The 144,179-nt window shown below is 35.4% G+C and overlaps 1 protein-coding gene across 4 annotated transcripts; it reads left to right on the top strand.

Moving 5' to 3' along the window:
* Positions 1-66,668: 66,668 nt before the first annotated feature.
* Positions 66,669-134,507, top strand: LOC131072267 (uncharacterized). 4 transcript variants are annotated; one of them, XM_058008402.2, is made up of 11 exons: positions 66,669-67,081; positions 67,225-67,314; positions 114,785-114,985; positions 115,241-115,363; positions 115,688-115,725; positions 115,879-115,990; positions 117,563-123,442; positions 123,749-123,907; positions 124,755-124,865; positions 125,006-125,148; positions 133,721-134,507. In XM_058008402.2, exons 2-11 carry the CDS (start codon positions 67,237-67,239, stop codon positions 133,953-133,955), a joined length of 7,080 nt encoding a protein of 2,359 aa, XP_057864385.2. In that variant the 5' UTR covers positions 66,669-67,081; positions 67,225-67,236; the 3' UTR covers positions 133,956-134,507. The 4 variants fall into 4 exon arrangements, with proteins under 4 accessions (XP_057864385.2, XP_057864383.2, XP_057864384.2 ...); XM_058008400.2 differs by having other exon boundaries at positions 66,669-67,314; XM_058008401.2 differs by lacking the exons at positions 66,669-67,081; positions 67,225-67,314 and adding an exon at positions 88,933-89,432.
* Positions 134,508-144,179: the final 9,672 nt, after the last annotated feature.

The following is a 144,179-nucleotide window of genomic DNA, read 5'->3' as shown; positions in this document are numbered from 1 at the left end:
AACAATAGCTAAATGCTTCAAATGCTCTTCCTTAGTTTTACTAAAAGTAAGAATATCATCTAAATACACAACAACAAACTTGCCAATGAAATCATGTAAAACTTCATTCATGAGTCTCATGAATGTGTTGGGAGCATTAGAGAGTCCAAATGGCATGACAAGCCACTCATAGAGACCCTCATTCATTTTGAAAGTTATCTTCCATTCATCACCCTCTTTGATTCTTATCTGATGGTAACCACTCTTCAAGTCAATCTTACTAAAATACTATGCACCCCCCAAGCAATCCATCAAATCCTCTATCCTAGGTATGGGAAACCTATATCTGATGGTGATCTTGTTTATGGCTCTAGAATCTGTGCAAAGTCTTCATGTTCCACCCTTCTTAGGTGCCAACACTGTAGGTACTACACAAGGACTAATTCTCTTCCTAATCAGCCCTTGGTCTAAGAGTTCATGTAATTGTCTTGCTACTTCTTCATTTTGTTCAGGGATCATCTTATAGGCTGCCTTATTGGGTAAAGAGGCTCCAGGTATGAAATCAATCTGATGGCTAATGGCTCTAGGAGGTGGTAAGGTTGCAAGTGTACCATCATTGATTATTGCTTTGAAGTTATCAAGGATCTGCTACACCTCATATGGTATCTCAACTTTCTTTTCTATCTTTTCATCCTTGGGTTTCACTATGAGTGCAAATCCCACTCCTTCACCTTCTTCAAGTGTACTTATGAACTCTTTCTCACTCACAATTAGAACATTTTGATTTGTTGACTTGCTGCCCTCTTTCTCATCATTTATGGACTGAATTTTGTATGTAACTCCATTCTTCTAAAAAGAGTAGGAGTTCTTTTCCCCATTGTGGATGGCTTTCCTATCAAATTGCCAAGGTCTACCAAGAAGTAGATGGAAAGCATCCATTGGAAGAATGTCACATAGGATCTTATCTTGATACCCTCCTATGGTGAATTCTACCCATGTTTGTTCATTTACAAGGACATGTTGTTCCCTATTCAACCATGTGACTCTATAGGGATGTCTATGTGGTATTCTCTCAAGTTTGAGTTTACCAACTACTTCTTCTGAGATTATGTTATCTGTGGATCCAAAATCTATGACCACCTTGCATACCTTTCCCATGATCTTGCACTTAATTCTGAACAATGACCTTCTTTGAGTAGGTTCCTCCTTGATTGGTTCTTTTATCAAGACTCTTCTCATCATCATACTTTCTGCATCTTCTGATGCTAAGCTCACTTCATGAACCTTACTACTTGTTGTATTTTCTTGCACATAACTCACTCTTCTTTCACCCCCCCCCATGATGAGGTGGGTTTCTCAAGACATCTATAGGCAAGGTGCCCCAACTTCTAACAGTTGTAGCATTTAATGGTGGAGAAGTAGGACCCCCTTCCTAGTCCATTAGATCTACCTCTACTTGGGTTGCTAGATCCCCTTCCTTTATAGCTGCTCTTGCTATATGAATCCCCACTTTGCTCAAAAAGTTTGGATTCTCCTTGGGATCTTTGATCTCCTCTTCCACCAAAACTTCCTCTATGGCCTCTACCATCTCTACCCCTACCCCTTCCTCTGTTGCTTTGTTCTTGCTTCCTCCTACTTTTCTCTTCCACTTTAAGTGCTATTTGATAACACTTGTGTACTGTTTGTGGACATAACAAACTCATCTCTTCCTGTAAGTTCCATCTTAATCCATTCAAATACCTTGCCACTTTTTACACTCTCATCCTCTACTACCTTGGATCTCATGCACAGTTTTTGAAACTCCTCAATGTAGCTACTGACATCTAAGTCTTTTTGTCTCAAATTTTGTCTTTTCCCATGAAGTTGGACTTCATAGTCTTAAGGAAGATAGGTTTCTCTAATTTTGGCTACCATTGCTTTCCAGGTGGTTATTGGTTGCTTATCTTCTTTCACCCTTTCCTCTTGGATGAACTTCCACCAAGTTAAGGTTGCCCCTCTCAGCCTTGATTTTGCTACTTTAACCTTTTGTGCTTCAGTTATTCCATCACATTCAAAATGGTTTTCTAGGCCTTCAATCCACTCTATAAGAGCATCTGGATCCATCTTGCCACTAAAAAGAGCCACTCCCTCTAAGGTTTTACCACTCATAGCTCTCAAAGCCTTCAAGAATGGTTCTTGTTCAATGATAGGGTCAAGTATAGGAACCTCATCTTCTATTGCCACCATTTTGCCCTAATCTCCAGCCTTATAATGGACTTCTTCAGTTTTTACTTCTACTTCAACTAGTTTCATTGCTAACTGGTCCAACCTCTCTCTGAGTGCTCTATTTTCTTCTTCTTGGTCTTCGACCTTCTTGGCTAACTCGGCATTAGTCACCATGTTTTCTTCTAATGATCCTTTTCACCTGAATCTTTCGATGGCTCTGATACCACTATGATAGGGAGAATGCTAGATAAGTACTCAACAAAGTGAATTAGGTCTTATGGTTCAATTGGTTTCCAAAAGACATGTTTGTGTCTATCATATATGTTTGCAAATCATCTTGAGGTTTTAATGCTACGTAATTCATGCATAGCTTCTCCAACATCCATCCTTTGATGAAGGCTTATACCCTTACTCAACTCACTCCTTCTTGATTGGATACTCTTCTAACTTCAATGCCTTGCTTCCTAGGCATTCATACCTACTACACCATGACTAGGAAAACCCCTCCAAAGGTTCTATGAAGCAAGGCAAAAGTTTTGTCTTTGATCATGTGTAATTTTGGAGTACTTAAGCATTTTTGATCTTCTACTCAAACCCCCTTGATTGGTTGCAAATACCAAAAGGTTATGTCTTTTGTCCAAAAGGTGGAGGGCTCTATGTTGTTGTTCCTAGTTATTCCACCAAAGGTTTCACAAGTTCCAACAAGCCCAAACCAATCGGGTCCTAGAAAATGCAATTTTGTAGACCAAGAAGGCTAATAACCATGGAGGGCGAATTGGCACCTTTTTGCTCACCCTGCCCAATGATGGGTATTTGCACCAAAAAAATTATCTTGGATGATTTTTGAGAGGTCTAAGCTCAAAGATTTTTCAGGTCTTAGGCTCCATGAAGCAGGTTTAGGGATTGTCCTCCATTTTAGGCACAAATGTAGGGTTTAGTGAGGGTTTTGGTTCATTTACCATAGGTTCTCACTACCAAGCTTGGTTCAAGCTTCCACACTACTAGGAAACCTCTTCCACAACAAACTAAAACATCCCTTGCCACTGACAAACAAGCATTATGCCAAACACTTGGTAATCAAAGTGTAAATGAGCAAAATTCACTGTCAATCACTGTTTTTCTGACTTTTCACTGTTATTTTTGCAAGGCAATTGGTTAGGAGCACAAATAGAACATCACCATTGTAAATAGATGCTACCAAAAAAGTCTTCAACTCTACTACAACATCATGAATCATTTTCCAATACAAAAGTATTCACAGAGCCAATTTTGTAACAAAAACTAATCACTTTCCCAAAACAGGAAATTCGTTGTCCTTCACAAATAGTGACATATTACAATGCAAAAGGAGTAAATTTTGGAGTTCCAATCCCTTAAAAATTATTATAGGATAGGTGCAGACCTATGTCCATGTTTTTTTTCAACACTTGGTGCGTAGAACCCAAATTTTGAGCATTAAGGAAGAATATTAGCCAAGTTAGACAACTTGCCTAATAAGTGCTCAAATTCACCTTTCCAAGCACAGCTCTGGCACAAAATGAACATATATACACCATATACATGCATACCAACTTGACCAAATCCATTTGGTGGGAGCCCAGACCTAGATTAGTCAAGTTGCTACATTTTGAAACCCTAAACCCTTGACAGGGCAGTGAACACACCAAAATGAAAGAATTTTGCTTAACCAACTTGCAAATGGAAAACCAATACAATGATCACTTAGAGAGAATTAGAAAACAAATATGAGCACTCCAAAAAAGGTATAGTACAGACCAGATGTGCTACAGTATGGACCAGATGAGCTACAGTACGGACAGCTACTCTAAAAGAGAGGAAAACACATTAAAAGCCAGAATTTCATCTTTTTGATATTAGGAAAAACTTAGTCAATACAATCACCAACATTTTTAAAGGAAAAGGGAGGAATTTTTATAGTCTTTCAAGTTATTTATCAAGCCCAGTATGGACATGAGGCTTCCACAACTTCATTAACTAGAAATGACCAAAAATGACAACTTTTTCAAGCCCAAATGACAACATTTGTTGCTCCAAGAGGCATTTTTGACAACCTAACCTCATCAACTTATCTAAACACCTAAAACATTCTTAAAAACACTTATAAATCATGTTGCAATTCTTTAGAAATCATCTCTAGACCTTTTAGGCAATTTTACACATTTTTGCCCTTTTGGCCTAGAAACCCAAAATTGTCAACTCAAATCCTAAAAGGCAAAACTTGACCTCTTGAGCACAAAATGAGATCAAAACCACTTGAAAAGACACACAACAACCTAAAACAACATCATAAACCTAACACAAGACATTACAAACATGAAAGCATGAAATACTCAAAAAGGAGAGTTTTTACTCAACTAGGTGCTCCTGCACCAGGCACCCTTCATCTATCCTAGATGGTTCACAACTCATCATAGATGGCCATAAAAGGATGAGTTGCCACTTTATTTCTACAAACAATTATTTGCAAATTTTTTCATGGGCATGGATGTAGATTACACATCTATACCAACAAATGTTGGGCAGGGGAGAGGGAGGTTGAGTGATAAATATAGACCACTTGATTTACCAACGCTCGTTAATAAATGGACATTAGTTGGTCCAAACCTTTTGGTTCTGTCAAAATGTTTAGAGGTAGCAGAGGATGATGCCAAGTGACACATCTTCTCCAGCATTACACAGATTGCCACTCAAGTCGATCAGATGTCATCTGATTGTGTCGAGAGATATTTTCTACAGTCATAGACTACCATTCCCAAGGCTACAGATGTGACATCAAGAAGTGGTGATCCTTACGTCTATGTAAACATATCATCTCCCCTTGACGTTGGGCAATTGACAGAGGTTGATACTTTGCAGCGGAGGTGTGCATTGTTGTCTAGTGATATATTGGATGCTTACACATATAATTTGTAATGCCCGCCAAAATACCCTAGAGAAATAAACATAAACTAACTACAAATAGAGATAAAAAAAAATTAAAACATCTATACAACAACATATGCAATTATATTTATCTAACATATACACATTGAATGCTTCATTTACTAGCTACATGAATGTTTAAGGTGTCATATAATGCAAGTGGAAATAAAGATAACATAGCAATTAATGTCTCGTTACATTTTCATCCTTACAACCATTCCCTAGGGTATCTCAATGTCACTACTTATCAAATAACATATCCATAATATCATATTTTACAATCATTCATAACCTCTAAGTTCATTTTAAAACACCAAACCAAATGTTCCTAATTAAGATTCTTACATATTTCCAATAGCACATATAAAATCCATATTCCATTTCCTATAAGTACCATGATGCATCTCATCTAGAACTCTCATTACATTCCTAACAAGAAATTACAACAACCAGTATTAATCTTTAATAAGAGGATTCCAATTACAATTACACATAACCTATCTATCTTCAGGGGTAAATTAAGCATAAATAACATAATTAGATATCAAAGAGGGAATCACCAACTCTAATCTAATTAAGATTACTCCTAAATGACAATAGAATAATGCAAGATCAATTGAAATAAAGAATGAATTCTAAATTAAACTCCCTCAATTGATGTAGCAAGGCTTCCATTGCTCTTCTCTGAATTGTGTATAAAGGTGGCTCTCAGGTATTGCACTTGGATTTCTTGCATAAAGTAGACAATTATTTTGAAGACTGTGATTCTCTAGCTTGATTTGAGAAAATGATGTTGCTTATATAGATTTTCAACACAGAAAATGAACTCAGGTCATGATTGAGAGTGAATTGATTTAGATTGATCAATTAATAGAGTTGATTGATTTGTTAACTCAGATTGATTGACTTGTTAACTCAGATTGATTGGATATTGAACTGAACAGATTAGCTAGTTGACTGAGTTGATTGAGTAAAAGACTGAATAGATTGGAGATATGACTAATTAGATTGATTAGTAAACTGAATAGATGGATTAGTTAGAAAAGCTTATTTGGAGTGAAAAGGGGGAGATTGAAGAGTTAACTGATTAGTTAATTGATTTGATCAATCAGTTCTGATTTCAACATGTGTTGTAGGATTTTGAAATTGAATTTCATTTTCATTTTCAATTTGAATTTGAATTTGGACTTTTGAGTGCTGAAATGCACATGAAATTTATTGAAATTTACATTTGATAAAATGTTAATTTGGAAGAAATGAAATTAACTAAAATTCACATTTGGGGAAATATGAATTTGAGAGAAATAAAATTAGATGGAATTATTTGAAATTTAAATTTGGGGAATTGGAGGAATAAGTTAATTAATTTAAATGAAATTTTTTAAACATTAGAAATGGAATTAATTAAATAATGAAGATTATTTAATTAGGAATAAATCATAATTAATTAAATAATTAATATTTAGAAAAGGGTTAATTGATTAAATGAATTAGAGAAAATAAATTCAATAAATAAATGTTGAATGTGATGATTTAAATCAGTTCAAAAGAATAAATTAGCTTAATCAAATAATTAAAGAATTATTTAATTAAATAGATGAATAATTAACAATGATCAGTGAGACATTTTTAGGTGTCTACTCTATCCATCACATGAACTCAATTAGATCAATAATACATAAACACAATCCTATCATTGTTTCGTCATTGAATCTCATACAAACAATGTTCGCATCTTCTTTCCATTACAAGATTATATCTAATACAAACTGTGCATCATAAAGAGTGATACGAGGATACATCATGTTACATAATATTACAATTACAAGAGTTCATAATCTTCTTTCATATTTACAATGCCATCATGAAAACAATGTTAACCCACATACATAGAAATCAGCTCCAAGATTATCCACAATAGAAGAAAAATAGAATCCATATCCACGCATGCTACATCCAAAGAAGATAATCCCAAAGGAAGAAGGCATCAAACCACCCGACCATGTGGAACCAAAGGAACCACCCCCCATGCTAGGAGATGACATGGGGTTCCAACTCACACTCAAGACCTAGGCCGACACTTAACAACCAAGGGGCTCAACATGACACAACAATGGTGTATAACATATTAACACCAAAATCACATCACATAGCTAAAGACAATCAATAAACTCTCTCCCATAGGCATAACTCAAATAAAAGCATAAGGACCATGGTCATATGTAGAAGTGAAGTGTCATCACATTCTATCCTCACACAGAAGGGAATATGGCCAACCATGATAGACACATCTCTAGGTGCTATCCTCACAAAGAAGGTAAATATACACCCATAGTAGTCAAGCATGCTATCCTCGCATATAAGAGCAATCCTTACTCATGATATACATACAACCTACTCTCACATCAAAGGGTAAAATAATCCCCGATAGACATGTGGAGCCATCTCAACCTACATGAGAACAAGGGAGATTAGTTTGCCATCTCAATGGCCTCAATACCATGTTATTATTATCTTATTAAATAAATCCCTTCCCAATAAATTTATTAACAGTGTTATCACTTGTTAAGATTAAGAAAAATTTCAAATGTGTCTTGGTGGTCTAGGTACTAATCAACTTATCTCATATGACCCCAGTCATCACAAGGAAGCCCACTCCCTCTACCATATGCCAAGACCTTAGGAAAACAAGATCAAATAACATCACAACACATAAATAAGTCTTACAAGAGACATAGAAGTACTCATTACATCATAAAGGACATGTTGAACATAATAGGATACATAGGGCTTCATACAAGCCAAGAGCCTTCACCAATGCATAGAAATCAAAGAACCAAAACATAAGCATGATCCAAAATTGAATCCAAATCTATATCAAATCCTCAATAGTGAGGCAAAACACATCCCACTGGAGTCATAAAAATAACTCTCAATAGCAAGGCATTCATCCTCTCGCTGGAGCAATGCAATACACATAGAATCGCCTCAACGGTAGGGCACAAACCCAATAATAAAAGAATATACCATCATAATAAAATAAAAATTAAATCATAAACATCACTGAGGTACTCATAAAAATCATACCAATCCTTTGGAAACACCTAAAAATCAAACCGACAAAATCCAGATGATGAAAACTCTTAAAACTGCGATTTCCTCAATCTAGCGCATACAAAAAACAATTTGGAGAATATTATACACAAAATGGTGCATATGACACATAAATTAGTTCATATGATCAATAAATTAGTGCATATGACATTTATTTTAGCGCATATGACTCAAAATGCAAAAATAGTTAAGGATGGAACCAGAACTTGATGAAATCACCCAGTTTGGTCCCTAGATTCACAAAACAACTAAGAATCATTCCTAGAAGGTGTGGAAAGGTAAAAATAACTCTAATAAATCATTCTAAACAAAAATCATAACCCTCTATGAGATTTTAACCAAGTTACACAAGAAAATACGCACTCAGAGTACACAGGAAGTACCCAATTCTCCACAAACACAAAAGAGACACAAGAGATGTACAATAATGAAATCAAGAGTGCAAGGAAGCAATAATACATCTTTATAAATCCTTTATTAATGACTCTACACTCCTTCAAGAGGGGAAAACCAAAATCACAAGTCATAAGTGACTAAATAGTACCCAACAACACAAACTCCTCAAAATGATACAAAACATTCACAACACCTAGAGAAGGTAGGAATTCAAAGGGAAAAAGACACAATCCTCCAATCATAGGAAATACATTGAATCACAAGAATCCTTAAACAAAAACAATCAAATAAAATCACAGGGAATAACTTCACGACAATCATTTTTTTCCAAATCATGAAAAATCCAAAGAATGCAAATGTAAATCTCAAAAAAAATCTCATAGCCAAATCTAAACTTTATAATAATATATTTTTGATTCCCCAAACAATATTTCAAGCAAACACAATGGAAGACAATATTTTCAAAAACTAAATTTGTAGAGAAAAGGAAACTGAGAACTTCAACCTGGAAACGCAATCCAATAAATGATGATTTGATGAAAGCAAAAATCCACAAGCCACTCCAAATCTTCAACAATCCAAGAAATCGAATCTCCAAACAAACTCCAAACCAGAAATCAAATCCAAGATCAAAATTTCAACCAAATGATTAACCTTGCAACATTCTTAGAAAACCAAATTTATAAAAATCAAACTCAAAAACTATAGAAAATTTTAGCCAATCAGAAAATTCCTATAAACAATATAATATACCTACCTTGCATAGTTTCGAGGAATATATATTTTACCCATATGATTTACCTACCAATTCAAATTTAACCAATCACATGTGAGGGTAGGTAAACTATATAATATACCTTGTTTATTCAATGTTATTTATACAATATTTAATTATAGATAATTTAATAAACCTTAATATATCATATAATATCAATTTAAATAATAAGACAAATATAAACAATAAATAAATAATCAGCACAATAATATAAAATCAATAAATCAATCCCACCAATAAATAATTAAATAGATCAAACAATAAATAAATAAATAATAAATCACAAATAGTAATAATTAAATCATTAATCAATGAACCAAAATAAATCAATTAAAATAAGATAGTCTCAATTAATTAAATATATCTCTTAACAATAATAATTGTCAATAATCAAATAATCAAATAAATAACCATTAATCAAATATAGGATAAATTAATTTAACCATTAATAAGTCACATAATCTCATTAATTAATTAAGTATAAATCATGCACTCGCATACTCAAGCAACTGATGAAAGGAATACTAACACAAGACTAACCACCAACTTATGCCATGACACAACTGGCAAGGTGAAAAACTAGGCCTAGAGTGAGTGAGGGAAACTCATGCCATCTCCACCAAAATGCCATTGGGATAAGACATGCTTAGACCTATGGGACCAGGTGGAGTCGATGTTTGGTACCTGCAATCCTGCAATCACAATACGATACATATACAACATATATCCATCATAATAAATAGGCAAGTCAAAAGAGAGTCGCAACACCTTATCATGCTTGCAATGAGTGATAAGACATCATCCTTTTCACGAAGACAATCACACAATAATAATCATCAACACACCTCATGAAATCGTAATCACAAAATAGGGGTTAGGATCAACATAACATCATATATCATATAATCTGCATAGAAATATCAAATGCATAAAATCCATCCAATGTAAATCCATCCATCAAGTAATCTGAAATGTATCATCAATCATGTGAATCACCAAATGGCATATGTCCATATAAAATATGTAGCATCACCAATATCATCTGAATAGAAATAGTCATAAGTAATCATCAAAACATCATCCATATATCTAAATAGGTCTATCGATGCATAAACTAAAATGTAAGTCTAGGAGGGACATTACATAATTCTTCTAAACATGGGATCCCACTCAATTCTGTAGCGACACACGCAAGACATCTACACAGAGGTGGATCTAGTAGCCATGGTGGTAGAGCATCTCAGAGTGATATGGGGAGAGAGGAGGGAATTCCAGCGCATCCTACAATCCCTTTGCCACATACATCAGTTGATCCCACACCTTCTCCTCAACCTACACCAATCGATCTGACACCTGAGCCTCCACAACATATACTTCTGCCGCATGTTCCTACAACCCCCCCACATAATAGTCAGCATACGTTTACACCTCCTGCTCAAGGTTGAGGTCACTATACTAGTATGCTTGTTGTCTTAGAGGATGCATCTCTAGATATAAACGTTGACCACATGTCCTTCCATTCATCTGAGGTCAACAGAATTGGGAGAGCCTTCGAGTCTCATGAGGTACATTATTTTCTCTGCAACCATATTATTTAATTGATTTTAAATAGCAAATTTCAACTTCAAAATTGTTAACACAATTTTAATTTTGAATTATATACAACATCCTATTACGTTGGAGATATTGGGAGATTTGCAACCTCCTTCTCCTACACATACTCATGGTTAGGTATTTTAAGATTTAAATAGATGTACATATCTTGAGAGCTCATTTCAATTCAAAGACATACATGTTAATGATTTTTACACACACACACACACACACACACACACACATATTTGATCTGAGTTCATGGATCACATTTGAGTTCTTCATCTCGGATTCTTGTGGCATGTGCACGCTCTGATGATGCAAATGTTGGATCAAGCCAGGTAAAATTTGCATACTTATGTTGAAGTAAAATTTGCATACTTATGTTGAGGTAATATTTATATCTACCATGTCAACTTCAAAATTGTTAACACAATTTGAATTTTAAATTATATACAACATCCTATTACATTAGAGACATTGGGAGATTTGCAGCCTCCTTCTACTCCTACACATGGTCACAGTCAGGTATTCTAAGATTTAAATAGATGTACTTATCTTGAGAGCTCATTTCAATTCAAGATATGCATGTTAATGATTTTTAACATTATATATATATATATATATATATATATATATATATATATATATATATATATATATATATATATATATATATATGATCCAAGATTGAGTTCTTCATCTCGGATTCCCGTGGCACATGCACACTTTAATGGTGTAGAAGATGGATTAGGTCAGGTAAAATTTGCATACTTATGTTAGAGTAAAGTTTGCATACTTGTTGAGGTAATATTTATTCCGACCATGTTCTTAGATATACGTGTGCTTGTGTACATGTACTTTCTTGTGCAAAGACAACATTAAGGACATGGATCAGTGGAGGGCCCACCCACTTAGTTTATGATCCTTGTTTGATGAGATTATATATAGTACATACTTTTTTTACATATATGTTGCATATGTACATTTGATGTTTTATTTGGCACTTGTATGTTGTTTCATGCATGTATCTGACATTTGTATGTTTTATTTTACACTTTGTTTATCTGACATGTGATGTTGTTTTATTTAATCATTGTTTTGTTTATTACATGTTTTATAAGCCTATGTTATATTTTTATAATTAGTTCAAGTTACATAGAATTGATCATGTTAGTGTAGATGATAAATCTTGATATTTAGTTAGTAGAATTGTTGATTTTAAAAAAATCATGTATGTTTTTCTAATATTTTGTTATTTTTAGTGTCTTGAATTGAGATCATTATTTTCTTGTAATAGACCTACATTAAATGTTAAAAAATAAAAAATATACACTTAACTCAAAAATTGAATTTCCACATAATAATTGAAATTCATAATCCACGTAATAATTATATCAAAACAATGCACAAAATTATTGAATTTAATCCACGTAGTAATTGAATTTCATAATCATAAATAGTATTAATTATAATGGTTGACTACCTAAATGATAAGATAGACTATAGTATTAATCAAACATATGAGCATACTATACATACTAAGTGAAACTAGAATTTAGTGAGGTACATAAAAAAAATGCATTTAAGTCAATTTTAATGATCCAAATAATATGCAATGCAATTTTTCCAATGTATCATTGTCCAAAATATAACTTGAATGTACATGTGCACATATGAGTGATTTCTTGTACATACGAGAATACGAGAGTACGAGAACATGTGAATACGAGTACGAGAATATGTGTACAAGAAGAAGATTACAAGAATAGTCCTTTAGGGTTAGGGTTATTCTTTGTTAGCCAACTTTGTATGTTGCCCTAAATATTGCTTGTTATAAGCGGCATGTAAAAGGGTATTGTAATGGTGTTGTACTGATTTGTTGGATAATAAGAAAATATTGGACGACTGAATTCTGTGGATGTAGCCCATCTTGGGTGAACCACATTAAAAATATGTGTTACCTGTGTTATGCAACTTTCTTCATCTTTTATGTTTGTATCTGCATATAATTGTTAGTTATGTTTATGGTGAAAATGGATAACAATAATAACAAAATTGAAAGGCTAAATGAATTCAACCACCAAACCCTAGCCTAACAACAACAAAGATCCACCATAACATATGAAGATTACCTAAGACAATGCAAATCAAATGAAATCACAAAGATTATACCATCACATGTCCAATAGGGTTTTGATCTCCATTCTTCCTATCTCCATTGATCTTGCTTGATATATTTGCTCTCAGATTTTATGTGCACAAGAGCTCAACAAAGAATGGAATGTGGTTGCAAGTAGGATCGTAGTATAGTCAAATGATCAAAAATAGTTCATTAGGTCATTAGGATGATTGATTAGGGTTTGATAATGAAGGAAGCATCTCCTTATATAGAAGACACAAATATGAAATGGAGGGATAAGATTGAGAGGTGTAAAAGGAGGTCGGCTATGATTAGAGGGTAGGTAGAAGAAATAATAAAATAATGAAAGAGGTAGGTAGTGTAGGAATTAAGAGATGAATGACATGTGTCATGGGTAGAAAAAGGCTAATGAATTAATTAAATAAATAAAGATTTATTTAATTAATAGAAGAAGTGGGATCAATTAAATAAATAAATATTTATTTAATTTAGGAAAAGGATAATTTAAATAAATAAATGTATTTATTTAAATGAGAAATAAGGCTAGAAGAGGATAAATGAATTAATTAAATAAATAAAGATTTATTTAATTAATAGAAGAATTAGGCTTAGATAATTAAATAAATAAAATATTTATTTAATTAGACATGACAATTTTGGGTGTCTACACCTGTGTTATGCAACTTTCTTCATCTTTTATGTTTGTATCTGCATATAATTGTTAGTTTGTATTTTCTCTGGATCTGCCTGTTGGCATATGTGCAGAATATGTTGACATGATCATATTGTGTTGTCATTGATGTCAATATGCTGAAAGAGAACCGGTAATATGCTGAAGAGTGAACCGGTAACATGATGAAGAGTGAATAGGATTATTGAAGGTAAACAACTGACAAAGAGAACCGGTATGATGTTGTGAACCGACATATGTGAAAAAGTGAAGCAGTATGCTTGTCCAAGTTAACCGGTATGATGTTGTGAACCAGAACCAGTATGTCAAAATGAGAATTGGTATAAGGAATGTTTTGTATCTAGGGTTCATATGGCATAACTACCGGTTGGTAGTCTCAACTTCAGGGTTTCCGGTTGAAGTGTTTCGAGCCTGTGTGTTTCAACCGATGGCATTGTGTGATGATTTAGCATTGTAATGGAGATCATATCATGTTGCCACATCAGCCTCGTGCACATGAAGGATCTTGCATGAAGGAGATTGATCATATCTACCTCAGGAATGTGTGAAGTCTCTGCAAACAATGGAGAATGCAAGATGGGTTATTGATGGGATGGTGTTCAGGGATAGACTAGCCTAGTCTATGCTCTTGGATCCTTCCCTTGGATCACCCAGTGTTCTCTTCACACCCTAGGGTCTCTAGGACTTCCCTTGCTTGGGGAATCCCCTGACCTTGCCCAATCCACCCACCAATGAGTTGCAATGCTGCTCCTAAGGTCTCACCTACTCATGAGACTCAAAACCCCTTACTATGGCTAACAAGGACTTGGCTTGTCCTACTGCTTCCTAGGTCTTAGCAAGGTTAGGTCAGGTTTATTTCATGGTTTTTCCACCTATTCATTTTCCCCCAAGAGGTTTCAAGATTCCAACCCCTTACCAATTTCACTATTTTGTGTTTTTGCCTACAAAATAGGGCTACAAGGATTTTGACCAATTAGGCCTCCTACCCGGTCCTTTAGGGCTCCTTCTCACAAATGATGCACAAACTACCCAAACTCCCAAAATGGACTACCATTAATTTGGCAAGGGCTCAAGGATTTCTCTAGTTTTGGGCCTCCAAGTGGCCGTACAGTGCCTTGGGCAAATTTTGGGGTTTTTAAGGGTTTTGTGAGGGTTTTATGGTCTGCCTGGGTCACAGTGTATGTTTTGTGTTTTAGCCACCTTGTTTGGATTGGTGGAGGCTCCCCCTTCACACCAATGGTGCTTCACACACTCCTCTACACCTCCTCCAAAGGGTGCACTCTCCTCTAACCAACCTTGCTCTCCAAGACCTCTGCAACTTAACCCTTCCTAGTCGGGCACTATTCAGTCTCGCCTAGGATTGGGTCTTTTGATGGCCTCCCTGCATTTTCAAGGGCCCTTCTTTCTTTGTAGTATAGTAAAAGGTCTGAACTCTCATTCCCCATGTTTTCATGGTGGTTCCACAATGGGGAATGGAGTCGTGGTTCCATTTGCACAAACCAGTCCAAAACTGTACAGTGAGAAGATAACTTACAAGATATTTACAAGCACACCACACTTACAAACCAAAACCTAATCTAATTGCTCAAAATGAAATTATTTACACCATATAAGACAATCCACATAGTTTTGTACGTAAATCAATCCATTATCAATCTTCCTTTACTCCATTTGTGCCGACTGGCAACAAAATTTCAGTCTCAGTCAGGTCACTTTGCTTGGGCCGTACAATGTCTGACATCCAACCCATTAACTTAGGGTTTGGAAATACTTATACTACCCTCTCTCTGGTCTATGTTCCCATATTAGGGTTTTCCATGCTACATTAAGGATTTTGACCTCATGGTGGAAAAGTTGCTTGACAACTTTTAAAAGTTGTCATGCAACTTTTGCAACTTTTGAGCAACTTTCCCAATGTTGCTTTTCTTGACTCCTAGACCCACATTGGGCAAACCTAAGGACACCACCATGCTATGAAGGACCCCTAAACACCTCAAAGACACACATACCCTCTATTTTCAAGAAAATCTCAATTTTTGACTCATGACCCTAAGACCTCAACTAGGACCCTAACTAGGACCAATGAGCACATGGCTCTTTATTTTATATACAATGGCTTCAAAAGAAGCATAACACAAACAAAAAAAAGAAGGAGGAAGAGCTTGGAAGGGTGCTCCTACACCATACTCCCCGTCTGCACACAATTAAGAAATGGAAGAAGAGATGAGAGTCAGGTCTATGCCAAGTGTCTTGAACCTGCTCTCTTCAACCCAGGTAGCTTTAGACTCAGGCTGACCTGACCACTTCACCAAGTGTTCCATGTAGACCTAGTGTCTGCTGGACTTCTTTACTCTGGATTCCAAGATCTCCTCTGCTATAGGCTTCTTCACCTGTGATAAGACATTAACATCTAGGTCCTGCAGCACCTTGGCTTGGTTCTCCTTTTGCCATGCTATTTCACCCTTGTACATGATCAGGTCAACTACATTAAAGACTGGTGATATAGCCAAATCTAAAGGCAAGTCAACCTTGTAAGAATTCTCCCCATACTTTGACAGAATTATACAAGGTCCTACCCTCTTCATTTGCAGTTTGGTAGGCTTACCACTTTGCATCCTAGCTTTGCTCAAATGGACCATCACAAAGTCACCCACCTTGAACTGAACCTCTCTCCTTTTCTCATCCATTTTGGCCTTCTTTTTTTGAGTGGATTCAAGGATGGATTTCTTAACTTTCTCTTGGACTTCCTTGATGGTTTGAGTGAAGTCCTCTGCTTGCCTACTCTTCATTTCCAAGGTACCAAGGTCTCTCAACTCACATACTCCCCTTGGATGTCTGCCATACACAACCTCAAAAGGACTTCTACCAGTGGTCCTATTCACACTGTCATTATATGCATACTCTACTTGAGGAACAATTAGGTCCCATGTCTGCCCATATTCCTTAGTTAAACACCTCAACAAGTTGCCTAACACCCTATTGATGACTTCAGTCTGACCATCAGTTTGTGGATGGTAAGCTGAGCTAAATGAGAGATTGGTTCCAGGTCTCCTCCATAATGTTTGCCAAAAATGGCCCATGAACTTGTTGTCCCTATCTGAAACAATGCTTAAAGGGAGTCCATGAATCCTAACAATCTCCTTAAAGAAGAGATGTGCAACATAGCTAGCATCATGTGTAGTTTTACATGGAATGAAATGGCTCATCTTGGAAAATCTATCTACTACCACATAGATAATGTCCATACCTGTCTTTGTCTTGGGAAGTCCTACTACAAAGTCCATGCTTATACATTCCCAAGGCCTATTTGGGACCGGCAATGGTTGATAGAGACCAGCATTGCTTGATCCTCCTTTTGCTCTTTGGCACACACCACATTGTTCTACATATCTTTTCACATCTCTTGGCAACTTTGGCTAATAGTAGTACCTTTGTACTAAATCCAAGGTTTTGTTGACTCCAAAGTGTCCACTTAAACTGCCATTGTGTTTCTCTTGGATGAGGTTTTCCCTCATGGATCCTCTTGGTACACACAACTGATTACCTTTAAACAAGAGACCATTTTGGAGAGTGTAATCTACATACTCACCATGGAAATGGTTCTCAAACTCCTTGCAAACCTTGTAAGCTGACGAGAAGTCTTCATCTTCTTCATAGAGGTCCTTGAAACCTTCTATTCCTATGCTCTACAACTGTAGTTCTTGAACTGTCAACAACTTCCTGCTTAATGCATCTGCCACCTTGTTGAGTTTCCCCTTCTTATGCTTGATGGTGAAGGTGAAAGATTAGAGGTATTCCATCCATTTCAAATGCCTATTGCTAAGCTTCTCTTGAGTGTTAATATAACTCAATTCCTGGTTGTTTGTGAACACCACAAATTCCTTTAGAAGTAGGTAATGCCTCCATTTCTTAAGAGACTACACTAATGCATACAACTCTAGGTCAAAGGCTGAGTACTTCTTTGCTTCATTAAGCTTCTCACTGAAAAATGCCACAGGTCTTCCCTCTTGACTCAATACACCCCCTACTGCAATTCCACTTGCATCACACTCCAAAGTGAATAGCTTATCAAAAGTAGGTAGGAGAAGGATAGGTTTTGTGGCTACTTCTTGCTTCAACAATTGAAATGCTTTGTCAGCCTACTCAATCCATTTAAACTTAGTTTTAAGGCCTCCTTTTATGGTGTCAAGGACTGGTGCACATATGCCATTGAAGTTCCTCACAAACTTTGTATAGAATTGAGCTAAACCATGGAAACTCCTAACTTCAGTCCCTGTTCTAGGTGCAGGCCAATTCAAGATTGCCTCCACTTTGCTTGGATCCATCTTCAAGGTTCCTTTAGACACCACAAATACTAAGTAGACCAGCTCTTGCTTCAAGAAGTCACACTTCTCTAGGTTGATGGATAACTTCTCCTCATGCAACCTCTCTAAGACTAACCTCAAATGCTCAAGGTGCTCCTCTTTGGTTCTTCTATAGATGAGAACGTCATCTAAATACACCACCACAAACCTGCCTGTGAAATCCTTTAACACCTCACTCATCAACCTCATGAAGGTGTTTGGGGCATTGGTGAGTCCAAATGGCATCACAAGCCACTCATACAATCCTTCTGTGGTCTTGAAAGCAGTCTTCCACTCATCACCCTCCTTGATTCTAATCTGGTGATAGCCACTTTTAAGGTCCAACTTGGTAAAATACATAGCACCTCCTAAACAATCCATCAAATCCTCTATTCTAGGAATAGGAAACCTATACCTTATGGTGATCCTATTGATTGCCCTTGAATCAGTGCAAAGTCTCCACTTGCCTCCCTTCTTTGATGCTAGCACTACCGAGACTGCACATGGGCTGATGCTCTTCTTAATCAGTCCTTGTTCCAATAACTCCTACACTTGCCTTGCTACCTCCTTGTTTTGATCAAGTGTGAGCTTATATGCAACTTTGTTAGGTAGGGATGCACTGAGAACAAAGTCTATTTGATGGCTTATAGACCTTCTTGGTGGGAGTGTTGTAGGTGCTCCATCACTCACTATGTCCTTATACTCTTGCAACGTTTGCTTCTCCTCCTTGGGTACTTCTGCCTGCAACTTGTCTTCTTCCTCCTTTGGTTTCACAAAGATGGCACACTTCACTATCTCCTCCTCATGTAGCAAGTTTAAGAACTCTTTACCAGTAGCCAATAAGACACTAGGTGTTCTTGAAGTTCCCTCTTCATTCTCTAACAAGGACTGAATCTTGAAGGTCTTGCTATCCTTCTTGAATGATATGGAGTTCTCCTCTCCATCATAGATCACCTTCCTATCAAATTGCCAGGGTCTTCCTAGTAGCAGATGACAAGCATCCATAGGCAACACATCACAAAGGATCTTATCCTTGTATCCTCCAATAGAAAACTCTACCCAAGTTTGTTTATTGACTAGCACACTCTGTCCTTTGTTCAACCAAGTCACCTTGTAAGGGCTAGTGTGGGGTATTCTTGTGAGTTTCAACTTCCTAACTACCTCTTCTGATATGATGTTGCCAGTTGAGCCTGAATCAACTATCACCTTGCACACTTTACCAAGAACTTTGCATCTCACCCTAAACAATGCTCTCCTATGTTTGGGTTCCTCCTTAACCGGCTGTCTGATCAAAATCCTATTGAACATCAGATTCTCACCAATTTCTGATTCAATCTGGTCCACATCTAGTGTCTTAATGCTCAAAGAGTCTTCATGAGCATAAGAAACCCTCTTTCCACTGTTTGATGAGGTAGGCTTGTCAGGGCATCTATATGTCGGGTGTCCCAATTGTCCATAGTTGTAACACTTCATAGTTGCAAAGTAGGAGTTACCTCTGCTGGTACCTCTACCCCTACTTGGACCACCTTGTGCACCTCTTCCTCTAGAATGGCCCCCTCTAAGATTGGTTTCACTGCCATGTTCACTCAACTTGGCTTCTCCTTGGTTCCTCTACTCATTTGACTTGCTTTGGTAACCACCTCGGTGGTTCATTTGGTCTCTGCCTCTGCCTCTACCCCTGTTATTGCAGTCTCCTTTCCTTTTGTTCCTCTCTTCCACCTTGACAGCAAGCTGATGACATTTTTGAATAGTATTAGGAGTCCATAGGCTTATCTCCTCTTGAATGTTCCACTTTAGGCCGCTTAGATACCTAGCCACCTTAATAGATTCATCTTCTTGGACTTTGGATCTAAGACAAAGTTTTTGAAATTCTTCGATGTAGGAGGTCACATAAAGGTCTTTTTTCTTCAATCCCTGTCTCTTCCTATGAAGTTGGACTTCATAATCCTCTGGTAAGTAGTTCTCTTTGATCTTGCTCACCATGGCCTTCCAATTGGCAATAGGTAGCTTCCCCATGCTAACTCTCTCTTCTTGCAGATACTTCCACCATGTTAAAGTTACTCCCCTTAATCTTGATTTGGCAACCTTAACCTTTTGAGCCTCTATCACTCCCTCACACTCAAAGTGGTTTTCCATGCCCTCAATCAATTCCATGACAGTGTCAATGTCCATCCTTCCACTGAAATGTGGCAATCCTTCAAAAGCTTTGGTGTTCAAAGTCTTAATAGCCTTCACAAAAGGTTCTTCATTAAACAAGGGATCTGGTTCAGGTATAATGTCATCTATGTCAATGGTTTCCTTGCCTTTACCTTTGGTGTCTTCACCCCAAGGTCCTTGTGTCCTCTGATCCACCACTTCTTGCAACTTATCCCTTATCTCGCTCATAGCTTCTTCAAGGAGTCTATTCTTTTCCTTATGTTCTTCTACCTCCCTAGCCAGCTCTACATTAGTGACCATTGTGCTTTCCCCTACTGATTCACTAGAATACAGAGACATACACAGTCCACCAAATCTTTAACTTGCTCTCATACCAATCTGATGGGATGGTGTTCAAGGATAGACTAGCCTAGTCTATGCTCTTGGATCCTTCCCTTGGATCACCTGGTGTTCTCTTCACACCCTAGGGTCTCTAGGACTTACCTTGCTTGAGTAATCCCCTGACCTTTCCCAATCCACCCACCAATGAGTTGCAATGTTGCTCCTAAGGTCTCACCTACTCATGAGACTCAAAACCCCTTACTATGGCTAACAAGGGCTTGGCTTGTCCTACTGCTTCCTAGGTCTTAGCAAGGTTAGGTCAAGTCTATTTCATGGTTTTCCCACCCATTCATGTTCCCCCAAGAGGTTTCAAGATTCCAACCCCTTACCAATTTCACTATTTTGTGGTTTTTCCTACAAAATAGGGCTACAAGGATTTTGACCAATTAGGCCTCCTACTCGGTCCTTTAGGGCTCCTTCTCACAAATGATGCACAAACTACCCAAACTCCCAAAATGGACTACCATTCATTTGGCAAGGGCTCAAGTATTTCTCTAGTTTTAGGCCTCCAAGTGGCCGTACAATGCCTTGGGCGAATTTTGGGGTTTTTAAGGGTTTTGTGAGGGTTTTATGGTCTGCCTAGGTCACAGTGTATGTTTTGTGTTTTAGCCACCTTATCTGGATTGGTGGAGGCTCCTCCTTCACACCAATGGTGCTTCACACACTCCTCTACACCTCCTCCAAAGGGTGCACTCTCCTCTGACCAACCTTGCTCTCCAAGACCTCTGCAACTTAACCCTTCCTAGTCGGGCACTGTTCAGTCTCGCCTAGGATTGGGTCTTTTGATGACCTCCCTGCATTTTTAAGGGCCCTACTTGCTTTTTAGTATAGTACAAGGTCTGCACTCTCATTCCCCATGGTTTCATGGTGGTTCCACAATGGGGAATGGAGTCATGGTTCCATTTGCACAAACCAGTCCAAAACTGGACAGTGAGAAGACAACTTACAAGATATTTACAAGCACACCACACTTACAAACCAAAACCTAATCTAATTGCTCAAAATAAAATTATTTACACCATAGAAGACACTCCACATAGTTATGTATGTAAATAAATCCATTATCAATCTTCCTTTACTCCATTTGTGCCGACTGGCAACAAAATTTCAGTCTCAGTCAAGTCACTTTGCTTGGGCCGTACAATGTTTGACATCCAACCCATTAACTTGGGGTTTGGAAATACTTATACTACCCTCTCCTCAGTATATGTTCCCATATTAGGGTTTTCCATGCTACATTAAGGATTTTGACCTCATGGTGGAAAAGTTGCTTGACAACTTTTAAAAGTTGTCATGCAACTTTTGCAACTTTTGAGCAACTTTCCCAATGTTGCTTTTCTTGACTCCTAGACCCACATTGGGCAAACCTAAGGACACCACCATGCTATGAAGGACCCCTAAACACCTCAAAGACACACATACCCTCTATTTTCAAGAAAATCTCAATTTTTGACTCATGACCCTAAGACCTCAACTGGGACCCTAACTAGGACCAATGAGCACATGGCTCTTTTTTTTATATACAATGGCTTCAAAAGAAGCATAACACCAACAAAACAAAGAAGGAGGAAGATCTTGGAAGGGTGCTCCTGCACCAGTTATCACCTCTGAGAAGTGGTGAAGAACAAATGATGGAGAATGTCTTGAGATCTGTTCAAGACTATTGTATTCAAATGCAAAGTGTTCAATGGTCAAGATTGAACCGACTAAATTTCTCAACCTAAGTGTTTAGGGTTTAGGGTTTATGCTACCAACCTATCTGTTTCCTATAAGGTCGATGTGGTGTTTCATGCTGAGGTTGTTGGCAAATGTTGTGTGTGTATCTATGTGCAGAGATACGTGATTCTTGCCAAACCAATTGAGAGGATTGATACCTGCATAGTGTGTGTGTAGAAGGAAGGAACTCAAGCAGATCTACATTGGCATTTAGTGCTATTACCAGATCATTGTAATACTCGTCGATCTCTAATCACTTCAATAGTTGGAAAATCCCTTAATAGGGTAGCTTTAACCAACTTGTTGTAAATCCTTTAACAGGGTGACTCAAAGTCATTGAGTTCATAAAATCCTTTAACAAGGTAACCTCTAACAGGGTTTAACCCTTAACCGAGTATTCTAGCCATCCCTTAACCGGGTGATCCCTAATAGGATCGGTTCCTAACAGAACCTGATGTAACAGTCTTTAACAGGATTAGGCTCCTAACTGAGCGGACTTCTAAAGAGTTCAAAATAGCTTGTGGGTATTCATCCCCATCGTGGTTTTTCCCAGTTGGGTTTCCATGTGAAAATTATGTGTGTCATGTGTGATGTCCTTTTCATGTGATGTTTCGTTGTTTTCTATCAAGCGGTGAATCATGTTGATCTAGCAAGTTATTATATCTCTGATGATAGATTATCTGTGTATGCATAAGGACAAAGTGGAAATGAGGGAGTAGGTTGTATGAAAAGCTAAGAAGATTGACCGGTTCATGTCTTTTACAGTTGTAATGTGTTTAACCGGTAGTAATTTGGTTTGGACCGGTATTAGGGATTATCAGTAGTTTTCAGTCTGCAATCAAACCGGTTTGATAAAAGTTTTTGTGCCTGTACTGATTCACCCCCCCCCCCCCCCTCTCAGTATCGGTTTGGTACTCACTATTCATCATTGAGTTATCACTGCCTAAACCATAACACTTCACCATACTCTACACCATCCACATGAAACTCTTCATGTCTATAAAAACTTGTACAAATATTGCAACCTACTCAGAATGATATTATTGACTTTCAATCTCTGTGTGAAGACTGAATGTATAGTTCTCAAAGAAATCTACTATTGAGAGAATACAACCTGGAAGAAAGCAATTTTTTGAGATACAAAACGGTTTAGCTTGCCATCTTTCACCATGACGATGTTGGTATGTGGATATATCATATTCTGAAATCTACCCATAAACTCATTGTAAGGCGATTCACTCTATTTTAACATAATCTTTTTGGATTCAGCATCTGACTTTGTTTGATATTTCTCATATTCAAATCTCTTCCATGGAACTTGCATTGAAAGATCAATCTTCCACGGAACTTGCATTGAAAGATCAACGTTCTCAATTTGTACAAATTTCTTCAAATCTCCACAGTCATCACATATATTTTTTATACATTGTATATTGAACTCATCTAAACCTTCTAATCTGTCACATAAAATAGACTTCACAAATTGTGTTGTACTTGTAGGGATGAGTACATTTGGATTAGTTTTTGCCACTGCCTTTTTGTATGACTGGAGATGCAGATGAAATTCAATGTGATTTTGACAACAACAAGCTTTGCATACCTTATTAATACACACAAACCATGGTCATAATCCCTCAAAAATCCTTTGACATATCTTGACATCTTGAAATTGTTGCTCAAATGCTTCAAACAGTTCACTCTGTGTTGTGTCTATAAACTATTTTGGATATTTTTGTACCATCTTCATCCCTAATTTGTATAGTGTCTCTTCTATTGAAAGAAACATGAGAGTGACGGGTCGAGTCTTTTTAAATCTTTAACAATTCTATCTTTTTTAGGATCCTTGCAAATATTGGCCCAAATCTTTTCAATATTCTCATCCAATCTATTTATTTTCATAATATATCTTTGGATAGTTCTTCTAGAGGTATTCAATAACTAGGCAATTGCTTGAGTTTGTCTTCTATGTGATAATTTCTTACTAGAAATCATAGTCATTAATGCTCTCTGGGTAGCACTTAAATCAATAGCTCGACTCATGCTCTCAATAAATTTCAGAGCTTCTTGCAAATTTTCAACCACTATTTGATTTATTGATCCATCTGATGATTTTGTCTTGTTATTAACACCCAACAACTCCAAAACAGGAGTCATTTTTTTTCTCCTAAATAACTTTTCAAACAATTGTGCTTTTCCAATTAGAGATTTACCTTGAAAATATTCATTCCATTTTTTTTTAATGTGCTTTCTGGTACCATATCCTTAGCTGAAATCTCATTGAAAAGAGTGTCTTCATCCATCTCCATCAAATTGGCATACCAAAGATTTTTTTTTTATTGACTAGGACCAATTTCTCGTATTTCCTGAATTGTGACCACTTCATCATCAATGGAAACTTGTTTCTGAGCAGGTGATGTAAACATTTTTTGTCTCTTTTATTCGATCATACTTTCATAATCTAGTCTTTTTATTGCCCATTGGATAAATTATTATTGAGAAGCAATCCAAATCTGTGGACCCCTAAATACACATGCACATATATGTCAAGTGAATTGAACCCAACTTGAAATATGCATACATGTTTAGGTTATTTTACTTGTCAAGTCCACATACAAAATGATAATGAATGGTCCACTTAGCTAATATACTTAGTTGATAATGACTCTCTTGTTAACTGATCTAATGAGTGGTCAATGTACATGTAAATGAATGTACGAGTTTACACATGTTCTCTTCCAAAACAAGGTCCTAGGATCTAGTCCATATGTTGTATGAGAACCATACATATTACATAGACACACATACATACATATTACATAGACACACATACATGACATGCATACATACATACACAACACACATACATATATACATACATACATACACATACACATATACATAATATATAGAAACACATATATGCATACATATACATAGGTCATCATACATACATACATACATACATACATACATACGTTCATGTACATGCAATCATGTACATTCACACATGCACATACACATACATGACATAATGCATACATACACAACACACACACACACACACACACACACACACACACACACACACACACACACACACACACACACACACACACACACACACCCACACACACACACACATGCATACACATACAAACATACACATGCATACATACACATACACACATACATTCACACACATATACACATACATGCATACATGTACGCATTTATACATACACATACATGCATACATACACACATGTACACACACACATACATATCATACATACATACACACATACACACATACATACACTTATATGTACACACATACATATACATACATACACATACATACACACACATACATGACATACATACATACACAACACACATTAATATATACATACAGACATACATACATACATACATACATACATACACATACACATATATACATAGAAACACATACATATATACATATACATAGGTCCACATATATACATGTACATACACACATACACACATGCACATACACACATATACACATACATACACATACACATATATAGATGCATACATATACACATACATGTAGATATACATTATATAGACACACATACATATATGACATACATACATACATACATACACAACACACACATACATACATACATACATACATACATACATACATACATGCACACACACATACACACACACATACACACATACATACACACATACATACACACATATGTACACACATACATATGCATACATACACATACATACAAACATACATACACACATAAATATCCATACGTAAACACACACACACACATACATACATATACATACACATACACACACACACACATTTACACACACGTATCATACACACATACATACACACACACACACACACACACACACATACATACATACATACATACATACATACATATGCATACATATACATACACATACACACACATACACACACATGTACACATGTATCATACATACATACATATACACATACATGCATACACACATACACACATACATTCACAAACATGTGCACACATACACATACATACATACACACGCATACACATACATACATGCATAGACATACACACATGTACATATACATCATATAGGCACACATGCATACATGACATACATACATACATACACAACACACACACACACACACACACACACACACACACACACACACACACACACACACACACACACACACACACACACACACACACACACACACACACACACACACACACATACATAAAAAACACATACATAATTTTTTTGTAGCCTATTAGATCAAATACCACAAACAAGAAGACACAATGGTTGTTACAACTAGTGATAGTCCAAAAATTAACATCAATGTGTGTGTTTATAATGTAGAGGTATGGAGAGATGTAGAAGGACTCTAAACAACTCCAAACAAAAAACAAAAGGTGACTTCATAGATGGTGTTCCTTGTCTTGACTCTACTTGGCAACTAGACACCAATCCCTCTTGACTAAGCATGTGCTTAGCATGAAATGCATGCACCCATACATATACAATGATCCAATGGAATCCTATATATTAAATGACCCCAAAAAACTCAACTCAACCCCTCAAAACTTCCCTTTGAATGAATTCAATGGAACTCCTTTCACCTTACACTCTTACCTGCCTTATAGCCCTCATTTGAGACTTGGCTCATAAACTTGTTATACAATGATGTTAGGCACAAAAGGAAAAAACATTTTAATATCCATTGAGGATCCCTACAACATAGATGGAAACCAACCTAGGTTGTTTTGTAAAGAAATGGAAAACCATTGAATGCCCTACTTCATTCTAGGCCTAATTAGGCCAACTTTACAAAGGAACCCCTCTTTATATCCACTAATAACCCATCAAATCACCTTACCTACTCTATTCAGACCCTAAATAGTCACAATCACCAACTCTTGGGTCAGGAAAGCTTCATCTTCCATTCTTTTCACAAAACCCTTGTTTTTATGTCTTTTCAAGAGGGTTTATTAGAAATCCCACTTCCACACTTTCCCATACTTCACCAACTATTCAAGAACCTTAGAATATGTCTAAAAATTCTTTTATAACACTCACCTCACCCTCCCCAACTTATGTTCATCCATTTCCCACTTCATATCTCTCATTTTCACTTGAGAATGTGTCTCAATCCACCTAGGGCATCATCACAATACCATCAAAGGAGCATCTTTAACCCTGCCAAGAATTGAACACAAAATATACAATGTGACATGCCATTCCACTGAGTTACAATTCCATACAATAGGTGGAATGACCAAAACAAAAATTTCTTATGTCAAGGCCCTTCACTGCCCGTGTATAGGCAAATTATAAAGAAATGCTTATAAAAACCACAATACTTAATGAAAACTCCTCAAATCAAATGAAATAGAAAGATAAATCATAATAATATCATTTAATGTTCATTTCTTGGCACCAAGTGATCATAAAAATCCATACAGGTATGAGAAAAGGCAAAAAATAGTAAAATTCTGAATATGATCAATGAAAACAATGATTTCTTTATTGGATTTCTTGCATACAAAATTCTAACCTCTCCACGAAGGTTTTACAAGCCCTTATATAGAAAATACAACCACCCCAACCAACAAAAATAACTCTCAAATCCTTATGACCATTGGGTCTACATCTTGACAATTCTTTTTAGGATGACAACTTTTTAACTTGACAACTTTGGCAACTTTGCCTTGTTGCTTACAAAACTTCGTAAAAAACACCAAATTGATTTTAAAACACCTAAACATGCCCAAAAGAGGTCCCAAAGACCTTAGAATAAGATTATATCCCATAATTGCATCATTTGACCTATGTGACAATATTTGCCTATATAGGCTTATTGGACAACATTGGAGAATATGACCCTAGAATTGAACTCAAACCTACACAAATGGTTCATAGAACCTTATTTAGATACATTTCACATGAAATGGGACTCAAAAATCCAATTGGCCTCAAAGAGGCATATGACCAATTAGGTGCTCCTGCACCAATGTCCATAGACCAAATTCAGCCCAATTTCCACTGGTCTCAACACAATAAAAAACACTTCAATCACTTCTTATCCTAAGGTTAAGGCCTCATGGCGATAATAAAATCCTGCATATTGGAATCTTTGTCAACTCAAGTGTCATCATACCTAGATGGGCATATACACTTTTTTGTCTTTTCAAGAGAGGACAGGTATGGGCCTCCAAGACTAGAAGGATGACCCAATCACCCTCACCCCAGAAATCTACAAGTAGCTTATGCTAAGCTAGGGATTTTTGTCTCATCTCAAGGGAGCCATATGGTGAGTATCTTGAGGGGAAAACCAGCTATCCCCTTGCACTGAAATTATCGCAATGTTCGGACAAAAATAAGGGTGGAGCACTACTCTAAGGTGTCTAGTGGGGGAACTTCAGCAATACCCAATGTCCACACATGCATCGATGGCTCATTTAAGAACCCATTCTCAGTCCTCAAGAGGGTTTTTATGAATCTCACACAAGTGTGGATACTAAGGGAAAACCATTGGTATAGATACACGTCACCAGGTTGTCGCGGCTTTCACCTAACATATTAATTTATATAGCGGGTTGAAGAAGTACCGCTTGGGTCATTCCCCTCTCACCCGGCCTTATGGGCTTCTCAAGAGGGCAAGCCCTTCTACCTAAAAAGAAGATGATAACAATTTCTCTTACACCCAACATCTAATGGCAGACGAGGAGAGCTCATATTTGATTGTTTTTTATTAATTAAGCATTGCGAGTAGGCTTTTTAAGTTAAAAAAGAAGCTGATTAGAAATTAAAAAAATATTAAATGATATTAAAAAATATAGATTTTTCACTAGATAAGAGAATCTTCTCCAAAAGGGTATAATTTTTTTTTATAATGGTAAATTTAGTAGACAAAAGGTGATGCCGAATGAAAACTACCAAATTTAGCTATGTTGGACTTAAAAATATTATTACGAGAAAAATTTAAATCAAAATTTAATTTATTATTTTAACACTGCATATATATGTCCTCTATTTGGAAAATTAAAATCCGAAAAAAATAAGCTCATTTTCATTTTTTTGGTGATGCCGACCAACATTTCTTAGCAATAAAACCTTCTCTTTGAATATATAAAAAAAAATCAATTTTTTTTTTAAATTTAAAAAATAACATACATAAATTTCATTCATATTTCTAAATTTGATCAATTTACATCATTTTGAAATTCAATTTAGAAATGTCACTTTTATACGATCGAAGTTAAACAGTTTTAGTTGTATTGGTCACTTCCTTTATAAAAGTGTGACACAACATTGTGCTTTTACCCATATATGTATATGTATATGTATATGTATATGTATGTATGTGTGTGTATATAGATGTATATATACATTTATATATACATGTGTGTATACACACACGCACACGCACGTGTGTATATGTATATGTATGTGTATGTGTATGTGTATGTGTATGTGTATGTGTATGTGTATGTGTATGTGTATGTGTATGTGTATGTGTATCTCTCTCTCTCTCTCTCTCTCTCTCTCTCTCTCTCTCTCTCTCTCTCTCTCTGTGTGTGATCCCATAATATTGGGTTACACTTTTTGGTACATCTTGATTTTTTTCTTAAAATCATACATTTTTTTAAAATATAATGATTTAAGCCTTGAGAGGTCACATTTTAAGTAATTAATTGAAAAGAGTTAGATCAAAGCCTCTTAGATCAAAACCCTTGGATAAAACCTCCCTACTCTTAAATCGTACATGTAATGGAGTCTCCTTCACACCTATCAAAATGCTAATAAAGAATCACTTTTACATCAGCTTTTGGGTGGTCAAATGAATTCATTTAAAGTTTTATTTTTTAAGTATATAGTCCTTATTATAAGCTTTCCAAATAGTATAACTTCTAATATATTTAATTTCATTAATATATTTATCTTTGATTTCTTATGAATATAGGTTTTTCCTTGAACATTAAGGATTATGTTTCACACATGTGGAAATTTTGAAAAATAGAGAAAAAAAATTGTAATTTTTTTTCCTAGGTATGGGTATCATCATTTTAACGCAAAAAGAAGTTAATTCAAATGCATACAAAAAAAAAGTTATGCATTATGGAATACACCTCTATTCAAGTAACAATTACTCTTATTTAAAAAATTAATAAAAAAATATATATGCAACAAAAACTTATGAAAAAATATCCATCCACAAGATATTGGTGTAACAAATTATATTTTAAAAATTATAATTTCCTTCTTGCTATTAAAAATGTTATGCACTACAGAATAAATGTCACTTGTAAAAAATGTTGATTACTGTAAATATCAAGTTATTAAAAGTTACATAACAATATGGACAATTCATTTCTAATTATTTTAAAAATATATATTTACAATCTATATGAAAAATCTAACAAATTAGTAGTTTACTTCATCTTCAAATCCTTAATGGTTTAGCTACTATATAAGTGTTAGAGAATAAAATTTTGTTGCAAAATGTTGATTCCAGTGTCAAGTTTGGCCAAAAAGTGTAACCTAGTATTATGGGATCACACACACACACACACACACACACACACACACACACACACACACACACACACACACGTGTGTATATATGTATATACATATATATGTATGTATGCATGCATGTATGCATGTATGTGTATGTATGTATATGTATATATATGTATGTACATATATAATATATGTATATACATATGTGTGTGTGTGTGCTAATTATTATATTGCATTCACACACACACACACACACACACACACACACACACACACACACACACATCTACATTCCTTCTACTCACACGTAATCATGTATGTATAGATCTTATTGAAAGAATCGTTAAGATTTTATCCAAGGATCATAATCATTTATTTGATTGTTTTAGATTATATTTTTAATTAAAGAATAACATAATTCATGACTAGGATAAAGCATCCTACCACTAGAATAACCATTAAGGCTTACCTAGATGGACACTGAACTGAAGATACCAAACCCTACTTTCTTAACATGCCTAAAACTTACCGGTTAGGGTTCCAAATGGCATACCTCCCATTCTTGATGATAGTTTCCCTCCCTTCTCGGGGGATGATGACTTCCCTACATCCACTAGGTCAAAATCATGTAGTTAGTCTAAAATCTTATCATGACACTAACATTTGCATACTTTGATAAAAAATTAACTCATATGTCATAATGATTAAAACCAAATCACTAACATGTGCATTGCAAATCATCATTCAACAATATAAGCAACAAGTATCAGTATATATAACATCATCAAAATATTTAAGGCACAAGTGGGATGTAATAATAAGATAGATCCAACAACCAAGATTATTTATACAAATTTAGGCTCTAATATCCTTCATAATCATATGTTACATTTTACAATAAACAGAGAAAAATATAAATGAACTAGTAAAAATGGTAGTGTAATCTTTGGTCTTCACCCATGAGCCTCTAGTCCCAAATAGTGTTTTCCATGCCACCAAACCTCATGAAGTCAAAAGACCCAGTCCCACCATACTAGTCGATGATCGCATTGATCACAAGCACACTCACATCAAACACGTTTGGAGAAGGCTTACATGCACGCTATACACAAAGCGTACACATCATGAAAGATATATGCTTGCAACATCAAGGGATAAGTACAAATTCCTCATTGGGCACAAACATCAATGGCATAACAAGGCACTCTATTTTATAAATTCACCAATGGATTATACAAAAGAGACATTATTGGGCATGATCACAACTGGCATAACGAAAAACACTCACATTGGGCACAATCACCAATGGAGGCAAACATCAAAGCAACACAAGGCTAAAAGGAATAGATCCTAGAGAGGGGGTAGAAATTTTTATTACAAATCTCACTGATATGGCTAAGTGGAGCTAGAGGTGTGATCATCTCACTCCTCGAGGAACCCAAACATGCAAGTCATTGTGCTCCTAGGACCTAGCCATGTCTTCCACACTCATACTTGAGTTTATACTAGCACTCCAAGCATGACAAGGCAACCTTATCTTGGTCAATTTTATTACACATGCATCATTAATTTTTACTTTTTAAGGAGGACTCGCCAATGAGACTTTGGGTTAAAAAAATGTTGGGAGCTACCCTCATACTTCTCTCTAACACCTATGTCCTAAGTTCATCAAATTCATTAGAAATTAGAATGTGACACAAAAAATGCATCAATTTTAGCCCAACAAAAAATTGAACATAATCTTAGATTTTTGTAAACAAAAATCCACAAAAGATACTTTAAATCTCCCAATCCAATTCATTCGAAATCATATTAATCCAAAATTTTCAATTATTTTCCAACCTAAAAACTGGGAATTTTAAAGAGACTCCATTAAAATATAATGAATTTTTTCATTTTCACACTAACAAAATTTTTGAAAGTCTAAAAGTGCCCTTTGACTCCATAAATGCACAACACACATTTTATGAAATAAATTTTGATTTTCGAGCATTTTGGGAAAAAATAGCATTATGAGGACAAACATTGGGAAATTTTAAATAAATTTTAATTTCTACTCAAGCATCAGAATTTTATATGCAATGGGAAGTTATTATGTTCCCCTAATAATCATTGCATTTGTAAGTGAAAAGTAAGGACAAAAAGTACCTCATACATATTTGCAAGAAAAAACACAATCAGCTCGTAAAACTTCTTATGAGAGGATGAATCCACACACGCTAGGCACTTCCCTTCTCATTCCTATTCAATCCAAAAAAAAAATCCCATCCAATTCTATTCTTGGTTGCGCCCACAATTTAATTTTCAAAAAATGGCAAGGAGAGGGTTTAAAGAGCAATTTCCTCAAAGAAAAGAATAAGAAAACTACAAAGTTTTTTTTCCTTTTAACCCATTTTATTTTTCATTATTTTCCTATTTTCTTTATTTTTCCACTTTATTATTTTCTCAAAAATTGCAATTAAACGAAATAAACATTCAACACAAAAATTTGCATTAATTTATTTACACAATCAAATTGATTATAAATGCACATTCCCAACTTGATGAAATTTTCAAAAAATAATTAACTTAACTATATTTTTTCCAATTTTCATAGAAATGGCTCATTAGATATAAAAACAATCTTTTAACCCATCAATTATTTTTACAATTAAAGGAAGAATTTGAACTATCATTTAATCATTAACAACATTCTATTTATGTAAAATCTAGAAATTTAATCCATTGAATTAAATTGGACATTTATGGGGAATGCACAACTTAGATGGAGTCTGGAATCACCTTTAACTCAAATTTGGGTTAACACGAGTAGTTTACAACACAAATTGTACTTGGTTCAAGTATGATTGTGTATAGCAAAAAGGATGGCCTAATGTGACATCTTTTGTATAACCACCGTTATGGCAATAACTCAAAATTGTGTAGCTAGGTGTTGGTATGTGGCGAATGGTCATGCAAGTACTACACTCATTATGTATCCTTGCGCGAGGTTTGGGGCGGGGTTGGACCTCGAGCGAAGGTTTGGAGGTGGCAGCCCCTGAGAGTAGGGGTTCAAGGGTGCGGCCCTCGACAAAGCAGGGGTTTGGGGGTGTAGCCCCCAAGGAATTTTTTTTGTCGACTTTTGTTGAAATACTCACATTGAAAAACCCTAAAAAAACACTGACTTTGTATGTTGCCCTAAAAAATTGCATGTTATAAGCAGCTGGAATGAAAAGGGCATTGTGATGGTGTTGTACTATTTTAATAGATAATAAGAAAATATTTGATAGTTGTGTTCTGTGGATGTAGTCCATCTTGGGTGAACCACGTTAAATTTTTGTGTTGTTTGTGTTGTGTTTTTCTTCATTTTTTGTGAATTCAAATCTGCATATAATTGTTAATTTGTATTTGCTCTGAATCTACCAAAACCTTAACATTGGGTGGAGACATAAACTTGTACCTATAACCACTTAACACACATTAAGGGTACTTGCTCACACATTAAGGGTACTTGCTCAATGCATATATAGCCAAAGCACAACATAATCACCCATTGAGGTACAACCACAGAAAACATAGAAATGAGCAACCATACATCCATAAATATAAAAAATCACTAAAATTAAACCTTGAATACAACATATAACTCAATGCACCAAAACATCATATTTAACATGATAATATTGAATCACAACATAAATATTAAATAAACCAACCATGAACTAAAGCAGTAAGATACACCAAGCATATAGGCATCAAATGGGCATACAAAATGCCCACAACTATCAAGGAACAACATCTCGAGGGAAATAACCAAATTCGCAACTAAAACTCACAAGGAAAAATGGTGAAGTTGAAACACCAATAAAATACCCAAGACAACAAGCACAAGCATGACACATGCATCTCATGATACATTCTAGACAAAAAATAATGTCAAGATCCACACCTCAAGGTTGCAAATGGGAGGTACACAAAATAATGTCAAGATCTACACCTCAAGGTTGCAAATGGGAGGTACACTACACATGATGCATGTACATAAATTATAGGGGATTTAACAAGATAACCATAAATAATAGTATCATCTACCATGTATATATAATTTATTAGAATAATTTCAGCATAATAACTACTTCTCATTTAAGTTAGACCTCAAACATAGAGGTTGCCAAGTAATAATTAAAGAAGATATGAAAAATGATCTCTAAGATAAAGTAAGGACTCATTGAGTGGTTGGATTGTGCAACATCCTAACCTAATTCATACACCTTATGGATGAATTTGTATGCCCCTAACTAGTTATTGTGTTGTATTTTATGTGGATTATATATTGATTTTTAGTAGGTTTTATGAGGAGCACTTGTCTCACTTAAAAAGGTATCTAGATTCTAGGAAAGAACAAGATTTTGTAAACTGTAAAGAAGTGTGAATATGTAGATAATTTATAGTATAGATACCCTCCTAAAGCAGAAGTTATGGTGAAATATCACAAGCCCACTACCATCATTGAAACTAGGATATTTGTTGGTGTTGTACAATACTTCCATAAATTTGTTTGTTGATAAATTATATACTCTTATGGAGAATCCATAGAACTCGCATAGCCCTCCCAATCTTCAAATTTATCATTTCTTTATGCATGCTTTCAAATCTTTTTTTTTTCTTTTTTCTTTTTTTTCTCTTTTTTGTAGATATGAGGATTTTCCATTTATATGTGCCAGTTCCAATGCAAAATCTAGGTTCTATCAGGCTCCTACACTAATACTTCTAAGCTTATAAAACAAATGCAAGTCACAAGGAGAGGGAGCTACCAATTTTCCAATGCTCATTTACCTAGGGTTGAATATAAGAATGATTTTGTAGATTTGTTTGATTATTTAGGGTTTTTGTAGATCAATGTTCATCACAATGCCATGTGTAAGCTAGGAGATGATCATTGTAAATGTTAGTGAACAAGAAAGGAGTCCCATGTGAAATGGACAAATGGTTTGATAAACTCTAGGCACAGATTATTTGAGCTATCAATATTTCCTATTCATTTAGAACATAAAAAAAAATTATAGCTAAAAATTCTACAAGACCTTTGATTGATAGACGTTCATACTTGGTTGGATGTAAATTGTAGTGGGTTGCTCCAAGTATTCTACTAGTTCAGTTTTGAGAAAAAGTCTTTACTCCTAGCGGGTTCCTAGAGATATGCTTGGGCCTACTTTTTTTTTATTTCTATTTTTAAGGTTTCAACCATAACATATTCAATTGAATATGTTTCAATTGAAAGTTATTTGATAGAATGATTGAGGCCATACAAGCTCCACATTGGATCCATGTGGTTCTAATCAAAACCCCTTTGGTAGAATTTGTTTTGATCGAAACACTTTTACTAAAAACCATTCAATTGGCTAAAAGTGTGACACAAGTTTTTTAATTTTACCTTGCTCAATCTAAACTGGCAACTTGGAAAGTTCTTCAGATTAAATTGTCTAGTGGTGATCTACTTTCCTTAATCTTTCCCCTTCTTCATGTTCCTTTTATGCTAAAAAGGGAGTCTATTAAACATGCTTTCTAGTTCTACCCCATGCCCAACGCCTATGGTTCTACCTTTTCTCAACTCTCCTTACTCTTTTTCCATAGGATTGGTCTTGGTCATGGAGATCTAAATTTCTTGGACTTTCCCCACACCAAAATGTCATTGCTCAAACTTACACACATTATCCTTAAATACATCTAGAAATTTTAATGCTTGGTTACCTTCTCTTGCACTTTTGTTCCCTTCAAATTGAAACCCTAATGCTTTATGTGAAATTCTCCTTCATGTCATTTAATTGCAACCTATTCTCCAAACTATTTGTGATGAATTGTTTTACTCATCCACATTTTGTTGGGTAGCTAAATTGCCACCTTATTTAACTTAAAACTTAACTTAAATAAATATCCACATACAATTAAACTTAAAACTTAACTCTAAGAAATATCCACATACAATTAAACTTAAAACCCTAACACTTATTACCCCACATCCACCACACACATTCGCCACTATAGTATTTGAAATAAAAATGGAGTCAATGGTGCCATTAGCAATTATCCTAGAACCTAAAATGTTAGGCTTTGTCAATGGGCCCTTAGTCCAATCATGAAGTTGAAAGGTTCTTAGTGAGCCTGTCAAGGATCAAGTCTTGTTGAGTGTAAGGCTAAGATATCTAAAGGGATGAGGCTAGAATCGTGCACACACAAATTTGACGAAATGGATACCCCTTGATTCTTATGCTTCTAATCTAAATAACTCTTCATAACATTTAAAGAAATGAGGCTGGAATGATGCCCACACAAATTTGACAAAATAATACCCCTTGATTCTTGTGCTTCAAATCGAATAAACTCTTCAGACCTGATGTCTAAAAAAGTAAGACTGGAGTAAATAAATACCCCTTAATTCTTGTGCTTCCAATCTAGTAAACTCTTCGGACCTAAAGATTAAGGTTAACGTCTGATTTTGTCTTAATCGTTTACCATGTAAAGCTTCGCCCGAGGAGCCCTGGGAGTCGAACCCACGACTGTTATTGGGGCCCATAATTCCACAAAGTAAATGATGAAACCGAATTTCGTTTGGGCGTTGGATGGTCAGTACCCCAATTTGTATGGTGCGATGTGGGGCCCCCAACCATGATTTCCATCAATTCGCTCTGCAACTCAAATTTGGAGACATTTCCCAGTCCCACCATTCAATGAATCAAACAAGCAATAAAATACTAAAGTAATTCGTTCTTCTCATTCTGGTGCTCCCAATTGGTAGGGCATCATTGTCTGTTCAGAATAGAAATTGCAACGACATCGCCGTGTGCCATCGCTACAGCCATAGCTGGAAAGAAATTTGATGTTAATGGCTGACCTGTCATCTAACTTTCTTGACCAAAAACAGCCGGCACGTTCACAGAAACGTCTTATCAATCGAGCTTGTGAAGGCCTCGCCATGTGTAGCAGGCCCCCCCTGGCATCAATGTCAACATTATTTTGAGCTCCTGTCTTATTCTTCTCAGAATTCGTAGATTAGGGTTTTCTTTCTACAGGGAAAAAGCCCTAAACCTCCCATGCAAAATTCTCCACTCGGCGGGAATCGAGCGCGGTACCTGTGATGAAAGGAAAGTGAGCACACTTTGTCTAGCTTATTGGAGACCCCTGAGCAACGGGTCCCCCAGAATTGCATGTGACTAAGTGGACTTCGTAGTCCCCTGTTGTCAGAGTAGAAAATGAGTAAATAGTTTTTGGCAGAAAAGAATTTGCAGGGAAGAAGAAGTTAGTCTCAAATTACATACATTAAGTAGTATCTTAAGTTTAGAGAATGTCAGTCTATTTTGAGTGTAACATTTTTAAGTCTAGAAGTCAAGGTTTAGTGTGTGAGATTTGAGTCGTGCGTTAATCTCGTACATCTTAAGTTCTTAAATAGAACATGGATTTTGATAAATAAAAAATTGTTCAATGAGATTTAAGTACTTAGAGTTATTGTTTTGGCTTCTCAGTAGTTAAGATGAGTAGTTAAGATGACATGGGAGGATTCATCATGTGCACAAAGGTCAAAAAGCGATATTTTCAAGGTGTCATCCAATACATATTCTCTATTGCCCCATTACCCATTCACTTTGACCACCACATAATTGCACAACTAATCCAATACTTGTGCACAAATGACATAGTATGAGTTTACTATGGGTACCAATAAACTTGCACAACTCTTCTAATTAATAACTTTTTTTTCAACTACAGATATACATGTTGGTTGTTGTTGGCCCAATAGATGATTTTAGTGGGCTTTTAATTAGCATGTTTCAGTGAATGGTTATTGGAACATGGGTGGTATTTGGGCCCCTTCCCCTAGTGGGTTTTTTTCCTCTTTCTTATAGTATATGGTCTTAAAATGAGCACAAATTAAATAGGAATTGGTAATGGGTATACTCATTTTATAAATATATATAATATCTAATGAAAGGTACATGTGAATCTTGGATAGATTGTTTGTCTTAAAGTATGTATCATTCATAAACATAGATACAAAATAAATATTCAAACATAAATGGACATCCTGTTGATTTTCCCAGGTTTTAGGTTTTATTGGATGTATTTTAATGTATATATCTGATTCAATCGGATACTTGCATTCTTGCAATTCTATGTGTTCTCAAATTGAATAACATTATACTATATATATATTCCTTTGGAGAGGCATGTCTCTCCTTTAACTATAATAATTTAATCAATATTATAATGTTTCATCAATCAATTATTAATTTAGAATAATATAATAGATTAATATTGAATATTAAATTTTATATGATTAATAATAATATAATAATATATTATTATTAATCAACATATATTATATGTATTCTAAATGATCATTCGACTGAAGCTACAAACATTAACACTCCCTCTTAGCTAGGGAGGATGATCAGACAGAATGTGTAGTGATCTCCCATGTCAACACTTATGGCCCTCACCATAGCTACACAAAACATAATTAACACTCCCTCTTAGCTAGGGAAGATAAAATCAATGCAAATGCATTAAGTCTAGATTAATTATGGAATAGAGAAAATATTATCTCACTATGATATCAGGAAGTATGGTATAAACAAGAATATCAAGGCACATGATATTCACCATAACTCAAAAATATCATCTCATGATATTGGGAGTATTTGCATCAACCATATGATGCTCATCACAGGGGAGTATTTGCATCAACCATAGTCTCAAGGTGTGAATTTGCCTCTGTCGGCGATTCTATTCACAAGCTCTTGCGTGGCCTCTGTCGACGATTCTATCCATAAGCTCTTGTGTGGATTGCCTCAGTCGGCGATTCTATCCATGAGCTCTTACGTGGATTGCCACAGTTGGTGATTCTATCCATGAGCTCTCACGTGGATTGCCTTAGTCGGTGATTCTATCCACAAGCTCTTATGTGGATTGCCTCAGTCGGCGATTCTATCCATGAGCTCTCACATGGATTGCCTCAGTCGGCAATTCTATCCACAAGCTCTTAAGTGGATTGCCTCAGTCGGCGATTCTATCCATGAGCTCTCACGTGGATTGCCTCAGTCGGCGATTCTATCCACAAGCTCTTACGTGGATTGCCTCTGTCGACAATTCTATCCACGAGCTCTCATGTGGATTGCCTCTGTCGGCGATTCTATCCACAAGCTCAAGTTATTGTAAGATCGTCACCTTCCAATAACCTCAAAAATACAAGTGGAAATCATTTGGAAGTCATCACTTCCTTATGATTTACACAGGGCCCATAAGGCATTAAATGATTTCATTAGTATAATAATCAATTGAATCAAGTTTTACCTCATAAGTGTTTCACCGTCAATAGTGAAAATCCCTCTCAATCACTATGATCGAAATTGTCACAAGTTGACTGAACCATCTGCTCCCTCTGAAGCTCAATTTCTTGTATCAACCTCTTGTCCTCTTTTGAAATGTCAGACTCCCTCTACATCTGGTCTTAATCATCAATTCATTTATAAGCATCAATTTATTTCTCCCTTTAATTCAATTTTATTGTGCTTTCATCTTGAAGGTATGTCAGAGAGAGATTACAAATAGCTCATAAACTAAATTATCTCGAACAAAAATACCAATGATAGAAGCATACAAGATTTTACTAGCCAATATTATAGCATAAATTACAAACTCAATAATTCATGTGCCTTAATAAAACATGGAATACTTATCTTAAGTTTAAAACATTTCCTTTCATAAGGTGAGCCCATATAAGAAATATCATGCATGAATCATCTCTCATCATAATTCCCTTTGAATGAGGTAGAACATTTTTATAATTTTGATTAACACTTTCATTATGATCTGCCACACACAGTCATTAATAACTTTTGCAATTTACTAAATTATCTAATCTCTTTGGTGAGATGTTAGAAAATCTAATTACAAACATTTCCTCCAAGTTATAGCCAGATCCAATGGTTAAAACAAAAGTTATGACATTTTTCCCAAAACTGCTAACCCTAGGTAGGGTTTCAAGTGACTTACACCAAAGTTGTCATATCTTGCAAAAAACTGAATCAAATTTGATGAGATAAACATATTTGAAAACTATAAGCATAGATCTTTCCATCCATATATTATAGTCCTCATTTTGAGGCCAACCAAGGGCCGTACAATGGCATATTTCAGACTGAATATTCTAGAAAAAACTGAATTCTCCAACCCTCTCCAACCTCCAAATTAAACTTCACAGGCCTGAGCTCTGATACCATGTTGATTTTCCCAAGTTTTATTGGATGTATTTTAATGTATATATCTGATTCAATCTGATACTTGCATTCTTGGAATTCTATGTGTTCTCAAATTGAATAACATTATACTATATATATTCCTTTGGAGAGGCATGTCTCTCCTTTAACTATAATAATTTAATCAATATTATAATGTTTCATCAATCAATTATTAATTTAGAATAATATAATAGATTAATATTGAATATTAAATTCTATATGATTAATAATAATATAATAATATATTATTATTAATCAACATATATTATATGTATTCTAAATGATCATTCGACTGAAGCTACAAACATTAACATATCCAATTTCATATAAAGTATTGGATTGTGTTGATGTTATTGTGTGTGTTCATTCTTTGGCATGCACCTTCCATAGAAACCTATAAAATAAAGGAAAAATATACAATGAGTAACTCATGTTTGGCAATTGAAAACTAGGTTCAAAATCAAGCTTGCTTAGTTGTGTAGGAAAAAGGAAAATCAAGAAATGAGTAAAGAGGAATTTTTTTGTATTCGGAAAGTGATACAACTCATCGTCATGTGGCATATGAAAAAAAGGCTGCATTATGTAATAATGTTCGAGCATCTAGTCACGATTCTTTATATAGCACTTGTCACTAGTTCAAAACTCAATTGAATAAGAATGTTGGTGAAAATATATGTTGGTACAATTGGTTGCATCCATAGGATGTAAAGAGTTTAAGGAGAGGGAAAATAGTTTAATAAAAGTACAATTAAAAGATAAGAATGTGGGCATATGAATCATGTAAAGTGAATGCCATGAATACATTGTGTAAGAAAACATGTAAAATATCTTGCATGACAGATCATGTGGGTTTGAGATGGATCTCGAGGCATTTAAGTTTACCTCAACATGGGTAATATGAAAAATGGTTTGATGTGGACCTAAATGTCCAAAAATAGTCATGTAGGTACAAAAGGCACTGAGCTAGGCACAAGCACCCACTGTGGTGTACAAAAGTGAACACACTATGGTCAAGGTAAGGTGATCAGTCCCTAGTAATAATATGGGTCTAAGAATGCCATCTTGAGGTCATGGTGGGGAAGATCTTATACCTTGAGTGTAATAGGATAAACACACGATGTCATGGGGAAAGGAGTGGAGAGGGCAAAATGTCTCCACTCAAAAGTAGTAGTGCTAAAATCATGAAGATGCAATGTAAAGATATGAGAATGAAGCCCAAATACTATATGGAAGGCATGATGCCCCCAATGTAAAGATATTGCCATGGAAGCTCAAATGTTATGGGGAAGGCACAGTGTCATCAATATAAAGATGTGTATATTGAAGCTCTAGCACAAATGGGGAACATATGATGTCCTTGATATAATAGGATGTGGCAATAAAAGCTTAAATATTGTGGGGAAGGCATGATGTGCCTAATGTAAAAGGTACCTCTAGTATCATGATATGACAACGCAAACTCAAATATATATGTCATATAAGAGAGGAATGATAATGTAGGATCATAGAAAGTAATCAATGGTCATAGAATAAAGCATAAGCATCATACATGTGTGTGGTCTATGTATAGTAAATGTCATAAGTATAGGAATGATAGCAAGCATGATGAGCATAAGAAAACATCATGTTAAGCATGAAAATGTAATAAAAAAAAATAATAAGGAAATATGAGCAACCAAAATAGTAAATTAATTTTATCAAAAGACAAAGCAAGCATGAGAATGTAAAGAATGAAATTGATAAAATAGGTAGTAAACAAAGAACTAAAGTGAAAGATAAAAAAACAAAACATACGAATGAAGAAGGTCCAAACAATATACAAACACATGTATCAAAAAGAGGAAAAGAAGATTTCCCCAAGTAATGAGGGTAAGCTAGTAAAGAAATATAGGTGAAATGGGCATTGTGAATCACAACAAACCAGGCATAATTAAAAAGGCCAACATGTAAAGGAAATAAGGAAGAATAAGATTTTTTTAGAAAATGTGTATATATGCTAAGGTGACTCTCGTGAATTATTAAATAAACTTTGGAGGCTCAACTTTTTTCATTAAATGAATATCTAAAAAACCATCACCCCAATAGAAGTAAAAATAAAATCCTCTTTGATTTGTTCTTGTCCTAGGTACAAAGACATGGTCAATTGGTGTAACATTGAGAATATATTTTCTTTATTGTGTTTCTTATTTATTGACTTATGGTTGTCATGATATCTAAGGCATTTAATGCACCACAACTTCTTGTTTCAAATTCCATGTAGTCCTTTGAACATTTAACTCTAGTATTTGTGGGACCTTTGTTATTTTTTCTTTTGTTTTATTTTTTTTATCATCTCTTTCATATGTTTTGGCTCATGATGTTCAACTTTAGGCTCTTTAGTTTTTTGTGGCATATCTTTGGCAACTTATGTCTTTTTACTTCTCTTCATTTGGTGTTTATAAAAATCATGAAGATTTTTTTCACTAAGGTGTTGAGATTCCTTGGGAGCAATCATGTGTATGTGTCCAAAGTAAAGTGGTTTAACTCCACAAGGGGTTGATATGCATCTTTATCAATCTTGATAACTTTACCCTCATGAATGAAATTTATACATTGATGCACTACAAAGGGTATTTCTCATAAATGCTCCAATCACGGCCTACCAAAATAAAGAACTTGTTAAGCATAGTGATAGCATGGCATAACATGGGTACTTCTTTGGGTCTAATTGTGATTGTTACTATTGTGCAACCTAAAGCAAAAATTAATAATGTATCAGTCCTTTTATTGATACATAAAAATGTGCGTAAGATCATGGTTCCTTATGATTTGTGATCAAGAAATCATCTCTACATCTATTGTATAAGGATCCATGAGTATGTCCTCAATTAGTGTATTTGTTATCTTTTTGATGAAATACAATGGGCCACAATGGTTAGTTTGTGGGATCTCCTCATTTTAAAATGTGATAATAGATAAATTGAGAAGATGAAGAAGATTCAACATTAGCTTAAATAGCTCCCACAATAGCATGGCTCATGTGATATAATCCCATGTTCAACATCAACGTTTAATGTATCATCATGTACCCCAATGTTATTTGTGTGATGTGAAGAAAGGATCCATGTACATTTTTCCAATCAACTATTTGCATGTGTTGTGAAAGGATTTATATTATCATTGATAACTTCAATTTTGATCATGTTGTTAACAATAAGATAGTGTATTTTAGTTCTAAGATCCATGCATGACTAGTATGATGGCTTAATTCAATGGAAGTTAAAATAAGCTTGGTCATTGTGTGTCCTAATAATTGGTTTGTTGGGATCTAATGGAAGAACTAAAGTGAGTGTAATCAAGTTAGTAGTCAATAAGCTTTGAAGAACATCGTCCATGGATTCTTGAAGCTTAGTGAACTTCCTAAGCGCATTTGGTCTAAATAGAGGAAAGGTACAAGTAGCAACAACTTGGTGAACATTTTCCAAAAGAGGATGCCAAGATCTAAGTCTTGATCTATTTGTTACCATAAGTGGGTTTTAAATTTAAGCCCTAGTTCTAGCTATGCATTCCTTTTGAATGCTAGGATCCAAGGCTTAATCTATGTATTTAAGTAAGTATTGAGACTTGTTAATGAATGAGTTATGTACCCCAAATCCCTAAGACTGGATAGTCTCCCAAGCACTAAGGATGTCAAACTTGGAAAGAATACCACAAAAACTACATTGATATTGGGCAACTGAGAAGCAATTGCTGAGGTGGGTAGGACCTCCTTTACTTTTGTCTATGCCAAACCAAGGGGGGTTTCCCTATGGTGTTGTAATAGATATCACCACATAAATAAAACACTTACCCTGAAATAAGCCATACTCATTGCATATTGTACCCATATTTTAGTTGTCACTTCATGCCTATATGCTAGTTTGGAGAACTCAAGGTTGAATTGGCCAAGGAATCTTGATAAGGGAACCTAACAAAGAAATAACTTTTAGGATATTGGGATTAAGAAGTCAAGATGGGGCATGACTTGGTATCGAGGGATGGGAATGGTCAAAATTCTAACTTCATTAAGTAATGAAGAATAAATTGGTGAAGTTTCGAACTTTTGGGGTTGGATGGAAAAATGTACCTAAATAAGGGGAGGTTGAAAGTTTGACTCTACGAGACTTTTAAACTTTTTGTAGTGCAAGGTGATGCCCTCCTAAATGTACAAGGTTAGTCAATGATAAAATAACACAAAAGACACGAAACCATTAGTGTTAGTTAATCAAAAACTAATCTAAAAAAGCATACCAAGAGAGACACTAAAAAAATGCTAATATATCTAACTAATGAAACAAAGATAATGAGACATCTCCAAATGCCTCTTAGCATGGTCTTAGCTCCTTCTCCCTTGTTCCTCTCCTCTCCAAGTTCCAAAATAGTGTAGCTCTCAACAACTTTTTGCACTATGGATGCTTATGGAGGATTGAGATTGTAGTATTGTGCTCTAAATGTGAAATGAAAAGCTAATATTAAGCTATTGATACTAAACATGATTTATTTTATCCAAAATAACAAGATATTAGTTGATTATGCTAAAAATGCTCTCTTAAAATGCCTATAGCTTAAATGCATACAAGTTTTTAGGATCTGGATTATGAAGAAATGGGCTCTATTTATAGGAAAAATGGAGCAATGGATGGTTGAGATTGAGTAATATCAACAAGGGTCAGGATTGAATGATTTCAAATCCATGTGAGGGCTTTCAACCCAATCCTAGGATGACAAGTGTCAATGTGAGATAGGTTGAGAGGAGACGGAATAAGCATTTAATGCTTGAAATGACCTTGAGAGTTTAAAGTCAAGGTTGGTTGAATGAATAAACTGTTTATTCAAAGAATAAAGCTTTTGTCCAATGGATAAACTCTTGTGCAAATATGAAATGGATGAATATGGTCAAAACAATAAATGTTTGGGGAGACAAGTTTGAAATAACCATAAATGGTTATGTAAGAGCCATAAATGGTCATGTAAGAGCCATTAGTGGTCTTGGAAGACTTTGGGGGTTAACTTGTTGAACACACAAAGCATTAAATGTTTTTCAAAGACTTTGGAGTCTTTGAGAAGTGACTTCATTTTGCTTAGGAATGTGACAATAATTAGGGGATGGATTAGGCTAATTAGGAAGGGGTTAGAAGAATTTAGAAGGGGATTAGATTTTGCAAGTGGATTTGGTGGGTGAGGAAAAATAGGATTTTATTAAAATAAAAATTCATTTATTTCAATAAATGTGTGCAAGTTGCATTTGTAGGAAAATGCAAGTGGGGGGGTTTAAAAATGATTTAAATAAATGTTAATTTATTTAAAAGAGAAAAAAAGAGGGATTTAAATAAATAGATTTTATTTATTTAATTGAATGGAATTTGATTTAATGAATTAATTAAAATAAATTGAATAATTTATTTAATTAATAGGAGAATGTTTGAAGATGAATTAATTAAATATTAATTTAATTAACTGATGGCTAGTGGATTTTTAATCAAATAAATACAAAATATTCATTTAATTAAAATGGACAGATTTATATGACTACATTTGCCCCTCTTTGAGACAGTGCGGTTTATCGCGTCGTTTCAAAGAAAGAAAAATTGGTGTGAAGAAATGCCCCATAAAATGTAAATTTAATGGGTGGTATGCCCCCTCGAGAGATGGGCCGAAAAAATTTGAAAAATCGGGCGATCTCTCAAAAAAAAATGAAAACTGGCAGGGTGTTAGAAGAGAAGAAGTTAGCCATACGGGTGAAAAATAGAAGAAATTGGAGGAAAAATGGAGAAATGGGGGGCTCGAGAAGTTCACGGGGACCACGGCGGGGAGCGGGGGGAAGTTATGGTGACGGCGAAGGGTATAAATGGGGTGAAAGGGGTGAAAACAGGATCATTTGTGACCGCGACCATTTGGAAATCAGAGCTCTAATAGGGATATTTGGAGGAGTGAGGAGCAGCTAGGATGCCGATTCCGATCACCGAGCACAGATTTGAGCGAGTCCGACGGTTCCAGCGCCCAGAAAACTACGGACTAGTGGTACGCAAATTCAAAAATTTAATTTTTATGCATTTTGGATAGGTTTTTAGCTGAGTCCAAGTCAAGTCGGAGCAAGAGCGCTTGAACTACAGTTTTGGCGCTTTTGCTCCATGAACTAGAGCTACTGCGCCGCAATGGCGCTATTGCCCTATGGTTTGAGCACTTTTGATGCATTTTAGCGCTATGGTAGGCAAGTTTAGGCGCTTTTGTTCAATGAGCGCTATTGACTTAATTGAGCGCTATTGATTCAAAGTAGCGCTACTGTATAGTTGTTTTAGCGCTGTTGTAGTTTGAGCGCTTTTGTGTAGCTTATTGAACGCTTGTGTTAGGGTTGTAGCACTATTGTTGGGAAACTAGCACTTTTGATGGTAAAAAAGCTTTTGTCTTAGGATAAAAGAAATGCCCCAGTTTGGATGAAGAAAATCTCCTGATGCCAATGATTGATGGATGGCGAGGTGAAGTGGGAGTTGTTTTGAACCATAGCAGCCTAATGAGACTTAGGTCATTTGTTAGGATAAATGCTTGTTGAAGCCTAGGTGGCCATGATTGCTTACTTGTTGAGACCCGAAGATACTTGATCAAAGTATCTGTTGATAGTCTAGGTTTAAACTTAAGAAAGTTTGAAAATAAAACAACTGATGGTGATTGATGAATGTCCATGTGCAGGAGGAGTTGCGCGTGTTGCAGTTACATGAGCGACATCCTACGACACAGGGGTTGCAGGACCGATTGACACAGGCAGAGATAGACTGCATTGTCGCGATTGGTCTATATGAGGTGATGCACATGCCCGTGATTCGTATGAATCACAGATTGATCATAGCACTAGCAGAGCGGTGACACAGCGAGACGTGCACCTTCCATTTGGCACAGGGGGAGATGACAGTGACCCTGGAGGATGTGTGGCGCATCCTACGGATTCCGATTCGAGGGGAGCTGGTCACATATGACAGATCTTGGGGGACTCTTGCATGTCAGAGGATTTTTTATGAGGACGTGTATATTGACAATGGCTCCATTGCGTGGGAGGATATAGCGACACTATATGAGCCGTTGCCAGCAGTGTTATCAGGTATTGTGGGAGGACTTCTGTGTCCAAACAGGCGATCACATGGTTTGGCCATGGGGTGGGGACAGGTGATCGAGATGATGATGACCGAGGGGACCCGATTTGCGTGGGGGTCGGTGCGTGCTAGCGCACATGTACTAGGAGCTCCATGAGGTTGTTTATCGGGGGAGGGGTTCCTTAGCAGTGGGCATGACGCTGCTACATATTTGGGCTTGGGAGAACCTACTAGTGACTCGACCAGTGAGTCTGAGATTCCGGGCGATAGACCAGCCATACATGTTCATGTATAGTGGTATGATGAGTCAGCCCCACCTGGGGAAGTTAGAGTGGTGGCGGCGGGCGCTGGATGATCTAGATGCAATTATTTGGCGGCCATACTTGGAGTGTGAGCCATGGGATGATGATGCAGAGGCACTACCGTACGTGTTTATGACCCGATTTCTCATTGGGAGGACCACATACCGTGTGGAGAGACAAGTACCTGGGAGAGTGATGAGGCAGTTTGGGCGACAGGAGGGATTGCCCAGTGGATCAGGAGAGTATGCTCGAGTGATTCGAGAGAGGTATGCATAGGGTCCAGTGCTACTGTATGACCAGGCACTGGCAGAGTTTCAGACGCTGCAGGCGAGACCATGGAACATATGACCGAGAGTCGTTGATGCAGGGGTGACAGATGAGTACACGCAGTACCGGGTAGCGCACCCGATCCCACGGATATCGGATCCAGCAGAGCCGATCCCAGCTTTTGAGGATGAGAGGGGATGGAGACGGAGGAGAGGAGGAGGTCGAGGAGGAGGAGTAGGAGGTGGAGGAGATGGAGGAGGTGGAGGTGGAGGAGGTGGAGGAGGAGATGGGGGAGGTGGAGGAGATGGAGGAGGTGGAGGAGGATTGGGGATGCGGAGTCAGTGGAGAGGGAGAGGTGGACTGCCTTTATAGATATCACAGGGACCATTGATACTGGGAGGAGTTCAACTGAGTGGGAGGGGGATGGAGAGGGAGATCCTGATGGACAAAGGGGAGGGGACTTCTGGAGAGGGTGGTGCAGGGAAGGGTGGTGCAGGGGAGGCGGCCATGGATACCAGGGAGGGAGCCACTGGAGATCTGCGAGATCACATGATAGTACGTTTGTAGACTCGGATAGAGGATTTGGAGGTGGAGGTGGCAGCTAGGGACATGCAGCTATTTGCACGGGAGTCAGAGTTGATGGTGGTGTTGTGGGAGAGGGATAGTGCAGTGGAGAGATTGGTCGAGCTGCAGGAGAGAGTCCGGGTGGGAGTAGGAGCATAGGGACCTACATGGGAGGTGATGAGGGAGATGCGGCGAGCACAGGCGGAGATAGAGTACTGGGAAGGTTTATATGAGTAGGTGGTGCCAGTTAGCTAGCGAGCTCTTAGCTATTCTCAGATGCAACAGGCCAGATCAGAGCGATCACAGAGGGCGCAGAGCAGTGGGGGTGTGATGGGTCCTCTACGGCAGGAGAGATCAGGGGATGCAGGAGGGAGTGGGGGTTCGATGAGGCCTCCACAGAGAGATGGATCAAGTGGTGCAGGCACTAGTGGGAGAGCAGGTAGCGTTGGTGGTGGTACAACATCTGGCCAGAGTGGCATTTGAGAGAGCATTTTGCATATATGTATTGTATCATTGTTTATTTTTGTGGACTGTATCTTGGATGGCTCTTGGTAGCCGATATTTGTAGACTTCATTGTACTCTGATATATGAGATGAGATATATATATGAGGAGATCCCATATTTTGTGATGATGTGCAATGGATTATGTATGGATTTTTATGCAGGATGATGAGTCATTGCTTAGATGGATATGTGTATGTGTATGCATTTGATGAGATGTTTCCTATATGCATGTTTTTATGATGATTTATGATGTGGGATACTGACATATGAATGCAGGTTTATATATGTATGCTTTATTTGATTGTGGATGTAATGCTTTATGTATGTAATGCCATGATGATGATGTATGCTTATGATTTATGAACAGGATTGTGGTGTTTCCTATTGCAATGATATAATGATGAGATGATTTATGCGATGATGTTAAATGCAATGGTTGAATGATTGATTTTATGTATGGGTATGCATCTAGATGTGTTTAGATGAATGTAATATGGATAAACAAAATGTAAAGTACAAATGTTTATATGATAATGCCTAATGAATGCATATGTATAATGGATATATATAATGGTATGAACTAATGTTCGGAAACAAATGGATTTATGATGTGAAATGCTTAAATATGTTTAAGTAAAAATGATAATGTGATGATACTATAACTTATGGTTTTAATAACTGCACCTTAATGCAATTAAAAAAAAGGATAATGTAATGTGAAATGAATCCTAAAATGAGCATAATAAGATATTGTAATAAATGGATGAATGAATGCACTTTTTCACTAATGAATGAATGCAATAATAAATGATAAAGGATGATGAAATGATGATGGATAATTACTTAAATGAATGCATAGTAAATGATTTAAATATAATCAAGGATAATTTGATCCCATGAATGAATCTAATTATTTATGATTGATGTAATGATGCAAATGGTTAATGAAAACTAATGTCAAAATGAACTATATGCAATGTTAAGTGTAAAGATGATATGAATGAACTTAATGCAAGATGCACCTAAATGCGATGATGATATGACCATGAGGAATGCAAGGTTTTTAAGACTTTGTATGATGCATTGATGATGTATCAGAGTACTCGGTCGTGATTTGTATCCAAGACCAGCTTTATTGGTCACTTTTGCATGTAAATCCTACATATGAATGCATGGATGGATGGGTGATATGCAACGGAATGCAAGATATAAACAGATGAGATGGAATGACAATCCATAGTGCTCTATTTTCATCATTGAGCTTTAAAATGTTGGAAGAGAATACAAGCATCTTGACATAATGATTCAAGATGACCTAAGTATTCCTTACATGGATTTTATATAGCAAGTTAATAAAAATGACTTAATATAAGGGTCAAGTCGACCAGAGTATTGCTTGTGGAACAGACAAGGATTTATCTCTGTTCATGTAAGACTTGGATCGTCCTCCTTGATCTTAGGCTGATCATATCTTGAGACAAGTGCATACCGTACTAAGAAATAAAACCTTTATCCAATTTGGATGGGGAGGAACCAAAGAATGAGCATTGCACCTGCAAACAAACAGTATATACATAAAGAATAAAGAATATGGATCCTTGGTAATAGTTCATGTTCATATGGTCGAGGTATACGCTGTAGTCAGCAAGCCGTAATGATCTATGATTGCATTTGGCATAAGATCACGTAGCTTAGTGAACTTCCCACGTAGACACCATTAGTACATGCCCCAGAACTTCATCGGAAAAAAAATGCGCAAACGATACAAAACAATGCTGAAAGATCCCAATACAGATAAACAAACAATTGTACTCACAAATCAACCAAGCATTTGATAGCTTATCATAATTTTCTTGTCAAAGAAAACGTCACTTTTGTCTTTGTTTTGGTAAGGAAGGATGCATCCTTGTTGAAGACAGTTTGATTGTTGATGTTGACTATTTTGGTTGATTGATAAGTGGTCATTGTGTGAGTGTTTGTGTCAATGTTTGTTTTGTATCTGCTCGGATGAATATGTACAAGGTTTTGTCATGTTTTTGTTTGATTTTCAATGGTTTTTCGTTGTTTTTTGGATTTTGTATTGTTTTTGAATGTTTTTGAATTTTGATGATTGTTTTGAATGTTTTTGGATTTTGTGAGACATTTTTGAATGTTTTTGCCAATGAATCATCAGTAATGTAGAATCCACTTCCATCATCTAGTTTGTAAGGGTATTGCCCCCAAGTTTAGACATGACTATGAAAAAGTGGGATGCAAGACGCATGAAGTACTATCTTTGATTACAGATCAAATAACAAGCCATGGTTTCGATGGATGGATTTGTGAATGTGATCGCAACGAGCCTGAAAGATACTGGAGCCATTTTCATTATGAGTGGCGCCTGTTTGCCAAGTTTTCACCATCATACTTACCCAAGGTGCCATTGGAATGGTTGTTCACCGTTTGGATGCATGATTTTTCTTTACTTTTTTAAATGTTTTTTTGTATTTCTTCAGGACATTTTTCTGAATATTTTTGGTATTTTCTGGTATGCAGGGGAGCCTGATGCTCTATGCAGCTTAGGTATAAAACTGTTTGAGGTGCATGCTGTTGATTGGATCTGCAAGCGGTTCTCCTTCTGATGTAGCCAACTGATATGCCTCGGACCCGAATACAGCAATGACAACATATGGGCCCAACCAGTTTGATTCAAACTTGCCCTGATGTTCTCTGTTTGGTTGGTTGCGAGGATTCTCTCATAGAACAAGATCACCTACCTCAAATATACGAGATCTAACTTAGTGATTGTAGCTTCTACTCATGCGCTGCTGATAGGCTTTGAGATGATTGTATGCAGCTTGTCGCTTCTCATCAAGTAGCTCCAAGTCCTGAAGACAGGATACTCTGTATGCTTCATCATCGATGAGATTGTGCAAGGAAACCCATAGTGATGGGATCTCGACTTCAATAGGTAAGATAGCTTCTGCACCATAGACCAATGAGTAGGGAGTTGCGCCTGTAGGGGTTCAAATGCTAGTTCGATATGCCCATAGCGCTGGATTCAATTGAACGTGCCAATCACGACCGGCATCATTAACTGTCTTCTTTAGGATCCTTAATATGTTTTTATTGGATGCTTCGGCCTGACCATTGCCTTGTGGGTAGTAGGGAGTGGAAAAGCAGTGTTGGATATGAAATTTCTCACAAAGTTCATGGACATCCTGATTTTTGAAAGGAAGACCGTTATCTGTGATGATGGACATGGGTACACCATACTGACAGATGATGTCGTTGAGGATGAATGAGGCGATTTGCTTGCCAGTGACTTGGGTAAGTGGAACAGCTTCGATCCACTTTGTGAAATATTCGGTGGCGGTAATAATGAATTTATGGTCGTTGGATGAAGATGGATGAATTTTACCCACAAGGTCAAGGCCCCATTGACAGAAAGGCCATGGTGTTGTGATTGGTTGCAATTCCTGTGCTGGTGCATGTATCAGGTCTCCATGAACTTGACATTTCTTGCATTTTCTGACAAAGTAGTAAGAATCTTTTTCCATAGATGGCCAATAATATCCAGCTCGCATGAGTTTCTTGGCGAGTGACGGACCACTTGAGTGATTCCCGCAAATTCCTTCATGTACCTCTTCCAAAGCCTTTGTTATCTCACCTTGTTCCAGACATCCAAGGAGAGTACCATCAAGACCCCGTCGGTATAGAGTTTCGGCAATAAGGGTATATCGAGCAGTTTGGCGAATAAAGGTTTTACGTTGGTTATTCAATTGGTTGGGAGGAAGGGTGTGATCGCGGAGATAGGTGTAGAATTCACCATACCATGGGGATTCAGAACTGACAAGGCGACATATCATCTCGGATTCGGGGATATCATAAGCGGGAATCCAAAGTTGTTCTACCAAGAACTCATAGCGTGTTGAATTTTGTGGAAGATCTAGGAGAGATGCGATGGTAGCCATAGCGTCAACAGCTCGATTCTGATCTCTTGGTATCTGTTCAAAAGTGATAGTAGTAAATGATGTCTTTAGATTGTCCACCATTTGTTTATATGGCACGAGTTTATCATCTTTGGTCTGATACTCATTTGTTGCTTGTCGAATGACTAGTTGGGAGTCGCCATATACTTGCAGTTCTTGTAATTTCTATTGTACGGCTAGCCTAAGTCCTGTGATCAAGGCCTCATACTCTACTATGTTGTTTGTGCATGGAAATGTGAGCCTGTAAGACTTCGGGATGTTGTCACCTTGAGGTGTGATAAACAGAATGCCTGCCCCCGAGCCGTGCCTAGTGTATGAACCATCAAAGTATAGTTTCCATGGTTGTGCTGTTGTGATCATGAATATCTCTTCATCTGGAAAATTGGAAATAAGAGGATGATCGCCTATGAGTGGTGCATCAACCAATTGATCTGCAATAACTTGACCTTTGATAGCTTTACAGTCTACGTACTCAATGTCAAATTCACTTAGAATCATCACCCATTTGGCCAAGCGGCCTGTCAATGCTGCTTTGCTAAGTAAATATTTGAGTGGATCAATCTTTGCAATGAGCTGTACCTTGTGTGTTAACAGATAGTGCCTTAGTTTAGTAGCTGCCAAGATTACTGCTAGGCAAGCTCGCTCAATAGGTGTGTAATTGAGTTCATAGCCCACCAATGTACGAGAAATGTAGTAAACAGCACATTCTTTTCCTTCTGCATTATGTTGTGCCAGTAGTACACCCAATGTCGTACTTGTTGCTGAGATATATAGTAACAATGGTCTACTTGGATCTGGTGGCATCAACAATGGTGGATTCATGAGATAGTCTTTAAGCGTCTGAAATGCCTGTTGGCATCTGGCATCCCACTGAAAGCGAATGTTCTTGTGTAGCAGGTGTGTGAATGGGTGACACTTATCAGCCAATTGTGCAATGAATCTTCTGATGGATTGAAGTCATCCTTGTAATGTCCTTAGCTGACTGATATTCTTTGGAGGTGGCATGTCCATGATTGCCTTAACCTTTGCTGGATCGACCTCAATACCTTTGCTTGACACAATGTATCCTAGAAGCTTCCCAGAAGTCACTCCAAAGACACATTTCTTTGGGTTGAGCCGAACATGGTATTGTTCCAATCTATCAAAGATTTTATCTAAGATGTGGAGATGTCCTTCTCTAGTAAGTGATTTTGCTAGTAAGTCATCCACATAATCTTCCATCATAGTATGCATCATGTCAAGGAAGATGGTGGTCATTGCTTGTTGATAGGTTGCTCCTGCATTCTTTAGACCAAAAGGCATTACATTCCAGCAATATGTGCCCCATGGACATGTGAAGGTTGTCTTATGTTGGTCTTCTGGTGTGATCTTTATCTGATTGTATCCTGAAAAGCCATCCATGAGTGAAAGCATGGCATGTCCTGCTGTCAGATCCACTATGATGTTGATATTTGGTAGGGGGAAGTCATCCTTAGGACATGCCTTATTCAGATCTCTAAAGTCAGTACAAATGCGGATGCCCCCTTTCGGTTTGCCGACAGGCACAATGTTGGAGATCCAATCTGCATAATCGATTGGTCTAATGAAACCAACATTTAGAAGTTTCTTGAGTTCTGTTTTGACTACCACTACAATCTGAGGATGCATCTTACGAAGCTTCTATTTGACAGGTTTGGCTCCTTCTGCTACTGTGAGGTGATGCATGACTAAATCAGGATCAAGCCCAGGCATGTCTGCATATGACCATGCAAAGTTGATCTGACACTTTTGGAAGAACTCTATAAATTTAGGTTGTTCCTCTGGAGTGAGAAGAGATGCTAGATGTATGATATGAGGATTTTCAGGAGTCCCCACATTGTATTCTTTGGTTTCCTCGATGAGAATCGTTGATCGTTCCTGTTGTGTACTAGCAGTGAGAATGTCAAACCCTTCATCCTCAGGTGCCTCAGAGAAGTTTTCACCATTGGATACGCTCTTTCTTTTTACTTTTGTTGAATCAAGCAGTGCCACGGTGTGGTTTTCACTGGAAGATCCATTTTTTATTGTTATATTTTTGCAGCTGAAGGGTTTGGCATCCGCCCCGAAGTATGCTGCGATATTAAGTTCAATGGCGAATCCAGCTTTGTGATCCCTGCTTGGTAGGTTATCCCTTAATTCCAAAAAGTCAATGATAGCCTCATCGTTTTGGAAGAAGTCAAGACATGGGGTATTTGGTTGGTTCCATTCGATGAGTTTAAGGTGGATAATGGGCATTACTTCATCGATTAGGTTAAGTTCGTTAGAGGTATCAGTGAGGGTTAAGATGTTATGGTGAAAGTCATTGATGGTACTCTCCCTGTCAGAATCAGGCGTAGGATGAGACGTAGGGTCTATGGAAGATGTTTCTAGTTCAGGAACCCATGTGGTCTTTATCTGTGCTTCTCCGTAAACAGGGATGTCTTTGCGTGGTGGAGGTGGTGATGTGTCTTCCTCATCTGAAGTATTAAGTTGTACCGAATCAAATTCCCATTCATGGGAGTCAGTCTCTGAGTCACTTTCCAGCATTCGATTACTATACCACACTGGGATGTCTTTTGAGTTAAACACTGCCGGTGCGATTGGTTGATGTACCTTTGTAGTGATCGGTGCTACAGAAAGTTTGATGGGGATCAAGGAATCTGATATGGGGAGTATCGGTAGTATTGACTCAGTGGCTTCTGCTGGAACTGCTGGTGCCATAGATGGTGCTGCGGGTTCTGATACAGTTGTTGCTGCTATTGGTGTTACTGATGGGATTATTGGTTTGCTTGGTGGGATGATTGGTTTTGTAGATGGTTGCGTTGGTTTTGTGAGCCTCAATGGGACAGTTGGGATGGTGCTTGAGGCTGCTTTAATGATGAAAGGTGTCCTTTTTGCAGTAGGCTGACACGATGGTTTGCTAGGTTTTCCTTTGAATTTGAGTTTAGGAAAGATTTCTTTTTCAAAGCCTAGGCTTGTATTACCTTTGGGCTTGAATTCCAGCAGTAAAGGTTCATGTTGTCCTTGTTTGCAATATCCCAAAGCACTCTGACCATCATATCCCATTCGTTGCATAATGAGGAGACCTTTGCCATACTAATCCGTAGGAAGTTTAACTAGTAGTATATCAGTGGTGATGGGATCTTTGTAGATCCATTCCGCTAGGTCCTCATCTTGGGTTTCTTCCTCTTGACTCTTTCCAAGGATGAAAGGCGTCAAAGCACACACTGGTGTGATCAGTGGTTGCTGGAGTAACTACTATGGTTTACCATGTGTTCTAGGAGAAGTGGGCATCTGTCCCACACAAAAGAGTTGACTCAAGTTGTATTCCCCAGGACCTTCCTCTGCTACTTTCATCTTAAGCTTTTCTTTCTTTGGTATAGGGGTGTTTGAATTGGCAAGAGAGGCGGGACTTATATATGATGTGGAGGAAATGACTTCTCTATTATTAGGAACAATAACCTCTGGTTGATGGCTGATATTATGGCAAAATGCAAAGGGATTTGCATCACCCAGGATTGTGATCTCTGCACCGTTATGTGGGAATTTGATACATTGATGGTAGGTAGATGGAACGGCTTGCATGGCATGTATCCAAGGTCTTCCCAATAATAGATTATATGGCAGAGGAAGGTCCAGAACCTGACAGATGATGTGCTTTACTACAGGGCCCACTCAGATTGGTAGTACCACAGCTCCTTTGGATGAACGCTCTGCATCGTCATAGGCTTTGATGGTGATCTTCTTGCGAGGATCCACTGATTCTATTGCATATCCTAATGTTGTGACCAACTATAGTGTACAAATATTTAGGCTTGCTCCATTATCTATCAAGACTCGCTTGATCCTGTGTTGGTTGATAAAGCCTTCAATGTGTAGCAAAGCGTTATGAGGTTGCTGGAAGGAAGAGTTGTCACTTTCGGAAAAAGTGAGACAAGGTGAGGACTTTAGACTTCCAACCATGGCTTGAAATTGGTCTGTGTTCAGATTTGCAGGGACTGACGCCTCTTGGAGTGCTTGATCCAAGATAGTTTTATGAGATGGTGATAGACGCAAAATCTCTAAAATGGATATAAGCGAAGGTGTTTTGTCTAATTGTTCCACAAGATTGTACTGCTTTGGGATGGAGGTGGTGCCTTGTGGAGCTGCCTTTATGGTAACTTTGTTGCGATGCGTAACAACATTGCAATTTGAGTTGGGATTTTTGAAGGTTATAGTTGCAACTTGTTCACTGGCATCATACAGATGATTTACAGTGTAATTATACGCAGCCTGTGTATAATCAGTGGTATCAGTGCCTCGCCTGGAAGTGGAAGGACCCCTTTGATCTTGTGATGGAAGTGGATTTTTAAACATTAGATGATCATTATTTGTTGTTTTTGGGTCATGTCCTTCTATTTCAATTTCTTCTCGATCAATAAGTTCCTGAATGAGATCTTTCAATCGGTGACAATTACTTGTCTTGTGTCCTCTTCCTGGATGGAATTCATAGTGTTTAGTATCTCTCCACCATGCCGGTTTGACCCGAGGCTCATAGTTTGATAGTTTAGGTAGAGTGACCAAATTCTGAGAAATGAGTTGGCGCAATACTGTTTCAATGGGTTCCCCTAAGGGAGTGTATGTGCGTTTCTGTTTTTGTTGACGAGGTCTTGGTTCATCGTGAGATGTGATGTGACCTTGATTGGAAGGAATATTTGTGTTATTCTGAGGTGGAGGATTTTGTCCTACAAACTAAACCACGGGTTATGCATTTTGGACAGTCCGGGCATCCACAACCCCATCGTTGACGATATTCTTTCTTTTATTCCAGAAGCTTGGTTTATCACTATTGAAGCGTGGGCAAGGACCATCTTTTGGTTCATAAAGATTTTGATGAGTCCTTTCTTGATGAGTGCCCGTTCACATTTCAAACCCTTGGTGATCATATCGTTAAAAGAGTCTGTGTCTTTGACATCCAGGTGAAATTCCATTTCTTCGTTTAAGTTGGAAATGAATATTTCCACTAGTTCTTGTTCAGGTAACTGAAGAGAACGTCTGCTAGACATTTGGCGCCATCGTTGCAGGAATACTGAGAATAGTTCACCTAGTTTTTGTTTGGTGTTGCACAGATCGGCCATGGTGATGTCGTGTTCAATGTTATGAGAGTAATGAGCTAGGAATTTCTGGATGAGTTCCTCAAATGTTCTAATGCCACCCAGTAAGCGAGAAAACCATGATGTGGTTGTTCCTCCCAAGCTTTGGGGAAAAGGCGCATTAGGTAGGTGTCTTCATATGCCACTTCAAGACAAGCGAAATGAAATTCTCTGACATGATCACGAGGATCTCCCTTTCCTCTATATTTTTTGAATTTGGGTGTTTCGAATCCTCATGGAAAGGGTGGCATGTAAAGATTCCTATCAAAAGGATAGGGACAGATGTCATTAAGTGAGAATTGGTTAGTCTTGACACCACTATGAAGTTGTTTGGCGAGATTCTCGACTTGTTGCCGCAACATCTCCATTTCATTTGGAGGAAGAGGTGGTGGGTTACCTCGAGGAATGTTATATCTGATGGGATCTCTACCTCTTTCCTCTTCATGGCAACTTTGTCTTTCTGATGCTTGTCTTAATTGGGCAAGATCAAAGTCAGAGGGGAGTTTTGCTCCCTCTTGAGCGATTCTTAAGAAGTGAGCGTCTTCATTACTCCTGAGTATTTTGTCAAATAATCTGTTAAAGAGAGGGTTATGCTGGGCCCTTTCTATTGTTGCAGGAGTAGGAGTACTTGGGTTTTCGTCATTCGCATTTCCTCCAAGTGCTTCTTGAAATTCATTGAGATTTTCCTCTTCTTCTTCCATTTCTATTTCTCGTTGCCTTGATTGTGAACGGGTTTGAGCCATTTTGTTTGACAAGCTTTTGTTGAAGTTGATTGAAGATGATGATGAGTTGTTTGATGAAATGAAAGGTTGAAGGTGGGTGATTTGTGTTGGATGTAGATTTCTAGCACTTTTAAGGTAGATGTAACCGAAATTCCTTCTTTGAATTGCTTGTTTGTTTGATAAGTTTTGATGTGATAAGGTGTAGAGCAATCTGAGATGTGTTACAGATTGAACTACCTAGTAATGAGAAGATTCACTCATGAACTAGTTTTAACCTACGTAGATGTGTCTCTTAGGATGAGCTTATCCTAGATGTAGAAACAATCTAAAAAGTGATGTGATGTGTTTGACTCAAGCAATATCTAAAAAGGGATTTTGGGACAAGAACCTTTGAATGTTTTGAGAGTTGAAATGGATTGGATGATGAAGTGATGATGTATGAATAAGATGATGGATGTTTTGTTTTCAACTTTCAATAAAAACTTTGTGTTACAAATGGGACAAACTCTACCTCTTCCCTTTCGGGTGTTGGTGGTATTTCTCGAGCTGTGTTGTATGTGATACAGACGTTTGGGAAGAAGTTGGGATTAATCTTTCCTCCTTGGTTTTTGTGATAACTCAGAGCTCTATTTTGCATAAAAGCTCTGCGGTTCAATGATTCAGAATCAAATTCATTTGTTTTGCCTTGAAGGTAAAGACGCATGCGATGCAGAAAGACTCTATGTGAGACAAAGATCTGTCGATTTATATAGAAGAACTTCCTTCTTTTGATCAAAGCCTTTGAGCTTAATGATCTTCTTTTCAAGTTGATATTCTGATGACGCTTCTTCTTTCGTAAGATGTGAAGAATGGTCATAAAATTGGACTCTTTGTTGTTTGCACTTTGTTTTTGGTATGTTTGGTTGTTTTGAGAAATGTTTGGTTGGATGAATACTTTGTTTTTGGGATTGATTTTCTGATTTTTCCTTGACAAGAAAACAAAGCAAGCACACAAACACAAGAATGTTGCCCCCAGAGGCACAAATGAGTATGGGTCTAGATCAACCCAACCTTTGGACTTGTATATGACCCTTCCTTTAGATGTATTTTAAGGTGTATTTCCAAAGCTTGAAGTCGGCTCAATTTGTACTAGGTCTTTAAAATGAACACACTTCAAACACTTTTTATCCCTAAGGTCAAATGGTCAGTTGTGATAAATTTAGCCCACATCTTGATATTTCTTCGACTTTGGTACTACATACCTTATGAATCCCGCCATGGCAGGTAAGGATGTGATATACTAAGTCTTGCACGAGCATAACAAATAGATGATCCCTATGATGGGGGAGTCACCACTTTTATCAAGCCACAAGTGACTTTTCAAAAAGCTATGTTTCTACTCAAGGAAATATGTATGGTGAGTATCTTGGGAGCAAAACCATCTATGCTCTTGCACTAAATTATATCTCAAATATCCTCAATCAATAGAACGGGTGGGCTACTACTTAAAGGTGTTTAGTCATGTTCAATGTTTTTGGACATAAGTTCATTCTACAGTGACTCACTTAAGAGCCTTGTAACTGGTGGTGGGGCCCATTTGTCCTTTCAGCCAGTTACACTGTAGGAACAACTATACCCAAGGCTACAGCTTTCGCTCTCACCTGATTTCTATAGCGGCTTGAAGGATTTACCGCTCGAGGTCGTTCCCAAGAGTATCGATCCCTTGGCAGGCCTCTCTTAAAAAGATAAAATTTGAGCGTTACTAACACTTTTCTCTTGCACCTAGGACCACGAGAGCCAAGGGAGAGGATAGTGTGTGTTAGAGGTAGGACCACTCGACTAACTTTTTGCACAAGTGTGCCAAACACAAAATTCACTTGTTCCTTTTAATCCATCATTGCAATGTGATCTAACTACTTGGAGATGTTGCTCCAACAGTCATGGTGTTCTTTTTAACTTCAAAGGCAATGTGTTTTGTAATCTAGAATTTGGAAATCCTGGTCAACTTAATGAAAACACATTTGCTTGAAGTAAAATTTGTTTTTGCAAAAAAAAAATCAAAACAAGTGGATTGTTCTTTTTACTTGCCCAAAAATTAAAGTGTGGATTGTGATTTTTTAAAGTTTGATGCAAGGAAATCAAATTTGTTTGTTGTTTTTAAGCACCAAAAGACAAGTTATCCTAACTAGAAAGCAATAGATTTTTGTGTTTTTCAAGTTTTAATGCACCAAAAGACAAGTTATCCTAACTAGAAAGCAATAGATTTTTGTGTTTTTTTCAAGTTTTAATGCACCAAAAGACAAGTTTGTGATTTTTTATTTTTTTTATGGTGAGTTTTAACCTGCACAAACAAAAATGTGTTAGTAAAATCAATGTCCAAGGGGGGCTTCCACAAGCCTAAAAATTTCCACTTCTTTGGTTACAAGGCGATTTGGACGACACTCTATTACAATAGCGCTAGTCTGTGTTTAAGCAGAGGCGCTACTTAACACAAAAGCGCTTAAAGAAGGGGAGAGACAGAGAGGCAAAAATGCTAGAAGAGTTTCAACAGCGCCAAAATAACTGCAAAAGCCCCAAAACAAATCCAAAAGCGTTGAAATGAGGGCAATAGCGCTATTTTAAGAACAATAGCACTAATTGCATAAATGTCGGTAGCGCTAGAACGTGTTCAATAGTGCCAAAGCGCAACCTGTGTGACACTTTCAACAGTCAAACATGTTAGTTTGCTAAAAACAATGATATTTTTGGTGGTTTCGATTCACGTCAGGTTCACCAAATGATGCCCTCCTAAATGTACAAGGTTAGTCAATGATAAAATAACACAAAAGACATGAAACCATTAGTGTTAGTTAATCAAAAACTAACCTAAAAAGGCATACCAAGAGAGACACTAAAAACATGCTAATATATCTAACTAATGAAACAAAGATAATGAGACATCTCCAAATGCCTCTTAGCATGATCTTAGCTCCTTCTCCCTTGTTCCTCTCCACTCCAAGTTCCAAAATAGTGTAGCTCTCAACAGCTTTTTGCACTATGGATGCTTATGGAGGATTGAGATTGTAGTATTGTGCTCTAAATGTGAAATGAAAAGCTAATATTAAGCTATTGATACTAAAAATGATTTATTTTATCCAAAATAACAAGATATTAGTTGATTATGCTATAAATGTTCTCTTAAAATGCCTATAGCTTAAATGCATACAAGTTTTCAGGATCTGGATTATGAAGAAATGGGCTCTATTTATAGGAAAAATGGAGCAATGAATGGTTGAGATTGAGTAATCTCAACAAGGGTTAGGATTGAATGATTTCAAATCCATGTGAGGGCTTTCAACCCAATCCCAAGATGACAAGTATCAATGTGAGATAGGTTGAGAGGAGAGGGAATAAGCATTTAATGCTTGAAATGACCTTGGGAGTTTAAAGTCAAGGTTGGTTGAATGAATAAACTGTTTATTCAAAGAATAAAGCTTTTATCAAATGGATAAACTCTTATGCAAATGTGAAATGGATGAATATGGTCAAAACAATAAATGTTTGGAGAGACAAGTTTGAAATAACCATAAATGGTTATGTAAGAGCCATTAGTGGTCTTGGAAGACTTTGGGGGTTAATTTGTTGAACACACAAAGCATTAAATGCTTTTCAAAGACTTTGGAGTCTTTGAGAAGTGACTTCATTTTGCTTAGGAATGTGACAATAATTAGGGGATGGATTAGGCTAATTAGGAAGGGCTTAGAAGAATCTAGAAGCGGATTAGATTTTGCAAGTGGATTTGGTGGGTGAGGGAAAATAGGATTTTATTAAAATAAAAATTCATTTATTTCAATAAATGTGTGCAAGTTGCATTTGTAGGAAAATGCAAGTGGGGGGGTTTTAAAATGATTTAAATAAATGTTAATTTATTTAAAAGAGAAAAAAAAGAGGGATTTAAATAAATAGATTTTATTTATTTAATTGAATGGAATTTGATTTAATGAATTAATTAAAATAAATTGAATAATTCATTTAATTAATAGGAGAATGTTTGGAGATGAATTAATTAAATATTAATTTAATTAACTGATGGCTAGTGGATTTTTAATCAAATAAATACAAAATATTCATTTAATTAAAATGGACAGATTTATGTGACTACACAAGGGATTGGGGTTTGGAGAGAAAAGGTAAAGCAGAGTATGTATTAAGATGTGAGATGAATGAGTGAAGGTCCAAAAAGGGGGGCTTAGTGGGGGGAAATAGACTTTGAAGGAAAGGCATGTTAGGGATGACAAGTTCGATGGGCATGCCAAGATGTGAAACTTTGAAACGCTAACAAAATAACACAGTAAAAAAATCATAAGTACTTGAGATGGTTGTCAAGATTGCTAGGGAAGGTATGTAAGTATAGGCAACCCCAAAAATATGAAAGGCCAACAAACATGTAAAACACTAAGGAAGATGCCAAAAACAACAGACTTTGTAATGTCCACATTTTGTGGAGGAAAAATAATTAATTAATTTAATTAATTAAGTTGTCCCAATTATTGATATTTCTTAAGGATAGCTTAATTAATTATTTTAATTAATAGTATGAAGTTAATTATTTAAAGCTATCAAATAAATTAAAATTAAAGGTGCCTTTATATTTAATTAAATTAACAAAGTGACTTAATTCAATATTATATCAAAAAGTCACTTAAGCGAAATAATATTATTTCTAGAAGCTTCTGGAGATGGACTAGAAAAAGTATAAAGGGAGATCTAGTCGAGCCTCAAGGCAACCAAGAATTGATATTTGTATTGATTGGGTTTTGTGGAGCCAAGGGGTTTCTGCAGATCTTTTGTCTTTGGGAACAAAAACTCCTATTGATAGCATAACTGAGGGAGTGAAAGATCTCTTGAAGGGTTGCAACTAAGAGTGAAGGATATCTCAGTCCTTCATACTTGTGCTTAATGTGATTCCATGGTAGCTTCATGGTAGAGGAATTGGAGAGTTTTCAACTCATTATTAATTTGATACCTATGTGCATCGATTCACTTGAGGAGGCAAGATGATTCATCTAGAAGTATTTTTGGAGGAGGATTGAAGTGAATTCAGGTTACATGTCAGATCTGAGGCAAGTCGAACCAGTCATCTATACCCCACAATTTTGCTTATATCTCCATTGTTGTGCATTAGTTTCCTCTTAGATTGTGGCGCCCACCTATGAGGAGTTCAACAATGATATTCGTAGCTTGAGAGGAGTCCAAGGAGTGTTTAATAATTAATTACTGTCATTAACATCTGCAACATGGGCGATTTGGAGAAATATTCGATTTGGCTAAGGGGAGGTTCTAAGTGAAAGATATTGCTTGCTCCTTCAATCACAAACCTAGGCGCTACATTCTAGGTTCTTTTGGCATTGAGATTTCATTGTATTTTCAGTTTGTATGAATGTATTCATGGCTACCATTTGTACTCAAATATTCTGAAAATTGTTTGTTATTAGCCAAAAGTCTTGGCCCTTATTCATATATTTGTAATAAGTCTATTACCTTCTAATAAAGGGAGTTATAAGGTTGCATTTAGTCTAAATGTTGTTACATGATTGTATGTCAATTATTTGTCAAAATATCAGTCAACTGTAGGTGTACATTTTCTACATTATGATTCATGTATTTGCATTAGAACAATTGCACATTCATCCTAGAGGGTTATCTTCTTGTTTATTAGCTTTTTGCAAGTCATTTTTTATTGTTAATCGAAGTTAATGCTATCAAAACAAGTCTGAAGAATTGTAACAATCAGAACTCCATAACATGCAAGATTATACAACTGTCCAAAACCACATAACACGCAGGTTATACAATCTGAAACTAGAACAACGGGTTATCAAACAATTGGTTGATAATATTCCTTGCATATTCAGTCATACAACAGCAAGGGATATTACAGACTTGGACTCTTATGGGATTTTACATCTTTTGACATTTAAGGGAGCCATTTAAAATTTCTCATGTCAATTATCAATAAAGGGTGGATAAAAACAAATATACAACCTCTAGAACATAACGAACAAAAAATGAGACACATAAAAATGGAGTGCCAACAAGAACAACAATCATATAAACAACTAAGAGAATATGCTAATCAATTCCATTATATTGTACTCAACAAAATAGAAAAGTTGACATCACTTTTCACAATCATTATCCATTACTATCTTAATCTATTGCTCTATTCCCCTCTCCTTAGATTTATAATGATAATATCAATTAATACTGAAATCCCAACCTCAATCTATAAATTTATCTCAAACTTGAACAAAAAAGTGAACCCCTCCAAAAAGAATTTCCTTCCCCCAAAAGTCTTCTATAAAAAGAGAAACCCTCCAAAAGGAATTTCCTTCCACATAAAGTCTCCTATAAAAACCCATTATTATTCATAGGTATCCCGCAAGGTAAGATGAGGTTGGTTGCCACCATACTTAAAAAGAGGATGTTAACCCTCAATCCAACTCTTAATCCGATTTTCCATTACCGTAAGCGATGGAGCCATTACTCAGTCACTAGATGGATATTCCTCCTTGCTTTTCACAATCCTTGCTTTTCACAATTGAAGTAGACGTCTCTTCCTCCGATTTCAACAATGATAACCTCGCACCTAAGTTTCGTTTCGTAGGTTCAATCTTTCAACCACGTTGAACCCGAACCAGAACCTCTTGCGTGAGGGAGAAGTATAATTATTAAATAATAATTGGGTGTGATCAGCAAAGCCAACCACCTCCACTCCACCGCTGCAAATTTCTGTTATCCGGTGTCTTAGCGGTAAAGTGAAAGACAGTATTAATTAAAATTTAATCATGACTACTCCGTTCTAGAATCTGTCAGCGCATGAACGCGGCCATTACGTTACATGCATACTGCAAAATAACCAGATGTTTTAAGTCCTCTCAGAGGCGTTTCTTAAAAACCTAATTTTAGACTTCAATTCTTTTCGAGGTCCGACATTACCAAGGGAAATCCATAACTTTTCAGTTGGCCAAAAGAAACCCCAAATTTGATGCACAGAAATCCTTGATTTGAGCCTGAATCTGCCGTAAGCTTTTGCGCTTGAATCGAAGTACGCCTTCAAGATCTGTTCGTCAGCTCCTTTATTTCGAGCCTTTTCAGTTGGCGAAAAGAAACCCTGAATTTGATGCACGGAAAGCCTTAATTGGAACCTGAATGTGCTGTAAGCTTTAGAGCTTAAATCCAAGTACGCTTTCAAGATCTGTTCATCAGCTCCTTTATTTTGAGCCTTTTGTAGAATATTGTGAATGCTTTGGACCGAAAAGGGTTTGAATTGGTGTGCTTTGTGGTCCAAGACTGAGGGATCCGGTGGCAATACGGTCATTGCAGAGCAGGGGCAGCATGCACAGGGCACCTAAATGGAAGGCAGAGAAGAACAGAGTGAAGGCTGTGTTCCGTTTGCAATTGCAAGCTACACAGGTATTTATTCCTTTTGCCTTTCAGATTTATGCTATTTTTTTGCTCTGAATTGCAGTGCTTTGATTTAGAAGTGCTCCCGAGTCTGCACTTCTGAGCTTTTTGAATTAAACCAGGGCCTGTTTATCCCGCATGTTAAGCAATTGTGTTTGGTGACCGTTATTTATTCAAAATTACATGGAATTTCAATGACTATATAATTTAAGTTTTAAGTTAACTATTTATAATATTAAGAAAAAGCGATGTTAGAGATTCAATTAATGTTTTTTTTCCCTAAATATTTTTAATATTTTTATTTTAAAATAGTAATGTTAAGGTTCAAGTAAAACTTGTAAATTTTTAGTAGCAATAATTTTATTTTCAAAACATAATTTCATCATGTAAAGAAAAATGAGATTTTTGATAATAAGTTTGATTTAGGTTGATTAATCAAATATAATCAATTAAGGATAATTAATTTGGATTATGATTAATTATGATAGAGAATGAAAATTTGATAAAGTGTATTTGTTATTCTAGGAAATGTAAATGTATGAATTAGGGTATTTAGCTTATGGCTGAAAAACAATGATGTTTTGCTTATCTGCTTGTTCGATGGATAAGTGCATAATCTACTCTTCTTGAAGATCTAGGGGATTCTTGGTATACCTTAAAGAGTTGTTGATCCCTTGCAAGGAGACAAGCATTCCTAGACTAAACCTTGGAAAGTGAACAAAGATTGAAAATAGTAGACAAGGGTCCTAGTAGGCAAATTTGATATTTCGATTCGATGCACCAAAATTAAAAAGGTCTCAATATTAATTACTTCCAATGCTCTGGGATGAGAGGATATTGAATGATGTATGGATCATACGTGATGATTATAATGAATCCATTTGAAAACTAACATGCATAACATCAAATTGCATCAAACATTTGTTTATTCTACTCAAGGAGGAAAAATAAAGGGGTTTAATTAGCTGAAAGTTAAATTTTAAACTTTCAAAAGGAAGGGAATTCGGATGCAACTACAAGGTTGCCCCCATGACTACTAAAATGTCCTAATGTAGCCAAACAATACTTGATCTACGTGGCTTACAAATAAATAGAGATCAATGGATTGATAAATATGATAAATGAGTGATTAAGGTGAATGTATAGAAATGCATGCACATGAGGATAAATTAGTTCTAATTGAATAAGGATATGCATGTGTAGATAGATGAATTAAATGGTTAGAAGAATGAGTCCAACTTTGCACAAGATTGTGTCTTTCTTCGCAATGTATACATGTATCAATACATTTCCTCAAAATAGGCATACAAGTAAATGGGAAGGTGCGTGGTATGCAAATTTCACCATTACATGTTATTTTAAATAGAATAACTAATGCTTTCTCTATATAATAATTGTGAGAGGTCTTATGTTTAGATAAATTAGCTAGGGTTATATTGGGGACCTCATCCTTGAAAGAAACAAAGTTAAAGCTAACAATATCATCATCAAAAGACCTACAGATATAATCATATGTATAACTTATTATAAACCTCTTTTCTTTTTATTATGTGACCTTAAGATTTTTAGGAAATAGAAGAATTCTTATATTTTGATTTTTGGTTAGGTATTGATGTTCATCACTCATTCTTGGAGGGAGTCATTTCCTTTTCCTCATCTTCTTCTCCTTCTATTCCTTAATGGAAAAGAAAATTACTTTCATAAGTTATAGGATCTATATCCTCAAGGTCCTTAATTTTATTAACATTCAACCTCCTTTACCAAGGACATTGTTGAATACTTCCAAGACATCACCCCTCTACAAATTTGAACTATAAATTAGTATTGCCCTTCAATGAAACTTCATTATGAAGCCCCCCAAGATCAAGTACCTTAACCTTGAGCATCCTTCAAAATCGCCACCTCTTTGGCCATTACAATCTCTACATATTTGAAATCAAATCTTCTTTCCATCCATCTTCTCCATCATTTCCAATAGTTAATTTGATTTCTTGTTGGATGGAGAATCATCCAAAGAGCTACCAACTAGCTAATACTTCATGGATGTATTCAACCCCAAGGCACTTTACCCACTTTTTTTTCACATTACCTAAACATTTGCCCCACCTATGGCACTTCCAACATCTAAAGATTGTATCTCATTATCCAATGTCTACTTCTGTAAGAACTCTTTGACTTTCAACCATATCTCCACTTGTAGATCAAAAGATAATCTCTTATCAACAAAAATATAGATATAAAAGTATAGGCAAATGAGCTTTTGGATATAGAAATAAGTTTGTACCTAAGGAGTTTTCAGTAGCCTCCAAAGAGAAGTTGAGATAGAAGTGTAGCCATATCTTTGAAAAATCTAACTCAAACTAGCTAAATCTTTTTTTTTTCAGAAAGGGGGTTAAATCCCAAGTACCAAGGTTTTATATAGAGTGTCATTCTCTCAAGACCATTAAGCTCCTTGGCTAGGATATTCTCTCTATCTACTTTATAGTTCAAAGAAATACAAAAATAAAAACCTTTAAAACATGTATAGATGACTAGGCCATAAAGAGATGAATTTATAATTCAACAACTCATGTACATGCTGACACACATCTTACTTCATCTATCGACTTTAACATGTGAGGTATTCTCTACCTATTTAACAAAGTGGGCAACACCAAAATTTCCTCCACATTGCTCAACACCACTTTTCCTTTCCTTGTCACTCTAAGGTTGCTTTGGAACATCATTTGTTGTAATCTTGAAAAGGATTTTTTTCCTCTTCCCAAGCATTGCAAGTGCCCAAAAAGATCTTAAGCATCCATTTGAAACGAGATTTCCACCCAAACAATCTCTATATCATTTACGATTTGTCATTGAAAACTAGAACCGCACCACCTTGCTTAGAGCTATCAAAACCACCCATTGTGAACTCTACATTTCAATATTAAGAATTTTTTAAGGGGCCTTATTTATTATAAAGTAGAAAAGTAAAAAAAAAATTGATGGAGAACACATTAAGTTGTGCAAAATTAATATATTATAAAATGATAAACCAAAGAAAAGGAAATGAAAAAACACAAATGGTATTTACTTTTGAAAATAAATAATATACTTTATTTACTAAAAATGGGTTTGATGAATATAACAATCAATTTATTTAATCTAAAGATATAACAAACCATGTACAACAAAAATAATAATTTAACAAAAAATAGAAATGAAAGCACTTTGATAATTTTGGTAATCAATAGATAGTTGTTCATTGTTAGATTCCTCGGTGATAAGAACCTACGCTGAAACATGACCGAGATGTCGGAATTAACTTTGTAACGGTGGTTTGACCCTAAGAAACGTTCACAAAGTACCATCTTAACAACATGAACAACCAACTTGTGGCTTATCTTAAACACCCTGAACATCCTCTGCTCAAAAACTTCACCCAAAAATGGCATTTGCCTTTTTCCACAAACTAGTCTAATTGGCATGTCCATTTTATCTTCCTCACCATCTAATTTATGTGAAGTGGCATTTGGCATGGGGCTTAAAATAGCCAGGCTCAATATCTCCACACATTTTTGTCTCGAACTTCCCAATGCCTCCAATGCTAAAACATAAATGCTCCTATCATATCACCCACTGCTCACCATTTTTCATGATGTTCATAGTGTCCTTCCTTGTCCTCTCCATTCCACTTGGAGATGCTACAAAGATCGAACCTGCCTTGCAATCATTAGGATTGCATTATTCGCACAACACTCATCTTCGCCATGTGCTTCGCCAACTCATCTGCCAACTCATTAGCCTAAATATATACATGGGTGGCCTTGTATGCCTCAAAATCCTCAACAAGTTCACCAATAGGCACAAGTCATGTCTCTAAACACCAGCTAGGAGTGTATCCCTATCTGATTGGCGTTAATGTTGCTCATTTTCTACTCTTGAGCACATCACAAAGCCATGAGCGCTACCTAAAATTTGGCCTCATTGTTCGTCCCTCTTCCTAGGTATGTCAACTTAGATGCAATGATACACCCTTGATGGTCACGAAGAATACATTCAACTTTGCATTCACCTAGATTGCCCCTGGATGCACCATCAAAATTCACCTTGAACCATCGCTCTTCCAATTCCTTCCATATGACACCCTTTTAGGGATCAACAATAGGATCAACCCACTGAGCCCCATGACTATGAGTTGGGGGGATATTTTCATGATCTTTTGTTATTCAAAAATCTCTAAAGCCAAATAAAAGGTTGACTTGTCTTTGAGGGTAGCACAAGGCATGCATTGAAACCCTCCTTGTAATTATTATATTAGCATAGCACAAATTATCTTGAGGGGTCTATCATTTGCTAAGGCATCTTTTTTGGTTTCTTTGATTAGAACCTGTCATTGAGATGGTAGGGTTTTTGTCTATCCATGGCATTTCCTTCATCTCTTCCCTTATCTTCAAATTTTTGGAGCAATCTTCCACCCCATGCCCTGTGAGATGATAAATTTTGTAGGAAATTTACACCTTTTCTACTTCAATTTTTTATTGCCAAGATCTTACTTTCGATTGTAACTTGATCACCTATGGGGGAGAGTTCTCAAGATCTATGATTAGACAAATTCTTTGTATATCTTCCAAATTCATCATCTATCAAGTACTTATTAACCTTAATGAAAGTCCCCAATGAATTGCCAATCTTCTCAAGAATGTTTGACTGTCAATACTCTATAAGCAAATTATCTAATCTTATCAACAAGAATGTATTAGACGAAACATGAGTGACTAGGTAGAAATTTGGCTCCTAGTCTTGCAAATAGAAACTAATTCCATCCATCATTAACAAGGCATTATGTAGAATTTCTGCTTTCTTTCTTAATTTGCACTCTACAAGATAAAAAAACTTTTGACATGGATTTGATTTTATTATCTATTGAGTTAATATGCCTTAAAAACTATGTTTTTTTTTTTTTAATTTAGTTAAATAATATGTAATTTTTTTAGTTAAGTTATATGTTTTAAGAATTATAATATTGCATATTTAATAAGTGTATATTAATATTTTTGTAAACATAAAATAAATAGTTAAAAAAAGAAAATAAATGTCTATTTGTATGGTGTCTATTATTGTTTGGTCATAATTTATTAAGTTATCCTTGATTTGTATTGAAATTAGTCTTTCTCACTCACACAAATACTTGATTTATTAATTAATATTATTAGTATCATAAATATTTTTTTATTTTTAGTGGTTATGGAAATATAATAAAAATAGTCATAAAATTAGATTTAATTTTATTGAAATACTAACCAAAATTGACATAATATTTTACATCATTTCAAAATATATATTAGACACTTATCACCTTTTCAATAAAGTAATAATTAAAATACCATAGAATCAAAACTATATCTTATATTATACAATTTATTTATCATTGAGATGATATTAAAAATGACCTAAGATTTTAAATCTAGTTTAATAAACAGAAAAAGTTAACACATAAAACGTTATATCAATCTTTTATGAATATCAGTCATTTCCATTAAATATAGAATAAAGTACACTATGCACACAAAAAAAATGTAGGAGATTACAAGATCACCCCTTGGGATCCATACGAGCAGAGCGCAGAGAGTCTATGAAATATGGGTAGAGCCCAAAAACAAAATAACAATAACAACAATAAAAACCACTAAGCGACCAAAGCAATGACCGAAGACAGAGAAGGTGGATCTTTGTTCTCCTTGAAACCCATACATTAGCGGGGCTATGAGTGTCATCCAAAAGAATCCAATCCTCACCAACAATAATATCCTCCTTATCTTCATCCCTATCCCTACATAAAGTGTTTTTAAATTAAACTATATGTAAGACAAGTATCTTTGATAAAGAAAATTGGGATCCCCTTAGAACAAACATGAGCAACCTAGGAACTAATAAACAATCTCTTTGTGGGCATGCTCCAATAATCCAACTCCTCCAATTTATAATATTCATGCCTATAAAGTCCTTTCATGGGATCAATTTGTATGCATGAAAAACACAAGAAACCTACTTTATCTTTCTTTCTTTTTTAATAATTAAATATGATTAGCTTAGGTGATAAATTATGACATGTTTTTCAATTCTACTGCAATCCCTTTTAGGGAAAGACACATAGATCAATCCAAAGTTTATAAGCTGCTTATGAAATCAGCTTGCTTTTGTTCACGTAAGTGAAGACTAGATATAAATGATTAAATTCATCATTCCAAATATTGTTATTGTTATTGAGAATGTTGCTTTTCTTACATATGGATTGTTGAATTTTACTTGAATACATCTAGTGATGTGTTGCTTAAAGAACACTACTATTGAATATGGAGGTGAATTAGGGAACTCCCTAGAGTTAGCAAGGTTAGTTGGGATGTTTGAGGAAATCTAGGAGTACAAAATTCAAAGAATCTATTAGATAGAGGGGAAAGAAATAGTTTTATAAGTTTGAAAACATGTGTCTTATTTAGCGAGCTTTGAAAGGTGACTTATTATTATATGGTTTTTTAAATCAAAATCTTCTTTTATTTGTTTTGTTTAATTTAAGTCAATCTTTAAGACAATCTTAATGAGTTGTCATTATATTGTTAATATTTTTTTGTTTATGTCGCTAATAATTTAAGATGGGGGAATTTAAAAATTTGTTAATAATGATGTATAGTATTGCATACAATTTGATAAAAAAAAATTGTATTATATAAAAAAGAAAATAACAATCATTAAATTATAGATTTATTTAGAAAAAAAATTATAATAATTTAATTTATAATAAAGATAAGAAATAAACATTCAATTTTATCTTGATAATAAGTGTTGAAGTTGAAATTTCTTTTAGAATGATTCTTATTTTTTTCACTTTCTTTTTAACATGATTTAGTCACAATAAAAAATATTGCTAAAATAAGTGAACATAATTATATACAAGAAGAAGAGCTTAAGTAGGGTATCAAATTTAGACTTAAATTTGCAACACTTTTTAGTCAACTTGAGGTAAGTGGACTTAGTTGAAAAATGACAAGAAGAGTTTAAAACATGATTAGCAATCAAAAAATTAATAACAATTTAGACTATATCCCAACAAGTGATAGGAATTTGGTATGTTAGAAAAGGTGTTTCAATCTTGCATTCCCAAAGTTCATTTTTAAAACTTTTGTATGCACCCACTTTTTTGCCTTTTGTGTATTTTGCCTACTTGGGGAAGAGTTAGCATCCCACTTGGGGATGACATGGAATTTATCTTTAGTGGTATTTTGGCCTCATAAGAGGAGGTAGGCATCCAACTTCGATGTGGCATAGTTTGGTCGTGTGTCAGAATCTTGTAGTGTGTGTAATGTCATCATGAAGGGAGTTACATATGCCATATTCTATGATATGTAAGAGCATGTAAGAGGGAGGTTACATTGGAGCCTTGACCAATATTACGATAAGTATGGACACTTGTCATAGAGCCTCTTTGAGAAAGTCAAATAAGGACAAATTGGGGCATCTAAGTTTGGGTGGTCAAATATGACATGTACAAAAATGGTAAGATGTGTAAACAATATGCTAAAAATAGCCAAGGGGAACAATACTAAGAAGATGGAGTTGGAATTTGGACCCAAGTTTGGGTGCTATACTTCTTGTGGTTTTGTTGATAGTTTTGCTAAACCATTATGGTTTTTGTTTTGAATTCTTGCATATTTATTTGGTGCTTGGAGTTGTAGTTTGTATGTTTAATTTGTGAGTATCATTATGCTTCCAAAACCACTCTAAATTTGTACGTTGGTGATACTCCATGTGAAGGATTTATTGTAATCCATTGGTTTACTAAATAATACATTGGATTACTTTGGAGTGGGGGATTTTCATCCTAAAAGGTTTTTCCCCATGTGCACACATATTATGATATATTATTTATTTTATGTCAATATATATTTTTAGTTTTTGTATTTATAAAGATTAAAGATTTTTTCACAATACTCTCCACATCAGATTGGTGTAGGAAGCATTTTCACATTCCTTGCTTTCTTTCATGGTAGACTAACTATTGAGTTTTTTGTTTGATCTATCAAGAAACCATTTCCACATTTGATGGAGGGATAATCTAATGCCAAGGGAATACCCAAATATCTTATAATCTCACCATGTTTAAGGAGATTACATTTAGGGTGTATTTAAAGGAGCAGTGTTATCTTGGTTCATAAAACATAGTTTTATATACTGAGAACTTAGAACTAGACAACATACAATATATATATTTTAGTTTCTTCATCACCACTATTTCAAAATAATAAGTTGTTAGTGAAGTACAAATTGAGCACATAGTTATGCTCGAGAATATGTTTGTACCTTCGTTCTAACCCAAAGTCGACCTTTCTCAACAAAATAACTTAAATAATCAATAGTAGGAACATAAAGAAAAGGGAATAGAAAAAAAATCATTGTTATATCTAGACCTTTAAATCTGGAATAGCTTGGTAAGGGCCCCATTCATTGATAATCCAACTAAATCTTCTTTGAAAGGCAACCTTAAATGGTGTATGTCTTTCTTGTTAAATATGAGTTGTCTAAGGACCTTATGAATGAATTACCTATTGATTTCAACACAAGCCTTGCCAAAAAATGAGCTTAATAAGACTATTGAGCCCAATGGGTGTTTTCTCAAGAAAGACACAATTTGTCAAGAATAAACCTTCCACCTAGGAACCAACTTTGTTTAAATATAGCAATGCCTTATCCCACAAGTTTGATCTTTGTGCCAAATATTTGCATATGATAGTAAAGATGGTATGAATATGAGTAATGAGTATCCATCCAACTTGTAATGGTGTAAAATTAGGGTTTCCACAATTAGATGTATGAAAACCACTAATTTTGGGCTTGGGAACCACTACATTAAAGAGGGTTAAACCTAATAGATCTAGCTACAAATCAGCAAGGATAGGGTTGTGAATTCTTATTAGGTTTACTAGGTTTGGATTGAGTGCCCTCTTTTAAGTTGAACTGTAAAATGTTGAAATAGGGGTAATTGTGTTAAAATTGAGGTAAAAATGCATGAACAATAAGCTACGGTCATTAGATCGAGCCACAAACCTGGATCTAAGGAATTTAAGTGTATTTGGATATGTTCCCAGAAGCATCTCCTGAAATGTCGAGACTGGTATGCATGTCACACCGATCCTTCACACTTTTCGTCGTCCAAAGGGGAACATGTTTGCCTCTATAAATAAAGTTGATCCTAAATAGCGTAGCTTCGTACTTTCTTCCTACACACAGAAAGAAGGGGAAATAGGTTGGGAATAGGGGTTTGCCTAAGTCAAACCCTAGTTTAGGAATTAACCTTGAATGAAATGTTGCAAGTACTGAAATAAACAATGGAAAGATATACCTCAGATCTGTAATGATTGGTCATATTGTTTTGCTTCTTGAATGTAATCACATATGTTGTATGAAATGGCATAAACATGACAAAACCCTAATCACACACACATGCTTGCATATGAATGATGTGATTTTATCCACAATGGTTGAATGAAGAGTACACAACCTTGAAGACCTTTGAAAATGCTTCAATGCTCTAGGTTGAATGCTTGAATGAATAGATTGCTTGGATATGGAGACTTAGATTGAAATGAATTGATTAAAGTCTTTATATATGGGGATCTAGGTCCAATTACTGATTAGGTTGACCTCCAATGATCATATAGGGCCACCAATTTCATTTGTTGTCGAAGAGATAGGTCCCATCCTCCACTTGGAAATTGGGCCTCATTGAGGGGGACCAAGACGCTTGGTGCTTTCATCCCAGGACCGGAGCGCTAGGGCCCTACCCATCCTCAATTAGGGACCTCAACTTAATCCCAAGGAGAAGGACATAGCTTCTAAAGATCAATTGGTAGGTGTATATGGCATCAAAACTAGAGTTAAGGCACTGAACGGATCCAGATAGGTGATGAGGGGAAGATGCACTAAAGTAGGAGCACAAGCATGAGGTGTAAATTGGCCCAATGACAATTTATGACACTACACAACTAAAGAATCTACTTTATAGTTCTTGGGGATAAGCTTTCTCACCCCATAATTGATATCAAGCCCTACAAAGTCGTGTTCTTTTTCTTTATTGCAAACATTGTATAAGTTTTCTTTGGTCATGTGCCTCATGGATTTAAAAAACTTAATATGAATCCCATCAATACAAGAAATGTTTTTTTCCATTAGAAAAAGATGCACTCTAGTTCTTTTGGAGTTATCAATCCATCTAGGCAAATAATGACATCATTCAAGATCTTTTAAGAATGCATTGTTTTGAAACATCATCAAAATCATTTTGCACAACTTCATCTAAAGGAGTGTCCATGAAAATTTATTTAATGGTTTTAAACAAGCTGAGAAATGTTAGAAAAATTAGAGATAAAGAATACATTCACATTGGATATGGTATTTATTCTTTCTTTCTTGTCTTTTTAATTGAGAAATTAAAAGAATAATGGAATTCTTATATATCCTTCATTCTTTGGATCCTCAATTTGTTTTGGTTTAAGATTTACCTCTATAGCTCTCAAACTCTCTTATGATGTTTTTAGCAAGAACAAAACTTCTAAATGTGTGTGTCATTGTGATTAGTCATCAAGAGACCTCAATAGTGGGACTATTTTCACAACCATTTTACTTCTCTTCTCCTTTGTTTAGCAACTTCATTCTCATATTAGCAACATTATTTGGGTCGTAAGTTCTAAGGAATGACAAATAGCATTTAATCTTAAGATTCAAGCATGCAATATATATTTCATTATGAGTTGGTTTGATTTCGAAGAAGCAAATACAACAATAGAGTTTGGGGTCAATATTTATTTTAAGATAATATGTAGCAAGATTAAACAAAAGATTTCATTCATTTTTCATAGCTTTAGTGAAAGAGATATCAATGAAGATGGGTGTGTGATATAAGAGGGTAGTGGAAATGTTTTGGAAAGTGAGAACTTGAGAATAAGGTAGAACCTATCTAGAAATTATTATTTTTTCTTTCATATCCATTTTTTTACCAAGTGTAACAACAAGAGGAATGATTATCGTGCTTCCCAATAAAGGGTCATGGAGTCCTAAGTCAATATAAAATATGAACTATCCCTCAAATTCTTTGTTAAATAATCTAGATTTTCTTAGTCAATTACAATCAACTTGGTGTTTACTCATGTTAAAGCTCCCTTCAAGTACTAGTTAGTGTGGGTAATGTTAATGCTTAGCCAATTCCATAAGTTGTGTCTCTACAAAGAATCATTGGATACATAGATATAGTAGATCCAATAATATTATTTTGAATGAGGAGGGTGACCCACACTTTGGTGAAATGGGTCTTCTCTTTCTTTAATAATGAAACTTTGAAACTAGGGAGTTTGGTTAATGGGCATGCCTTTGATTTCTTCAATATTTCACAAGGAGGTAAGAGGGTTTCTTTTAGGAATGAAATAAGAGCACAAGAAAGACTATCTCTTACAAATTTGGCTCCTTGGAGGAGCACATCGATATTTTTTTAGAAATGATGACTTGTTTGAATTTTATATTTCTTTTATGAGGGATTAAACTTGTGATGTTCCATGACATAAATAGCACTTCATTGAGAACATAGAATAGATTATGAGTTCTCTTTTGCCAAGGCAATGTAATGGTTGTAGGCTTTAATTGGTCGTTTGATGAGTTTGAGGGAGGAAACAAAGACAATGGCTTGTGTTAGGACAATGTATAGTTAGGGAAGGGATGATGAAGTTGGAGTGAATAGTAAAATGGGTTGAATCAACATTATTATAATATGAGGAACAACCTTCAAGAGAGGAAGGGAAGGGAATGCTTGGTTGTTTCATTTTTTGAATATTCCTCTAACCTTTTTTTGTAGATAGTGTCCTAAGGGATAGTGAAGTGGAAAATATAGAAATCAAATGTGTGAGCTCGATGTTGGCTATGGTAGGAATTTGATTGACAGACACAATCAAAATCACTAGCATTCGAGTCTAAATATTTGACTAATTCCCTTAATAAATTTATGAAATATTAATAAGAAAAGTAGGATCACTAGCATTCAAGTCTAAATATTTGACTAATTCCCTTAATAAATTTATGAAATATTAATAAGAAAAGTAGGTTATCAATTCATTTGGAGAATTATGGAGGGAATTTTTGAAGTTGGGTGATGGATAAATGGTTACTAGTAGGAGAGGGTAAGGAGGGTGGGGGTAAAGAAGGATTTTTTGATGAGGGGTGATCTTTGATTACATACCCCTCTTTATGATGATAAAGTGAGTGTTTGACTTGTTACTAAAGTTGATTTGTTTATTTCAAATCTAGTGCTAAGAATTTTGATGGTATGTAGGAGGGGTTGGGTAAATCTATTTCAACACAGGCCCTAGGATGAATCCTCAAGCTAGCAAATTTATCATTATTATTTTTTCAACAAATAACTCTGCTCATCATTCACATATTGTTTTTTAAGAAATGAAAAAATATGAGGTTAAGAAAGGGAAGTTCAACCCACCTCATGTATCTAGGTCTTGAGGAATACTCAAGGTGAAAATCAAAGTTTTAGGCTTGAAGTAGCGTATTCTATCATAGATTATTCGTTTTGTTTTATAAAATTGCTTGTGTGTGTTTAAACAAAAGGAACATGTAATAAATCTACCGTTTCCCTAGCCCTTGGATAGCCAAAATCCCCCACCCTCTATTTTTTAACCGTTTATGACCCATTTATAAAATTGATTTTTAATAGAGTCAACTTATAGAAAAATAGAATGATAGATATGCAATAGCATTAAATTATGACATCAATGGTGTCAACTAGGATATTTTAAAACTCGTAGAGCTTATGCTTGCATTGCTTGATGTATCACACTACATGTTGAAGGCACATTGTGTCTATTGTGGTTCAGAGATCTTGGCTTCATCTTTTTTATTTGTTGAAAGAGACATATATCTAGTTGCCTTCAGATCAAGTTGAATGTACACATTAGGGGGAATAAGTAGAGAAAGAGGTAAATGGACCCACTAAGACTCAAAGAGCCACTCTAAAACTTAAGGGACACCTACATGGACATAGTGAGAAATGAAGGGAGCAACCTTAAGTGCAAATGTTTAGAAAAATAAATTTAAAAGTTATAATATGGCTAGCAAGGACATCATTGGCATGAGAAATCCATGCTCTCTTTGTTCCAATATTTTTATTGATATTTTAGTGTGTAGATTAGTGACTCTCAAAGTCAATTTTTTTACTGGTTTTAATGTTTTTTTTGCAAGGTGAACATTAGTTCTAATATTATTACAATTAAACAAAACTAACTTGAAAAGTGTTATCTTTTATCTTTTCTCAATAACAAATATAATAGTGTGACAAAGCATCACAAACTAGAGCTATTCAAAAGAAAATGTGAGTACACAATGTAATGTCCATTCATAATAGTTTGAACACATGAAGTGTTGTGTTTTTTCCTTTTCGGATAGATACATTGTTTCATAAGAGCTTAACTAGTGAGTACATTATAATTTTAAGTTTGTACACAAATATAAAATGTTAACAATTAAGCATTACACAGAGGAGCAAACTAGCTAAGACAACTAAAAGACATTGTTACTTTTAGGCTTCTTGACTTGGAAGTGCCTCCTCCAGGCTGTCTTTCTCTTTGTACATTCCTTTTCTTTTATCTATATATTCATTTTTTTAATAAAAATAAAAAATAAAAAAATTCAGAAAGATTTAATATCCCTTATGTGGTAGAGTTGGTAAAGACATTACTTAGTTTGAAGGAAGTCAAAGGTTCAAATAGCAACATTGATTTTTGTAATGAATGGAAATAGGGATCCACAAATTAAGCTATGAATTCACTTATTCTCATACAAAACATTAAAGAGAGATGAGTGAATTCGATATATTCAACCTCAATTCTATTAGGAAGAGGGTTGAATACTGACATGATTTTATTCCCTTTTTGATTGAGTTGAGGATGCAATTGAAATGATGTACTTTGAAAGCTAGATCTAGGGTAAATGATGAGAATTTGACATAAAATAATAGAAACAACAAGCTACAGACACAGTATGCAGACACAAAGATAAATCTAAGTATAAGGAATAGAGAGGCACCTGTGCTGGAGAAAATTCATCCTGAAAGTACAAGACCATGTGGCTTTAGGCAACTTGGTCCTCCATCTATTAGATGTAGGCAATTAGGAAACTTTCAAAATTAGAATGTCGCTAAGAATATGTTCTGAGAAGTTCATCAAAAATGTTCAGGACTCTATGACTCTCGATGACCTAGTCCTTCACCTTTTTCTCTTGCAAAAGTTGGATTTGATCATCATTGAATTCTCTGTCGAAATCTTCATCTGTATCTCTTGAATTTGTTGCCTGTACATAGAAAGAAGGAAGATGGTGTTGTTGATAGGGGTTTGCCTAGGTCAAACCTTGGGTTTGGAATTAACCCTTGAATTGAAAATAAAATTAAAATTGAAATGGAAATTGACTAAATTGAAAAGCTTTCATTTTGAGAGTAAGGTTAAATCTGAATTGAAATGCTTGAATTGGAACTTGATGCCTTGATAATTCTTGCTTTGAAGTCTTCATACAAAGGCTGATAATGTCATGTAGAATGTCTTCATAATGTCTTGATCATGGATGTCATCATAAATGCTTGAAATCTAAACTTGACCTCTCCTCCACTACCTTGGCGATGCTTGCTTGCTTACTCACTTGAATTTTCTAGAGTGCAATTGAATTCCAACTTGAGAGATGTTTTGAGATCCCCAAAATGAGGGGGTTCAACTTTATTTTATACCTAACTACACCAAATGTGTTTGAAATTTTAAAGTAGGTCGACACAGAGAATGTTTCCCACCTTTGAAATGTGATGGTTGCAAGATCTAAATTTGGGCTCCTTTTGGGAGGACCATGTCGCCTAGGGTGTCCTGATCCTACCAATCAGGACTCAAATTTGGATAGAGCACCACAAAGGTGTTGAAGATTCTGATTTTGGATTCATGTGAGCAAAATCTAAGTGGAGTTAGGGCATGGAAGACCGAAACACATAAATGAGGCCTAGGTGAGGACGAAATTGTATAGGGATACAACTTATGCTACATTTATCCCCCACTTTAATGAGAGTACGAGCCTACATTCATACTCTTGGTAAACTATAGACTAGCATTGAAAAATCTCATCAAAATATTAAAGAGGCAAGACACACCAAGCTCCCAATGAATTTAGGATCTTATCAATCTAATATCAAGATTAACAGATCAACACATGAAGAGAAAAGAGATCATGACTATGTTGGCCTAGTAAGGCTTATGCCTACTATGAGTCATGAATAGAAAATTTGAATTAAAAAATTGGTGCAAAAGATCACAAAGCAAAAGGATTAATTTGAAAAGTAATCTGAATAAGTGAATTGAATCGATTGCAAAATAGGTATTGCAATATACCAAACATGTCATGGTATGTGATCAAAAGTGTACAAACCAAACTTCTCGTGGTGTGTGCACAAACTGTAACAATGAGTGGAGTGTATGTCCCCACGTTAAAGCGATTGTGTATGCCTTAACGAGAGCAATATCTTTAAGGTAGCATACATGCATCTTGATAGACAAGCACATTGTCACAATGATATGCCCCCAAGTACTTAGACAAATCAAGGACAATGGTCACAAAACATAATGACAAAGCACAAAGGGATCCACTAACAGGGATCGATATGCACTTTTGATAAAATTATGTATATCAAAGATGATTTGCATTGAATTGACTTCATCTTCCAATGGTAGTGGAACTAGGAGCATAATGGAAGAAGAGCACATAAGATGAACAAACAAAAGTCTCTTTGTGTCAACATGGTAGAGACCAAAAAGAGAGATCCCAGTGCTTTGCATCATCCCCAAGTAGACAAAAAATGGCACATTTACGAACAATAGCACATTTACGACATAAACATTGATACGACATATGTAAGAATTGAGATACAAATAGAAGAATGTCACAATAGACTCAACCTCTTTATTACCTTATGCCAACATAGCAACAAGGGTCATCCAAAGATAGCCTAACATAACACAAAGATATATCAAGCATCACATCATAGGGGAAGCATATTATGTACAAGTAAACACACATACGAGTCTACTACACAAGTAAAACTAGTCAAGCAAATTGTCTGCCCCCTAATCTTGCTTAATGTCACTTAGGGGTGGTGGACAAGAAGCAAGAGGAGAAACAACGTGCATGGTAGATGGAGCTGCTGCAAGTTCCAAACAAGGACCATGCTCTAATGACGAGTCACTTTGTTTGTCACTGAGATCTAGGGTTAATGCTTTTGAAAATTGTGAAGATAGTTCATGATTAATCTCAATAACCTCATACATATCATTAGAATCATTTGGATCAACATTGTTAGTGTAAGCATCAACATCATCATCTAAATTATCACAATAGGATCTGTAACACGTAAAGGAAATGAACAATCATTTTGCATGGACATTTTTAAATTTTGATGTAGATGATTGAGTTGAACTTCTTCTCTAGGGTTAGGCGAAGGTTGGACAAACGAAAACAATTCAACATTTGGCATCTTCAAAGAGGAATTGGTTTGGGAAGCAAGTTCACGAGCCTTTGCACGACATCTTCATCAGTGTTCTCTCACACTACAATTTATCTTAGTTCGACTCAAAAAATTGTTAAGGTTGAGGATCAATCAACATAGGCTTATTTTCTTCCCTTGTAGGGAGAGGAATGGAAGAAACCTCACTAGGTTGAGAGATACAAGATGTTGGAAATTTACATTTATATGATGTAGGGTGTGGGACTGTAGCATATAGAGGAGGAATAGAATGAGTAGAAGAAGTCTAGGTCTAGGATGAGGAGGAGTAATATCCATAGGTGTAGGATCTTTAGGTTTACTCAAGGCTAATATCATCTCATTTTTCCATTTTTGATAGGATAGGAAAAGAATAGTTGTTCGAGGTTTCAAAGGTCTAGGTTGTTGAGGCCAAAAGTAATCAAGGGTGAAATTTCCATGTCTTGTTGTGGGTTGGTAAAGGCTATGATTAATCATGATAATATGCCCATTATGAGGGAACTTCAAACACTTATGGATGTTAGAAGGTATTGCTTGCATGTAAGAAATCCAAGGATGTCCCAACTTTACATGAAATTGATTGGAGGTAGGGATGATTGCAAAGGTAACATCTAAGCACATAGTACTAACCTCAACTAGAAGAGTGATAGAACCTATAGTAGGACAAGTGAAACCATCGTGCACCTTAATCATAACATTGGATTTGTCATATGTTTCTTGATGAAATTGTTGAGTAAAGAGATGTTCTTCAATAATAACATTCACCATACATATTGGATCAATGAGAACTCCTCGTGAGAGATTTCCTTTAATCTTTGCATTAATGTATGATGGTCCATCAGACGCTTCAATAGTCTCCCTAGAATCAAAGGTTATGCATGGTTCAAGTTTAGGTTTGGATTGTTCAATAAGATTCAACACAGTACTTGATTCTATGCCTATAACATTAGGAGTAAGTTTAAGTCTCTTAGACTCAACAACATTAGTGGAATGAGAAGGCAAATGATTAGTAAATATTTGCAACTTCTTATTAGGGGGTGACACAGATTTGTTTGATTTATCGTTCACACCCTCCATGAATATGGTATTGGAATCAATAAGGTCTTGGATCACATGCCTCAAAAAAGGCTTTATGTTCAAAAGAAGTTGGTAAAGGCTTATAGGGATCTATAGGTTTGATGAGAGGAAGTTGCAACACATTACCATTCATCAATCGAAGCATTATGCTATGTAAATATTTAGGAAGTGAAATTAATTCTTTTCTAAAGTATGATGATAAAAGGGCCACACCTAATGTTGTGGTTGCCACTTGTGTATTTATATGATTGGAAGAGTTGTCATTAATCTCGATGAAGCCTTTGTTTTGTTTTTGAAACTTGTTGAACGATTGTTGAGCTCTCTCATTCTTATCAACTAGAGTCATTGAAGAAGAGGATTCAAACTGGCTTACTTGAAGTTGATAGTTATGAAGCATTGCACACAATTGTGTGAAAAATGAAAATTTAGAAAATAGAAGCTTATCTCTAATATCCTCTTGCAAATTAGTAATGAAAATTCTTTGAACATCACCATCAAGCATAGGATAAGTAATTTGTGAATGCAAATGTTTATATATGCCTATGAAATCAATCACTTTTTCTTTAACTCCTTGCCTACAATGAATCAAATCAATCAAAGTAATTTGAGGACCAAATTGATCAAAGAAATTTGAGGACCAATGTTATTTTGAAAATGTTGAATGAATGCATTAGCCAATTGTGAAAAAGAAGTGATAGAATAAGGAGGCAAAGAGTAATACCATTGCAAAGCTTCATCTCTAAAGTGTGAGTAAATATTTTTGCCATGAGCCTATGATCCTGAGAGAAATCACTACACAAGGTTTGAAATATTTTCACACGAGTCAAGGGGTCACCTTTTCCACTACATAAATCCAATTGGGGAGTTTCCACATTCTTAGGAGCAACCACACAAACCACATCATCAAATAGTATGCTAGCTACATCATATGTCAAGACATTGAACTTAGATTGGGTTAAAGAAGCAAATTGTTGTTGTAAGGATGAAACACTTTGAGCTAGGTTATTGATAGTGGCTTCAGTGGATGAGTTTGAATTGGATATATTGGATTGTGATGGAGGTGTAAAATTGTGATAGGTAGGTGGAGGTTGAGATTGAGGAGGTGGGGCATTATGGTATGTTGGTAAAGGAGATGGTTGGGAAACAAATGGAAGGCTAATTGGAGGAAGTATGCAGGAGTATTGATTAGTAGGGTTGCCCCCATGAATAACATGTGAAGGATAATCATTTTGTGTAGAAGTAGTCATGATAGAAGTTGTATATGTGGACACTTTATGCAAGGATGTACGCATAGAAATGAAATTCTCAACTTGATTTGTAGGATTAGAATAACCAAGAGCTTGAGTACAACTTTTTATCGTCATAACATTGGTATCAACAATATGAGAAATGCCACACAACAATTCCACACCAATTTTATCACTTTTAACCATTCTCTTCAACCCTTCAATCAAGGAGATTGCCTCACTATTTGGGTGTTCTTGACCCATCCATTATTGAAGCTTATCCAACTCATGGCCAAGTTTCCCCAATTGGTCTACAGTAACCCTAGTTAACAAGTCATCCTCATCATGAGAAGTGTGAGGGGAATCGTTCTCCATTATGTTAGGTATGTCTTATGTAGGGATTGAGGATTCACCCAAGTTCCCATGGAATAGGTTATTCAACAGAGGCTCACATCCCTTAGTATTTAAACTTTGGGAAGTCATAAGTCTATATAACTTTTTTTCATCAGGATGTTGGATGTAGGTGAAAGGGTAACAAAATTCATATACAAAGAAGGAAAAATTGAGTGGATAGACTTGAAATGCAAGTTAAATAGAAGATTAAACAATGTATTTTTCTTATAAAATGATTGATTAACCAATAAGTTTCTCTAAAGAAATGATAGATTTGACAAGTAAATGCTTCTAAATATGAAAATAACATGTAATAATAATCAGATATGAGCATATAAATTAAAAATTATGCAACCCACTAAGTCAATTTTATCAAAATAAACTAGGGTTTTTATGAATTGAACCTCTAAATTAATGTAAATTAAGTGCATAAATGATATATTTCAGAAAGTAGTGCAAATATGAATTGATTAAATGCATACAAATTAGATCTGAAAATAAAAATTAGAATTATTGCAAGCACAATGTCGCGCTCACCAAAATGCAATGTATGCAAATAAGGATCCACAAATTAAGCTATGAATTCACTTATTCATAGCTTAATTTGTGGATCCCTCTTTCCATGCATTACAATTTTGTATGTAGTTAACATAGCAATGCCTTGACTCCTTATATGAGTTAGGTTGTGATCTCCCCAACTTTAATTAAATACAAAAAAAATACCCCCCAAAATAAACTTCATTGTTGATATAGACCATTGCCATTTAACATTAATTGTAATCAATAAGAAAGGACAAAGGGCTCATCCCTTACTGAAGAAGGTGAAGATTATGGATTGTGTGGTGTTAGATAGTAACCAATTTATGATTTTTTTTGGAGGATCATACTTTGGGGGGATATGGTTCAATTAAGAAACATTGTCCATTTTGATGGGACATGATCATGCCCCTCTTGATCATTGATACTTAATGCTAGGGGTATTAAATAGAAAAGGACAAGAGACTCATCTTAAAATAAAGATAACAAGGACTACACATTGTTTTAGTGTTGAATGGTAAGCAATATGATTGTTCTTTTTGTAAGAGGCAAGGGCCTACATATATCCAACTAACAAAACATTGTCTATTTCGACAAGACATTCTCATGCCCCTCTAAATTATTACTTCTTAACTCTAGGGGTTGTCAAATAGAAAAAAGACAAGGGACTCATAAAGATGAGGAAAAAGACTATACATTGTATCAAGTATTGAATGTTGAGCAACACAAGTGACTAAAATGAAGGCCCAAAAGAATCCAACTCAAACATGGGCCCACAAGAATCCAACTAAGACAATATCATCCATTTTAAGATCATGTCATCATGACCCCTCTAGAAACCCATTCTAAGGAAACAAAATGCCCTCCAAAACCCATTAGATCGGTTTCTAGAGGGCATTTGTTTCCTTCTAGAAACCCATCAGATCATGTCCTAAAGAAACAAAATGTCATCCTTAGCTAAGTTATGTTCACTAGGAGCCCCTAAATACACATCTAAACAACCATTTTGCAAAGAGCCTTACTCAAGATTCATAACAAGAAAACCAATAAGAAAAATAACTTGAAAACTGGTTAACTTGTTGCATCTTGGTTTCTTAAATCTGAAACAATCGAATGCACGGGGCCTTTCATAGACCCTTATAGATAATAAGACTCTCACACGACAATCGTTAGATCTAATAAACGTCATTAAAATTCCTTCATTCACTCCCACATTGAACCGGAGGCCTGGGGCAACCACGTTGTTCAACCCATACTCGTCGTTCCATGTGATATAAAAGCCGTATTAACACAAAGCAATCACTTTTGAGAAGCTCTTCAAAGCTGAACAGCTGCTACAGCTGCTCTGCCCGCTCCCTGGCCCCGCCCATGTGATCGGGGGCGTCAATTTCCTCTGACTCCATGGTACTCCCCATGAAAGAGCACTTGCAGAGGCATCATCACCAAATGCTACGGCCATGGCGATTCCCAACACGCCATGTGACCCTGTCAACGAGCCGTATATGTGGGCAGCGGCACGATGAAAAGCCTGCAAGGCCGATGATAACTGCTCTTCATTTTCAAATAGACTTTTGAAACCCTTGCCCTGCTTACGTCCTTCTGATGGAGACTTCGTCTGTCTCGCACAATGTCCTATAAATCAACCCGCACGGAACGGGAAATTTGGAACGCCGTGTGCTTTCCGCACACTCTGCACAATATTTAATGAAATCAGGCTACCGCTGGAGTTAAATACTGTGTGAAGTCAATGGCAGAAGGAGGCCAATCACTTTTGTCTTAGCGGGAAACGGCAATAATTATATTTAATTACTGTTCTAATAATGGCTGTCCTGATCTAGACTTTGTCAGCATTTGTAATTATTTTATCTTTACAATGGATCAAAAGATAAAATTCCAGACAGAGGGTTTTGAACTTTATTTTTAGATTGATTTTTTCGGAGTCGGACGTTACAGAGGCGTATCACGGAATAACAGGTTATGGCTTAAAATTTTGGAAAGGAACACAAAATTTAATGTGCATAAACCCTGGATCGGAGGATTTATGAGCTTAAAAGCTGGATTCCAAGTACGCTTTAGGAACTCTTTTTTATATTTTTATCTTGAAAAGAATTTTGCTGGAAATGGCAAAGGCTTTGGATCGGAAATATTTTGAATTGAGGTGCTTTACGGCCTGAGATTGAAGGGTACAGTAGCAATACGGTCAAAGTAAGGTTTGCAGGAGCAGGATGCACGTTGCGGCTAAATGGAAAGCGGAGAGGAACAAGGTACAAGCTGTCTTCCGCTTGCAATTGCAGGCCACGCAGGTAATTTTTCAAGGTCTTTTCAGATCTACAGTAGTTGTTATTTGTGCTGCATTGCATTTTACTGCCGATTCGTTTTATTTATACCTGGTCTTAACTTCTGCAGTTAGCTTTAACTGTAGTTTTTAAAATTTCCTTCTATTTAAGAAATAAATTAAGCATTCATAACATTTGATCCGAGCAACAAGATCGATTCTAGGACAGTGGAAAGAACTTTTGCAGTTAGCTTTAACTGTATTTTCGAAACTTTTCTTTGATTTGAGAAATAAATTACGCATTCATAGAACATTTGATCCAAGCAACAAGATCAGTTGAAGTTAATAATCTGTTGAATTTCAAAAGCTTCTGGATTTAACTCTGAGCATTTTTTGAGTTATTTTTATAAAAAAATTGTTTTTTTCGACACGCAATCAAATCTAAAAACTTCGAAATCTAATAAATGGACTTTCAAAAATTATTCTTGTTAGTTGCAGTCGCCTGTCAACGTAAGCTTAATAAGATAGAAAAACAGTATCGATAGACTATAAAGAAAACTGCTCTTTTTAATCTTAAGAGTCTTGCCTATCTAAAATACATTATTTACTGTCAAAGCATTACTGGATAAACGGCATAGAAGCTATTGAATCTTTTGCCCTAGATCTGAGAACAAAATAAGCTCAGAATTTTCAGAATAAAATCTACTGCTTCAAAGAATTTCACTTGATGTATGAACAATACCAAAAACACTAATTGGAGCAAACATTGAATGAAAAATTAAGAAGCCCTTGCTCAAAAGAGACACAGCTCACTGCCGCACTTATCTGGCACACTTTTTATAAATTCTTGCCTTGTAAAAATAGAGCGCACAGTTATTATTCTTGCATGTGTATAACGTTGGGGCGAGATTGTAAGTTGTGGTCCTGGGAACATAGTCTTCAAGGTTCAAGTTGGCCCATTAGAATTCTTATCGGTAGAAAATATGTGCTGATAATACTTATATTACTACTTTTCAACTGGAAAATGTGTATTGGTTATGCAGACAACTTAAGTCTGAATCGATGATGGTTATTTACAACAATTTAACTTGACAATTCAATTGAAAATAGAATGGTAATGCACAAGAATTACTTCTTTTCAATTGGAAAGTATGTAGGGGAAGAGCACCAATAGATAACATAGTTCTAATAACCATCATCTTATTTGTCATGTTGAACCCCACAATAGCCGTCATAGTGAAAATATCATTAATAAATTTGTTTTGTATCAATAGCCAATCATTTTTTGTAATTAATTGGCTCATTTGTGCACAACTATTGGAACATTTGTACCATTTGTGCACCACTATTGGAACATTTGTGCACCACTATTGGGACATTTGTCAACAAGTACTAGCGATTTTGAGTTGACGATTACTAGAACATCTTTAGTTAGGTATCAGGCGACACTTTGAAATATGTACCTTTTGACCTTTGTGCACATAACTGATTCCACAACATGCATTGTTACTACCCAAAAGCCATATCAATAGCTATAAGCAGTTAAGTCGCATACGAAGACAACTAAAAAAAATCAAAATCCAATGTATCGTTTAGGATTTGTGGGTGCGCAAAGTTAGCTATGACGGCTACTGGTGCTCTTCCCCTATTGGTTGTTAGTCAACTCGTACCAACTTAGGTATGAAACAATAGATAAGCTCGACACCTCCGAGAGGATGTAAAGGCAAGTGAGACATTTTACCATGGAATTCAAGTATAAAGGGGCATTGAACCGCTCTTCGAATTTAAAATTGATTATATTTATTTGACAAAATGAGAATTATTATTTAGAGGTAAAAGTATAAGACTGAAAATTAAGTTGCAAGTGTGTTTAAACAGGTTTTTTGAGGGAATTGATTGTGTATGTATCAATTTTAATTTTATTAAATCAAAGAAAATCAACAAAGTCTATGTTAATTTGAGATAGTCATTTTTTTATAATGTTTTAAAACTAGATGAAAAGTAAAGTTGAGATCATATTATATTTTAAGTAGAGTTAATTTGTATTTTAGTTCATATGGATTAATTTATTTTTAATTCTATTAGCTCATTGTAAGCTTTGAGTACGACTTTATTTTTTTCATTGATTAAAGTTTTTAAAAACAAGAAGTTATAGTCATATCATAGCCAATTGGCTAGAAACATCAAGAAAATAAGTGCAATCATAACACACTCCCAAGTTTCAACATATTCTTATATGATTCATTCTTCAATTCTCTGCATAGTGCAATCAATATCCATCTTAAATGTGATCCTTTACATTGTCTCTATATATTGTGCAAGGTGTTGTCACCGATCTTGTTTTTGCTCATACAAAGTGGAACCAATAGCAACCATGTATGAGGTTCTACTGGCACTAATGAATTTTATACACTTGACAAGGTCTTTATGTGTAGTTTCAATCTTGAAGATATGGCCTTATATCTATTTTATCTTCTTTGTGAGTTGTTGGTTGGTCTTCTCAATACCCTATAACAATTTTGACAATGTGGCAACCTAGAAAATGATAGTTTTTTTTTATGACAAATTTTAGAGAACATAAGTGATTAAAGACAATGGTGCAACTTTCTTTCCAAAGACGAGAAATTATAATGTCCAATTAATTCATAAGCCACATTCATGTGGTGAACCCAGTTCCCAGTAGATTAGTTTTATAGTGATGAATAATGATCAAAGATGATGAGAAGATCATGAAAAAAATCATGCCAAAGTGAATTAGAAAATCTATGTTCTTAGAACATGTGCTTGATATGTTGAAAGAGAGTGCATAATGCACAACTAGGAGATTGGAGTTGAAGGAATTTGAGTTTGTCACCAATAAGTAGTTTGAAATGTAAAAGTTTGCAAGCCAAAATCTAGGTTTCATCATCATCTTTGGAATTCCACAAATACCCGAGCTCATTTGGACTAGAAGGCATTATTAAATCAATAGCTCCATGTGACATTGAAACATGGGACACAAATGGTTTTGGGAAGAAAAATCAAATAAATATGTTTGAGGAGGATGAAGGAGAAGTGGTAGGAGGATAGTCAATGCCAATCATTTAGGAAGCAGGAGTAAAAAGCTTAATGCTCTTGACTCGAGAGACCCAAAAGACACAATGTGTTAGATAATTGGTTTATCTATGGAGATGCGGTTAAACTAAGCTTGGAGGTAGTCCTAAGAGATGTAGGTAAGAACAATGCAATCTCATAAGTTGTCAAAAGTACAATTGACTTTATTGAAGATGTGAATAAGATGAAGTTGAAAGAAGATAATAATTTTATTTTATAATGCTAAAACAATCTATTTCACCAAATAGAAGAGGTGGAGAAACTAATTCATGCATAAGAGAGAAATATTTAGAATTTATAAACTTAGATTTTGTTAAGCCTTTTCACATAGTGACCAATGAAAATAAAAATAATAAATAATAAATTTTATTTTAAAAAAAATTCTATAATATTCTTCAAATAACTTTTTGATTTTATATTTAGATAAATAATAGTAATTTAAAATAAACAAAAATGAAATAATTAACTCTAATATTATAAACTTTATTATTAATGATTTTTAAAAAAAATTAACAATATAAATCTCTAATACTTGATTTTCAAACTAGAAGAAAAAATTAATAATTATTTTAATAAAATAAATTTAATTAAAAATTAAATAATCATTTTTACAATTTTATAAGAGAAATATCAAAATAATAAAAAAATAAAAATAAATAACTTTAATATTTAAAATTATTTTTTTAAATACAAAATTAAAAAGATAACTTAATATCAAAAGATCATATGACAAGTGACAAGTAATGAAATGAATATAGGAGTACTTCCCGTGCTATAGAATATGTCATTTATATGGAATTTCAATATCACATGGAGTACTTCCCCTATAGAATATGACTCTATTTACTGCGCTTACAGGTAATAAAGACTTAAATTATAAAGTTAGGATCATCGTGAACGTGCTATTAGGCAGTACGAGCTTCTTTGGAAAATCATTCTTTTAAGGGTTGTGCACTCCAAAATAAACTAACAAGTATTCCACAAATGTACTGCATTTGGAGAATATCTTTTGTAATTCTTTCATTTTAAAAGAATTATAGTCTACGTAAAATAATTTAATATTTAATATATTTTTAAATAATTATAATAACATTTTTTCATTTAAAAAATATATTTGATAATACAGTATTTTTATTAGTATAGTCTGAGTTGGTCTAGTGGTGGAGAATTTGTGCTTTTGAAAGAGAGTTCACAAATTCAAATTCTAAAAGGTGTAGGGTATGTACATTTTATCGACTTTCAAAAAACAAAACAATATTATTATTATTTATATTTTGTTACTAATAATTGATATTAGTATTTTGTTATTTAATATACAACTCTTAGACAACTTAACACAAAGCTCACTAATGCAACTTTATATTTAATGACTAGACTTGAAACATGAGATTTAAGAAGGGACTTGTCAAATATATTACTCTAAAAATCTAGAATAATTCAAAAGCACTACATATAATTTTAATAGACATATCCATATATTTAACAATTACCATATTGAAATACGAATACAATCTTTTTAACAATGTAAATTTAAATTTTTTTTGTTTTGTTTTGTTTTGTTTTGGTAAAGCTCCTCTAAAATTAATTTAAATTTTGTAATTTTTTAAAAACAATATACTTTTAAAACTAGTTGAGTAGGCTACTCAAGTTTTCCATGGATTATTATAGATAATGCATGTTTTAGATGATATTTGTATCCATTATATGTTTTGGAAAGTTTCTTAACAATATATAGACAATTAAAAAATAAAAATTATAATACAAATAATTTTGAAAGGAATATCAAATTAAGTTACTTTATTTTATTTATCTATACATTTATATTTAATTGATTGAAATATTGAAGGTTCATAAAGGATGCCATTCTAATAAGGAAAATATATATTAAAAATAAATTAATTTATTGTGCAAACTTCATGTTAGGGTGATAGGATTAGAATGTGAGGGTTTGTTTATGAAACTTGCATCCCTTATAAATTCATTCTGAGTGTACTACTTAAGGTTCTATTAGTAAGGGATCTTACAATTTATCCTACAACACCTCCTTTAAAGACAATAAATGCTTGAGTTGCCCAAACACAACATAACATCCATGAATTAGAATATAGAGTCAACATAAACAACCTACTCAATACATAAATATATATAACTTTCAAGGCCTCAAACCCTTGTGTTTTGTGTTTTGTATGACTTTTCACATGAGCCAAACTAGCAAGTTTGTTAGTAAACTCTTGTTGTACTACATGGACATCGTGATCCTACTCCTCCATATTATTCTCAACATTAGCATAATTTACATTTATTTTAGGTCCACTAGATTCTATGGTTGGGTGAATGTTCAAATCCATGTCACACTTTATGATAGATTAAAAATGAAACCCTATTTAGATAACCAAACTCATGACCCCACAATAGTGCGTACACACTTTTTAGCAAACTTTGACACTGCAATAATCATTTTGAGAAAAAAACTTCACATTCAGACACCTATTATTGGTAAACCGTAAGGAATTTGTAGATGATGTGAACTAGTGATTTGTAATATTTTGTATGTAGATTCTAAATATATATTTTTGAAAATGTTTGGAATCATTTTGTTTCCATTTTTCTATCTCCCTTGAAAACTAGTTTTTTTACAAAAAAACAACATTTTTAAAGAGTGATACTCATTTGGTATGGCATAACATTTTTTTCTAAAATAGATATGAATGTGATTCTTTCGAATTTGGTTTTGTAACATCCATATCTAATGTTTTCAATTTGTTTCATAACATTATCTTCAACATTTCATTTTTCATTGAGTTTTGAAGTCGAGTTAACTGTAATTTTGACATATGTTCATTTGGTAGGTTATAATTTGTTGTGTATGTATCGATTTTTTATTTTTTATTTTTTATTTTTTGTTGGAAAGAGGACTTCAATACCTATTACATAGATTTTTTTAGATTTTTTTTTTTCACTTTTTTACTATTTTTCCACAAGTGTTGAACACAAGAGTTGATGTTTGGTGAGAAACCTACGTTTAGTTAATCTAAAAAAAAATCATGTAATAAACTCAATATATATTAAAATCATAATCATTGGAAATCTCTCTTTGAGTACTACTATCATGCATTTGGGCTTGTCAAGATCGTTCCATTTGAGCCCTCAATTAGAGCTTCGAAGGCCAAAAATTTGCAGGAAACTAGGAGAGCTTGGGGGGAGATGTCTAGGAAGGGGGTTTGATAGAACATATGTTCTATCTAAAGGGGTTATTCTATTAAGCCCAGATTCTATCGAACCTGGTTTTTAAGCTACCGTGTTCTTTTTAAAAAACCTTTAAAAAAAGGGGTTTGATCAAACCTGGGTTCGAACGAACCCCTTTTAATAATAATATTATATTTAATTGAACATACTTAAAATAATATGTTCGATCGAAAGTTATTTTTGGTCTCATCAAACATGGCATTCAATCAAAAGTGGTAAAAATTATGTTTTGGACAAATGAGTGCAATTTATTCATCCAAAAAAGTGTAATCCACTATAAAGAATGGACTAGCTCATCTAGTAAGGCAAAAACCCTAAAAAGATAGATATAATTAGTGAAATCCCAGTAGATGGGAACATAAACCTTGAGAACATATGAAAAAAATATATTGTGTTTAGAAATGACAGATCTATAACTCTAAAACTAGTTAAGGATTAAAACACTCGGGTCAAATCTTAGGCTATGTAAGAACAAGAAAGTTCACCATAATGTAAAGGCATATAACCTCTTCTTAATATTAATGTTGATTGATAAAATTAAATGCATACTTGACTCAACACAAATTTATCTATATTAATTAATTTAGTAAATTTTAGACTAAATAATTAAATGATTAATGTTATTTAGGGAGAGTAAATGTAACAAATATGGGTACTTAACTCTAGAATTGATGTGAGTGGATAGATTTGATGTGGCACATACATATATAATTTGATTTGGTATAGAAAACTAAATGATTTGAATATGCCTTTTAGCTTGGGTTCTATTCAAGACAATGACCTTTCTTTCTTGGGCCAAATTTGTGTATAAAGGTTCTTTTAGTAATTATGGATCTATCTCATGGATTGCTAATCTAATCCTACTAATTTCACACTTGTTCTCTCTAGTTCGTTAGATTCCTTATTTCTTATTGGTTTTCATAGATTAGTAGTATTCAAAAATACCTTAACGAGCTCATTGGATCATTAATGACAAGTTCTCCTAGGTCAACCCCCTATGAAGATTAAGCTTAGCATCATGTTAAAGATTATCAAGCAACAAGTAAGTGTGCAAATATCATAGTTGTTGAGGTAAGTATTGTTCCTTTTAGTGTGCCAATTGAAGTGCTCATTTAATAAATGCTCTAGGATGCCCAACAATTCTAGGATAATTCTCTAGATGTGAATCAATGTTCAAATGAATAGATCTTTAAATACCAGGTCACAAAGTAATAATCATGCAGAATGTGTATCGATTTGTTATGGTGGAAAGGAAATAACTTAAGGTAGCGAAATAACTTCCTACACTAACCTTGAGAGAAGGGTTATGCAATTTTTTTTAGATATTTACAACAATTACATAAATTAAACAAAAATAACACAAAATGAAATTCATATCACAATACATCATGATTTACATGGGGAAAACCCTTTCAAGAGGAAAACCCCACACCAAAAGCCACCCAATATATTGTTCAAAAATCAATAACAGATTACAATATAGTTGCAAAGAAAGCTTATAACAAGAGTATCACTAGTTGAGATCTAAAGACAACTCGACAACTAACTCTCACAATGCATCACAATACACAAGCATAATATACAATGCCCTCATAAAATAAGATTGTCTTTTAGGGCCCAATAAAAACACACGTAATATCCATTGTCAAATCTATGACATATAATGATAAATTACATTAATATTTACAATGATAAATTATACATAAAATGTGGTTTTCAAATAAATTTTATGTATTGTAAGGTTGAGACACAATTTTCTTAACAATCTCACACTTGTCAAATACCTTGCTAGAGAAATGGGAGGGGTACCAGCACTAGGTTTTAATTAATGAGGGTTGAGAAACCTATAGACCTCGAACACCATCTGAACTTCTTTGTGCTCACAATCTTAGTTAAATAATCTAGAACACTTATTGAAGTCTCTACCTCAACCAAATTCACTCTACCATACTCGATCATATCTCTAACAAATTGGTATGTACATCAATGTGCTTGGTCTTAGCATGAAAATTTCAAGTTCTTAGCTAGGCAGATTGCACTTTGATTGTCACAATAAACTATCACCGCACTTTGTTTTATTCTAATATCTAAACACAATATCTTAAGCCAAATGACTTCTTTAAAAGAATGAGTAGTCGCCATATACCCACCTTTAGTAGTTGACAAAGCAACCACAATGTATCACTTATTTGAGCAATTGATTATACCATCAAATAAAGTAAACACATAAGCACCAACAAATCTTTTGCTATCAACATCACTTGTCCAATCTGAAACCACATAACTGTGGATTAATAAGGGTAATCTCATTCTTACCAAATTACCATGATAATACAAATAATACTTTGAGGTACCTGCCAAATATCTAAAAAATATTTGATCTACATCCTAATGAAATCTACAAGGATTTGACATATATTGTAAGAATTCCCACTACTTGGGCAATATCTGGTCTAATCCAAATCATAGCATACACGAAACTTCCAATTGCACTCTAGTAAGATAGTCAGCTAATCTCCAATGGGGATGTAGGGCAATTTGAAGTAGATAACTTTGTTTCAACTCTAAAAGGATCATAATGGTAGGGCAATTTGAAGTAGATAACTTTGTTGCAACTGTAAAAGGATCATAATGGTTTACAATATCACATGTTAAACCTCTATAAAATTGTATTCACACACTTACTCTAGCCTAGTCATGACTCTATGTTCACTCTATTTCCTTTAGTTTCCATGCTCCTAAGGATGCATTTAGCTGCACCAAGATTTTTTATTTCAAATTTTCCTACAAGATAATAATTTAGTTCTAAAATCATACATTTCCCTTTACCAATGAATAACATATCATCAACATATATAAATATATAATGCAATAAATAGAAACTATCACCATCAATTTTATAATAAACACAATGATTTGATTTAGAATGCTCAAATCCCAAACTCACCATATATATATATATATATATGGGTAAGTGCACAAAGATGGTGGTAAAAAAGGGGGTATAAGTGGACACTTTTTTTTTTTTTTGGAAATCAGGTGAACCTGAACTTGGAGGCAAAATTTGAAAGTCATCCACTCAAGATATGAAGATAATCAAAGAACAAATATTGTAGTACTCTGAATCTAGTTTCAAAATAATAAACTTTTTGAAAATTGGATAATATTAAGGGGGTCAAATCCTTCGTGCATGAAAAACAGACCCTGATTTTTTCAGAAAAACATAACATAGTGTCTGACATGCACATCAAAAAAGTCATATTTAGATTTAGTATTTTGACAAATCCTTTTGTAGAAAGATAGTTAAGAGTGAGCACTAGAAGATGTGTATTTTTTTGTAATTTTTTATTGAGTATTTTTTTTTTATGATTTTTCCGATCAAGCACATCTTGAAAATTAGGTACATGTTTGTGCGTGAAGCGTAAGTTGCACTAAAAAAATCAAAAATGCAATTTTTTAAAAAAAATTGTAAAGAATCAAGTTCACTACAATAATATATAATTTTTTTAAAATTTGGATAATTATATCAAAAGTTATTAAAAAAATGGTGCACGTATGTCTGTGAGAACTATGGAGACACTGGTAAAAGAAATTCAATAATAATATGTTATTGTTGTTCAAATTTAAAAAAAATTATATGGTTAGAAAGCTCAGAAGATGGGTGAAAATATGGTGGAAATTTTAGAAATACCCACTTGATGATATGTAAACCTGATGATGACAAAGTTGAGAAACCAAGTTGATAAAATAAAACACGCCAAAAAGGAGGGAAATGGAGGGAAATCAAACTTCCAAACCGTAGCTTTGTCATCCAGGCCTATTTCCAAGCCTAAACAGACAAAAGCGCGTATGAGGTACCTATGGTATAAAAAATGCGTACGAGGTACTTATGGTGTAAGAAGCACGTACGCGCTATTTGTACTATAAAAAGCGTGTATGCACTATTTTTACTATAAATAACATGTACGGGCTTAATTTATTTAAATTTTGGGTGTGTATAATATGCTATTGTATATATGTGTGTGTGTGTGTATACATATAATATATAATTTATATATAATATATATATATATGTATATATATATATATATAATATATAATTTATATATTATATATATATATATATATATAATATATTAAATATATATACACACATATGTGTGTATGTATGTGTATTGTCTCTCTCTCTCTCTCTCTCCCTCTCTCCCTCTCTCCCCTTCTCCCTTCCTCCCTACTCTCTCTCTCTCTCTCTCTCTCTCTCTCTCTCTCTCTCTCTCTCTCTCTCTCTCTCTCTCTCTTCCTCTCCCTCCAGTATATCTTCTTTTTGTTTGCATATATATAAGGTGATAAGAAGATTGACAAGGTGGCCAGTTTTCTTTTTTTTTTAAAGAAGATAGGATATAAAGTAGAACGTTTGAAGAAAATGAACGTATTGGTTTCTTTGGATCATGTGGATGTATTGGTTGGATAATATTTATGGGACGTATGGTGTACTAAGGGGTCATATGGTGTATTATGACCCCTTAGGTGTCGTTATGGGTCATATGGTGTTCTATGATCCCTTAGGACACCATATGACCCCTTAGGACTCCATATGGTGTCATTATGGGTCATATGGTGTCCTAAAGGGTCATATGGTATTCTATGACCCCTTAGGATACCATATGATCCCTTACATGTCATTAGAGGTCATATTGTTTCCTAAGAGGTCATATGGTGTCCTATGACCCCTTAGGACACCATATGACCCCTTAACACACCATACGACCCATAACGACACCATATGGTGTCCTAAGGCATAATAGGATGCCATATGACCCCTCAAGACACCGTACAACCCGTAACAACACCATATGGTGTCCTAAAGGGTCATTTGGTGTTTTATGACCCCTTAGGACACTATTTGGCGTCATTATAGGTCTTATGTTGTACTAAGGGATCATATAGTGTCCTATGACCCCTTAGGATACCATATGACCCCTTAGATGTTGTTAGGGGTCGTATTGTGTTCTAAGGGCTATATGGTGTCCTATGACCCATTAGGACACCATATGGTATTGTTATGTGTCTTATGTTGTCATATGACCCCTAGGACACCTTATGACCACTTAGGTCCTAAGGGGTCATATGGTCTCCTACAACCCCTTAGGACACTATTTGACCCCTTAGGACTCCATATGGTGTCGTTATCGGTCGTATGGTGTCCTAAGAGGTCATATAGTGTTTTATGACCCCTTAGGATACCATTTGGTGTCATTATGGGTCGTATGGTGTGCTAAGGGGTCATATGGTGTCTTATGACACCTTAGGACTCCATATGACCTCTTATGTGTCGCTATGGGTCATATGGTGTCCTAAGGAGTCATATGGTGTCCTATGACCCCTTAGGACACATGCATGGATCCCTAGGATACCATATGACCCCTGGGAATACCTTTTGACCCTAGAGAGGGAGAGAGGGGGAGGAGAGGGAGGCAATGGGAGAGAGATACACCTAAGAGAGGGGAGAGAGAGAGAGAGAGAGAGAGAGAGAGAGAGAGAGAGAGAGAGAGAGAGAGAGAGAGAGAGAGAGAGAGAGAGAGCTAAGAGGTGAAGGGAGGAAAGGTGAGAGAGAGAGAAAGAGAGGGTGAGAGATAGAGAGATTCTGAGTGAGAGGGAGGAAGGGGTGGAAGGATATACAAGAGACTAGAGAGAGAAAGGTGCGAAGAGAGGGAGAGAGTGAGAAAGAGAGGTAATGAGAAAGGGAGAGAGGGAGGGAGATGGGAGAGGGAGAGAATGAGAAAGAGACACCCGAGAGAGAGAGAGAGAGAGAGAGAGAGAGAGAGAGAGAGAGAGAGAGAGAGAGAGAGAGTGTGATAGAGAGAAGGAGAGAGACTTGAGAGAAAGAGAAATGGAGCGAGAGGGGGAGAGAGAAAGAGAGTTAGAGGGAAAGAAATACTTGACAAAGAAAGAGAAAGGGAGGGGGAGGGAGAGGGAGAGAATGAGAGAGAATGAGAGAGAGAGACACTTATGAGAGGGGGAGAGAGTGAGAGATAGAGATATTTGAGAGAGGGAGAGAAAGAGGGTGAGGGAGATGAGAAAGAGATGGAGAGATACCGAGAGAGGGAAGAAAGTAGAGAGGGAGATGCCTAAGAGACAAAAAGGTAGGGGTTAAGGAAGAGAGAGGGGGAATGTAGGGAAGAGATGAGAGACATAATGTTGATATGAGCATGTTGATTACCGAAATGTGACTAAGTCTGAAATTTATAAGAATACTCAAAAAACTAGAATCTACATTATAACTCTTAGAGATCTGGAACCACTCTCAAACATCCCGACAATATATACATAAAATATAACTTAAAGTATAAGAAAGATAAAAGACAAAGAGAAATGTCACTTATACTTTAATTTATATTCAAATGTAATATTTTATGTATATATCCTACTGAAAAACCTAATGGAATGTAAGTGAATTGCATTTTATTGACAGACAGAACCGCGTACGCGGTTAGTATGTTTTAAACCGCGCACGCAGTTTAGCTTTGGTTAGGCTCGACAAAATGAGCCTAAACGCGTACAGGGTTCTTTAAATTTGAAATACCCCGTGCACGTTTTGGTGTTTTTCATGTTTTTTTTTGGTGTGTCCACTTTTCTGACCACCATCTTTGTGCACTTACCCATATATATATATATATAATTTTTGGTGCCACATATTATATTTGTTTGAGGCCATACAAATATCTATTCAATTTACAAACCAAATTACATTTACCTTTCACCACATAGTGCTCTAGCTATATCATACAAATATCTTCCTCCAAATTGCCTTCAAGGAAAGTTGTTTTCACATCCATTTGTTCAACCTCTAAATCATAAGCAACAACAATAGAAAGAAAATAATGGATGTAATTTTCACAATAGGAGAAAATATCTCACCATAATCAACACCCTCAACCCAAGAATAGCCTTTTGCAATCAACATGTCTTTATTCTCTCAATACCTTCATTTGAACCAATCTTTTTCTTAAACACCATTTTGCATCAGACAATTTTTCACCCTTTAGGCAATGATACAAGATCCTATGTATCATTCCTTTTCAAAGTTGTCATTTCTCCATCCATAACAATTTTTCAGGATTCTACATTCATACTTATTGCCTCTTCTATAGATCTAGGTTCATCCATGTTAGTATTCAAAGAAAAATACATCTTCAATCATTAGGTGAATACCTTTCAAGTGGTTGTCTATATGCCTTGTAGACCTTTAAACAAGCTAAGTTGAAGGTTTTTTCTCCCCTTCTGAATATTTAGAGCTAGATGAGTTGTCCTCAACTTCTTGTCTATTTATGGGTCTTGATTCAACTTTCTTAGGCATAAAAAGAAGTTGAATCACATCCTCCTATTTAGTTTGTTTTGGTTGCAACATGTAACAAAAGAAGGCTTAGTTTCTCTAAAAATAACATTTCTACCATATATTACCTTGTGTGCAACTACATACCAAAGTTTGTAGCATTTTACACCATAAATGTACCTGATTAAGGTACATTTCACAACCTTGTTCTAAAAATTTGTTTACTTTTCCTTTGTTATATGTGCATATGCTTCACAACCAAAAAATCTAAAATGTCTTTGTGAAGGCTTGTGACATGACCATGCCTGCATAAATTTTTAATCAACAAGAGCTGATGTAGGAAACATATTCATCAAGTAGTAAGCAATGGAAACAACTTTACTCAAAACACTTAACATACTCGTAGCCTTCTCCATCAATGTCCCATTCATTCTTTTCTACAACTCCATTTTATTATGGAGAATACAAAGTTGCCTTTTATCTATGAATACCACAATCTTTATAGAGTCCATCAAAATCATTAGAGAAAAATTCACCACCATTATGAGTCCTCAAATATTCTATTTTCTTTCCAATTTGTAACTCTTTTATTGCTTTAAATTATTTAAATTATTTAAATTATTTAAATTGATTATAAGCTTTAGATTTAAAATTTAGAAAATATACCCATGTCCTTTTATTATAATAATTAATAAATGAAACAAATATGCAGATTTTCCAATGGAAGGAACATCTAAGAGAACAAAGACACCACAATGAATAAAATATAACATAGAATGAGATTTATGAGAACTGGAGCAAAATTGAAAGCAATTTTGTTTTCCATAAATACAATGCTAACATAAATCAAAATCAAGATTGCAAGTAATTAAACCTTTATTGGGGTTTTTAATTTTTCAAGGTCCTTAGGCCTTTTTCTCCAATGTGGCCAAGTCTTAAGTGCCATAACATAGTCTCATCGAAAAGTAACTTTGACTTATAAGGAAGAGCACCCTTGGGCACCCAAAAGCCACGACCATCTAATGAAGGTGAAACCATCACCTCTTCCAATGAAGTAGCAACATATTTGTTTTTCATAGAAGTACTATTACACTTAATAGTGTACACATCCAACTTATATAATGTGCTAAATTTGACATCTATAGCAATCACCATAACACCTCTACTAATCTTGCATGCTTCATTAAAAAAAACTACCTACACACTTGCATTTATTAATTTACTCATAGATAATAAATTTATACTAGTCTAGGGATACGATTTAAACCATTAATCCTTTTTATTCAACCATTAGGAAACTTGATACAAACTTTACCATGACCAATAATATTTAAATAAGAATCATCATCGAAGTACACCTTACCTCCTCCAATTTTTTCATATTTAGAAAATCAATCTCTATTGGAAGTCATATGAAAAGATGCACGAGTCAATTAACAATGCATCATTACTTGCACAGGAGGCCAAAGTTGTAATGAACACATCACCATCTTCCTTCCTAATCTCAAAATCAAAATCAATTTTTTTCTTTTTTTTTCTTTTCTTCTTTCCACTCTTTATGAAAGTGTCTAGGCTTACCACAACTTAAACAAATGGCTTTGGAATTTTTAAGAGATTTGGATCTCCCTGTAGACGTGGATTTATCATGCTTCTCTTCTTGCCTTTTTCCTTAGGTCTTCCACAAACATTTAGCCCCTTCTTGGAACTGATTGATACCTTCCTCCTCATCTCTTTAGAAAGCAATGAATCCACCACATCTTTAGTCTTCAAAACAATAGAAATGCTATCGATAGCTATAACAAGTGAATCCCATGAATTAGGCAAAGAACAAAGCAATAGTTGACATTTCTCCTCATCATCTATCTTGACACCAATAAATTGCAATTGAGCCACTAACATTAAATGCTTCAAAGTGGTTTGTAATTTTTCCACCCTTTCATTCCTAAGGAATACAATTTCTTCCTCAATAAAATATTGTTCACTAAATATTTGTCTTGATACATCTCACCAAGTTTCTTCTATAACTTCTTTGCAGAGAGCTTTTCATGGACATTGATTAAAAAAAAGCTTGTCAAGCACAATTTGATTAGGCCCTTCGTTGTATGGTCCATAAACATCATTGGGCAGTATGCCATTTATATAGTTCTAAGGAACAACCTTTTTACAAGCAGACAAGCTTGGTATGGATAGGGTATTCCAAACCATTTGCATAATTTATCAACATTATAATCACATTTTTAGTCAAGATCACTTGGAAACACATTAAGACATGTCTTATATGCTCTTGTAATTCAACTAGAAATAGCCACTATTAGCCGGTAGTCTCTTATCATAATTCTCTTGATGTTTGTTTAGATGGGGTGTGACAAAATATCTTTAAAAATAAAATTCTAACTATAGATACAACATTTAATATTTTGAATAATATTTATTAGTGATTGTTGTACAATATTAAAAAGCATCTTAATCTAACTTAAAAAACTTGTATTACATAATTATCCGAAGAAAAACATGGCCTAATGAATATCTAGATGCTAATAAAGGAGTAAATCGATTATGTGTCAATTACCATTGCAAATATATGGAGCTGAGTATTTAAATCAAACAAAATAAGATAATTGAGAATGAAATTAAACACATTAAAATAAAAATAAGATGGATTCTGGTTGCACACCTTGTAATGCAAATTTCAATTGATATGGTGCTATAAAAAAAGATTAAAGTTTGAGATTGTAAATTGGATTAGAAGCCAAAGACAATTAATATTTAAGAAATAATCACTACACCAATCTTGTCCAATTTTGTGATTTTGTCTAGAGAATATTTTGGTAATTGATACTTGCAACACCTACTTGCTTGGTGATACTTAAAGTGGGAAAAATATGATGGTCCCAAGGACCAAAATGATTTTATGCAATTTTGAATTGATATGGAACTATGACAAAAGATGAAAAACTAAAATTTGAGATTGTAAATTGGATTAGAAGGTAAAGCCAATTATGTTTGAGAAATAATCACTAGAACAATCTTGTGTTAATTTTGCATTTTTTTTTTCTAGAGAAGAATTGGCTAATTTATACTTGCAACACCTACTTGCTTGTTCATATTTAAAGTGTGGAAAAAACGGTGGTCTCAAATAGCACTTGAAGGATTCTTATGTAGGCTAAAGTTTAAAATTTCTTTATGTCTCACTCAAGCCTTTAGATCGAGTCAATAGTTTAAATGTAAAATAAACTGTTAAGTTGGTTGTTGACATTGATATAAACAAAGATATCATTGTACTAGATTTGTAAAATTATTAAAAATAGACATGCAAATACATTGTCCTCTCAATGTGTTCAATGATGTGTAAAATGACCTCAAGATGGTTCCTTTCAATATATGCCCTAGACACCAATTTGAACCTTGTTGGTATGCATGTTGATAGGTATCTACCTTTGTTTGAAATTGCCAACCATTAAATGTAAGTAATTTAAAAGTTAGAAAAGGTAGAATTGATCTTGTTTGTCATAATGTCTAAAAGATATAATCATTAATGCCATCTAATAATAGCCACCAAATATTTTTTTGAGATATATCATTTCTTTTTGAAAAAATCCTAAAACATAATATGACGTATGAGAAAAGGGTGAACGGGAGAGGAGCGGCGCACCTCGTCAAAGAGCTAAATTCCAAATCACTAAACTAACTTAAACACTAAAATACTTCTAAAGTTTTAAAAAAAACTTAAGATGAAAAAGTGTATTATGATTTCAATTAAATCATGGAGGTGATAGAGTTCTATTAATTTCTATACCCAAACTCTTGACATTATAAGCAAAATTTAATTGTAATGAATGACCTAAAGGTCGTTTGCTTTTTGCTTTTCTTGCAAGACCCCTAGGCTTAGGGTAGGCAATTGACAGAAAACGGTGGAAAAGGTAATTGACAGAAAAGGGTAACGGACCCACACCTTTACAAAAGAGGTCGAGGGCGATTGACTGACTGTGTGATATGACAAGTTCCCTTGATTGGTGGGGTTCCTTCCTTAATATAATCATGCAACTCAGTTCGCTGTGTACATCAAACTTAGGACGAACGGAACACGGCACCATATTACGCAAACGCAAAGAAACAAAGCAAGGCAAGAATGATGGGACATCTCTGAATAACCTGTCTGGTAAACAAGTGTGTTGATATCCAGCATTCTTGGCAAAGCAAAACCAAAAGAAAGAGACAATTCAGAAGCTCTAATCAATCGAGTGTCTGATAAGACTTGACACGTGGAGTGGGGCTCTGTTGGCATCCTATTTCTGTTCCATCTTCTTCAGGCTTAGTGCGTAGATGAGATTCGATGATTGTACGTTCAACATGCTTCATGATTTTTTTTCAGAGCCATTCGATCGTGTGGGCCTCAAAGGCTTCCACACCTCTCCTACGTGTCATTCATTCCAGTTTTTTGGGCTTTGAAACCATGTTTTATGTTTTGACTTTACCCACTAAAGCCAGGGTCCATCAGTGATGGAGTCTTGGGTCAGTGTCATGGAGTCTTGGTGAATGAGTAGATAGATAAAGGGCTGAGGGAGATTTTTATGCGGAAGTACTATAAATGGGTTTGATTTTGGGAAATGTGTTTTGGTGTTTGGATGTTAGCATTTATGAAGTTTTTAAATTATTTAAATTGGAGGAGTGTTAGGAGAAGTGTATTAGTAGTCATTATAGCTAATTTCGTGTATTTAGAGATTCTAAATGGTACATCAGATTTTGATGATTTTTTTTGGTTTCTGTATGCAACTTAATTGTTTATAGCTATTGTTTTGGCTTCTCGGTAGTAACAATGGACATTGTGGGATTTGTTATATGCACGCAAGGGTCAAAAAGTACACATTTCAAAGTGTCGCTTGATACCTATTTAAAGATGCCCAAAAAACCATGGGCTTAAAATTGCCAATGCTTATGCATAGTTGTTCCAATAGTCGTGCGCTATGGGTACCGATAAAGGTGGACAAATGGGCCAATTATGGTCCAAAAATGCTCAAAAATGGATGGCTCATAGTACATTGAAATTTATTAATGAGTTTTTAGTTATTATGTTTTGGTTTCTTTAAAGTTAGTAATTGGAGGGTTGAGTTTGCAAGGAGTGTACGATTCTTGGAACATGAGCAGTAAATGATGCTCTTCCCCTAAGTGGATCATTCATGTTATAAGAGATGGATTCTTACAAGTCACTATTCATGAAATATGAGTCTATGGAATCATAAACAACAAGAAACATGCTTCTATTTTCATTTCACTTGTAAAAATATAATGATATTATAGAAGACTTGTTATAAATCTTTAATATAAAAGTATAAATATTGCTCAATAAATATGTCGTTTCTTGTATGAGTCAGTATGATTTACTATTAAAAATCCCCATTTCTTTGACTTTTAGGATAAAACATTTTACATAGCAAACAAAATTGTGAATAGTTGTGGTGTGTGCAAGACAATTGAAGTGGCTTTCCATGTTACATGATAGATGACATGCTGTTTGCTCTTTGTCACATCCATATCATTGATGCATCATACCACAAAACTATTTCTAATGCATTTAGACTCTTACAAAATTACGACACTTATACTATACAAATATATGGATTTATAACGCTAAAGAAATATATCTAAGGCGATCATGTATTCTATCATCATAAAAAAATTCAATATCAATTTAGACAAACACAAAACATCCTACTTGATTGAATGTTTTTATCATTGATGAGATGCTTAATTGATAACACCAATTGATCCAACTCCACCATAAACAATGTCTATCAATTAACTTTACATAGGTACATAACCTTCCTTGAGTAAAAATACTCCTTGATTAATAATTTTTTTTTATAAAATCACTCCAAAACACGGACAAATTAAAGCCTATTATACAAAATAGTTTTACAAAATCACCAACAAAAAGTATGAATATATTATCATCTTCTCATGCCTAAACCCATTTATTAAGAATGTATAGATTCTCACTTCGTTTTCCTTCAAATCATTTGTTATATTTCTTTTCTACATCTAGATAAACTCTAAATGTCGAATCTTGTAACTACAACTCTCAACAATTTATTACCACATTAAATATCTATACATAATATTCTAATTTTTTTTTATGAAGGACTTTTCATATACAAAGTTGTTTTGGCTACTCGACACGGGAGTAGGGTGCAAAAAATTTTACACAGTCGAATTGAGAAAACAATTTGTAATCACCAGCATGGATTATGAAAATTTGATAAATCTAAAGAACTGAGGGGTATCTATTCCACCAAATTCATCTAATCCCGACCTCATCCTAATTTCAAATCATTGATAAAAAAACCAAAAAACCATAACTCTCCATTTACCCTTAAATTTTATTTTTTAATTTTTAAAATTTACGTTTTGCCCTAAAACTCCTCCTTGAGTTCTAAGAGATTTCCACAATCCATCATATAAACAAGAAAATACATTTTCTGGATTTTAAATAGTGTACAAGATTTTTACATCAATGTTTCGGATCACACTCCTCCTCCAATTGCATGTCCCTACCCGTAAAGCTCACACCACCACGATACCCATGACCATCGCGTGACCACCTAGATCCTGCTCCGCCCATGTGACCACGTGGGACATATCATGTGACCCTCTCCTTCCCTTTCAAAAAGCACGGCCTTTTCGATTCCCAATACTACATACCATGTGACGCTGTCAAAGACTATAAATGCATGCACGATAAAAAGCCTGCGGCGCGGATGATAACCCCTCTTCATTTTGTTTTCGAATTATAAAGACCCTTGGTCCTATTAACGACTAGTACCTTTGTCTCGCTATGTTCCATGCATTGTACAATAATTATTAATTATACCAATTTCCCTTCCCACCGACCACTTTAAACACAAATTTTCCCGGGTCCCCGTTATAATTCAATTTTGTTCTGGAAGCTGTCATGTCACCCGTCAATTTATTCCCGTGGAGCCCGAATGATTAATTAATCTTAATAAATCCAAAATTTAGACAAAAAAATATGATTTTGTTGTGTTGCGTGAGAACTACGAGTAATAATAATTAATTAATTATAAGAAGTTGGTGCATGATCAGCAAAGGCCAACTACTTCACCTTGTCCTCTGCACTATTTTTTTCACCTGCTGTCTTAACGATAAAGTTTTTATTATTATAATATTTAATCAATGTGCAATTTTCTTTGGCCCCGCTCTAGAGTTTGTCAGTACTTGCGATTATTTTATGTATAAATGGGAACACGATATTTTTGAGCTCAGCCAGACGATTTTTTTTTTTTTCTGTGATTTTAATTTAAGTTTTTTTTTTCTTCCGAGTACGACATTGCAGAGGCAAATCACAGAAATGCAGGAGATTGCCTTTAACCTAGTGTTTTGAAAGGAACCCCAGATTTAGGCAATGGATAGAAACCCTGGATCAGAGATATTGTGAGCTTGAATCGAAATGCATGTTCGACTGCTGTTTAGTGTTTAGTTCGTTTTTGGTTTTTTTTGAATCTTTGTTTGCTGGCAATGGCGAAGGCTTTGGATCGGAAAGGGTTTGAATTGAGGTGCTTTATGGATTGTGATTGAGGGACGACGGTCGCAGTAGGGTAGACATACGGTGTGCAGGGCAGAATGCATAGTGGAGCTAAATGCAAAGCGGAGAGGAACAGAGTGCAAGTTGTCTTCCGCTTGCAATTGCAGGCAACGCAGGTATTTAAGTTCTTTTGGCGTTTCAGATCTGTAATTGTTGTTACTGGCTTGCATTGTATTTCAGTGCACATTTGTCTTATTTAGATCTGGTCTTAACTTCTGCAGCTAAGTTTTGCTGCATTTTCGAAGGCTTTTGTTTGATTTAGAATTAGATAAGACTTTTAAGTTATTTGAGTTAATCGACGCGTTGTTCGTGCAGCTTTTCAAAATTTCGATAGTGTCGATGATATCGAACCGGAATGAGTCTAGTCGCTAATAGTATTGAAATATTTGTAATGGGAGTAATTTTGATCCCTAATTTGTTGGCTTTGGATGTATTAGTTTGAATGTTTTTGGATTTGATTTTCTAATTAACGTATTAGACCATACCAATCTATCATCGGGATGTAGATAAAAAGAATGCAAATATCAAGAAAATAGAAGTATAATGGAGATGGCGACATGAACAATATGTTAATAGACATGACGATATGAAGAACTCAAGCGCGGTGCTGTTGCGTTCATCTTAGCATTCGCTTTAGTTATTTAGAATGTCAAAGCTGTAATTATTCTGTTTTTTAATTTATATTTTTAGATAAGCGACAGGATGGATTCTATTACCATTTAATAGAAGCAAAATGGTGGTAATTGTTGTTTCAGCTGCAGAGCACCTATTTTGGTTAATTTCATACTGGGAGTTAAGTCGAGTTAAATAAGATATGTACTGTTTCGATTATATTGGAAGCGTTTTCTACTTTAAAGCAAACTGCTTTATGAATTTTTGAGTATAGGTTAAAATCTTAGGATTGAAATTAAAATTAGTATTAATGTTCATAAATGATGATAATCCCAAATCTAGTACAATAAGTTAAGGGGGAACGTCTATTGTACCTCTGAAAAGAGCTACTGTACCGTAGAGTAAAATGCAATATTTATTGTCGCAGCATTTCTGAATAAAAGACGGAAGGCTCCTAAAGCTTTTGTGCAATTTCTGAAAGTAACCTCAGAGTATTTAATGTAAATTGTAACATATTATCTCAAAGAATGTAATTCAAGTATTCAAACATTTCCAAACAGTCCACTCGGCAGCAAGCGTTAAATAAAAATGAAAATGCTTGCAACCCAAACAAGGACCAGTAGATGGTTTGACACCAAAAGAAGAATGGGAGGATGAAAAATGCTTATTCTGGTCTTAGGTATAAAATCTGTAGATGAGCTGACAGCTAGAGAACAATGGGAGGAGGGAAAATTCTTATTCTGCACCTTGGGGCAGTGCAAGTTGAGACACATTCAATCATGGAATGCCAAAAATATGCTGCTATCCTAGTTAGATATGCCGACCTCTCGAAGGTGAATCCTATTGTCTATCTGTTTGAAGAAGATAGAGTGAAGCAATTGGGGAAAGTAATAATTAAGAATCAAGATCAACAGCGGAAGATTGACTCTTTGTAGGAAAATGCACATCTTGTTTATACTAGTTTCCTCATAATGATTGGTGGCGTGACACACGTATTGTTACTTTTAAATGGTTTCATATACTTTTCTGGTCTCTGGGCTTTATTTATAATTAAGAAGCTGGTAAGCAGCACAGGTTTTAGTTGACTTACCAAATATATGATAAAATGCTATGTGAAATGGTTATTCTGAAATAAATGTTGTCATAAATCTTAGTAGCAATTTGGAATGGCTCTAGTTAAGCTATACTAAGAGTTGGAAGTTAAACGTATGTGTGGAAAAGCTGTAATATCTATAACACTGTAACAATGCAATTTAAAATGCTGTTTATGACATGGTTCTATCAACATGAAGTTTAAGCTAAGGTGTTTTTATTCGCAGTGCTCATTATACCATAATAAAGCTAAACAGAGTTTTGCTGGTTAACAGAGAATCATGTTAGGTTTATTTCAGTTGCTACTGGTCCGAAATCAATAAAGCTAAACCAATTTCTTTGGTCTGTAGCAATTTTCACTAGCCAGGATCCCATTGGTGATGTTCTAATAACACGACCCTTACAATCTCCAGCCACATGAGCTGCTCTTACTCATGCCACGGTTGAAGCTAGTAATTCAAGCCTGGGACCATTATCTGTGTCTTTCAATGGCATAAGCGTCTAGTATATGCCCTGTGGGCTAAAGCCAAATCCTATTTTGATTACTATCATTTCATGAATAATTATGTTAAATTTAGAATTGTTGTCTGAGATAGAATTCTGTTAAGTCAAATAAAATCAAAGTTGAATAGTTTCTATTTTAGCCCATACGTTCAACTTATTTTGTTAGTTTGAACTTTTAGGTCATAGTCTAATTGGTATATTAGGAGCTTTTGGTGGTTATTAGGTAATAGAACTGTATGCTGTAGTGAACAAAATTGTGCACTAGGTGTTTGTGACCTTGGAAATATGAGAGGAAATGAAATTTCTCTATGTTTGTTGTTCGTAGGACCTAGTAATAAAGGAAGGATTCAAATTTCGCAGTGACAAACTTGAGTGGTTTGCAACCAGGCTAATTCATTGAATTGTGAATCAGCTAATTCCAAAATACATATGTAATGGGAAGTAAGTTGGCATTAGGAATTCTTTTGTCAGTTCTAAAATCTGAACAATTTTGTCAAAGTGAAATTAGTTTTGTCCATGTTCTTGGTAAAAACAATTCTCATATTAAAGGAAATGAAAGTTCAGCAAAAATATTAGGGCTTTTACGATTTTAGAGGAAAAAAGATAGAAATGCTAATTACTGCAAACACTAAGATCTAGATAAAATTATTATGGTGAAATTGATGGAGTTTCAGTTACAGAGTGGATTCTGCTTTAATTTATTGGTATCCCAAAATTCATATCCATTTGTATAGTGATGCCGTTTACCACTTAAAATGTAAAATTGGTTATGTTCAAGGAAATTATCCTTGTAATTGAAGTAAAATTACTGGTCTGGTAACAATGCATGCTCTAATTTCAAAATTTGAATTGCTTATGTTATGGTCCATTCTTGCACCATTCTGATGGGATGAAAGGTAGCTGGAAGCAGGAAGGTTGTGGCTGGAATGCAGTTTCTGTTCCTTACTTGAAAATCTGCTACAGTTGGACCATCCATCACACAAGAACTGCACTCTTGATAACTCTTTTTCCTTATAGAAAGAGTTTGATTATGGAAATATTCAATAAACTTTGGTTCAAGTTTCAGAAGATGCTTCCTTTGTAAAATACACCGATTGAATTATCCAGATGTTTGCAAGGCCTGTGTGTGTATGTGTGTGTGGCTGCCTGCCCGTCCTTCCCTCCCTACACATTTATGTATCTGTATAAACTGCCAAAAACATACATATTGATAGACACATGGAATGGATACATATATACAATACACACACATATTATTGTATTTCCTTAAAGCTTTAAGAAATTGACATTTTGAAAACTTGAGTCAGTGATAGTGCAGTTCAAATGATGCGATCTTATCTGCATCTACAGCTTACTTGTGACTCTCTTACACACGACATAACATATAGATTATCTATCACAGTAGGTCAAATAAAGACATTTGTGAAGTGTGGCTAGCTGTAATTTTTGGTGAGGGTGCTCAAAATAACTCTTTTCTGTACTATTTCTCATGTAACATTCGAAGACAGAGGCAACTAGAAAGTGTCTTTGAAGTAATTTATGCACATTGAAATTCAAAGATACCATTTAAACTTTCAAAGTTAGTAAAATTGGTTTCCAACTGTGTCTTGTGTCTAGACAAATCGGCGGTTGCAGGTAAGATATATAAATAATTTCTATTGCATCCTCCAGAGAAAACTGAACATAAGAGTTAATTGATTCATCATTCATTAACACTGTTTGAATTTCAGAGACTGACAAATTGTATCATATTGCTCATAGTGAAATTAACCAGTTGCCATTATGTTTTCAAAATGACCATGTTCAGACAAAGGGCATAACCTAATAGTTAAGGTCTTTGGCCCACCATAATATTTCTAGCTATTAAATATGTTTGTAATATTTTCGCTGATTGATTCAGGTGCCACAACCAGGATGGGAGAAGTTGTTTGTATCCTTTATTCCTGCCGAGACTGGAAAGGCTTCAGCTAAGACAACAAAAGTTTCTGTCCGCAATGGAAGTTGCAAATGGTCTGATCCTATATATGAGACAACAAGACTTTTGCAGGACATGAAGACCAGAAAATTTGATGAAAAGTTATACAAGCTTGCAGTCTCAACGGTACAAAATGTGGTGCCTTTTTTGTTTTCCCTGTGTCTGCCAGCTTTGTTTCTCATTTCATGTACAAATTATAATCATGATGTCTCTTTTTGGGAAGGTTAAAGCCAATTTGGGAAGACTTGTATCTGGCAAACTTGTGCTGTAACTGTTTCATGTTAGAAAAATGCTTCTTAATAGAATTATAATAATACATTGGTAAGTGTCTGGATCTGAATCAGTTATTGTGTGATTAACCCATAATTTATGTAATATCAGGGGTCCTCTCGTTATGGCTATCTTGGGGAAGCTGACATCAACCTTGCAGATTATGCAGAATCTGTAAACCCATCAACTGTCTCTCTGCCACTCCAAAGCTGCAATTTTGGTACCATTTTACATGTTAGTTAGACATCTACACCGTATTATAGTTTCCTCTCTCATTATATTTAGTCACACTTGATTGCTTTCCTCTTTTAAATGTTTTTGCATTCAAACGACCAGTGACCATCCAATGTTTAATGTCTGTTTTAAATAAACGACAAGTTCAGAAACCTGGTAACTACAGATAGGAGTGCCAAAACTAGAAATATAAATTCATATGACTTTTAATGGACTAGATCTCCTCATTTCCCTCTCAATACAAAAAATACAATAATGTAAATCAAAACAGTGAAGATAATGCATTGAGATGCTTCATAAATGTTTTTTCACTACTTTTTGCAGGTTACGATCCAGTTACTCACTGCAAAAACAGGCTTTAGGTATGCATATTCAATTCTATGTGAGATTGATGTTAGTTGATACTACACTTTTCACGGGCATAAGATAAAAAATAATTACTATTCTTTCTCAAATAAGATTAGATTGTTTTTTTCAACATGTTTGATTGTTCATATTTCCTCTTAAATTGTTAGAGAGTTTGAGCAGCAAAGGGAGCTTACAGAAAGAGGTTTACGTATTGGGGATGATGAACATGATGGGAGTGCATTAGCTTCCGAAGAGAAAATAGATGGCCTTGGCATTAAGGTCAGTTTGTCATGTTAATACAAAAGCTCTGAAGACATGGCATGAAATTACCTTCACTGTAGTGTATCTGGATTTTGCAGTTATGTTTGTGCTTTCCTAGAACTATGGTCATGACTTCATAGCATTTGTAATAGCCCAAAAAGGATGTGGGTAGCTCGATTAGGTGCAAGAGAGCCAAAAGTATTTAGTTTTTTTTATCCATATCCTAGACTAGAAACCCATTTAGTGTACCCCAATTTAATCTTGAAAAGGTGCTAGATGCATAGTGTATGACTCTATGGTACACCTGTCAATATGGAGCCAGGCATCTCAAGAGACCAGTAGTTGGATTTTGTTGATGGAAACCATATTAATTCCTAGCGCATTTTGTTACCTTATATAGCTAAAGCACAGTTGTAGATCAGCTTGAAACTATGATGAGCTGGTCTCCTTAGCATACAAAGCTTAAGATTTTTCCCCACGACTTACCTCTTACTCTGTCCTTACTAGTTCTGTAACATCCCATGAATAGCCCTAAACTAACTATAAGCCATATAAAGTACAAATTCCATTTCAGGAATGGTTTACTAAACTAAAAAACTTTTACATTTTAGACTGTAAAAGTCCATAGCAGATGAATTTCATGTTTTTTCTGAAGGGAAACTTCAATACACTCTGACAGATTAGCTCTATAGACAAAACTACTAGATTTTATGACGACCTTTGAATCAAAAGCTTAATACAAAGGTAATCTTTGTATCAATTAGAAGAGAATTATTAACTTATTGTGAAAGATTTCTGGATTAAACTGTGTAAGAACTTTTGCATCAACGTTTCGGGTCACACTCCATGAACTTATATGTGTGTGTGTGCGTGTGTGTTTCTATATATATATATATATATAAGATTAATTTGTTTTCTTCATTATGTCATGCAATAGGTGACTATCAAATGCTGCTATCAACATTATCTGAGCTATAGTATGGGAAACTTTGTTATCTCATAAAAGCAATTTCTTTGATAGAAATATTAATAGTATATGGGTGATAAATATAATCCAGCTTTTCTTTGATCACCACAAATCTGTAGAAAAAAGTCATTACTTATTTGACATTGCACTGGAAAAAGCATTCAATTTATTAAGTTAAATCATGCGTAATAAAGCACCCTTTGCCTGTGAGTGTTGAGTGCTGAAAAGTTTATATTGCTGAATTATGCCACAAATAAATGAGTTATGGAGAAATGATGAACTTTCGTTTGACTTTATGTTTTTGAGTGTGACAGTGTGGGACACCGACTGAATTATGGATTTAGTAAAATATTTATGATTGTGAGATTTCTGAAAGGGCCTATAAATGCCTTGCTAATTATTTTGATGCTTGGAGCTTTTTGTTTATATAGTAAAGAAGCTCGTGTTCATTTCCAGCTACGGATTTTGTTTTCCTTTTGAAATATACTTTTTATAAGGATAGCATGCTTGCTTTGGGAGAATATTCAGCATCAGTTAATCTGGCCCCCACATATATCTTGCTATGCATGTTTCAATTATACTTGATGAATTGCTCCTAATTATTTTTCAATGAAATTTCCCAGGAAAAGCCTCGAGCCAGTTCAGCTGTTCGGCTTCGTCCAGGTAGTCAAGAAGTTTCATCAATAAAACTCAGTAGCAAAACCAATAGAAACTACAGAGGACATGTTGCTGGTGCTACTATATCACTTTCTACTGCAGAAAACAACTATAGTTCAAAGCAACAGGAAAATGATGTTTCTGAGGTTGGTGGTATAACAAATGGAATAAATCAAGATGCAGAAGGCTTTCCTTCATCTCTTAGCCAAATTTCCAAGCCTCCCCTAAAATCAAGTATCAGTAATGGTCAGGTACAAATGCATATGAAACAAATAGAAAGGTCAAGTGGTGAATGGACACATGGTTGGAGTTCAGACTATTCTACAGAAAATGATGTGGCAAATGTTTATGAAGAAAATGAGAGGCTTAAAGTAAATCTACAAATTGCTGAATCTTCAATAATGCAGCTCAAGACAGAAATCGCCTCATTAGAAAAGCAAGCAGAAGGACAAGCAGCAGAAATAAATACACTAATGCAGCAACTTACAACAGAGATTAAGCAGGAACGGGACGCAATTAAAAATTCAAATGTCAGATCAGAGAGTGGAAGTATTAAATCCGACTATGAGCAGCTACAGGTTCCAGGACATGGCAAGGAAGAACATAAGCATGTGGGTAATGGATGGCTTGACATGGGTGATAGCAAGTATACTTTGGAAGACCTCAAAAAAGAGCTGGATTCTGAGAAACAAGTCAACATGAACCTCAAAATGCAGCTGGAGAAGACACAAGAGGCACACTCTAAGTTATTACTTGGATTTCAGGGGGATTTTTCAGAGAGCAAGACTAAGGAGATTGAACAGATACCAAATAGAAAACCTCAGGCTATGGTGATAGAAGATAAAAATCAGGGACTTAAGGGCACCGAGATCGACTGGCTACAAAAGCTCACTTCTTCAGAGCACAAAGTCAGAGAAATCAAAGAGAAAATAATTTTGAAAGATGACGGAAGGATCTTGGAATTCCTTGGAGATGATCTTGAGGTTTTGGAGAGGCTATTCCAAGAGTTCCGGCAGGAAAACATAAGTATGATTAGTAAGTTGAATGGTAAAATGATTGCAAGTGATAGAAAAATAGCTGAAGTTGATCCTGACAAGAGGAGCTTCCCTGGAGAGTTCTTCCTGCCATGTAACATCCTAACTAATTTTGAAATCAATGGCTGTGGGAATGGAAATTCATGTCTTTATTTGGATGATCGTGAAACACCAAACAGTTATCAGCTTTGCAAGCAGAAAAACACATCACATGATATACATTTTGAAACACATCAATTTTCAGGGAACACAGAAAAAATAAATGGTTTTGACAAGTCAGGATTAGAATTTCAACTTTCAGAAGCTAAGCAACAGATAGAGGCTCTTTCTGCATCAAACTACCAGCTAGAAACTAGAATTCAATCTCTAGTGGAGGACAGACATGACTTGCAAAATCGGCTAAATACAGTTCTAGCAAGGGAACAAAATGGAGATTTTATGGAAGAATCTCTAATTATCACAGGAGAAGACTATGAGCCACAAACCAAGAGAAGCCAACACATAGGCAATGACCAAGATGAGATTTACAGCAAAATGTTTCTTTTGGGGAAGAAAAAGAGTCAACTTATTCAAAATAGTTCTCAGTTTGGTGCAGAGAAACATGGTATGGAAAATGACAAAGCTCTGATGGCCACAACAAAGCTATCAGAGGTAGTCAGAAAAGGTGAAACTGACAGTGATAGCACTCTTGAAATGCAGAAAAGGATTTATGAACTTTCTGCAGAAGCAGAGGACTATAAAAAGGCACGAGACTCTCTAGCATATGAAATAGAGCAATTAGAATACAAATATGAGGCTCTGATATGTGAACTTGAGGAACGAGTGTCATATTTAGGGAACTCAGAGAAGCAGCTGCAAGAACACTTAGAAAATCTGAGAGATGAGCACAGAGCTTCTTTATATAGTATTAGCACCCTTGAAAGTCAGCTGGAAAAGTTAAAGCAAGAGCTTGATCAACAAGCAGCAAGCTATTCAGCCGACAGGGATAAAATGGCCTTGTCTAAATCTGAGCTGGAGCAAAGGGCCAACAGAGCAGAAATGGCACTAAAAAAGACTCGATTGCATAATGCTAACACTGTTGGACAACTTCAGAAAGAGCTTGAGCATCTTTCTTTACAGATTTCTTGTACATTTGATGCCAATGAAAAGCTGGCAACACAAGCATTTGCAGAGGCATCTCAACTATGTGTACAAAAGGATGAACTGGAAGATCAATTAACAATAATGCAAGAAACACTTGAAAAGGCTAATAAAGAGATTGCAGAAACCAGACAACAGGGTGAATCCCAGGTGCAAAAACTTACAACTCAGCTGAATCTCTCAAAGAAAAGCGAAGAAGAGTTGCTTCTAAAGCTTCAAAACATGGCTAATGAGCTAGAAAATCAGATAGAAAGTGAAGGAGACTATATTAAAAGAGATGAGGAGCTTTCTGCCCGAATTTCGATGTTGGAGAGAGAGGTGCAAACTCTATCAAATGAAAAGATCAATCTTATTCAAAAGGCTGAAGAATGTAACATTGTAAAAGCTGAACTCCAGAGTACTAAAATAAGTTTAAATGGTTGTAAAGCAGAGAGGACAGGTATAGAAGCTTTGTTGCAGAGGGTTAATGAGGAAAAAATAAAATTTGAGAAGGAACTTTGTTCTTTGAATGAAATGCTGAGAAATTCAGATACAGAATTCGATGAACTGAAATGTTGCAAAGATGAACGACATGAAGAAGTTGCATCGCTTCATTTGGCATTGGAAAATATAGTTGCTGATAAGTCATCTTATATTGAGCAAAAAAACAAATTGTTGGAACTTCAAAGCCAACACAGTGAGCTTAAGCAGAGGTTGTCTGAGCAAGAGTTGAAGACAGCAGAGATGAAACATTTGTTTCATTCACAGAAAGAACTTCAACAGAAGGCAGAGGCAGAGGTATCTCAACTGTGCGCTCAGAAGAATGATCTAGAAGAATATTCATCAGGCTTGCAATCATCACTCCAAAATGCCAAAGACGAGATTGCATTTATTACAGGACAGTACGAAGGCAAGGTCCAAGAACTTATGACTCAATTAGATCTTTCAAATAAACAACGAGAGGAAATGATTGCAAGGCTGCAAAATGCATGGAATGATAAAGAGAAGTGCATGAATAATGAAACAAATCACATTAAAAGAAATCAGGAGCTGGCCAGTAAAATTTCAATGTTGGAGATAGAGTTACAGTCAGTCTTAAAGGATAAGAGTAGTCTTACCCAAAGGGTTAAGGAATGTGATGGTATGAGGTCTGATTTTGAAAAAAATAAACAGAATTTGGACAGTACTAAAGTCCAAAATGCAGAGCTAAAATCAGCTTTGCAAAAGGTTAAGCATGAAAGCAGAGAGCTTGAAAATGAACTTATCTCGTTAAAAGCAGCACTGGAAAGTGCAGATAGAGAACTAGACGAGTTGAAATGCTCCAAGAATGAACTAGAGATAACAGCAGCGTTCCTGAAGTCCAAGTTGGATAATCAATATACTGAATTAGCATTGAGTAATGAGCATAGAGATGAGTTAATCGAGCTCCATAAGCAGTATGGTGAACTAAAACATAGGTTTTCAGAAAAAGAAGAGGAAGCAGAAGAATTAAGGAAACGTTTAGCTCATTCTGTAGAGCATTCACAGAAGGCAGATGTGGAAGTTTCTCAGATTTGTGCAAGAAATAGTGACTTGGAGAAACAGTTGTCAATCATCCAAGAATCACTACAAATAGCAAGTGCAGAAAATGAATCATTGAGATTGCAGGTTGAAGCCAAGATGCAAGAGCTAGATTTGCTGACAAAAGAAAGGGAAGATTTGTTATCAAAGCTAGAAAATGCAATGGCTGATCTTGAATTGCAGAAAAAAAGTGAAGAAAATTCCTTGAGAGCAAATAAGGAACTTTCCATCAAAATTTCGTTATTGGAAACAGAGGTGCAAACAGCTTTGAATGGAAAGATGGAAGTTCTTCACAAGGTCGAGGATTATGAAGCTATCATAGCTGAACTAGAAAGTAATAAAAGTAGTCTCAATATTTGTAATACAGAGAGAGCAGCGCTAGAGGATTCTTTGGACAGGGCTACTGAGGAGAAAGGAAAACTTGATAAGGAACTTGGCTTATTGAAGGAATTGTTAAGGGATTCAGATTCAGAATTATTCGAGCTGAAACAACACAGAGCTGAACTAGAGACAGAAGTCAAGTTTCTGCAGTCCAAGGAGAATGAGCAAAATGATGAATTGATGCAGCTTCATAGTGAAAATAATGAACTTAAACTTAGGTTTTCAGAACAAGAATTGAAAATGGAAGACCTGAGGAAATACCTAGCTCACTTTAAAGACCTTTCGGAGAAGGCAGATCTGGAAGCTTCTCAGCTTCATGCAAGAAATGTTGACTTGGAAAAGCTGTTGTCAGTTGTCCAACAATCACTGCAAATGGCAAATGCAGATAATGAATCAATGCAAAAGCAGTTGGCAGCCAAGGTGCAAGAACTAGATCTGTCAACAATACAGAGGCAAGAGTTTTTATTAAAGCTGCAAAATGCAATGTCTGATCTTGAGGTTCGGACAAAAAGTGAAGCAACTTACTTGAGAGAAAATAAGGAGTTATCTGTCAAGATATCATTATTGGAAACAGAGTTGGAAACTGCTGTGAATGAAAAGATGAAAATTATTCATAATTGTGAGGAACTTAAAGTGTGCAAAGCTGAATTAGAAGATTCTTTGGACAGCACTAATGAGGAAAAAGAGCAACTTGATAAGGAGCTTGGTTTGCTAAAAGAAATGTTAAGGAATTTAAATTCAGAGCTAGATGAGCTCAATTGCCACAGAGATGAACTAGAGATAACGGTCACCGTTCTGGAGTCCAAGATGGATGAGCAAAATGATGAATTGATACAGCTTCATAATGAATGCATTGAACTTAAGGGCAGGCTCTCAGAGAAAGAAGTAATGGCAGAAGAATTGAGAAGACACTCAATCCAATTGAAAGAGCTTCAACAGAAGGCAGAAGCCGAAGTCTCTCAACTCCATGTGCGGAAGAAAGAAATGGAAGAACATTCAATAATGGTGCAAGAATCGCTTCGAATTGCATTCATCCGAGAGCAATTTGAAGCCAAAGAGCAAGAACTGATGAATCAATTAGAAATGTCAAAAAGACATGGTGAGGACTTAATGTCAAAGCTGCAAGATAGGATGAAGGAGCTTGAGATCCAGAAAAGCAATGAAATACAGTACAGGGAAAAAACTGAAGAGCTGTCCATTAGACTTGTGTCGCTGGAGACAGAATTGCGATCTGTTTTGAAACAAAATAATGTCCTTGTTCAGAAGATTAAGGAAAGTAATGAAGTGAAGGCGGAAGTTGAAATTACTAAAACAAGTTTGGAGAAATGTGTAGCAGAGAAAGCACGGTTAGAACATCAGTTGCATATATCTGATGTGGAGAAAGAACAACTTGATAAAGAGCTTTGCTCTTTAAAGGAAATGCTTAGATATTCAGATGTGGAATTGGATGAGTTGAAATGTTGCAAGGATGAACTAGAGATGAAGGTCGCTTCTTTCCAGTCCAAATTGGATGACCAAGATGCCCAATTATCACTCCAAGCAGATGAAAAGAATGAACTAATTCAGCTTCAAAAGTTTGAAAATGAACTTAAGAATAGATTGTTGGAGAAAGAGTCAAAGATAGAAGACATGGAGAAACATATATTCAAATTAGAGAGAGAGCTTCAGCAAAAGGTGAATGCACTCGTTGAAATTGAGAGGAAGTTGAAGGGCCAAGCTGATAACACAAAATCTACAGCAGATGATACTACAGTAAGCACATTTTCTAATTTTAACTATGGTCCTCACCTCAATATTTCTTCATCTCGTTCCAAATTAAGTCTGTTGCTCAACCACTAAAGGCAACACAATTAATTGTCTCATAGATTATGTTTACCATCGTATAGAACTATATTTTCTGCACGTCTATGACAATCTTGAAATTCTTCACTGCAAACTTGTTATTTATGTAAGAATTGTTTGCATTTAAGACTTCAATAGAGACAATGTGTTTTCTTCCTTTCATGAAATAATGAGGGTCAGCAATTTACACATTGGATGATTTTGTTTGGTCACCAGGGTGAGGTGAAATCATTGGCTGTTGTGCTTGGAGAGCCCTGGCAAGAATTTAGTGTAAATGAAAAGAAATTACAAAATAATATTGATAAAGTGGACCTGATTGATGAACATCTAAATGAGTCAGCTTTGAATTCCAGTTTGGATCGGATTAACAAAGAGGTAATAACATTTTGAAAAATCTGTCATATTTAAAGATGTTTTCTTTCTGAGCCGTGCAATATTTTATTAGGTTAAGAATGCCCATGAATTGAGGATGGTTACAGAAACTTTCATGCTTATTGTTTCAAATTCAAATGTATATTTTTTCTTATAAAGATAGGCTTTTTTTGTTACAAGGATATAGACACTGGTTGTTATTTGATGCTTTATGCTTCTTTGGTAGACAGTCAAATACCAAATAACAATAAATTAGTGTGTACGTAAAGGTTTTAGAGGGCACAGCCAGGTTAGATGCTGATTTGGCATATAATATCCCCCTTATGGCGGCTCACAAGGGGATTTCTTTACATTTACTTCTATATTTTTCAAATCTTTAATCATTTCACGATAAATCCAACCTTTCCAATTCATCTGCACTTTGAGTACTCGAAAATAATATAATACAATAGGATACCAGTGTAATCAAAATAATAAATAGTAAAAGGTGTCTCTATTGCATCTCTCCTTCAATATATTAGTATATTACTATATAAGCACCTCTTGGTATTGTATGGAGAATAGTTCTTCTACAATGAATTATCTAAATAATTTATCTTTAACGAGCTGCTGCACCACAAACCTACACTTCACAATTCAGAGTTAATATGACAAAAACAAACATCCTATTTAGGTTTTGGAAATAATAATTTGTTGTCATATGAAGGCAAACACTAGACATAAAACATTGAACATATACTTGTCTTATGAATAATAAATAAAATTTCACGTTGATCTTGCTCATTTTTTGGAATTCTTTTCTTATCGTTTTAACAGTTTGAATTCTTACATAAGTTTTGTATGTGTGTAGCTGGAGAAAATGAAACGTGACAATTTAGCTCCATTTCAGCAAGAAAATGAGCTTCTATGTGAGCTTGATCGACAAGAACCATTGCAGAAAGAAATGGAGCTGTTGCAGATGGTATGTGCATTGATGTTTTCTATCAGCAGTTGCAACTTCCATATAAGAGTTTTGAATAATAATACTTGCATATGCCACATGTCAAAAGCAATTTTTATATGATGTAGTGTACAATTAAATCAGATAGTATTGGTGTGCAGGTGAATAAACAGCTTGAGAATATGTTTCCTAGTTTTAAAGAGCCTGCAAGGGGTGGAAATGTTATAGACAGAGTCCTTGCTTTGGAGAGAGAGTTGGCAGATGCATTGAAGGCAAATGATGCAAAGAAAAGACAGTTCCAAAGGTATCTTAATTGGATCAAAATATATGAAACCATATTCAGAATGCTTCTTTCCATAATCTTATCTGAGCATTATATTCACATGAAATATGAAATCACTTTTCTGGTTTGCAACATTTGAATTTTATTTAGAAAAATAAAGAATTTATAGAGTCAAAATAATGTATTTGGTAGATATGTGCCTAGTCTTTTTTACTTTTTTTAGGGCGATACTTCTTATTTTTTAGCTTTAGGTTTAATATAGTAGCATAATTGCAGGCAGGTAACTATGATAGTTCTGTACCTAGGTACAACATACTGTTAGGTGTTCGTTATAACATATTTTGTCATTAGGCCTATAGTCTACATATTGGTTAAGAGGATATATTTGTATTGGTTAATGCTTATTTTGATGTCTTTTGGGGTTCCATTTGGTGTCTTTAAGGATTTCTTCCCCTTGAGATATAAAATGTGGGAAAGCCCCAGTCTTTGAATCTCACTCTTTTTTTGCAATCAATCTTATTCATGGAGGTGTTAGCCGCCCTCTTCATGGTTACAATTGGATTTGCAAGTGTGAATCCATCTTGGGTGAGCAAGTGCCCCCAATTTTTATTGTTTGCTTGTAAATCTTAGTTTCCACAAATTATTCTTGCATTGTTCTTTGGACATAGAAGAAGGCATTAAAGCTTCAATTGTTTTTTTGGCACCACAACCCACATGCGGAAGTGTGTATGAAAGAAGAAACTCAAGGTCATGGCTAAGAATAACTTGAGAGTTTATTTACTAAGTTTATTGTTAAGGTTCAAAAGAGATTCCATCCTTGGGGAAATGGTCGAAAGAGATCTGAAACATTCAGACCGTGGAAATGCCATTTTATATAATGAATAGGATAATGTCAACCTTTGGGGTTATCCCAATCCTATTCCCCCAAACAATGAATAAGAAGAGGTAGAAAGATCACAACCACCCTCCTTTAACCTATGGAGGAGGATTCCACATTTTGACTTTGGACATATAGAGAAGTTCCATGTGGTCAAACAAGCTCAAATTAGTCTTTAGGGAGGTGGAGAATAAAAAAGCCAACATTACAATATAAATGTGGCCTTACAACATTTGCATAATGCTTCCCAAACATGGGGAGAGAGATGATTTTCTATAGACTTCGTTGGAGATTTCATACATTTCATTGATGCTTTAACAAAGAGAACAATTTGCAACTAGGATGAGCCATATAATACGCAGCTTTTATATTTGTTTAGAAAGATATGCATGTGGAGTACATGGAAAATGCCAGGTTTTGGAGTCCATGGCTACACTTTAAATCTGGTGTGAAAGATACTACATTTCCGAAATGTTCAGACTCCAAGCAAAGGGAAGATTATTTGAGCGCGCTTTTTAGAAAGAGCTATTATTGTAGCTAAAGGGACTAGAAAGTACATTGAGGCCCTTCGTATGAGAGTTATAGGAAGTCCTCTTATTTTAAAAAGTAAACCAATTAATCAAACTCAACTTACAAAGCTTTTGTTGGACAACTTTGTTGTAAGTATACTAAACCATAGAGTAATGGTCACTTATGCTTTCTAAAGATACAAGGCTTAAGATGTGTATCTATCTGAGTTGGAGTTTTAGCTTCATATTGATGAAACCTTAGAGCAATGCAATGTTGAGTATTGACTTCAAAACAATCTTTACTTATGTAGAGATAGGGGTACCTTTAGTGTCACTAGAGGTAGTGATTGACTTGGACAACTTCGATACATTTAAGATCTTTGCCCATCTAAAGAGACTCAAATTTCAGTCATGGGAGATCTTGGAAGTGCCCTAAATATCTTATAGAAAAAAATCCATAGGTTGGTCCATAATGTTTGTACCTCTTAAAAAATTGCTTTAAGAGTCTTAGATCCAAAAATATTCAATAACCTAGAGTCTTAGGTGTGGGGAACAGCCTAGAGCTAATAATTGGTGACTATACCTTGAAAGGCACAATTTATTTTGTGAATATTGGGGGAGAAATTGTTGTTTTAGGCATACAATGTTTGTACTCATTTGGGGCATCTTTAACAAATCATGAAAATATGTTCTTTATCTTGAAGCATGGTGACCACAAGAACACTATCGAGTCTTACCTTATCAAGAGATAAAGGTAGTTTTTCCTAGTTAGATGGAGAAGATCTTGAAGATGGGGCATTTGGCTTCATGGGCTACCTATATTGCATGGATGTTGATCCTTAAGGGTCAATAGAAATAAATTTCATGAATTCTTGAATTTCTTCCCATGTTTCAAGTGGGCTTTTAGGACTTTCCAAAATAAATTTCCCTATAATTTTTGAGTTTCATTCCAAGTATATCAATTAGATTGACCCAACAAATGGGCCTATATTTGTTTAGCCTCATAGTTATGGTCATTTCTACAAATTTGTAATTGGGGAGTCTTGCGCAAAAGTTGCTAGAAATTGGGATTATTGGTGCACTAGTAGTCTTGGCTAGGAAGGATAGAATTTTATTGCTTGTGCATTGGTTAGACAGCACACATTGGACCACCATAAAGAATAAATTCAATGCCCATCATCAAGTGATCTATTGGAGAGCTGTACAAAACCAAATATTTGTAGATCCCTCTCTGACACCAAGATTGAAAAGTCTATTTTTGACTCATCATCACCAACAATTGAAAGTCACATCTTTTGGGCTTTATGCTAATATTGGATTATAAGCATCCATAAATAGTTTCCTCAATAAGTTGCCTTGCAAAATTGAACTTGTGTTTTTGATGATATCCTTGTTTAAAGTAAAATACTTGCAATGCATCTTGAACATATAAATATTAAATTATTTTTCTTTCTATTTTAGAAAAAAGAAACTTGTATGCCAAGAAATTTGAAAGCGAGTTTGTGAAGTCTTCTCTAGATACTTTGGCTGTGTTATTTCCATAGAGGTTTGCACTCTAACCTGATGAAGATTAAGGCCATATGTTATTAGCCAATTTTAGGATAGCAGGCCTCTATAGAAGGTTGGTGAGAAACTTCTCTTCAATTACATGAGCCTTGATCTACCTTACCAAGAAGGGTTCCCTTCTTTTTGGTTTGCAAAGGGACGTGAATCACTTGAAGTGTTCAACTGGTGCCTTGTCTATGCTCTCAATTTAAGTGTCCCTAATATTTCAAAGCCCTTTGTCACTGAATGTGATGCATTTGGATTTGACATTGGTTTAGTGCTTTTGCAGGGTAACCAACCCATTGCTTTTGAAATTAGAAAGCTGAATTACAGATAGCACATGTCCACATATAATAAGGCGTTGTTGGTCGTCTTTTTTGCAATGGTTAGATGGCACCAACTTATCCCTAGAAATAAGTTTTCCATCAAGATTAATCATCTCACTCATCTTACTTAAACATATTTTGTCATAAGGAATTTAGAATGAATTTCATTTTCAGAATTTCAATGTATAATTTAAACCTAGAGCGTTTACCCACGGTTTGCATTATTGCATTCAGCTACAGATGGATTTTGAAAAATGGTATTATAGGCCAAATCTTGGCCATGCAAGGGAATCAATTATGGCTCCAACCTCAGCCGCACAAAGAAAATGATGGAGATCAGATTCGACATTGTTTGTGGAGGATGCCATTGTTGGTTCAATTGGTGAATTAATAGGGTTGATGAACTAGATGCTAGTGGTCTTATGACCATGGATAGGATTCTAAATGTTCTAGTCTTATCTATGGAAATTAGAGAACAAATAGATAGATGCAACAATGATGAATATTGAAGAGTATGAAGATGCACCCCAAAACCAAAGGAAATAAAGTGGATATCATGATGAGTAGGACCACTATGCAAGGGATGAGAGAATATTGGTTCTTATATGATGATTGAGGGGAAGATCACATAAATCAAAGGTTGCTTAAGAAGATTCCCATTTCCAAGTTTCATGGGGTTGATAAGAATATCAAGCCTAAGGCTTTGATTGGGAAGCTGAATTGTGTTTTTACACTAAACTGTGTGACTTTAAAAATTTTCAATTCACCAGATTGCACCTTGAGGAAACAACATTTGATTAGTGGCAACTTATTGAGTGAGATAAATTATTGCCAAGTAATCACGACTTGGAATGAGGTTGTTAATGTATTCTTCCATTATATTCACACCTATATCCAGGAAGATTATGTCTTGGATCTAAAAAATATGAACCTATAGGGCAGAAAGGAGTGCTACTCTAAATAATTCTGTAAATCAAGGTTGTTGGTAGAAAAGATCTCCCTTAGGCTGTTGGTTGCCATGTACATTCATGGATTGAAGGAATCAATCTGGTGTTTTGTCAAGGCTCTGAAATCTAGCATCATAGAGGACATTCAACAAGAATATGCCTATCCCGAAGTTGTTAGGAGTCAATTGGCAACCATTTAATCTTTAAAACTGCCCACAGCTGATCTAAATTATGTTGGAAATTCAGAGAATAATACACTACTTGCAGGGGACTTAATGTCTTGTAAGCAGCAGCTGACAAAACAAATAGAACATAATTTGACAATTACTAAAGCTAAACAAGATAGATTTATAAAAAATGACAGCTCATACAACCTTGGCAAATTCCATGGAATAAGTGCATGCATTCTACTTCATTGCAATGCTTTGAATTCTGCAAATATATAGATTTCCAATGCAAGACTCAAAACTTACTAAAATGGTAAATTAGGGTTCCTAGTAGAAACCAAAGAGTCACCATACATGGTGATAACCCATGTCCTCCTTGAAAGTTGAAATGGACAGCCAGATGAGGACAAATTTACTACAAAATAAAAAATTATTGTGGGAATTATATAATCTTGGTACCCCAACTGGGTGAGGTCATAATTCTTAGCATATTTTGTTAAAATTGAAACAATTTAATGCATTGAAAAGACCTTGAAGAGAACTAATTTAAGATGGGGAAAATTTGAGGACATATTTGTCTTGATGGCCTCCAAAAATGTGAATTATGAAAACATAGGAAATACCAAACAATACATTTGAGGTTTTCTCAATGTTCCATGCGTACCCATGATCCCCCAAAATCACCCTATTTTTGGAACAAGAACATCCTTTGGATGTGGAAACTTGGGGAAGATGCAGCCCTCCCCTGACTATAAATTGTGTTGGAATCATGTTGGAGCTCGATTTGCAATAGATTTTGTAGAGTCATGAGGGCAAAGAAAGATGTTGCTAGGGGAAAGGAAAATTGTAAGCTTTTGAACACGAGTAGCAGCCATGTATGTGTGGGTTACATCTAAATCTACATGTGACAATTGTTTATCTGTTTGGGTCTGAGTCCCTTGTCCGTTAGCTTGTTGTCGAGTTCTCTAGTTTTTTTTTAAGTCTAAAGAAGCAGATTGATTCACTCTTTGAAGGAAGAGCTAATATTTGTAATATTGCCATGCTTTTAGTGGTAGAAATATTTAGAGGGGTTTTGTAACAAGGAGGTCTTAGTGTATGAAGAAAATCTAGTCTATGATCATATGCCTACTCAAAAGACATTTTGATTGTTTTAAATGTAGTAAGGTATTATTAGTGATAAGGTTTTATGATTACACATTTATGATGAGGTATTAGTGATATGCCATTTATATATAATGATTTTAAATGTATCTATATTATATAACCATTCCCTCACCATCCCCAAAATCTAGGAAATTTTTTGCCAGCCACAAAAACCTATCCTTGTGTTCCCCATCCCTTGTCCCATAAACTTAGAGAAACATTTGAAAAATAATGCAAAATGAGGTTTTTGGCAGAACCAATTTATTCAGTACTGGCTATGTTTTTGTTTTGATTTTGTGAGCTATTGACGAGTATTTGCCAAAAACTTGCTGATAACTTGCCTGGAAGATTTTAAGCATGTAAACCAATGAGCATTAACATGTTAAGTTGCTCTTCGGCTATTTTTTAATCAATGATTTTATCAATGGCATTGCCATGTTAACGAGTTCTATGGGGCTACAAATGGCTCCTTTGTGAAATTTCCAAGTTTGATTGGTCAGTAGCATGATAGTGGACTGCAAAGCAATGCCAGAGGCATAAATTACAGTCTGACAACTACCAGTTCAGTTCTGACCCAGGCTGTTGCAAGCTGGATTTCAGTTCAATCGTCCAAAATGCTTTCATTTCCAGCTCCTTTTGTTGATACTTTGTTGTAATTTCAAGAAAACCTTATCAACAAACTCAAATTCTCTCACTATAAAATTACAAGGTACAAGACCTTTAGTAGGTACAAGACATTATTCACTCTAACACCCTCCCCCCGCCCCCAACCACCTTAAGTGCAACTTAGTGAGTAGATTATTATGCAAATGACGTAAGATTATTATGATGGGCCCCAACAACTAGGTCATGTTAGATACCCATTTACAATGCAAATCTCTCATAAACAAAAAATGGAGAAAACCCATTGGGACAAAACTCATCTCCAAAAGAGAGAAAAGATGCAAAAGAGGATGATGTGTGGAGGACTCAATGATAGCCCCCAAGGACTACATCCATCATGAAATTACAATTAATGGTCACTGTAACAATGAATTCATAATTCAGTGATTGGGCAAATGTCAATAGTACAATACACAATGAAAGTTACAATCAATATTCAATAAACTCCATAATGCTCTTCATCAAGAGCATCAAAGTGAACAATTGGTTCAATTTCATTTGGACCACAATCAGCTACAATGCCACTTCCACTAGACGTTTCAGATGTAGAAGCTTCCTCATCTATAGAGATATCGGCGAGTTGTGCAACAGTAGCATATTCATGTTCATTCATCTTTGTTGCTTAATATTTAAATGGTCTTTGATCTGATGGTTCCCTTGTTTTATTTACTTTTTGACATTGTATTATAAACAAATCATTCACATGGAAAGAAGACATCGCCATTGAAATGTGAAATTTGAAAAGGGATATTACTGCAGAAATGTGATATTTGATAGAGTGCAAGTGTGATGGAAAACATATGCCTTTTACTTAGGATGTTAATAGACACGTGTGATACATTATCTATCCGATGACACATTTGCCAATGACTTAGCATGGTTACAAGTCTATATTTGTTTCTTTGCCTCATTCATTCATGGTAAACTTTATATGGCATTCTGTCATGCCCCGCCTGGTTCTAGGGCCGACCTAGGGTTTAAGGGGGTTTTAAATTAATTTAAATAAAACATTTTCTGGTCAACCCTCCTGGTTCTAGCACCCACGTGGGCAAGGAAAAATAAAAGAACTAATAAAAATAATAATATAATATAAATAATAATAATAAGTAGGCTGACCTGGTTGGAAGGGTTGACTCTTTTGGCGAAAAGGCACTCTTGAAGGGTATAAAAGGAAGGCTATTATAATTCATTTGGGCGGAATTCAATGGAAAAACAACTCCTATTTAAGAGCAGATTTGCAGCAGACTTAGCAGATTTGAAAGAAGATATATGAGCATATCATGGGAATTAAGATACAGCAGTCCATTCAAAAGAAACACCATCGATCAGACTCAGAAGAACAGACCTTAATCAGAATTATGACAGCATCACAGGCTGATTGTTCAATAAGCAACTACAGCAAGCTTGGGTGATCAGAAATCTGGATTCTGATTCTTATATCAGAAACATAGTTAATCGCATGTTATAAAAGAGCCAATTCAGGCACAGCGATCTTATATTTGGAAGTTCAAAAACATATAATTGTATCGATCTTTAAGGTAGTGAACTACTTCAATCGCGGTAAATTCTGCATACATATATTTATCATCAGACCACATGTTCATTGGACATTATATTTGATTTCTCTTGGAACAATACGTTGAAGTTTACAACAGATTCAAAGGTCATATTATTGCCTAGTAAAGAATCTAACATTCATGTAAAATCCACTGATTGAATCTTGTCTGAAGTCATTATACATTTCCAATCAAGTCCATAAGAAGCATAAGCATAATTGTCTCATTAAACTGAAAAGATAGGGGAAATCTTATAAGGGACATTACACATTCTTATCTTTATCAAATTCTTTGTATTTTTTTAATATTAATAATTAGGACAAATTTGGCAGTCAGCGATTCTAACATGGTGATGTTTGGCTATTAGAAATGGTCTCATGACAAATCTCATAAACTATCTGCAATAGGCTGTTAGAAGTGATCTCGCAAATCTCTTAAACTATCTCTAATATGTACCGTGAAGAAATTCAGAAACAGTTTTGTAGAAGAAATATATATTTTGAAAAGTCTAGTTTAAAGTATAATACAGATGCTCAAACTATTTGATGTAATATCTGGCGTCATTCTTTTCCCCCTTATTGGATTCGCCTACATTGAGATGTCTTAGCGGTACTGGTCTGTGCTGGTTTTCGTCTATCTCTGGACAATATATGTTTTAAGGCAGGTGATGACATTTTGAAATATTTTTCTTAAGGTAAGATTGGTGTACATATCAATATAATAAATGTGCATTGCATTAGGTCGTGCTATCTATTTCCATTATGCAATATTCATTTCAAGATTAAATAGCAACTGTTATTACTGCTAAATAAGTTTCAGGGCCTGACGTTTGCATTGTGACTGTCTTCTCTCTTCATCAGCTCTTTTGTAAAGCAACAAGCAGATCAAGCAGCTATGCTCCAAAGCTTCAGAGACATAAATGAATTGATCAATGACATGCTGGAAGTGAAGAGAAAAAATTCAGTGCTTGAAGATGAACTGAAGGAGCTACAAAATCGATATTCTCAAGTAAGCCTCCAGTTTGCAGAAGTGGAGGGAGAAAGACAACAACTGGTCATGACCGTCAAGAATTTGCGGGGAGGAAAGAAGTCTTAGGTTTGTGGCTCTACTTTTCCCAAGATTGTTGTCAGGGATGAGAGAGAAAACATTCCCTCGTCTCAAGAGATGTTTCAATGATCTGCTTGATCTTTGCTGATTGTATTATATTCATTCTTAGATGTTATAAAAAAGCAAGGGAGTAGAGGAGGGGGTTGGAAGAGCTTTTCTGTCACGCTATTTCATGTTATGAGCAAGCAGAATTTTTCCAGATCTTTTAATTTGCAGATCAAAGTATGTCAATGTAGATATGGATTTTGTTAGTTGTGATAGCATTCTTTCATTTGTACTGAAGAAATATTTTCAAATATGCATAAACGGATTCATCGTTCCCGTATAAACCGGGAACTACAGATATAGTAATCCAGCTCTGGAAAAAGTTTGATTCAGAGCTGTCAGTGCCTACTGGATCTATTGATTCTGGCATTGTATGTAATCTTGTAGCCTTTAAAACTTACAATCATGAACACGATAATTTTGTGAATATCATCATATTGGAGGCACACCTCAGAATTTCAATACCATAGGCTTCGGCACTCCAATTTCTTGTGATTACGAACTCTAATGAAGATGAATGATTATCACTTCCTTGCAAAGTATTAGGCTTAAGAAAATGTGTCAGGGAAAAAAGGCCTTTGGAAGCTGCGGCCTCACTACAGTAGACCATAGAGCTGCTTTAACAAATTAGACTGTACGAGTAAATGGTTTAGCAACTATAAATTATGTTATAATGGCAAATGTTTACAGCATGCGTATGGACTCGTGGATTCATGTTTGGGGTATTTTGTCACTTGCGCTTTTGGAATTGTTTCGTACTTTATGAGATCTGGTGCTCATTAATTTGTAATCGTGACAATATGTTTCAATCTTGATAGGGTTAAAATTTCACCATCATTGCAATTTTATGTTGTCATGACGAGATATCGATTTCATCTTCACTGCACATCTTATTGAACTTGACAGCATACAAATGTTATTCATTGATCAGAACGTTGCAATTCAGCAGTTGGATTTCATATATCAGTTTTCTTTAGTCCATTGAAATCCTCTGAATGATGAACTTGAAAATAAAAGATACAATGACACTTCAATGACTTCGCAGATATAATCGGCACGCTTTGAATGTTGCACTGATCTGATCACCAAAATAGACTAGCTGATGCAAATTCTATTCCAAATTTGCATTCAGACAGGTCTGTATGCCAGATAAATTAAAATAATATTGTTTTTCAACTTGCATGCGGTTCTCTGATAAATCATTTCCCCTAATAATTTTCAAGTTGCATAATCTTCACATGTTATATCTAACAAACCTAAGGACTGCTTCAAACTGGTTTCTATTGCTGAATAATAAATTTAAAACTGTTAAAATAGTACGGAAGAATCTTGAATTCCATGTAGGTTATAGCATGAACTTCTAAAGGTTTAGTACAGTTAAATCATATCATCTCAAGTTTATACTCAATGGAGGTGCCAATTGCTCTTCAGATATAGGCAAGAAAACTTAAAAAGTCGTCCTGTGTAAGTGCCATTCCTAAGTGTGTTATAGCTTGAGTAAAAAGCTTTTGTTAAAAACTGTATACAAGAAATTGGGTCGATGTCTCAGATTGCACACTGTAATCCAGATGTAAGCAAGACCAGTGAAGATTGCGGATAAAAACTTTATTGAAAGTAGATATGACGCCAAAAAGGGTAGAACCCTAGGGAAGGCAAAACTTAAATGCCCCATTCAAAGCTATGTGCTCTTTATACATGTGGCAGGGGTGAGTTGGCTTTTCTTTTAAGACATGGTACCTGCAATGATCGATTTGTTTCAGTTGCGAACAATTATTTTGAGACGGCCTTATTAGTTACAATCCAAATATTGATTTCAGTTTTGGAAATAGATCCCAATTTCTTATGCTCCTCTTTATGGAACACAATTACAGATTATTTCAATCAGTTGAATCTGATCCATTATAAATGACTTGCTTGTGCTCTGATGTACTTATGCTAGACAGTTGCAGTGATGAAAGTGGCAAAATTTGCGATCACTGAACTGCAGGTTAATGCTTTTTTCAATTTTGGGGGATGCCCTATAGTTTTTTATTCGCCATCTTATTAGATGATCAGTACTGCTCTGTCCTCAATCGAAGATATGGGGCAATTTAGAATGGCTGCGGCTAAACTGGTTCCAAAAAGTCACAATTTCCGTATAACACGAAGGCTAGTCGAAAATTACAGAGCAGGTTAATGCTTTTTCCAATTTTGGGGGATGCCCTATAGTTTGTTATTCGCCATCTTATTAGATGATCAGTACTGCTCTGTCCTCAATCGAAGATATGGGGCAATTTAGAATGGCTGCGGCTGAACTGGTTCCAAAAAGTCACGATTTTCACATAACACGAAGGTTAGTCGAAAATTACAGATCTTGGTCATGCTGAACAAAACTAGCTGCATGTTTCATTTTTCGGAAAAGTATATAACACGAAAGTTAGTGAGCCGTTTTGGAACCAGATTGTTGGGAATGTGAAGCCCAACAGTCACAAGACCTTTCGGATTCTCCCAACTCTTTGTTTCACAACTAAATATGATTCTATAAATGCCCGTGTGCAGCCATGTATGAAGTAGATTTTGATAATTGATTAATAGAAGGGATTCCCTGTGGTGAGAGTGGACGTAGCCAATTAATGGTGAACCAATATAAATCTTGTTGTCTATATCTTTTTTGTTTATGTTATTTTTCTTTCTGCTATTGCAGGTTGTTTATATCTTTTTCTCTGCTCGGTTATAATTAACAATTGGTATCAGAGCCGAGGTTGGTTTGAGCAAAGAATAATGTTATGCAAATGGAAGTTGAAATGAAACGCCATGTACATTGGTGGGATGGCTGGAAAGATGAGGAGGATTCGGCCGAAGAAGAGGACGTTGAGGTGAGTGAAGAGGAGCTTGAAGAAGATGAAACATAATGATGTTGAAAAATATCAAGAAGAAAAAATTATGAGACTAAAGGAGGAGAATTTCTTACTCATCGATTTATTGTATTTTATGGAAGATACCTTGGCAAGAATTTTGGAGGTTGAGACTTCGAGAATTATATGGGAAAAGGAATTGATGGAAAGCTTAAATGGACCAAGAGTAAATAGGAGCAGCAAGCTTGAAGATATACAGATTGATAGGCATCTTGAGCTGGAGAATTTCATAATAGCTCTAGAAAATCATCATAGCAATACACAAGCCAAGTTATTTGCTCTTCAAGAAGATTTGCAAAATGCTTCTTTGAGAGAAGCTAAGCTTCAAGCCACGCTAAAGGATGTTTAAGAAAAAATGTTGAATGCCCAAGAAGAGGTTGCGGCTGAAGAGGGAGAAGACCTTCGTGCAGACAATTTCATAGAAGAATATGAGCCTATGAAATTGGATGACGAAGTGTAGGATGGAAGAAGTTTTGATCAAATTATGATTGATGCAAGGGGAGCTACTTTTATAAAAAGAAGGCTTCGTGATCATGATACAAATGATGATGTTGATTGCAGACCACGACAAAGACAGTGTGTTGAACCTCCAGTCTCTGACCATATTAAGGATAATGAGCCTCGTGATGTGGCAGAAGGGTTGCTTCAGATCGAGTCTGGTTTGAGTTTTGTTTTGAATTATCCTCAGAGTGGTGGAGCTCAAATTTGACCCCAACAGAGAGGGCTTCACCAAGGTGGAGTTTGAAGAAAATGGTGTTTGTCCTTCAAGACTCAGGAATTTGTCCAAGGCACCGTATATTGATGCGGTGGGAGTCATGTTGGCACCTGTCCAGTCGTGGTTTGGGATGGCGTTCGTGAATACGCTCTCCTACAAATTACATGGCTTTTTTAGGGCGAAGAGCCATGGTTTTCACTATAAAGTCAAATAGAGGGTGCAACACGAGCTTTTCTAGTGTCGAGGAGGACAAAGACGTTTCTAGCTCTGTACATGTAGAGGATTTTGCAGATATAGTGGACCTAGCAAGTATGGGGCAGAAGGGGTCGACTTACTTCCATCAAGCTGTCTACGATATGGTATTACCTGCTGCAAGTATTTTTGAATCTGTTTTTATTTTTGCCCAACTAGAAGGCGAGAAGTCCAGAGTTGTTTTGAATATAGAAGGGCAGAGGACAATGCTCTTTGTAGTTTCTTATACAAGAAACGAGGCCAGGCTTGTGCAATTACGAAGGGAAGAATTACCAAAGGAGAGAGAACACTGGCTTTATTACTGTCTTTTGATTCTGGTTGCTCGATTAGACACCTATCTCTATGGCCCTGGTCATCACTTTTTGCTCGAGGATTCGTCCATCGCTCCTGCCTCGTATGAAGGTGGCTTTGGCGTTGAACACAATTTTATAGATTCAATGGCTTTGGCAGCAAAGTCGTGGGAGGCAGTACTAGCCGAGGAAGAAGTTATTGCTGAGGAGTTTGAAAAGCTCAGTTTTCAAGCTGAATGGAAATCAGCTACTCAGAAGTCTAAGAGACCAAATTTCGTTGAGAAAGAGTTTGCCACGATTGGTAAGATTTTTGCTCCTACTTCAACTACCAATCTCGAGTTTCAGATTGTTTTGGGATTGATCAAGGATAGTCTGCGGGAGCAAATGGTGGGGCTGTCACCAAGAGAAGCAGTGGAGTTTCTATCGATTGTGGAGGCGTTGGCAGTGCAGGACACTTTTTTGGGGGGCTTGTTTATGGTGGGTTTTCAAGAGGCAAAGGCAGCAATAGAGGAGGGCATTTTGCCAGGTGGTGGTGTCGCTCTTCTCTATGCAATAAAATACCTTGATAAAATTCCCGCAACCAACTTTGACCAGAAGATTGGAGTTGTGATAATTCAAAATGCATTGAAGTCTCCTGTACATATAATTTCTTCCAATGCTGGTGTTGAGGGTGTTGTTGTAGTTGGAAAACAATTGGAACAAGAGAATCTTGATTATGGCTATGATGCTGCTAAAGGTGAGTATATCGATATGATTAAGGATGGCACTGTTGATCCTCTAAAAGTTATCAAAATTGCAGTAGTTGATGCAACAAGTGTATCTTCGTCGGTGACTACCATAGAGGCAATGGTTGTTATTTCGGGGCTCAATGTGATTAGAATTATCAATGAGCCTACTGTAGCCACCATGTTGGTATTTTGGTATGGTTTTGTCATTGATGTCAACACCTACTAAAACTCTAGCACTTTGGAGATCCAGCAACATTCACCGACAAGCAAGTGACTTTTGCCTAGTCACCGGTATATGGCATACCGACAGGATATAATGATCACCGACACTTGGAATGGCATGGAAAACACTTGGTAATGTCGAAGACATCATTTGGACATCTTGTCTTGGAGAATTGGTTATTGGTATATTCACATTTGCATATTTTCTATTACTGGCAAATAGGTCCAGGGTATACACCGACAGGTTTATCTTTTCCAGGTCAGCATGGCACGCTTTGGAGATGATTAATTATTGTTGTAAATGCATTAAGCCGACATGTTCAATTGGTTATTGCATCGGAGATTGTTTTGTTTGTAAAATGTTTTATTGTAATAACTTGTAGAGCGTGTAAGATCAATGATGGAATGCGAAAAGGAATTGTAAGAAGGTATATGCGAGATTAAGCAGAGCTATACACGCAGACATCATTTGAAGGTGAAGCTAGGTTTTTGTGAAGACAATCAGAACTACATCGGTACCGAATCTAGCATATGAAGATGCTATTTTAAGCAGTACATTCTTATTGGATTTAACCATCCAACTGTAGTTAGTGTGACTCCCATTGAGCAGTGAGCTCTAGGCGCTTGGCCTTTCTACACGTGCAGACCCCATTTGTATACACTTACTATCTGCAGTAGTATCATCTGATTGTGGGTAAGGTTTCCCACTGTGGTTTTTCCCCTTACAAGGTTTCCACATATAAGTTTTGGTGTTATGTGTTGTGGATGACTTTGATATTTTGTTTCATGCATTAACTCTTATCGGTATTGCTATTAACTGTTAAAACTGTTTACCGACATATTAGACTGGTTTACCGGTATAAGGTATTAAAGTTGTTTAAGTTGAATTTGGTATAAATTTATCTGACAACTGATTCCCCCCCCCCCCCCCCCCGCTCTCTCAGTTGTCCCCGAGACCTAACAATTGGTATCAGAGCTAAGTCCTCTTTTTGCAAAAGTTTAACAGCTTGAGGAGATCCAATGTCTAGCAACTATTTTAAGAAGGACAGTCCTAAACTTGATGGAACCAACTATGGGATATGGAAGATCAGGATGAAAACACATCTGAACTGCATTGGAAAAGATATCTGGGAGGTTACAAAGAATGGATATACTGCTCCTACTACTAGTCAGCCTAATCCACCAAATCTGGCTAAAGATGATGAAAATAATTGCAAGGCAAGAGAAGCACTTTTGAGCGCATTATCAGATCAGCAAATTATGAGACTATCAGACAGGTCTACTGCTAAAGCTATTTGGGATCATTTGGAAACACTGAATGAAGGAGATTCCACAGTCAAAATTGCAAAACTTGAAAGCTTCCGGGTTAGGTATGAAAATCTGAAAATGGAAGAAGATGAAAGAATTTCTACTTTTATGGAAAGAGTAAATGAAATTGTTTTGGGTATTAAATGTTGTGGAGGAACCTTGAGTGAAGATGAAATTGTTTCAAAAGTTTTAAGAGGATTGCCATCGGCATATAAAATGAAAGTTACTGCTATAAATGAACTAAGAACAATGCCTAACACATCAGTAACTAGAGATATATTGATTGGAAAACTTTCAGCATTTTAAATTGAGGAATTTGGTCCTGTTGCCACTATAAAAACTGACTTAGCTTTTAAAGCATCAACATCATCTGCACAATCATTTGACAAGTCTGATTGGAAAGCCTTTTATGCAAGAGAACTTGAAGAAAGCAGGAAAGAAAATGAAGAACTTGAAGCACTATTTGCAAGAAAAATGCCTAAAGGTCCAATTGGAAGTAAGTATGAAGGTAAAGCACCCTTTAAATGTTTCAACTGTAATAAGATTGGTCATATGGCCTCAAGATGCCCTAATAGACATGCTAGGTTAAGAGAAGAAGCTAGAAGGACATACAAGCCTAACCCTGAATATCAGAGATATAGATTCAAGAAGAATAAGGACAAATCTTGTTATGTTGCTGATGAAGGAGTGACTGATGATTCTGATGAGGATCTGATAGTTAATGGATGGGTTTTTGTAGCTATAACAGAAGATCAACCGACACCTACTGTTCAACCGGTAGAGCAGGCCTTGGCAGCTAAAATTGAAGTAAATGATGAATGGATCATTGATTCAGGATGCTCACATCATATGACTGGTGATAAGAGTAAATTCCTAACTTTTCAAGAGTATAATGGAGGTCTAGTAAGATTTGGAGATGATAAAGCTTGTTCAATCAAAGGTAAGGGTTCAATATCTCTGGATGGTAAACATAATACTGACAATGTTTACTATGTAGAAGGTTTAAAGCATAATCTTTTGAGTGTTGGTCAATTAGTTGAAAAAGGATTTCAGTTACAGTTCAAAAATGGTAAATGCAAAATTATGAACAGAACTGGTTTGGAAATTGCAACCGGTAATCAAACTAGAGGTAACATCTTTCATTTGAATGACAATGAAAAAACATGTTTGATTGCACACATTGATGAAAGTTGGCTATGGCATAAGAGACTCTGTCATGTAAATTTTGATTGCATGGTGAAAATCAATACTACTAAGGCAGTTAGAGACTTACCTAAGATTGTTAAACCTCACAATACAGTATGTAAGGAATGTCAATTTCGAAAACAAGTTAGAGCTACTTTCAAAAGCATTCCAGAAAAATCTAATAATACTCTTGACTTAATTTATACTGATTTATGTGGTCCAGCTAGAACTAAAAGCTTACAAGGAGATAGATATTTTATGCTAATCATTGATGACTATTCTAGAATGTGTTGGGTTACTTTTCTCATAGAAAAATCAGAAGCACTTGGAAAGTTCAAACTATTCAAAGCCATGGTAGAAAATGAAACCGGTAAGAAAATCAAATGTCTAAGATCAAATCAAGGAGGAGAATTTACATCTAAGGAATTTAATGCATTCTGTGAAGTGAATGAAATTAGAAGACAACTATCAGCACCTCAGACACCACAACAGAATGGAGTTGTTGAAAGGAAAAACAAAACTATCTTGGATGCAGCCAGAAGTATGTTATCAAAAGCAAATCTACCACATGTGTATTGGAGAGAGGCAGCAAGTACAACGGTCTATACATTCAACAAAATTCACATCAAAGGTGAAATCGGTAAGACACCTCATGAACTATGGTTTGGTATTACTCCTACTCTTAAATATTTCAGAATATTTGGAAGTAAATGTTATATTAGAAGAGATGAGTATATTGGAAAATTTGATCCTAGAAGTGATGAAGGAATATTTCTTGGTTATTCATCTAAAAGTAAGACATATAAATGTTTTAACAAAAGATTGTAGAAAATTGTTGAAAGTACAAATGTAAAGATTGATGAACAATTCAGAGAAGCTTCAAGGTATACAGACTCTGAACCGGTAACAGAAATACTGACAAATGAATCTATACAAAATCCACCGGTACAGAATGAAGATCTAGGTACACCGGTATCATCTGAAAATTCCACTATGACTGAAGAACAACAATAAACCAAGACACCTCGGTATGTAAGACTGAATCATTCTAAAGATCAGATAATTGGAAACACGCATAAAGGAGTTATGACAAGAGGAAGATTGGAACCACTTGGACATTAGTTCCCCGGCCTAAAGATAAAAATGTGATTGGAACCAAATGGGTATTCAGAAACAAACTTAATGAATATGGTAAGGTTATCAGAAATAAAGCAAGACTAGTGTGTAAGGGATATTCTCAGAAAGAAGGAATTGATTATAATGAAACCTTTGCACCGGTAGCTAGAATTGAGACAATTAGATTATTTTTAGCTTTTGCAGCACACAAGAACTACAAAGTATATCAAATGGATATTAAATGTGCATTTCTAAATGGAGACCTTGAAGAAGAAGTTTACATTGAACAACCTGATGGATTTTCTTTGACAGAAAACAAAGATATGGTTTGCAGGTTAAGGAAAACTTTGTATGGATTGAAGCAAGCTCCAAGAGCTTAGTATGTAAGGTTAGATAAGTATCTTTTGAAGATTGGTTTTTCTAAAGGCATTGCAGACAACAATTTATATTATAAGGTGACCAATGATGACATCTTGGTTATAGAAGTTTTTGTTGATGATATAATCTTTGGAGGAGAAGATGGATTATGTAAGGACTTTTCTATTGAAATGCAACAAGAATTTGAAATGTCTATGATTGGAGAAATAAAATTCTTTTTAGGATTGCAGATTTCTCAGATTGATAAAGGTATATTCTTGAGTCAATCCAAGTACTTAAAAGAGTTACTAAAGAAATTTGGAATGGAAAACTCTAAACCGGTAAGCACACCTATGACTAGAAATGACAAATTATCACTAAGAGATGAATCTACACTTTTAAATCCGACTAGGTACAAATCTATGATAGGAGGTTTACTGTATTTAACACAAACCAGACCTAATATTATGAATGCAGTATGTATTGTTTCAAGATTTCAGAGTAATCCTAGAGAAAATCATGAATTAGCAGTAAAAAGGATTTTCCGGTACTTGCAAGGCACTACAAATCTTGGATTATGGTATCCTAGAGATGAAAACTTTGAATTATATGCATACACAGATGCAAATTGGGTAGGAGATGTGGATGATAGGAAGAGCACCACAACTGGAGCCTTTTTCCTTGGAAACAAACTAATTTCTTGGTTAAGCAAGAAACAAAGTTCTACATCTTTATCAATAGCTGAATCAGAATATATTGCAGTAGCAACAAATTGCACACAAGTATTATGACTCAAACAAATGTTGAAGGACATAAAGGTAAAATGCAAGGAACCTATAACTATCTATTGTGATAATACTACAACAATTGATATATCTAAGAACCCGATATTACACTCTAAAACCAAACATGTTTCTATAAAACTGAATTTTCTAAGGGAGAAAGTTGAAGCAAAAGAAATAAAACTAGTTTATGTGAATACAAAAGAGCAAATTGCCGACATTTTTACTAAACCTCTGCCTACGACAATTTTTGAATATCTCAGAGATCAGCTTGGGGTCATACCCCCACCAGTAGAAACTTAGACAGTTGATGTTTGT

This window comes from Cryptomeria japonica, chromosome 10, assembly GCF_030272615.1.
Source record: "Cryptomeria japonica chromosome 10, Sugi_1.0, whole genome shotgun sequence".
Classification (NCBI taxonomy): Eukaryota; Viridiplantae; Streptophyta; class Pinopsida; order Cupressales; family Cupressaceae; genus Cryptomeria; species Cryptomeria japonica.
Note: the sequence above shows the minus strand (reverse complement) of the source record. Positions and strands in the feature narration are given on the sequence as shown.

Coding starts and splice junctions, on each gene's coding strand:
- LOC131072267 (XM_058008402.2), top strand. CDS start 67,237: ATGCACAGGGCACCTAAATGGAAGGCAGAGAAGAACAGAGTGAAGGCT. Junction 67,315..114,784: donor TGCAATTGCAAGCTACACAG/GTATTTATTCCT, acceptor TGATTGATTCAG/GTGCCACAACCAGGATGGGA. Junction 115,991..117,562: donor TAGATGGCCTTGGCATTAAG/GTCAGTTTGTCA, acceptor GAAATTTCCCAG/GAAAAGCCTCGAGCCAGTTC.